This window comes from Pieris napi, chromosome 18 (assembly GCF_905475465.1).
Source record: "Pieris napi chromosome 18, ilPieNapi1.2, whole genome shotgun sequence".
Classification (NCBI taxonomy): Eukaryota; Metazoa; Arthropoda; class Insecta; order Lepidoptera; family Pieridae; genus Pieris; species Pieris napi.
In genome coordinates this window covers 2,026,035-2,170,213 of record NC_062251.1, presented here as the reverse complement: position 1 = coordinate 2,170,213, position 144,179 = coordinate 2,026,035, and the positions used below count along the sequence as shown (strand labels likewise).

Genomic DNA, 144,179 nt, shown 5'->3' with positions numbered 1-144,179 from the left:
TTTTTGTGACCTCTTCAACAATAGTTATAGAAGGAAGATGGACTGTTCCTCCAGCCTTAAACTGGATCCTGGACCAGTCTAACTACTGACTGGACAGTTTCTAGTGGTTATTGCTGCACACTCCCAACGGGTTGTGTTTTCATGTATGCTGCTGATACAGAGCGGTACGGGGGCGGGCTCTATAGGGGTGGGGGCTACAGCGCCCAATAAGACATGGGCTCTACTCGCTGCGCGCAGCCAACATAGGGGTCATGTCCAGGGTGTCAATCCGGTGGTGAGGGGCCAAGGAGTTCTCGACTTGTACCTGGTCATAGTCCGTGGTAGCGGGCAGACTCGCGGCTCGCGGTCTAACCCCGCCGGGTGAAGCCGAAGAAGAGAGCGGTGGAAGCCGCGGTTCCTGGCTCCTGCACTGGTATCATCGGTGCCAGCACAGAAGAGCGTGTAAAGATGTTGAGACTTTGAGAGGCGTCCGCTTGATCAAACATCCTCTTCACGAGTCTTGCGACGAACTCATCTAAGGACTCCATCGAGAAGTTGTAGGTATATATGCTTAGTTGGAAATACAACGATAGCGCGTTTTAACGTGTGACGTCATCGTAGTGATTGTAAGCGCCAATTTATGTCGCTTGATTGTGATTGATATCAATAGAAACTTTATTAAACAGCAAAGTTAGGGAAAAGGTTTAAGTAGAGGCTAAGTTGAACTCCTATACGTCAAGTATTAGATTTTGACATACGGCAGTCATAGGTTCTGCTAACACTTCAATTTTTAATAGACCAGGAAAAAGGGCAGGACCGCCTGATGTGTCTGTCCATAGACACTTAGACAATGCCAGACTTCGATAAAGACAATCTTCGTTGGTCATGTCATCCGCTTTGACATCTAGAAGCACGCTGGAGTTCCACCCCTTCGTAGTTGACATCCCCAGATGTTCTGGACAATTTGGGTCACAGCAAAGCAGTGGAACCCCTTGTCCTCTCCATCATCCCGAGACAGTATAGGGTTCATTTAAGTGACGACGACTCATTGGTCTAGTGGTTACTACCCCTGACTGCGAATCCATGGGTCCGGGTTCGATCCCCGGCTGAGACAAACATCGATGTGATGAGCATTTGATGTTGTGCTTAGGTCTTGGGTGTTTAAATATGTATTTATATGTCTATCTATCTATATATGTATGTATATCCGTTGCCTAGTACCCATAACACAAGCTTCACCAGCTTAGCATGGGACTAGGTCAATTGGTGTAAATTGTTTAAAAAAAAAAAAGATTAAAGTGGCGGTTAAATAGACATCTCCTAGACAGGAGTGCCCTCCAATAGGGTAAATCTCACTTAACATCAGGTGGGATTGTGGCCCAAAGTCTGTGTAGGGTTTTAGCGCCAATTTATTATTCTATACGGCTATAGAAATTGTTATTCAGTCACATATGCCTGCATGGTTAGCTGAATCATAATCGTGAGCCCCGTTTGGGGCATACAATTACTGCGAATAACATTTTTCTTAGAATGCCGAACGTGAAACTTGAAGCAATAAATAATATAACGAATAAGGGTAATATACACGAGCGTCATGTTTGTTTTAAATCAGCTTTAAAACGAAAAGCAATTTTCAATAATTGCTTGGATTAATATTGAACGTAGATAACGTCAAATACAGGTGACAGGTCACAGTAAACAGCACAATATTTTTTTTAAATGTCAATTGTCAAAATGTATAGGAAACCTCTGTATCAAATAAGTTAAAAACAAAATGTTTAGCAAAACTTTATGTAAACAGTTAAATAATACCGTTTAACTAAACTATAGGTTCAATGAACCATCGCTAATATATTATGTGTAATAAATTCAGAATCGCATCATTTGTAAAAACCTAACAATTACAAAAACGCATAAAAAGCAAAACGAATTACGTTCCGACATGGTCAGTTTCTATTTTCTATCGAGAAAATCGAACCTCGAAGGGAGCTTTGCATGACTATGATAAAAATTAATTTTTACATTATTGATTCCAAGTCAGTGACTACACACATTTTTTATGTAATAAAAACACACACAACTACACCTACATATACGGGAAGCCACGCACACCACCACACGTTTACATAGAAAAACAGCCGTTCTATCAACCACTAGATATAGAAAAAACTTCAAAATATGGCTTCATATTTCTTGATGGGAAAGTGAAACTGTAAAGTACTAAGGCCCAGGGCCGTAAGATCTAGTTTTCTTCACAGCGAGACATTCTCTGTCTCTTTCACGCATCCGAATGGTTTTCGAGTTTTCCCGTCCCAACTCAAAATACGCCAAAAATTACGTCGAGGCAAAATTCGAAAACAGTGTGCCGCGTTTCTGTGTACGGTCATACCGCGCCCGCGTAGATTTATTAGTAATTTTCCAATATCCAAAGTATTAACACTTGTAAGTTTTGCAAACTAATTCGTTTGCATTCATGCATTTTTTGCAAATTGCGCCAAATATGAAAGTCTCCACGTCGATAAGGTCGCAATTCGCATGCCATTAGATTAAACAACCCTACCGATTTAAAAATGCGCATCTATTAAATCTAACATCATCAAAGTTTGACGTTTTAAAATCGGCCGGTTATCATAGAAAATTCTGACAGTTCGGAACCACCACAACTCTTTAAGAATAATGTCGTTTTTATTACATTTTTTGATAAATTATTCTAGTTTCGATCCAGCGGCGTTACGACCTTATCGATTTTCGTATTTAGCGCAACATTTATTGTACTTTTTCGAAAGGTCTATCGGGTATCTAGCTTTCGAAAATAGTTGTATTACCTCGACTGGCTCAGACGTTGGTTTAGTAAATTGCTAATTTTGGTTTATTAGTGACGAATACAGTGTTAGAATATGGGTTAGCGAGTGAAGAAACAATGTGACAGTGATTTTAATAGTGTTTAATGTTGTTTTTTACTATTTTGTGTAACACATTCCTGTTGTGAAAGTTTATGTTTTCTGTTTTTGTGTGCACGGATGCCGATTCTATCGTCGATGCATCGCGATTGGACTGACATTCATAAATAACTTGTAAGTATTTACATCCGTTTACTAGTTATCAGAAAACCAAAAACTAGACAAAACGAGGTCAAAGTCCTTTACTTGTTTATTTAACGACTCAAACAATTGGACAATTTCGACGAAAATGATTAACTACTTCGCTTGTCACAATCTCTGTTCTATTTTTAAATTATAGAAACGATATCTGTTCATCGTGAACTGTTAATTAATTAATTATTATAAAACACAGTATAATGATAGAATACGTAAAATCTATAATGTTTTTTTTTTATTTTACCATTTCTGATATACTTATAAAGGACAACAATACGTATTTATTATAAATTACTTAAATTATAACGCAAATTTGAATATCTATTTAAAAATAGGTATAACTAAGTCTCAATGACCTTGTCGTGGACACCAAACTCCAAATCATGCAAAAACCATATTAGATTTTTATCAAATTCTAAAAAACTAATTTGAATATAAATCCTATCATCATGCATACTAAATTAATTTTTTTGTCCAATTTGAAAATCTTGTCAATTTTATTGCCCATTATTATTAAATGTCGTGTAACAAAAAAGTTGTTTTAAGTCAAAAAGAAAATACTTTTCAAAATTTTAATATTTATTACTCGCAATTACCATATATACATAATAATTGAACTTGTTTAACAATAATACTGAATTTATAATGATATGTTAATTATAGTACAATTAAAATTAATTTAGCACAAAATTTATTGTACGATAAATTTTAATACCAACATACAACTCTTTATACACCTTTCATAAGTTAGTGATTAAGTTAGGGTATAATCCAAAAGGACCCAGAGTTGAGTCTCTGCTAATTGAATCAATAAATAATGCTATTGATAATGATCGGAAAAAGGATTCATTTTGCAGATACCCCCTTTTGTGGTACATAACTCGAAAATCCTGATTTTGATCCTTATATCTTAAGTGTCACTGATGAATGAGCCTAAAAAATATCTAAACAAATGCAGGTCAGGTCAGCTTACAATGTTAGGGTATGTTAGAACAATAAACAACACTTCTAAACCTTTTTCAATAAGAAATTACAGCGCCCTAATTATTATGAGATGCCTACTAGAGGCAAGGTAAAGTGTTGGCGAGATTAAAGTTGATAGCAAATTTATCAGTAAATAATTGTACGGAGAATAGCTATTATGACAACTATAACAAGACAATTGATGGATTTTTTATGGTAATTAGGTTCTACTTAAATGTAAATTGTTTAATAGTTTTGGCAGTCACTTGTATTGTTAGGTTACGTTATTATAAGTTTCACAGTTGTGATTTTAAGGTTCCTTAATAATTTAAATTAATAAAGCTAGGTAGCCGCTGACTGTATGGATTTCTATATAATGCCCATTTTTGTAGTTAATGGTACTATGCAATAAATCTATTTCTCGTATATCTGTATCATTGTGTAAATTTCAAAGTAATTATGTTATATATTTTTAATCTATTTATTTAATAAAAAAAAAATATATTTTATTCTTTTTTTTTATTATTGTTCTTTTATCTCTGCCTTTTAAATAAATTTAATTTCTTAAATTAACAATTATCTAGTTGATAAAAGGACTTGGGACTAGTGCTAGACAGGCTACTTCTAATTAATTTGCAATTTTTGTTTTAAAATAAGTGTTGTTCGATGATTTGCTATTTTAAAAGAGTACCAAGATTTTTTTTCGCCAGATCTTTCTCTCTGCCTACACCCTCTGTCTTCTTTGCCGATGAGTAGGAATGCCTGCAGTTACAAATTGAATGAGGTAGAATAAGTGATACCTGTATCTTATGTTCCATAATAATATTTTTTTTTATTTATGCAGTATAGTATGTATCAGATGTAATTTTTTAATCGTTCCAGTATTATGCACACTTGAAATTGTGAATCATCCCAGTGAGATGAGGTCTCTGTTAATTATACATTCAAGTTCATTTATTCAGTGTAAGATTATTATAATTTAGTAGATTATACGAAATATATCTGCATATGTATAATTTATAAGTTTTTTAGGCCCATCTAAATAATTTTGCTATTAGTGGGTGATTCTCTTATAAGAGGTAACTATGGTGGCAATCTATTTAAAAGTGGTTTTTTAATCTATATGTTGCTATTTTGTGCAATGAATCACTTCTCTTAAATGTCCTTTATTAAATAACATTATAATTAAATGTCTCATTAAAGCATATTTTTGTAAAACTCGTTATATAGTCTAAAAAAGTCTCTACCCTGGCCTGTCCCCTTACCGGTTTCAGCTTAACTAGCATACAATACATACAATATTTGTATTATTTGCTAAAACAAACTATGTTTACCACAAACGTAATTAAATATACTTAAATATTATTAAAGAAAAATTGAAAAATATTTGCTTATTTTCAATAATTTTTATAACTTATTTGTTGTCCCGCTTTTTTTGTGTATCTACCCTGGCAATATTCGCACGCTGCTACAATATAAAATATAAGACGGCCACATTACCGAACTCGCTCATTGACAATTAACAACGTGAAGTTCGCAATACTAAGCACAGAAGCGGTTAGATCGACGCAATTTGCCAGTTTTTGTGTCACGTCCGTGCGATGTAACGGTTTCGCAAGGTCATTGTGTCTCTCCACTGGTAAGCAATAAAAGTTATAATAATCATTTTATTTATTTGCAATTCCTGTCCCAATTTAGTAATACTGTAATAGTCAAAGCTTGCTTTATTATTCATTGAAAACTTTCTTGGATAAACCAAAATAATGTATTATGTTATGAAAACGTCTTTCCCCTGGCGTCTTTCCCCTGGTAAGATTACTATCAGGGGAGATACTTACTGACCAGGGGAGATATGTATCATAGTAATTGTGTAAAATTCACCTATTTAATGTCTGTGTGTTGCACACGCCAATGTGGATCTGATTCTTACGGCACTATTCCAAGCCAAAGTTACATCAATATCAAACCATCAAAATCTTCTTCAAATTTGTTGCAATAGGTGTAACGAACAGTGTCTATCGCGAGAATGCATTGTAAAAATAATTATCTACGTGATTTGATTATACAGTTAGAAGAAAACTTGGAGTATTTTCTTCACCATGAACTGAATATAGTCCACCAACATTCTGCTTTTAAAATTAATAAGACAAATTTGACAGTAAGAGAAGCTGTGATTCACGTGAACCTTAGTGACTTTAAACAAAATACGCAGAAGAAATTCCATTTTGGAGGTCCACGTCAACATAAGTCTGTACACAGTTGTAACTTACACGAAAGAAGAGGCATCAGGTGAAGTAAAGACAACATGCTATTGTTCGATGTCACAGATTTTGTTACATACGCCTCCAGCTATATGGGCACACTTACAGCCAATTTTGAACAGCTTGCCACCAGAAGTAGAGATCCTCCATTTTTGGAGCGATGGACACAATATCGCACTCATTTAATAGAAGTTTACCCAGCTCTTACAGACTTTACCTGGAATAACCATGAAGCTGGACACGGTAAGGGAGCTTCAGATGGTGTTGATGCTGTTTGCAAAAGATCAGCCGACCTATTGGTAGCTAGTGGCAAAGATATAGCATGTCTGAGCGATTTGTCAGATGCTATTCAGAAAAACTGTCCTGGCATTAATGTTTTCGTTATGACAAATATATTTTAGACAAAGACGCTTTGCTTGCTAGTGCTAAAACACTCATAAAGACTTTTGCTGGTACTTTGCGCGTCCATCAGGTGTCATGGAACATTGAAGATCCGACAACATTGAAAATGAAGTCTTTAAGCTGCTTTTGCAATGAAGATATACATTGCGATCATTCTAAGCTTGGTGTCATGACATACTCGTCTAATAAAAAATCTCGTCTCCGAGTCGAAGATGTTTACGTCCCTGATTCAGAGTCCGAAAACGAGACTCCTTTTGACATTGAACAAATAATAACTTCAAAAGATCGCAAGCACCAAATAAAAAATATTCAACAACCGTCGACATGAAAATAAACGCTTAAAAACGGCGCATTTAGTCTGATTAATAATAAATATGATAAAAAAATGTTGCCTGATTATAAATTTCAAGAACAATCTTTGATAAAAGTTGATTATTTCAATTGTATTCTTTGTTTTATTGCTTCTAATTATCTCCCCTGGTCAAATGCGTATCTACCCTGATCTTCATGTCTCTACCCTGTCTGATGTATTTACCCTGGCCCTCTAAAAAGTGACAAAATATGTTTTAAGTAACTTGCCCTTACGTGAGTAGATACACAAACGAGCCAAAAATCATAATATATATGTATAATGGATAAACTCCAACTTTTCTCCTTGGCCGTCTCCTCCATAGACGAAAAACCTCTTATATAAGAACTACCCTAGTAACAATTTTAATTTAAAATTCCGTGTCACTTAGTTTCCTTGTCAGATAGCATTTGACATTGACAGCTTCAATTAACACTCGGTTCATGAATTGTAAATAATGGCTATATTTTTTTTTTTTTATGGTAATTGTCTATTCACTTCTCAAAGTGGGAATGTCAGTGACATGCGTCGTGCGCCAGTACTGAGGTACTTGATCAGTGTTTCCCACGGGGGGGGGGGGGGGGTCTATACCCCTATATATATATATATATCTATTTTCTGTTTTTCAGTATGTTTTAAAAATTTGCCAGTGAGCAGTGTTGGCCTTGTGGCTTTAGCTTGCGACTCTCATCCCTGAGGTCGTAGGTTCAATCTTCTGTGCACCAATGGACTTTCTATATGCGCATTTAACAGTTGCTTGTACGGTCAAGGAAAACATCGTGAGGAAACCGACATGTCTTAGACCCAAAAAGTCGACGACGTGTGTCAGGCACTGTAGGCTGATCACCTACTTGCCTTTTAGATTTAAAAATGATCATGAAACAGATTCAGAAATCTGATGACCTGACCTAAAGAGGTTGTATCGCCACTGATTTTTTTTTTAATTTATTGTTTAGTTAAAAATTTCCTAGTAATTTCTTCCTCAAACCTATCATTTGAGTTTCTTAAGTGAACAATTTAATTTTTTATTTCGGAAGCATAAGAATCTCATAAAGGCTAAGATGGGCAAGGTACGAAATGGGTTTGGTCAAGATATTTATACGTATGTACTAGCAGACTCGGCCAAGCGTTGCTGTGGCTAAGGTTTTTGTTATACATAGTAGTAAACTATTCAAGGGAAACGGTAGAAGAACGCCAGTCATGGGGACCACCATGCTTTTTTGGTGGTAATGCCATTAAATTGTAGCTTATGTGAAACGTTGGTACTTTCAACACAGCGCCATCTGTTAGAATTCTGTCAAATAATAAACAAATAATTTGCAATAAACTAATATGGCGGGTATAAATTAAGATGTAAGCTATCCTATCTTTTAAGTTAGATAAACTGCACACGGTGTGCAAATTTGATTGAAATCGGTTAAGTAGTTTAGGAGTCCATAGCGGACAAACAACGTGACACGTTACTTATATATATATTAAGAATATGCCTACTATAGTCTGTGGGGAACTTCCGAGAATCGTTTCGAATTCGGAAAGCTATGCCTGTTCTTGGAAATGATTTTGTTTTAATCTATGATCTCTGGTACGGTTAATAATACGGTTCGGTGTAATAATTTTATTATTTATTGAGCAGTGGACTAGTGGCTTTAGCTTGCGACTCTCATCCCTGAGGTCGTAGGTTCAATCTTCTGTGCACCAGTGGACTTTCTATGTGCGCATTTAATACTCGTACAATGGAAAACATCGTGAGAAAACCGACATATCTTAGACCCAAAAAGTTGGCGTGTCAGGCACAGGAGGCTGATCACCTACTTAGAATGACATACATATCATGAGACAGATACGGAAATCTGAGGCCCAGACCTAATAATTTTATAGCTTTATCTCAATTTCACAAGTTTAGTCAAATATTGCTACATTAAGTAAAGGGTATTTCCACAAGAAGTTTGTTTTTCAATTGTGGCAACACCGAGAACGTGATAGTTTTGACATTTAGTTTTTGGCGGTATTCGTAGCAGGTGCTTTGGCAATTATTACAATGAATTCAATTTCGCTCGAAAATCGCATTAAAATAATTCAAATCCACTATAAAAATGGTGGTTCTGTTAAAGTTACATTTCGTAAAATTCGTGATATTTTCGGCCAGCATAATCGTCCTTCTGAGACCGCTGTTAAGAATTTGGTCGCGAAATTTGAGTCGACAGGCTCGGTACAAAATGTGCCAACACCAACACGTGGTCGACCGGGTCGTTCAACAGAAAACATCGCCGCCGTGAGCCACAGTGTTGAAGAAGATCAAAATTTGTCAATTTCACGACGTTCTCAACAATTGGGGTTATCCAAAAGCACAACATGGCGAATTTTGCGAAAGGATTTGGCTTTAAAGCCTTACAAGATTCAACTGGTGCAGGAATTAAAGCTGATCGACCATTCAAATCGCCGCAGATTCGCTCAGTTCATTCAGGAACAACCTGCTGGTTTTTCTGAAAAAATCATTTTTTCAGACGAAGCCCATTTTCATTTGTCAGGGTACGTCAACAAGCAAAATTCTCGCATTTGGGCTTCTGAAAATCCTAAAGCAATTATTGAGAAGGCTTTGCATACTCAACGTGTTACTGTGTGGTGCACTATGTGGTCTGGAGGCGTGATTGGGCCGTTTTTTTTCGAAGATGAGGCTGGAAATGCGGTAACAGTCAATGGATCACGGTATCGCGAGATGTTAACCACTAAATTTTGGCCTATTATTGATGACATGGATATCACTGAAATGTGGTTTCAACAGGACGGTGCCACATGTCACACAGCCAATGAAACGATCAATTTATTGCAAACCAAATTTCCCGAGCGCATAATTTCGCGAAATTCAGCTGTTAAGTGGCCAGCCAGATCGTGTGATTTAACACCACTGGATTATTTTTTGTGGGGCTATGTTAAAGACAGAGTCTATACGGAGCCAATCGAATTGATTGCAGCCTTAAAACTCATAATCCGTGATGTCATTAACGAAATAGACCCTCCATTTTGCCAAAAAGTAATTAAAAATTTTGATGAAAGAATCAACATCTGTCAGCGTGGTCGTGGTGGACATTTGCCAGATATCATTTTTCATTCATAATTGCCAAACTTTTCTCTTTGTAATACAATAAAAATTTTATTCATTTTCCTCTAAATTCTTTGTTTTATTTTGTTTTAGAAAACAAAGTTCTTGTTGAAAAACCCTTATTTTAAACTAAACTTTTATTTGTATTTGTAATTTCTGTAAGATTTCAGTTTATCGTAAATAATTTTGATATTTTTTTTCACTTTTTAATTATCCACGCGTGGTAAATTTATAAATTGCCCTAAGTAACGGTAACAATAGGCTGATATGAATTAAAATATTTATGAAAATAAATTAAAAATTTCTAACATGCATTTTAATTTTTTAAATTATTTAGGATAATTATTCTAATTTAAAATTTAAATTATTACTGTATATTTGATATCATTCATTTAAATTTTTAACCGTTTTTTTGCGCTCTTTGGTCTTGAACCTAGGTTTATATAAAAAGAGGAAGAAAAGTCTATTGGACATGTGATAGCTACAAATGACCTCGAACAAAAGTCAAAATCATTTATTCATTTAGGTAACACAATGTACACTTATGAACGTCAATAAAGACATACATATTAAATGCTTCTAATTTAACATTTACCGCCAGTTCTCAAATCAAGGGCGTAGAACAGAAGAACTGGCAATAAACTCTCTTTAATCGCCAAGTTTTTTGTTTTTCACAATGTTTGTAAGGAGCAACCATTACACCATGTTCCACATGACATCTTAAGTAATAAATCTATATATATAAAAATGAAACCCGTTTTCCGTTGTCACGACATAACATGAAAACGGCTTGACCGATTTGTCTGATTTTTTTTATAATATTCCTTGAAGTACGAGGATGGTTCTTACGGAGAGAAAAATAAAAAAAATTGAGTGAAAAAGTCTAAAAACAACACTTTTCTATATTACCATACAAAATATTCGTAATAATACTTAAAAGTCAATTTGAACTTTAATACCATTTCATAAAGTTCAAATGTTAGTGGAAGGGGTTCCGGGAAGGTAAATTTTTATTTTTTGACATAATGTATTTGTTGTATTATCAACTTTCTTTTTTTATCTTAGCTAGACCGGTGTTCTGAATAGCAGAATAAGTATTAAAAAAAAAATAAAGAATCGACTGTTAGGCGGTACGATGTTCGCCAGACCAGCTAGTAGTTAATAAAATTAAAAACAAGATTTGTCCTCTATCAGCAGGAGGCATGGTGAAATAGGAGTACGCACTTACATTCTCGTGGGAATATCACGCAAAAAACAACTGCTTCTGAATTTTCCGGAGCCAATATCCTCTACTGTCTTAGACTCAGACAGTGATGCCACTCCGACGGAATGAACTAGAACCATTTTTAAATATAATAAAAATGAATGAAAAGAAAATTAAAACAAACTTAAAAAGTTTGGTCCCTGTGGCAGTCCACACTTAACCTGTTAGTTTGTGTACCTTTAACTCTGGCAGCATTTCCTCGCTGTATTGCGATACTTATGCGTTGAGGAAAGCACCAGCTCTCGGGTCACCTACCAGGCGCCAACTTAAATCTTTAATTAGCTGGGCACTTGAACCCCACGGCCCAAGAGCCCAAATTATCATAATAATAAGAACAGTTATTTATAACTGTTGTCAAAACTTATGGCCCGAATACTATACCCTTAAAGACACCTTGCCTTTAAATTTAATTGCCTTATGACTTTAAATTGAACATGTCTGAAGAACTTTGAACAGGCTTTTCTGCCACTTTAAAAATTTAATTACCTTCCCCTGGAAAGCATCAGCAGTGATCTTCTGGGAAGGTGATCAAATAGTTTGATTCAAAGAGTGAACAGACGAAGTGATGCCGCTGTATACTGTGTATATAAATTTAATCAGGTACCAGGAGGCAAACGGGCAGGATGCTCACCTGATGTTAAGTGATACGGCCGCCCATAGGCACTCACATTGCCAGAAGGCACGCGAGTGCGTTGCCGGCCTTTAAATAATTGGTACGCTCTTGATGTACCCTAAGTGGAATTGGTTCGGAAATACCAACCGCCAATACACACTATAATTGGCAGAGGGCTCGCGAGTACGTTGCCGACCTTTAAAGAATTGGTAGACTCTCGATGGACCCTAGGTCGAATCGGTTCGGCAATACCAACCGCCAATAGACACTATCATTGGCAGAGGGCTCGCGAGTGCGTTGTCGACCTTTAAAAAATTGTACGCTCTCGAAGGACACTAAGCCTAATTGGTTCGGGAATATTTATCAGGAATTTCGATTTAAAATATCACGAAATTATACGCTTCTACAAACATAAGATGTCAAAATTAAACTCTATGTAACAATTCTTTTTTCAAATTCACACAGAGTATAAAATATTCTAAATATTAAATCTGGTATTCGAAATTTAAATGTATACTCGAGTTATTTTTAAAAATAAACAACTTGTCAAATGTCATAGTGTCTATTTTTAATCTGTGACGGGTTTTAATTCGGCTAAAAAAACTTACAAGCTTTTTAGGTCTGGGCCCCGGATTTCTGTATCTTTTTCATGATCAATCTAATAGGCAAATAGGTGATCAGCCTCCTGTGACACACGCTGCGACTTTTTGGGTCTAACGCCGTTTTCCTTACGTTTTTCTTCATACGAATGTTAAATGCTTCATAGAAAGTCCATTGGTCCAGTCAGGGATTGGGGGTCCTCAGCATGCTGAAGCCACTAATGACCTATAACCCCTAGATGGGGCAGAGGGAGTCTCCAAGTCTCCATCGCCTTCATGAGCCTCGAAATTCACATCGCTCCAAGTCTTTTCTCTCTTCTCCTGTAAGACGCCAGGTTTGAAAAATTCGCTGTATTAAGATGCCCCGTTATGGGGTATGGGGATTTATGGATCTACTCAATAGAAAGTACAGACCTGTTCGTCAAATAAAAAGTTATAATTGCCTGCATTCAATTTTGTAGCGCAAGAGCTGCTGATTCTATTTATATTTACATAATTTATTTTATATATGATATAAGCAGACCGGCCAAGCGTTGCTGTGGCTAAGGTTTTTGTTATATTACATAGAAGTAAACTATTCAAGGGAAACTTTAGGAGACTTTATGTGAAACGATGGTACTTTTAACACAGCGCCATCTGTTAGAATTGTATCAAACAATAAACAAATATTTGCAATAAAATAATATTGCGACTATAATTTGAGATTTAAACTACCCTATCTTTTAAGTTGGATCAAACTACACACGGTGTGCAAATTTGATTGATATCGGTTCGGTAGTTTAGGAGTCCATTGAGGACAAACATTGTGACACGAGATTTATATATATTAAGATAAGATATGTTGGTAAGTAGATGCTCTTCAATACTTATATACTACCTATACTTACATGGGGATCTCAAATTTGGGCGCCCACTAATGCGCAACAAAGCTACAGGTGTGTCAAAGATCGATGGATGGATAAGGAAGAAAACTTTATACCAAAAAAAAAATCTACTTATGAAGTGCTAATGGACACTATCAATGCCAGAGGGCTCGCGAGTACGTTACCTGCCTTTTAAGAATTGGTACTTATAGAACAGGTGGCAAACGAGCAGCTCATCTGATGTTAAGTCATATCGCCGCCCATGGACACTCTCAATGCCAGAGGGCTCGCGAGTGCGTTGCCGGCCGGTCCCTATATGTCTTAGATAGTTTTGCACTTCTTGTCTGTTGCCTGGAAGAGATCGCTCGAAAGAGATAAGGCCGACAGTTGCCCTTCATTTGTGTCCATGTCAATGCTAACTATTGTGGCGTTTATTTCCTTAAAATAACTATATGTAGTTTAAAATGGGACACGAAAATACCTACTCTCAATTAGGTAAGCTGTTTGTACGGTTTATCAAGGAAAATTGTTCAGCAGCTCTCAGTCTAGGCTTCGAGACAGCGTGGAAAAAACCGGCGCAAGGTGAAAACTGGAAATTAAACAGTTGCGCCAACAATTTTCTAACTCAAAATCTTATACGGCACAGTAGAAATGTCTATGGGCGAATCTGGGTTGGCGAAAGGGCATCTAGCTGTCATAAAAAAAAATACGTAAAGAAAGTGTATAGGATTGCACGTGCCTTTATAAACTAAAGGAATTACAGACATTTTTAAATATGGAATCCATACTCCAGGGGGTGAATGTTTACTAACAGAAGCTTAAACTCCTTGTCTATGGGTAGAATTCAAAGACTAGTACGAATTCCGTTAGTCAAAAAAGTATTGGTTGTTGGGACATTTGTGATAGCCTTTATAACTTAGCCTACTGTGTACGTGTTGAACTGTCACTGAACTAAATTAAGATTTACGTAAACAAATGTCTATGTAATCGTGAATAATTTATGAAACCAAAAATTTCTATTTGTAATAATTAATTTTAATTACGCAGAAATCAATTTCGTTTTTGCATTCGAAAGTTTTGACGTGACGCATTATTAAATGTTATTTTAGGGCTGTCAATTGTCACAATTTGTAAATTACGAACGCAAATTTAGTTTTGTACACGGAATTTTGAAAAAGGAATACATACCATAGCTCACGTTCATACATTTCTTTTTATTTTTTTTAAGGAATTGCAGCATTTTTTCGCTATAATTCGATGTTCTGTTGTGTATGTTGGATACATATATATTCTGTTACACTATATATGTTTATAACGATAGTTATTAAATAGAAATGCTTTTTTTGTTTAATTTTACATCGTAATTTCTACACCGAATGAAAATAAATAAATACAATTCTTACAGCCCTAACTCTGATGAATGGAGATTCATCGAATCGTAACAATTAAAAGAACGATAATTCAAGATGATTAGACTACTGTCATTTAAATATAATTATATATGTTTAGAAAATTAACTATGTACTATGTAATAATTAATACACGCTATTCAAGATAATTTCGGTGAATAGACACACGTATCTATGCGATCCTGGTACTTGAATAATGATATTCGTATACTAGGTTCAATATTACGTAACGCAATTTTTGGAGATTATTGAACCCCCCCCCCCCCCCCATGAACTCGTCGTAACGTTTTTCAGTACCCAAGTACATTACTGTACCCAAGTATAGTAAAACGTTTCTTGACCACCTAGTGACTCTTTAGGTTCTATTATGTGGTGTAAGTCGAAAAAACTATTAACAATAACGCGTAATTTACTCCCCGCCCCGCATCGTAACGTTTCACAAAAGGACGAAAATACGTTACGTAATACTTGAACGCTCCCTTACTTCTTCCTTTCTTTACCTTAGGGAGCGTTCAAGTATTACGTCACGCAATTTTGGAGATTCTAGACCCCCCCTCCTCCTCATAACGCGCCGTAACGTTTTTATGTACCCAATAGTAAAACGATTCGTGACCACCTACACCACCTGTTTGTACCTAAAAGTTACCATTATGTGGTGTAAAGTACTGTAAAGACGAAAATAATATTAACAATAACGCGTAATTTACTCCCCGCCCCACACCGTAACGTTTTACAAAAGGACCCCCCCCCCCCAAATTTGTTACGTAATACTTGAACGCTCCCTTAGTTGCCCGATTCTCGAAAGAATACAAACACTGAGCTAATTGTCTTTTGGTTTCGGGTGAACAATATATCCAGCTTTCATCACCTGACGATGTCAAATACAGCATTTGAGTCACCGCCGTTGAACTTATCTAACATTTGGCGGCACCAGTCCATGCGAAGGTGCTTCTGGTCCTGCTGACGCCAAGCTTCCTGACTCCAAATTAGGTATTTATTACTTATTGGAAGGATAAACACTATTGTTGCGTTTCACGACTGTCAGATAGCGCTATTCATCATAAGTTATGAGTCCGATGAATGTCAAATAGAACAATTTATCTTCCAAATAATGTATGTGTTGCATAGCTATTTGGTACTTTATCCATACATTGTAAAACAGACCCTTAGTCTTTCAAAGAACGTTCCATTTCTTAAAACGCCGGCAACGCACTCGCGTGCCCTCAGGCAATGAGTGTCCATGGACGGTATGTATTTCCGATCCAATTCTACTCAGGGTCCTTCAAAAAAGAGCGTACCAATTCTTAAAAGGCCGGCAACGCACTCGCGAGCCCTCTGAAGTATTTCCGAACTAATTCGACTTATGGTCCTTCAAGAAAAAAAGCGTACTAATTAATAGGCCGGCAAAGCACTCGCGATCCCTATGGCATTGTTCTATAAAAAAAGATTGTTTCAATGTTACATTGTAACTTTTTGTATTGGTATAGATTTAAAGCTTTTATTACTTAATTCACCCAGTTAAACCTGTTCTGTCAACAGCCACATTGACAGATGTGTTTGTTAACTGTCAATGTGTCAAATTACACATAATTTTAAATTGTTGTTGTCAATTTTTCAATTTATCTCTTTAATTAATTTATTATTCGATTAATGAACAATGATGGCAAAATAGCTGGTGAGTCTGGTGATATTGTCTCGTATGGTGGAGAAAAGCTGAATTGGATCTAAAATCACCGTGACGTTCGAACCCAATAACCTATCTCAATCCACCATCTGAGATAGTAATCTTAATCCAAATGTTGTAACAATGCCAATAACCAATCGACTGATTGTAATACCCATCTGTCGATACAAGCTATCCATGGGAGGTCGTATCGTTGTCTGTGGATAGACCTTTGTATGAAAATGACAATTGACGAAAGCTCGATTTCAACAGTTAATTATTTTAACAGATTTTAACTTACACCAGTTTTTTAAATAATAAAAAAAAACTTTATTATGTTTTAAACATACACATGTATATTTTAATGTTATTTGTACGGTTTTATTTACTTTATTTGGTTTACATTGATTATCAAATATGAGTGAAAACTCGGTAAAATGGAACGACAAAGAGCATTTTATCCGTCGCCAAAAATGCATTGTCTTCGTAGGGTTTGGTTATTGGGATGCAGATAGGAGATCGATCGACTGTCACGAATGTGGATTAATTATTGGGTTCGGGCGTTAACTTACAGAATACTGAGAGTTAGTTAAAATGAAAGTAAATTCAAAATGCGTTCCAAAACGACGGGTCGTTCAAAAACATTCAAAACGACTGATAACCTATCAGTACAAACAATGATTACACACTACGCATATCATATAAAAATTTGTTTGTTTAATATTTTAAGAATAAATGGAAAACTACTAGAACTTGTCTTATTTATTTAATTCAATTAAAAAAAGTGTCACGAACGGTGTTAAAAAAATCTCCACTTTCTCTTGTAATATAAATAAAAATTGCAAATTATGTGGGTACACGCAAAACTCGTTATTGTTATTTATTCCTTGATTATTTTGAGAGCCAGCAATAAACCTTTTTGGTGATCGTAAGATTAATTAAGTGTTCCAAATTCAAATCGAGCTACTTTAGTACTGCAAGTTAATAGACTATTTCACTATTTTCAAGAGGGTCTATTATTTTTAGGGATAAATTTGTGTATTAGACAATTTTTTATTCCCACTATGAAGTAAGTAACACTTAACAGTGGAACGTTTCGCGCGTTTTTTCATTGACAGTTACTTTTTTATTCATAATTTTAACAGCCAGTAACATTTACATAATTTTGCAATAAATCTCTTTGGTGGTTGATTATTAACAGTATTCCAAATTCAAATCGAGCTACATTGTGTGTATTGCAATAATCAGTAGAAAGAATATGTTTCGCGCGTTTTTTCATTGACAGTAACTTTTTTTTCTATTCATAATATTAACAGCCAGTAACATTCACATAATTTTTACAATCTCTTTGGTGTTTGATTATTAACAGTATTCACAATTCAAATCGAGCTTTAGTCTGTATTTACATATACCTTATAAAAATACATTCAAAGATGTAGGAAGATTAAAATTTTGTAGTTTTTAGTCCATCGCAGTGTGTAAATAAAAAGATAAACAAACATGATAAAATATGAACCCATGACTTTTGTTATCAATTTTCGAAATTCTGTTTCAATTTTAGGTTTTCGAGTAATATGTATATGAAACTGGCGCTATATATACTATTTCTAAATAAATCAGCGCTACAACCTTTTTAGGTCTGGGCCTCAGATTTATCTATCTGTTTCATAATCAATCTAATAGGCAAGTAGGTGATTAGCCTCCGATGAAACACGCCGTCGACTTTTTGGGTCTAAGGCAAGCTAATTTCCTTCGTACGGGCGAATGTCAAATGCGCTCATAGAAAGTCCATTGGTGCACAGCCGGGGATCGAACCTACGATCTCAGGGATGAGAGTCGCACGCTGAAGCCACTAGACCAACACTGGTGCCATGTACACTATTTGATAGTATGAAAAATAATCATACTATCAAACAGTCTTATTGAGAGTAATCTTAAAAATATGGCTTTAAATTATCATTAATCTTAATGTATATAAATTACGCGTCACGTTGTTTGTCCGCTATGGACTGCTAAACTACTTAACCGATATCAATCAAATTAGCACACCGTGTGCAGTTTGATCTAACTTAAAAGATATGACAGCTTACATCTTAATTTATACCCGCAATTTTATTTTTTTGCAAATTATTTGTTTATTATGTAACATAATTCTAACAGATGGCGCTGTGTTGAAAGTACCAACGTTTCACATAAGCTACAATTTAATGGCATAACCACCAATAAATCATGGTGGTCCCCATGACTGGTGTTCTCCTACCGTTTCCCTTGAATAGGTTACTACTATGTAATATAACAAAAAATTTAGCCACAGCAACGCTTGGCTGTATTGTATCTGCTAGTTTAATTATAAATAAAAACTAGCCGATCCGGCAAACGTCGTTTTGCCATGTATATCATTTATAATAAAAAAATAGGGGTTGATCGTAGAGGGTTGAAAATTAGGGGTTGTATGTATTTTTTAATTCTGTAACATAAAAAAAATAAAAAATAAAATTTTATCTATAAATAAAAAAATAAAAATTAGGGGTGGACTACCCTTAACATCTGGCGGGCTGATTTGTGAATCTAAACCATTCCCAGATCCCCTTGAACACACACAAAAAATTTCATCAAAATCGGTCCAGTCGTTTAGGAGGAGTTCAGTCACATACACACGCACACAAGAAATATATATATTAAGATATTGACTTACGTCAGTCACGTGACACAAAATGGCCACAGATTCAACGAATCGACAACGACATTTGCACGTAAATGATGTCTGTCTAATCCTAATATCGTGAAGTTTAATGTCGTCGGATGATTATGATCGAATATTTATGTAATTTAAGAATGTGACCTAACTTGGTGCGACGCCAACTTGGTAGCTGATAAAATTACTAATATTTAATTTGAACTTACAAAGTTAGAAGTGTAGATTCTATAACCAATATATAGTCTATGCACCTTCGAAAATGTTTATCTGTGGATGCAATCCTCAAATTCCATTTTTGAATTTTTTAGTATAGACGTGTCTTTATCTATGTTACTTTTCAGGTCTATGACATTCAGGGTCTTCATCTTGAAAAATCAAAAAGAATCTGTTGATATATTACTACAATTAATGAAACGAATAATACTTTAAGACAGTTACTGAAACGAATTATACTTTAAGACAATTAATGAAACGAATAATACTTTAAGACACTTAATTAAACAATACATATTTTAAGACAATTAATGAAACGAATAATACTTTAAGACAATTAATGAAATGAATACTATAAGACAATTAATGAAACGAATAATACTTTAAGAATTAAATGTTTTCAGATCCACCGAACCACATTCCAAGAAGCAAGATGACGCCGCAACAATACTGCTTGAGGTGGAAACACCACCACTCCAATGTCCAGAGCATGTTCGCGCAATTGCTTGAAAAAGGTATACCCATACTTGTTCTAGTATTTCGTGATTAAATCCTTAATAGACAAGTGATCAGCCGTCTATGTCTGTGGCCATTGAAACGGCTGGGTAAAAAACCTAAGATTACATATGAGAGTCGGACGCTAAAGCCTGAAGGCTTTGGAGAGGGTCTTAATAAGGAAACATACAATTGTTGGTTTCAAAGTAAATACTATTTATATTAAGTAATATATTTTACATATGACAGTTATTTAAAATCGTAATGTAATATCTATTGTCTGTGCTGATCTCTAAACTCTGTAACCTTTCGAGTAGAACACATTTAAATATAGAACAATAATTGCTACTCGAAATTCAATTTTAATTGTCTATGCTCTATTCTTTAAACTCTGTGTCGTGACGGGTCATATTTAAATATTATTTTAAATATGGAAGACAATAATTGCAACTCGAAGTTCAATTTCAATTGTCTATGCTCTGTTCTCTAAACTCTGTGACGCGACGAGTCAACACATTTAAATATTATTTTAAATATGGAAGACAATAATTGCAAATCGAAATTCAATTTCTATTATCTGTTCTCTGTTTTCTAAACTTTGTGTTGTGACGAATAGACATTGAATAATAATTTTAAATATAGAAGACAATAATTGTACTATGTCACAGAGGAGAAACAGAGGATATAAAACCGACACATTTAAAAGGCGCGTAATTTAAATTGGGGCATAGAGTACAAAGAGATTTTGTCAATGGATATTCTATACGCATTGTATAGTCTGTTACCTTGCCACTATGCAATATATTATTATGATGAGAATAAAATGTATTCATTCAGTTTTCTCTAAAGATCTATTTCAAGACACAAATATATAATACGGTATTTATAATATTATTAACCTACATAGTAATAATAATGATTTTAAATTAAATCAAATATTAAAAAATTGTCCCTGTGTACCTTTAATACTGGCATTTCCTCGCGTTGCGATACTTATTCGTTGAGAGCTCAACGTTTAGGTTTCCCAACCGTACTTTATAAACACGTACGTATACGATAAATACGTACGTACAATATACGTTGTTTTAGGTAAGTGTACCAACTTTAAACGAACAATAAAGTACTCGTAAATACTTTATTTCACATGATGTGATTTCTTTAGTAAATATTTTTGAAGTTTACTTTTGGCGCGGTAGGGAAAAATGATGTAAACAAAAAGTTATGATTTGAGAAAATTTATATCGTATAAGGGGGCGTCCATAAATTACGTGAGGTGTTTAAGGGGAGGAGGGGTCTCATTTAATCTTACGTTGGAGAGAGGGGGGTCTCGGCAAATATCACGCAATTTTTTTTAAGAAAACGGTTGACCCTAAAGGCTATCTCTGCAACTTCCCGCTAACTCCATACCTAAACTCTCAACATTTCACTTATTTTGTTTTAGTCGTAAATAAAAGCACGAAGCAATTTTTTTTCTTTTTACAATAACAATCCAAAGCGTTTACGTAAGAAACCCACATTTTGAAAAATCTCACGTGAGATTGGGGAATGGGGGAGGGGGTTGAATAAAATCTAACGACATCTCACCAGGGGGGGAGGTACAGAAAATTAAAAAAAACACCTCACGTAATTTATGGACGCCCCCTAACTTAATATTATCTTCAATACACTCAATAAACAACTATAAATACTATGTCTAACGCAAGGACTCATCAGTACCAATCTAGTGGATAATATGATATAGGATGTAGATTTTTTCGAATGCAAATAAGAATTAGTAAAAAAGCCAATTTTCTTATAAAAACGCAAAATAAATTCTAACTCTGCAGGTGTTGGGCTTAGAGACCTCCCGTAGAACAATTTTTTGCAGCTGATGACCTAATCTATCCCCTAGTTGCGTTTGATCCACGACTTTTTGGCCACCCTGTATATACTTAGTTGGAAATACAGTAGAACCTCCTTAAGTCGAACCTCGATAAGTCAAAAACCTCCAAATCTCGAAAAAATGTTTTGTTCCCTTCCCTTAAAACACCAAAACCTCCATTACTTGAAATCTTGACCCTCTGTTAATCGAAATAATCACCGAGTCCCTCCAAGCCATTTTGGTACATATTTTCACTCTATAACTCGAAAAATTAAATTTGACCTCTGTATCTCGAACATAGGAACGTTTTATTTTACAACCTTTACAACTTGATCATTTGGAATTTATTATCTCTATTGTTCGAACAAAAATAACCGACTTTAAGAACTTGCCGACAATGTGAGTACACTATTGTTTCTTAGAAAACATTTTAGGAGTATACAATAATAAATTTATGACTCATGGAAACACGTGTTTGCTTGCTTTGTGTCAGGTGTTCAATTTTGATTCCCTTTGAAATCCTCTATAAGTTGAAAACTCTATAACTCGAATTTTTTGGCGTCTCCCTTGATGTTCGACTTATAGAGGTTCTACTGTACTTCGTCACCGCGTTTTAACGTGTGACGTCATCGCAGTGATTTAACATTGTAGATGTCAATATAAAGCAGAGCAGAAAAAAACCGCTTTTGCAATTCGACCCACATACCCAAAAATACTTTCATTACTAAAAATAAACTCAAATGTCGACCTCAAACCCCGTTGCAAACCAGTTTCGTTCTTAAAATACATTTTGAAGGCTGTATCTATAAATATCGAACACATCAAACACACGCAAAAATGTCTCGCAATCTCCCTTCTTAAGGGAGCGTGGATACTTGAAGTATTACGTAACGCAATTTTTGAAGATTATTGCCCCCCCCCCCCCCCCCATGTAACTCGCCGTAACCATTTTTCAGTACCCAAGTACAGTACTGTACCCAAGTATAGTAAAACGTTTCGTGACCACCTTGTGTCTCTTTAGTTACTATTATGTGGTGTAAGTGGAAAATAATATTAACAACTAGCTGGCCTGACGAACATCGTACCGCCTAACAGTCGATTCTTTATGTTTTTAAAATACTTATTCTGCTATTCGGGACACCGGTCTAGCTAAGATAAAAAAAAAAAGTTGATAAGACAACAAATACATTATGTCAAAAAATAAAAATTTACCTTCCCGGAACCCCTCCACTAACACTTGAACTTTATGATATGGTATTAAAGTTCAAATTGACTTTTAAATAATATATAATGTATGGGAATATAGAAAAGTGTTGTTTTTAGACTTTTTCACTGAATTTTTTAAATTTTTCTCTCCGTAAGAACCATCCTCGTACTTCAAAGTATATTATAAAAAAAGAATTGGCCAAGTCGGTCTAGCCGTTTTCATGTGATGTCGTGACAACGGAAAACGGGTTTCATTTTTATATATATATATATAGATAACGCGTAATTTAATTTAATCCCCGCCCCGCATCGTAACGTTTTACAAAAGGACCCCCCCCCTCTCCCAAAATACGTTACGTAATACTTGAACGCTCCCTTACCAAAAAGAAAAAAGATCTGGTCTAGCAGATGTTCCTATACTGTCTTTCTCATACTCACATACTCACACTTTCAGATGTAAATTCTCTTTGACCAAAAGAGTTTTATAGAGGGAAAATGTTTTTGAGAATAATCCATATAAACATATAAAATAATCATTAATTCATCTAAAAAAAATATTGGTTGTTTGTAAAGTAGGTTTACGATCGAGATGTTTACGTGATAACGTCTTATTGGTGATATAAGTTTTTGGGAAGTAAGGAATTAATGAAGATAACAATTTTTTCAAATTTTAAATTACATCTATCGTTTTATTCACACTTTTGATGATAAATTTCGGGTGTAAAATGACAAGTTTACTTATTCGACTATGATATACATTTTTCATACATTCACGGAATGACTGGCAGCGCTCGAGATGAGACGGGAGATCGGTCCGTCTCTCTCTCGTTATACCTGCGATCGCGCTCGTGAGGTTTTGGTGTGACACAAGTTTCTGAACATGTCACCCGACTAAAACAATTTTAAAGACGTTATCACGTCAAAAGCCATAAATAACAATATTGACTTACTTTAACACGCGACACAAGACTGCCACAGATCAATCGCTCTCTCCCTTTTCTTTCTTGACTTTTAATTTGTCATTTTTTTTAAATGTCATTGTCAAATATTTTTTTTTTTGATAATAAAGACACGTGGCATTTTAATTTACAATTCGTAATTTGAATAACACTAAAACATTTCATAAATTCTCTTTACGAAATTTTAATTTTAAAAATAGAATTTCTATAATCGCCCTTCTCATTCACTCTCAATCGCTCTCCCCTTTTCCTTCGACAAAAACGCTGCACATCTTCGTGACGCTAATATTATTATTGCGTTTTATCTGTAAAAATTTTACCCTCATGCGCCTAAAGAAGTTGTACTTCAAAAATGACTTAACGCAGTCGATAAATAATTAAAGTAATTGAAACTGTTAACACATAACTTACTACTATACTAAGTAACGGATATATTTTCGCAAAAGTTTTAAATAATTACCATATTTTAATTCGGTTTTGCAAAAAAGGTTTCACAATTAATGGGCTTTTTATTGAAAGTACCGGATCAAGGGCATCGCAGGGGGGGGGGGCACTTTTTTAGTAATATATGTAAAATAAATGTATATATTGACGTGATAACGTCTTTAAAATCGTTTTAGTCGGGTGACATGTTCAGAAACTTGTGTCACACCAAAACCTCACGAGCGCGATCGCAGGTATAACGAGAGAGAGACGGACCGATCTCCCGTCTCATCTCGAGCGCTGCCAGTCATTCCGTGAATGTATGAAGAAAAATGTATATCATAGTCGAATAAGTAAACTTGTCATTTTACACCCGAAATTTATCATCAAAAGTGTGAATAAAACGATAGATGTAATTTAAAATTTGAAAAAATTGTTATCTTCATTAATTCCTTACTTCCCAAAAACTTATATCACCAATAAGACGTCATCACGTAAACATCTCGATCGTAAACCTACTTTACAAACAACCAAATTTTTTTTAAAAACTACTTTGAACTTGAAACTATTTTCTGCAGTAAACTTATGAATATTATACACTAGCTGACCCGGCTAACTTCGTGTTAACTTTGGTTATACTTAATTTAGGTTTTCATTAAGTTAATAACATTTATATAACATTTTTTTGCAAATATAGAAATTTCATTGCTTGCCATTGCGAAAGAAGAACGGCAGTTTTACACATTAGGCCTCTTCTCTCTAGCGCCAATATTGCCATACTGCATGTTAAAGCACTTTCTGATATAGAATATTTTTTTGTTTTGTTATCCGGCGCAAGAACAAAGTGGTAGGTTTCTTTTATATGCGTAATTTCGTCAACAGATGGCACCACATGCTGTTTGCATTCGTAAAATTAATTAATTAATTTATCGTTATTCGGTAACTTATCCGAGGAAGACGAACATTTCCACCTTGAAGGGAGAATCCTGGACCAATCTGATAGGCAATTTAAAAAAAAAACGTGTGTGTACTTATGTACACGCGTCAGAAGTTATACTTCGAATGGCATTTTTCTATCCATTTTAATGGCCACTTCCAATCGAAACGATATAATATGTACTAATCATGATATTTTACAATAAACACTATGTTTTTTATCACATTGGAACGGGTTTTCTGATATAGAAATCATTATTTTAGTTTAAATAAACACTACGCCATGACAGACAATGCAACTTGTCGATAAAACAGAGCAAGCGCCAACTAGCGGCCCAGCCTGTTTTACCGACGTTTGAACAGATATTTAGGGTGTCGGTTTTTTGTGACGTAAAATTTTTTCCCTAACGCGCCAAAAGAACATTTTTTTTTATTCCTGAATAGCGAACAGTCTTTGGGGTTGCTATGCTAATGTTCCATATATTTGTATGTAGCTTATTTAAAAATAAGCCAAGTAAAAGTATTCTGCCGATACAGCAAATGTCTTTATTTATAAAAATAATCTCCCAACGTTATTTTGTTAATCTATGGTTCATAATCAGTTATAGCCAAATAAAACCATAAACAAATCTTTTTTACAGAGAGATTCTGCGATGTAACACTGTACTGCTCGCCTAACTTCGCTACACAACTGTCAAAAGATATGGAGAAGAGTCTACGAGGGGTGTCTCTCAGGGCTCACAGGTTGGTCCATAACTTTTCATTATTTATTGTTATCACCTCGTTGTATTACAATATAAAAATTTAACTTAATTAAATGAATATGCAACTCCTTATAGCTTGCGAGCGATCTCTTCCAGGCAACCACTGTGAGAAAAGAAAAAATATTAAATTAGATAATAAGTACAAAAATACATATTACATATAGTTATTAAGAAAAAAAACTAAACAGGAACAAAAAACAAACTAAACTAATAAAGGATACATGAAAAAAAGCACACGAATCACGATAAATTAATTTAAGATCAGTCTCACGTCAGTTAGTACGAAAGTTAGGGATACGATGTGGACAGGTAATGTTTGTACAGAAGAAATTTAAAGGAAGATAGAGAAGGAGCTAAGCGAAAAATCACAGAAAAACCTAAAAAGTTTTAATTCCGGAAAACTGAACATTCTCTGCGGTAGCATAGCATGTTCCATGTTGGTATATGTACTAAAAAAGGTAGGCTAATTAAAATCACATCTCTTTATAATATTTATTTAAGCTGTCAAATATTCAACAGGGAAGTATTTTAACACCGATAAAGTACTATAGATAATGGAGATTGGAAATTTTAATTAAAATCCCATATTAGGGCAAATCACAAATCAAATATTATTACAATAAAATAATTCGACTTCAAAAATGATTAACGACGGTAAAAAAAAATCGATCAAAAAGTTTTTAGTTCCGCGTTCGATTTCGTCATACATTAAATTGTGCCAATTTAATATGATATTGACCTATAAGATAATAAATTATAACTGAAGAAAAAGCTTTTTTTTTTAAATTATTACTGTACTTTTTGAAACACTTAAAAAAGATTTTAAATGTTAAGTCTGTATCCACCTATAGCTAAGACAGCGGAAGGTTATTGCAAAGTAATTAGGAAATAAGGATAAAAATAGTAAAAGTCATAATCATTTATTCATAAAGGTACCACAATGTACTTATGAACGTCAAAAAAAAACATTAAATGCGTCTAATTTTATATTAACTGCCAGTTCTCAAATCAAGGGCGTAGAACGGAAGAGAAGAACTGGCAATAAACTTTCCGCCACTCTTTTTAATCGGCAAGTTTTTGACGTGACAACGTCTTATAATTCGATAGAGCCGGCTGCACGCACGAAAAAACATGACGCATGCGGCGTTACCTCACTCTGAGGCGTTACCTCGCTCTGAGGCGTTACCTCGCTGTGAGGCGTTACCTCGCTCTGAGGCTTTACCTCGCTGTGAGGCGTTACCTCGCTCTGAGGCGTTCCATTGAAATTGACATAATTGTATTTATGCGTACAAATAAATATAACTTGATCAATTCAATTGTGATTTCTATTTACCTCCTTCTCTATATCCATACAAAATACCTATCAAACAAATAAAATTTAATATTTTTTTTGAAAAATGCAACCATCCCATCAATATTTTTTTATGACGTTGTCACGTTCAACTATCGTCAGTAAACTGACTTTACAGACAACCGATTTTTTGTCTTACACAACGTTTTTAAGGAGCTGCAATCATTACATCATGTTCCACATGACATCTTAAGTAATAAATAATAATAAAATTAAAAACAATATTTGTCCTCTATGATAGGAAAAAAATGTGCATGTACTAGTGTACACACGTTAGAAGTGAAACTTCTTTATGACCTTATTTTTCGAAAAATTATCTATAATATGCAACTTTACAGATATTGGTTAAATAAAGTTAAATTAGATAAAGTTTAACAAAAGGCTTTTAATATCACAGACTTGAATACATATAATACAATTATTTCATTTTACCTTATTACCACTAAGATTATTACAGAATTTCATAAATTGTAATAGAATTTTTAGTATCATTGTTATAGTTATTATAAATTTTTGTTATTAATCGTTTAGAATCTCTTCGAATCAACCGTGGTAGGGACGAGAAAAAGACGCGCGTAACGGTCAAATGTGATGCGTTACCGAAACATGTGACGCGTAACCGAAAAATGTTACACTAAATTTTTTTCCAACCCCGATAAAGAAGTTTCACTTCAAAAATGATAGGAAACAAATATTATAATAGGAACTACTCGATTCAATTCAATCAATGAACCACAGCTGTTTTCTTATGTAACATATTGTGATTATATTATATTATTTTGTAAAATTAAAAAAAAAATACCTTAAAATTTAATAAATTAATGCAAACAGAAGTCACCACCACGCTAGTAAAAATACAAAGATATACATATATCTTAGCTTACATGACAGCAATGCTTAACTCATTAAGAGAAAAATTTGACGTGCTTACATTTTTAAAAATTTTATTGCAATATAAAAACCGCAATTTATTTCTTGCATAGATACCATTGTTTAATTTTTAAATATACTTTAATTACTTGCGTAATTTAACTAAAAGAACATTATATTTCAATTAAGTAGGTTTTCTTGATTACAGTATTTTTTTTTTAATGCATAGTTTTATTTTATTCAGTAGCCCTACATAGTAGGTTGGTCTGTGGACAAAAAGCGACAGTAGGGGACTGTCAAATCTCTCCTTTCCTAATCTTGCCTTTTAGGCAAATAAAGCAATTACTTTATTTAGTACCTGAGGTAAACAAAGAATTGTGTCAAAAGAGTGGTTGGCTGGGTGATCAGGGATTTTAGGAGTTAAATTGTTTAAAAAAAATAAACAATTATTCTTATTTTTAACTTTATTTTTATTTTATTCACATTTTATTAATTTTACTATACACCTTTACACAAGAATTAATTACGTGCACTGGCAACTTTTATATTTTTTTACATTCCTTTTCTTTTTTCTGCGACTGAGGCGCAAACTAGCTGCTGTGGTCTCTGGCAGAATGACCGGCGCTGTGGAACAGTCTGCTCCTCAGCATAATGCTGAGACAGGGCCAATTACAACCACAGCATACACGCATTACACACTTGAAATGAACCGAATGGGAAAAGGGATTAATTTTTTATTTTTAAGCTATTGCATAGATTTTATCGCGGGCTTTGAGCGCGACGACCGAATCAAAAAATTCCGTAACGAAATAAACCTAACACACGATGACGTAATATAGGTGCGGCCAATACTCGTTAGAGCGGGACAGAACGCATACTGCATCTCACATTGGTTCAGCGTGATCGGATAGGCGAGTTAGTCTGAGTCTGGTAGAGTGGTAGATTGAATTAATATCAAAGAAAAAAAAATACTGCAAAAAATAAATAAATAAATATTGCATAAGTTGATAAAAAATGCTATGCAATAGCTTTACCGCGCCAGTCCCCGAGTGCCACACGTATTTTTTCTTTGATTATTGTGTGTGTTTTTGTTTGTAATAAATGTTATGTCTATGTATAAATAATTCTCGTGTGTATTTAGACAATTATTGTTGAGATTACGTATTAGCAATAAAACCTCATAATCTTAATTCGTGACACATTTTATTTTTAATTGTCTGCCGCCATTTTGCGTCATCTAAGCGAAACTAGCGTCACTAACGGTGACTATTTTTTTACTCTCATCCCTGAGGTCGTAGGTTCGATCCCCGGCTGTGCACCAATGTACTTTCTATGTGAGCATTTAACATTCGATCGTACGAAGGTAAACATCGTCAATCGTGGTTAAAACAGCTTGCCTTAGACCCAAAAAATAGACGGCGTGTTTTAGGCGTGTTTATTTGAAAATCCACAGCCGGGGATCGAACTTACGACCTCTGGGAATACTGAAAATTTCAAAATAAGCAGTTTTCTTGTATTTGAAAGTCACAGTGATATTTGGGGGCCTCATAGCCTAGCGGTCTTATTAAGTGGCAGCTAGGTGAGGGGTACCGGGTTCGATTCCCGGTTCGAGGGCAAGTTTTAATTTAATTTAAATTTGTTCTCGGCTTTTGGGAGGGTTGTGCGGTACCGGGCGAGTGCCTAAACCGTACATGGAGGACATCATCGAATTTCTAAGGCAAAAAGCACGAATTATAAAAAATCGTATACTTGACGCTGGCTAATGCACAATCCGTGCCAGAGCTATTAACAAAAAAAATAAAATGTGTGCGTGTACTAGTGTACAGTAGTGTAAGTGAAACTTCTTTATGACCTTATTTTTCGAAAAATAATCTACTTTATGCAACTTTACAGAAATTGGTTAAATAAAGTTAAATTAGATAAAGTTTAACCAAAGGCTTTTATTATCATAGACATGAATACAAATACAATTATTTCATTTTAACTTATTACTGTAAAACTATGTAGTACTAAGATTATTACAGAATTTTATTAATTGTAATATAATTATTAGTATTACTATCATTGTTATCGTTATTATATATTTTTCATACTAATGGCTTCGAATCTCTTCGGATCAACCGTGGTAGGGACAAGAAAAAGATGGCGCGTAACCGAAAAATGTGACAAATGTGTGTAAATTTTTTTCCAACGCCGATAAAGAAGTTTTACTTCAAAAAGCAACATGGCGCGTAACCTGCTACAAAATTTCTCCCATACGTCGATAAAGAAGTTTCACTTCAAAAGATGGCGCGTAACGGAAAAATGTGACGCGTAACGAAAAAATGTTACACTAAATTTTTTTCCAACCCCGATAAAGAAGTTTCACTTCAAAAAAAAAAGTGGTATCACTACTTTTTTTTTTTGAAGTTGTTATGGGAGCACATAAAGTGGTAGAAGTAACATATTCAAAAATTCATTTTTAGGGTGGTACTGGCTGCCTGCTCGGAGCTGCTTGGCACGTTACTAGGAGCGCATGAGGCACAAGGAGAACCAGTTTTGGTGATAGATGGCGCTGAGCCGCAGCACGTGAGGGCCTTATTGGACTATATGTATACTGGAGAGATGAATGTCCATCATGTAAGTTTCTAGAAGAGCAGCTGGTTTAGAAGATTAATTTTCCCATGTAGAAGTTTCTCGGTGTAAGGCTGCTGCCTCGAATTTTGCGGGCAGCGGGGGGGAGCGGCAGGATCTTATGCGTAAAATCAAATGGACCGGTTCTCGAAAACAGCGGCGTGGCAGCGGCGCGGAGGCGGGTAACGAGCGGTGCAATCCAGTCAAGCGGTGACCGCCCGCGTTGTGCGTATGCATTGTAGTATAGTGCTGTACATATTTTTTGTGACGTACCAAAATGACCTCGGACGTGCAAGAGCAAATTATTTCAGCAATCTTTGAAAGGAGACCCATATGGAACCATATTTTTGCATATAACATATTTTTGCCCACAATAAATCGAGCGTTAGGAATAAATTTGAATCAAAAAGATGTTGTCGCCGTTTTTTAGACATTTCGTTCGCGAATAAAAACAAATATCTCGACTACACAACCACGAACACAACACTAAACCGCTATAGTGCCGCGCGATCTGCCCGCTGGTTTGGAGAACAGGTATGCGTTGGCCGCCTCGCTCCCGCGCCGCAGCCGCTGCCGCCCCGCTGCCCGCGAAATTCGAGGCAGCAGCCTAACTTTTCGATGTTTTTTCAGCTTAATAATAAGTGACAGTATGAATTTGACAGATTGAATTTAAGTGTTATTGTTATCTGTATTCAATATGACAAAAACGTATAAAATCTGTGGAGGAAGAAAAGTGTACTGTTCCTCTAACTTAACGGGAGGATTCTGGATTTTGGCAGATTCTTCATATTATGATTATTTAATAGAGAAATGTGTTCTATGCCTGCTCATATATTTTGGTTAAATTACGTCAGAATCGTACGTTTTTAAAGAAACATATAATATTCTTGTACAAAGTATCCCCTAAAAGTCCCTCTAAATTTGGGGGGAAAACCTCCAAGTTGGCATCACTTGGCGACGCCATCTTGCCTAGATTATTGCCGGGTTTTTCAAATTATCGATATAGATCGAGCGATGTGTTCTGTGATGACGACTATTGACATTCGAAACCTAGAATTTCAAATAGTTATTACTTATATTTGGTTTTTCAGTCCCAACTCGCTGGTCTCCTAAAAACAGCTGAAGAGTTACGAATCAAGGGCTTAACTGATATTCGATGGAACAATAAGGATGAACCACCCGATTGCACATCAGGTATCTTCTAATTCTTATCTCTCATCGTAGATTTCACTATAAGTTCTATGGTTGACTGTAATTAAAGCTGTGAGCAGTTTAGTTGGTTAAGCTTGCGACTTACCATCCCTGAATACGTAAGAACCCCAGATGTGTACCTATGTGTGAATGTCCTTTCTATGGTGCGCATTTAAGATTCGCTCGTACGAAGGAAAACATCGTGAGGAAACCGGCTTGCCTTAGACCCAACACTACGGCATGTGTCAGGCACAGGAGGCTGATCACCTACTTGTTTATTAGATTGACATATCATGATACAGAAATTTGAGGACCAACCCTAAAAAGGTTGTAGCGCCACTTGATTTTTTTAAATGTAAAAGTTAGTTTAAGAAAGTACCAGGCTGTCATAAATATAGGAGAGTTTGAATTTTTAGGCGCCGTAACAACGACGCAGATGAAGCAACAATCTCCCGAAGTGTATAAAGTACCTGGCATCACCCCTGACATATTTCCTGACAAGAATGACAAAATACGCGACAGACACACACCCGACAAAATTGACAAGACCACGATTGACAGAAAGTCTCCTATCAGGAATAATGATGAAGAGAAATGTTACAAGAATGATTTGGATGATGTAGAAGTGGCGAAAGAGAAATTCACTTTAAATGGTATGGTTTTGTCATTTCTAAAAAAAAGTTTTTAAGTTTGGTAATACCAGGAGGTTTTATGATATTTTGCTAGATATCGCGCCATTATTTTTTTATTAATTACGAAAAAGAATGAATGATGCAAGGAAAATATAAAAAAAGAATTCTTAGAGATATTAAAAACATTGGAATTCTTAGTGTTATAATATTAGAAAAATATATTCTTTACAGTTTTATTACCAAGAACGTTTTACAATATGTTGCTAGATATCGCGCCATTGTCGATGATGTATAAATTAGTAATTTGTGTATTAGCTTTCGCGCCATTATTTTTTTATTAATTACGAAAAAGAATGAATGATGCAAGGAAAATATAAAAAAAGAATTCTTAGAGATATTAAAAACATTGGAATTCTTAGTGTTATAATATTAGAAAAATATATTCTTTACAGTTTTATTACCAAGAACGTTTTACAATATGTTGCTAGATATCGCGCCATTGTCGATGATGTATAAATTAGTAATTTGTGTATTAGCTTTCGCGCCATTATTTTTTTATTAATTACGAAAAAGAATGAATGATGCAAGGAAAATATAAAAAAAGAATTCTTAGAGATATTAAAAACATTGGAATTCTTAGTGTTATAATATTAGAAAAATATATTCTTTACAGTTTTATTACCAAGAACGTTTTACAATATGTTGCTAGATATCGCGCCATTGTCGATGATGTATAAATTAGTAATTTGTGTATTAGCTTTCGCGCCATTATTTTTTTATTAATTACGAAAAAGAATGAATGATGCAAGGAAAATATAAAAAAAGAATTCTTAGAGATATTAAAAACATTGGAATTCTTAGTGTTATAATATTAGAAAAATATATTCTTTACAGTTTTATTACCAAGAACGTTTTACAATATGTTGCTAGATATCGCGCCATTGTCGATGATGTATAAATTAGTAATTTGTGTATTAGCTTTCGCGCCATTATTTTTTTATTAATTACGAAAAAGAATGAATGATGCAAGGAAAATATAAAAAAAGAATTCTTAGAGATATTAAAAACATTGGAATTCTTAGTGTTATAATATTAGAAAAAATATATTCTTTACAGTTTTATTACCAAGAACGTTTTACAATATGTTGCTAGATATCGCGCCATTGTCGATGATGTATAAATTAGTAATTTGTGTATTAGCTTTCGCGCCATTATTTTTTTATTAATTACGAAAAAGAATGAATGATGCAAGGAAAATATAAAAAAAGAATTCTTAGAGATATTAAAAACATTGGAATTCTTAGTGTTATAATATTAGAAAAATATATTCTTTACAGTTTTATTACCAAGAACGTTTTACAATATGTTGCTAGATATCGCGCCATTGTCGATGATGTATAAATTAGTAATTTGTGTATTAGCTTTCGCGCCATTATTTTTTTATTAATTACGAAAAAGAATGAATGAAGCAAGGAAAATATAAAAAAAGAATTCTTAGAGATATTAAAAACATTGGAATTCTTAGTGTTATAATATTAGAAAAATATATTCTTTACAGTTTTATTACCAAGAACGTTTTACAATATGTTGCTAGATATCGCGCCATTGTCGATGATGTATAAATTAGTAATTTGTGTATTAGCTTTCGCGCCATTATTTTTTTATTAATTACGAAAAAGAATGAATGATGCAAGGAAAATATAAAAAAAGAATTCTTAGAGATATTAAAAACATTGGAATTCTTAGTGTTATAATATTAGAAAAATATATTCTTTACAGTTTTATTACCAAGAACGTTTTACAATATGTTGCTAGATATCGCGCCATTGTCGATGATGTATAAATTAGTAATTTGTGTATTAGCTTTCGCGCCATTATTTTTTATTTATTACGAAGTAGAATAAATATCGCGAGGATATATAAAAAAAAAATATTATACATTAACAATTGGATATAAAATTTGTACACCTTTATATAAATACCAGCTGACAGCTCTGTGTTGCCATATAAAGATTATAGTACGAATATCGATATTAAATGGGGGTTTATGGTAGAACTTTTAAATTTAAAAAATACGATTTTCAGGAGTATTATTTTTATTACAGGAGGCCCGCCGCCATTGATTAAATTACCTGTCAAGGAAAAATGCAGCCCATTAAAGAGAGAACAATCAGATACGTAAGTAAAACATCCATAATCAAGTAAGAGCACTGGAGCAAAATCACTCATCGTAGATCTTAGATTTAAAAGGCCGGCAACGCACTCGCGAGCCTGGCATTGATCCAATCGTAAAAATTTACACTCATCATTTTGCCCTAACATGCCAAAAGAAGTAACTAAGTAAGAAGTAACTTTAAAAAAACATAAATGTTGACTATAGCTTACTTCGGGGTGTCGGTTTTTTGTGACGGTGTGCGCGCATTGTCAAAATTTACTCTCATCATTTTTCCCTTACGCGCCAAAAGTAGTAACTTCAAAAAACATAAATGTTGACTATAGCTAACTTCAGGGTGTCGGTTTTTTGTGACGGTGTGCATGCATCGTAAAACTTTACTCTCATAATTTTTCCCTAACGCGCCAAAAGAAGTATAACTTCAATAATATACTTACGCCCAATTTTGTAGATAATACTTCATAGTCGAAAGTAGCCCTTTTAGTTAATTATGGCAAAACTACTTATCACAAAATTTAATTGCATGACCCAAATCCGTCACCTAACTGTCATGCAACTAATCGATTAATAATCGATTATTTTTATAATTGAAAATCAATCATAGTCGATTTTTTATCTGCCACCTCCCGACATTATGTCTTTATTATCTCGAACTATTAGGGATATTCGATATACAACGATGTTTACAATGCGATGTATTGCTATACTCGATACTTACTTTTTTTGTAAGACATCAAAAGGATGATAAAAGCAGTTAATTTCACAAAAACTCAAGTTTGAATGGAACACTATAATTTAAAGGTAAAATAAATTTATTCAGCAGCACAAGACTACAATTAAAAAGACAACAAAAATACTGCAATGTGCTATTGAAAAGGCATACACTCAGTATTTATCAAATTTCACCTAAAATCTATCGAAACGAGATTAAGTTAATTTCGATTTTGATTATTCTTAAACGTTAATTTGTGTTTATAATTTCTATTGTTTATTTATAATTAAAAAAACATGAAAAATTAAATAACCGATTATTTGTTAATCGATTGTGCATGCTAAAAAAATAATCGATTAATAAAAAATCGATTTTTTATGTAGAATGTCACATCCCTACTAAAAAGGTTAAAGCGCCACTGATTTTTTTTTAATGTTAAATGTGTTTTTTTTTCAGAGAGAGCCAAAGTCCGAAACGTCAAAGGCGCATAAGCGGTAACGAACACATGGATGACGAATCGTTAAATAATATTAAAACGTGAGTATTTCCAAAATAATTACCATACAATTACAACAATAAATATAAAATTCTCGCGTCACAATGTTCGTTCCCATACTCCTCCGAAACAGCTCGACCGATTCTTATGGTTTTTTTATGCATATTCAGTAAGTCTGAGTATCGGCTACTATCTATATTTCAAACCCCTAAGTGATAAGGGAGCGTTCAAGTATTAGGGGTAAAATTGCATGCAAAAATACATACAACCCCTAATTTTCACCCCTCTACGATTAACCCCTATTATTATTGTAGATAGTTATTTTTATTGAAAAAAAAAAACAATGATTCTAAAAAATAATATACATGGCAATACAACGTTTGTCGGGGCAGCTAGTTTTTTGATCAATATCAAACTATCACTGTCAGCAACTGTCTGGCACATGTCTTGGTTGAATGTCTATGATCGGAGAAACGTATGCAATCTGTGACCCATATAGTACAGCTGTATAACTCCACGCTTCCCGCCAAAACTACCTGTCGGCTGTCACTGTTTTTTTTTTTACAGAGAAAAGGATCATGCCTGGCAACACGGCAATTTGGTAAGTAATATTATCTATTACGCGAGTACACAGATAAATGAAAATGTTTTTTTTTATAAATCGTATTAAAAACTTTTGTACAATTTGGGTGCGTACAAAGTAAACATGTCTTGTGAAACTTCTTTGGCAAACAATTGTTTAAGTCTTGTTCATATTTATACAAATCTAAAACTTAAGATTTCCGAGACTTAGAGGGAGGGAAAAGGAAGATATGTTAGGAATTTATTTGTCATTAAAATATTAAGTGTTGAAAATTAATACAAATTATAAATTTAATTTTTTAAAATTATTTCTTCAATAATAAAAATACGTGGCATTTTAATTTACAATTCGTCATTTCAATAAATTTCATAGATTCTCTTTACGAAGTTTTAGATTTTAAAAATAAAATTTCATTCTCACTCTCAATCGCTCTCTCCCTTTTCTTCGACAAAAACGCTGCACATTTTCGTGACGTATCCGAATTTTACTAAAGAAATTTCACTTCAAAAATATTGATGAAAAAATGCATACTTTTATGAATTGATTTAATTATTATTTCGTATAATAATTCTATTCAGAAAGACGTCACGTTTACGACGTCGACTTTTAACCTATTTAATTATGTCGACATTGTAGATGTTATTTAATAATATTATACTATTATTAATCTCATTTATTTCTTAAAAAAACAAATTTAAACTACTCCAAAGGGGGCAGTGTTGGCCAAGTGGCTTCAGCGTGCGACTCTCATCCCTGAGTTCGTAGGTTCGATCCCCGGCCGTTCACAATGGACTTTCTTTCGTCCGCATTTAACATTTGCTCGTACGGTGAAGGAAAACATCGTGAGGAAACCGACATGTCTTAGACCCAAAAAGTCGACGGCGTGTGTCAGGCACTGGAGGCTGATCACCTTCTTGCCTATTAGATTTAAAAATTATCATGAAACAGATTCAGAAATCTGAGGCCAAGACCTAAAGAGGTTGTAGCGCCACTGATTTATTTAAAGGGAACAAAATCACACTTGAAGGAAATACTGAATCAATTTAGACGACTCATTGGTCTAGTGGTTAGTACCTCTGACTGCGAATCCATGGGTCCCGGGTTCGATCCCCGGCTGAGACGACCATTTGTGATGAGCATTTGGTGTTGTGCTTAGGTCTTGGGTGTTTAAATATGTATTTATATGTCTATCTATCTATATGTATGTATATCCGTTGCCTAGTACCCATAACACAAGCTTCACCAGCTTAGCATGGGACTCGGTCAATTGGTGTGAATTGTCTTTTAAAAAAAATACAAAATGTGCGTGTACTAGTTTACACACGTTAGAAGTGAAACTTCTTTATGACCTTATTTTTCGAAAAATTATCTATAATATGCAACTTTACAGATATTGGTTAAATAAAGTTAAATTAGATAAAGTTTAACAAAAGGCTTTTAATATCACAGACTTGAATACATATAATACAATTATTTCATTTTACCTTATTACCACTAAGATTATTACAGAATTTCATAAATTGTAATAGAATTTTTAGTATCATTCTTATCGTTATTATACATTTTTGTTATTAATGGTTTAGAATCTCTTTGAATCAACCCTGGTAGGGACAAGAAAAAGACGCGCGTAACGGTCAAATGTGACGCGTAACCGAAACATGTGACGCGTAACCGAAAAATGTGACGCGTAACGAAAAAATGTTACACAAAAAAAATTTCCAACCCCGATAAAGAAGTTTCACTTCAAAAATTGTTTTACGTTACGTATTTCCAGAATATCTCAGTCGAGAGAATAGTTGGTTGGTGCGCAACGGACGCGGAAACCGGCAACTGGTCGCGCGACGGGTCGGACGACGAGTGGGGCGATGCGCCCACGGACATCGGGTCTTTCTTGCACACCAAACTGCGTGTGGACGGCGACAATAGTGCAGGTAATAAGCTATTGCATAGATTTTATTGCGGGCTTTGAGCGCGGCGACCGAATCAAGAAATTCCGTAACGAAATAAACCTAACACACGATGACGTATAGGTGCGGCCAATACGCGTTAGAATGGGACAGAACGCAACTGCGTCTCACATCGGTTTAGCGTGATCGGGTAGTGAGTCTGGTAGAGTGGTAGATTGAATTAATATCAAAGAAAAGGTACTCCTAAAAATAAATTAATAATAATTATATTGCATAAGTTGATAAAAAATGCTATGCAATACCTTTACTGCGGCAGTCCCCGAGTGCCACACGTATCTTTTTATAATAGGGTGGCAAAGCCTGCCGAACCCCCAAAGAGTAAGAGAAAAGATTAAGATTACTGTCAAACTATGTTGTCTATATACAAATAAGGGTAACAATGTACTCAAATCTCAAGACGGTACTTTCCGTATATACTCTATAGTCTATACACTAGATTACTTTATATCTATATGTGAATAGTTCCTTTTTCATCGCGTTTATTCGAGAAATATTAAACAAATTACCTCAACCACAAAACGACAAGAAGAAAACTTTGAGTTAAATCTTACGAAAATTATCTTTTTTTTTTTCGCCCATGGCGCAGGCTATAGTCTTTCGACCATACCGCCTAGTCGAAAATTATCTAATCTGTTGATAGATGGCGTTTTTTGGAACTAATACGTCAAACCTCCATATAGTACCACAGACTACAAAAATTGTCTACGATATGTCGATAAATTAAACTATATTTCCATTACAGATGAAGAGTCCGATGATAGCGCGTCTGCGATGCCTGAAGCTCCAGCCCACGCATCTTCGTCATCATCAACCACCAGTACTTCACACCTTGACGTGCCTAAACGTAAGTTTCCTGACCAGATCCTAAAGGGGCAAGTGCTACTGTATGTCAAGAGGGGCAAGAGGCTCTCCAGATGGTTAAGTGATACCGCCCATGGATACTCAATGCCAGAAATTGATTATTAGATATTACACCTCACTCACTCAGTCACTCACTCACTCACACACACACTCGCATACATACAGGCGTGTTGAAAACAGTTGAAAAAATAATTATAAAAAAACGAGTACACCACACGCGTTAGAAGTTATACTTGTAATAATTTTCCTCGAGCACTTTAGAGGGACGTTTCCCTCTTCTGTTTCACCGACGTTTGAACAGATATTCAGGGTGTCGGTTTTTTGTGACGGTGTGCGCGCGCATCGTAAAAATTTACTCTCATCATTTTTCCCTAACGCGCCAAAAGAAGTATAACTTCAAAAAAAGCCGGCGTAAAAAACTCTCGGTACTCTTTTGAAATAGCAATTCAAACAACACTTATTTTACTTTTACTTAAAAGTATTCTCAAATATTAACCATTATAATGATTTGTCAAATGAATATACATCTTTTTTAAGTTATACTTCTTTAGGCGCGTTATGAAAAATTGATGAGAGTGAAATTTTACGATGCGCCGACACCTAAATTCTACATCGTTAAGTTAGTTCCAGGTGGCATGAAAATCGATAATAACTATATTCAAGTTGTATATTCTAGTATTTTTATATTTAGAACATGTGAATCGTAACAGTACAATTAAACAGTGTGAATAAATAAATATTATTTTGGTGTTTTTATTAAATCAATTTCATATACGACGGTGATAGTATTTACTAATAATATTTTATTGATAATTTTAATATTTATCGTTAATCACTACTGCATTTTAGTAATTTTTTTCCATACGCCAAAGAAGTATAACTTCTAACGCGTGTACTTACATAAGTACACACACTTTATATTAGCTTCACCTGTATAGTATGTATGTATGTATGTAACCGACTCCTTCGGACTCGATTTTGACCCACTTTTAACGGACAGATTTAATTCAAACTTTGCGCACCTGTCAAAGATCGATGACAATGCAATAATCCGAAAAAAAAAATGTTACTAAAAAATAAAAAATAGTTAAAAAAAACTAAAAAACACGCTTTTAAAGCACATCAGGCACTCGACAGACGAAAAATATGGCACAGAGCGCCCCACGCTTTTTCACAATAATACCAGTATTTTTTGTTCATTACCATTTTCAGCCTAAATTAGGATTTTTTTTTCACTTTTTAGTTTGATGTGCGTTAAAAGCGTGTTTTTTTAGTTTTTTTAAACTATTATTTATTTTATTAACAGTTTCCAAGAGCGGTGTCGATCCGCGATTCTCGGATGTCGTGAAGTTGAACGATTATTTGAGGCACGGAAGAAGACCGCAGTTCTGGGAAGAGAGTTATGTCAAACGGGTATGTATTTAACTGGAATTTTAACCTTTTAGTGACTAGAACCTGTACAAATTGTTATTAATTGTTAAGTATTTAAAAATTCATAGAGAAGAACCCTCCAATACGCGATAGACAAGATGGCGTCGCGCTTGTGACGTCCTTGTAAACGTCAAGTTTGAGGTGTTAATTGTCATTCTTAAATGACAAATGATATTTCGTTTAAAATCAGTCTGCCACGAAATTAAACTTCTATATGTTAGACAGACATTATTTACGTGCAAACATCATTTATTACTCGTTTAATCTGTGGCCATTTTGTGTCACGTGACCGACGTAAGTGAATGTTTTTAGATAGATAGTTAGGTGTTATAGCTAGTTTTTAGATAGATAGTTAGGTGTTATAGCTAGTTTTTAGATAGAATTTTGAGATGGTAGATTTTTAGATGGATGATTGTTGTTGATGTTTTACAAAAGTCTGTACAAAACTTCGCTGCGGCCAGTGCTCACTTATGGTTCTGAAACCTGGCTCCTTAGCAAGAAAGACGAGATCTTTCTCCTTATTTTCAAGCGGAAGATTCTTCGAAGCATCTTTGCACCGGGTGTCACCTTTTTTGGGGTGACACCCACCCGGTCTCTCAACTTTAAGAACAATGTATAAACAAAAAAAAATCGCTAGCACTTTTCAGGGATTCCTCCACTAGCTCAGCTCTATCTAGAAATCGGGGATTCCCGCAAAAGAGCCTGAAGCTGTCGTGGGGGATTCCCCGTCCCATACTCGCGATCTTTGTCCTTTATCATATAAAATTTATTGCTTTTTACTTTCGATGGGGTGACACCACCAACTGCCGCACCGGGTAGCTAGGCTACTGCATGACAGCGACGTTCTTACCGGCCAAGAAAAGCATTTGGCACTGTAACTGTGGCTTTTTTTCGCACAGGCTACATTCAGTAATATATTTATTAAATAATCTTTTTATAGGTTATGGACGCAGTACGCATGAAAGAACTAGAGATGAAGCAAGCCGCTGAAATCCTGGGCGTGAGCTATGGCACCTTGTATGGGAGGTATCGGGATGTGTATGGTTGCATTAATCGACCTTATAGGTAATTGATTTATATAATAAACTTTTCTTATTAATTTTATATTTTTTTAACGCCATGCCCCCGTCGCTCACCGATACACAATAGATATTTTTGAAATTAGCGATAATCAAAACTAAAAAAACTAATTTATATTTGTCAATTATTAAAAAAAATAAGTTAGGCTTTTGACTTACTAAAGCAGGCATAAATCGTTTTTTTAATGACTTTTCGTACCATTAACAAAAGAATAGAACAGCCTTTATATTAATCGCATTGTTCTAGTACTATTCGCTACACAGAACCAACAAGTAAAGGGCTGGACTCAATCGGCGGGGGCGTGGCCTGCGCTAGGGACAAGACTGGGAGCATCATTTTAAGACAGTATGTACGATTTTCGATATTAATTAATAATTTACCGCGATTATAAATATAAATTTAAATATAAAATCGTATATATTTTCGATTTTGATACCATAAAGTTCACACACTTGTGATTCTTATTCAATTGCTTGAAAATTGATATGACGTATCATGATACAGAAATCTGAGGCCCAAGCCTCAAAAACGTTGTAGTGCCACTGATTAAATTGTTTTTTTAGAACGGCCCGTGACTTTTGGCAAGCGAAAGGACCTTCGGAAGTCTTGGATCGGCTTCAGAGGGGGGAGCTGAACGTGGAGGCCGCAGCTTTGGCCCTTGGAGTGAACCCTACGAAGCTTGCAGCCTACGTTGCTGAACCAGAAGGTAATTTTTGAAGCTATACTTCTTTTGGGGCGTTAGGGAGAAATGATGGGAGTAAATTTTGACGAGGCGCCCGCACGCCGTCACAAAAAACCGACACCCTGAAGATAGCTATAGTCAAAAATTAGTTTTTTTGAAGTTATACTTCTTTTGGCGCATAAGGGGAAAATTATGGGAGTAAATTTTTACGATGCGCCCGCACGCCGTCACAAAAAACCGACACCTTGAAGTTAGCTATAGTCAACAACATATTTTTTTCAAGTTATACCTACTTCTTTTGGCGCATTAGGAAAAAATGTTGCGAGTATTTTTTTCTATTGGTAGTGTCGTTTTATCTACAAACGTAGAATAAGATTTTTGAAAAGATTTTTATCTTAGTACGCGTAAGAAGTATAACGCGTGTACATAAGTGCAGAAACGTTTTTTTTTTTAAATTTAAACGCGATTTTTTTCTCGTTTCTAGTACTTTTCAGCTATCGTGAACTGTCATCAAGTTGTTATTTTGACATTACGATTAGATTCAGAGACAAAAGCGCGCTTGACCTAATGTCCCATAACCCCTATATGGGGCAGAGGGCGTTCACAGTAATTTTTCATCGCGTTCGGTCTTGAGCGTCTTATTACAACTCGCTCCAAGTCTATCCGGTTCTCTGCCTCATCTGCAACTGCACGGCGCCAGGTTTGCCTGGACAGCCACGCTTGCTGGTTCCAATCAAGTGCCTGCTTGGGATCCCTTCGGAGTGAATAGCCTTATCCATTTCCATTTGCGTCGCTTGATCTGCTGGATAATCGGGGTTTCTCGGCAGCGCTCCCAAAGTTTAGTATAAAATAGCTTACATCAAAAGTTATTGGAAAAATCGTGGCGTTATTTATTTATATCATTACACCTTTTTCCCGAAGTGGAAGGCAGAGACCACAGACCTCCACTAGCCATGGGCCCCCTATATCTTTCCCTTCATCCACTTTCATGACATTCACCAAGCGTGGTTATGGATACTTTTGACGTACGAACCAATTCGACTTAGGTCCTTCAAAGAGCGTACCAATTCTTTCAAGGCCAGCAACGCACTCCCGAACCCTCTGGCAATGTGTCCATGGGCGGTAGATATTTCCGAACCAATTCGACTTAGGGTCCTTCAAAGAGCGTACCAATTATTTCAAGGTCGGCAACGCACTCGCAAGTCCTCTGGCTATGAGAACTTCCATGGGCGGTAAATATTTCCAAACCAATTCCACTTAGGTCCTTCAAAGAGCATACCAATACTTTAAAGGTCGGCAACGCACTCGCAATTCCTCTGGCAATGAATGCCCATGGGCGGTAACCATCTCCGAACCAATTCGACTTAGGGTTCTTCAAAGAGCTGACCAATTCTTAAAAGGCCTTGACTTGCGAGCTTCTGGCATTAAGAGTCCAAGTCATAAAGAAGAGTGACGTTGAACGTTGTGTAAAAAAAAAAAAAACATGGCGATTAAAAAGAGTGGCGGAGAGTTTATTGCCAGTTCTTCTCTTCCGTTCTACGCCCTTGATTTGAGAACTGGCAGTAAATGTAAAATTAGAAGCATTAATATTTATTTCTTTAATGACGAATCACAAGTGTACATTGTGTTACCTACGTGAATAAATGATTTTTGAATTTTGAATTTTTGACCATGGGTATCAACCACAGTTGCCCATTTGTCACAAAAATAACCACAATTGTTTCGAAGCACTTAGGAAGGTTGATGAGCACAGTTTTTTCACAAATATTTTCTAATATTAATTAGTATGGATTTAAATTGAATATTTGCTTCTGATTATAATTCAGACGCACATATAAAATTCGCACTTGTATAATGAAAACAAAATGAAAACACGTCTTTTAAACGTAGAAACTCAAAACATGTGGATAAATAATCCAAAATCGCCTACATGTCTTTTAATTGCAAGCTCATTCGGGGGTTATAACCTCACTGGATCCTTTCAAGTGTTATAACAATTAATAATTCAGTTGCAGGATACACATTGCCAGCATATATGCCAGATATAACCAAGTTGTCTGAAGGGAAGAAAGAAGACCCGAGTGAGTATCAGACATTGTAAAATAGACCTTCAAACTTAAATATAGTTACTATTAGGAGATATATTCTTTAAGCAATTGCATAGACTTTATTGCGGGCTTTGAGCGCGGCGACCGAATCAAGAAATTCCGTAACGAAAATAAAAACCTAACTGGAGCTGGTCTTCCTGTGACTCTCATCCCTGGTGGATTGGACCAATGGACTTTTTTTTCATTGAACAGGGGGACCCTAAGTAGAATTGCTTCGGAAATACTTCAGTCTATCAATTTAACACTCCCGATCCAATAATCGGTGTCAGACAAAGGAAAGAACAGATTTAGGAAAGAAAAGAGCGTACCAAAACTTGCGAGCCGTGAGACCGTATGCGCCCTATAAATATATATATATATGTATATACGAAATATATATATATATATAATAATACTAGCCGTTTCGCGCCCGCTTTGCTGGACGAATTAAAATAAATTTTATGTTTCATTATTTTATTTTTTTTCATATTTTTATTATTCTTCTTTTTAACTTCCCGCTAAGAAAATTGAAATATTTCGAAAATCGAGTTTTTAACAGATGTTGACGTTTAGAGGTTCTAGGAAGCCTCCTCGAATGTTTTCGCGGTGAAGTCGGTATGGATATATATATATTATTATATATATTATATATTTATAGGGCTCCATACAAAAAAGGCATGCTCTCTACAAAAAAGGTCCCTTTCATTTTTTCGCTAAAATGCATAGGAAAAAAGTTACAGGGCTTTAAAAAACTAAAATTATAAAAAGTCAAAAAAGTGCGTTTCAATTTTTTCTATTAAATAAAACAACTATTTTATAATTTTCGTTTTTCCTTTTTTGTAGAGAATTTAATTTCCTACAAGATATCAAAAAGAGAAATTTGAAAAAAAATTTTTTCGACGATTTACAATAAAAATAAAGAAAAACGTTTTTTTTTTCAATGCATTTTAAATGGGAAAGGGCCCCCTATTGTAAGCTTCTGTACCACATAATATCAAATATTTTTTTTCATACATAATATTCATGTCAACTACTGTAACTACTTATTACTTAAATCAAACAAATATTACGCTGAGCCATGCTGGCCTGGTGCCTTCAGACTGTCATAAAGTGCACCAATGGCAATTCTCTTCCCTCGTGAGGCCTCAGACCCAAATCGTGTCAGACACAGGTGGCTAACCTACTTATTTTAGAAAACATATCACGAAATACACAGAAATCGGAGACTTGAAAGGTCTTTGGGCCAACACAAGTCACTAATAAGCCTAACGTTTAAAAAAAAATCCACATTTCAGACGCGGACATCGAATTGGCGTTCGATCAGACTCTTCGTCCACGATCTTATAGTAGAAAAGATGCAGTTATTACAAAAGTAAGTAAATTTGGTATATGCCAGGGAAGTAAGTTTTGTGTCTGCCAAGAAAGTATGTTTTGTATATGCCAAGAAAGTAAGTTTTGTGTATGCCAAGAAAGTAAGTTTTATGTATGCCAAGAAAGTAAGTTTTGTGTATGCCAAGAAAGTAAGTTTTGTATCTACCAGGAAAGGAAATTTTGTGTATGACAAGAAATTAAGTTTTGTGTATGACAAGAAATTAAGTTTTGTGTCTGCCAAGAAAGTAAGTTTTGTGTATGACAAGAAAGTAAGTTTTGTGTGTGCCAAGGAAGTAAGTTCTCTATATTACAAGTCTCGATCGAGTTACAACTCCTAAAAACAAGAAAACAAATATATTTGTCCGAGAAAAATCGTTAATCCACCGATATTCACATCGTCATTAGCGAGTTAAGTGGGTGAATGAATTTTCAATTCAAGACATGAATTTCATTTAGATTTCCTTTTAACACTACAAATAACACTTTAGCTTGAATAAAGATTAGCTGGTGGCACCGATCTCACTTATAATCTCATAGACCCAACTCGGTCTAACCTCTCATTACCACTTCACTGAATACTCCATCAGTACTACATCCCCTGAACGTACTGTCCAAAGTCAAGATGCTCTGCTCTGATTGGTCGTAACGATATTCGTTGCGTGCTGATTGCTCTTAACTAACAAATGTCAAATTAATTTATGATTCTCAAAAGTAATAGAAGAAATCTCAATGATTGACCAAAGCAACAATACAAATTTACTCGATCAGAACATTTCCGGACATGTATATAGACAACCACAGCACACACACATTGCACACTTGAAGCGAACCGAATGAGAAAAGGGATTTTTTGAAGTTATACTTCTTTAGGCGCGTTATGAAAAATTTATGAGAGTGAAATTTTACGATGCGTGCGCCCCGTGACACAAAACTAACAGAATGAAGTTGCCCACGGAAGATGCTACGGCATTGGACATAAGTTAAAAACAACATTCGAATAATAATAGAATTTATGTTACACTTAATGCAAGAGAATAATAATAAATATTTATTTATTTAATTTTTCAAATGTAAACTGAACTTTATTCACTATAATGACTCCTTTTCCAGTCTTTGATTATTTAATTGTAATTAATTATTTGCATGCAATCAAAAACTATTTTTAATTATGCCAAAGAAGTATAACTTCTTACGCGCGTACATAAGTACACGCACCCTTTTTTTATTTTATTGCTTTTGATATGTCTTATTTTATTTTTTCTTTGAGTATTGTTATTTTGTGTGCTTATGTGTGTGTGTTTTTCGTATGTAATAAATGTTATGTCTATGTCTATATATTTTATATTACGTTAAACGTTTCAGCAGATAAAGAAACCTCCAGGGAATATGGAAGAGGATTTATCAGCCAGCTCTTTTGAAACACCATTTACACCACAACCTAATCAAAGTAAGTATATATATATATATATACTATTCCACATATAGTAGCTAACCTTGCTTTATATATATATGGAACAGGTGGCAAAGGGTAGGAGGCTCATCTGATGTTAAGTGATACCCCCGCCTATGGACACTCGTGCCAGAGGGTTGCGAGTGCGTTGCCGGCCTTTTAAAAATTGGTACGCTCTTGAAGGACCCTAAGTGGAATTAGTTCGAAAATCCTTCAGTTTGAATAAGATGATGTAAAACTGCCTATGATCTATATAAAAGGGTATCTGTGGGAAAATGGCAGATACACTTCTGCATCTGTTTCACATCTTAAGTGCATCAAAAATTTCATTCTAAGCCTCAAAAAAAAGTATAAATTATTTTGTTGTCTTGCTGATTTGTTTATATAAGATATAATTTTTCTAGAAATAAAATTTCCATGTTCAATTTTTAATTAATACAATATTATTGATAGGCAACGCGTGGCCATCAATTCGCGTAGCGAGCATAGAGTCGCTTCGAGGTGGCGAAAACACTCCCTCTCCCTCACAGCTCATGAAAACACGACCGGATCTGACAATAATAGCCGCGAAACGCGACAAGGATGAAACGTGATAATACTCTGCGGTTAATTTCCATATGTTTAGGCCTGTCTATCCGTTTATAGCCGCCTTAAAAACTAAGGTCAAAGGCCCTTGCCCGTATTGGGATGTTCAAAACTACTTTTATTGTGTGATCTTTTCCAAGATTTGAGAGCTATTAGAGAGATTACTCGTTTACAGTGCCACATACTTTTCTTGGCCGGTAAGAGCGTCGCTGTCATTGATATTAGTATTGCCAGTTAATAAAAAAAAGAGTGTGTGTACTTATGTACACGCGTTAGAAGTTATACTTCTTTGGCGTGTGGAAAAAAAATAACTAAAATGCAGTAGTGATTAACGATAAATATTAAAATTAATCAATAAAATTATTATTAGTAAATACTATCACCGTCGTATATGAAATTGATTTAATAAAAACACCAAAATAATATTTATTTATTCACACTGTTTAATTTTACTGTTACGAAACACGTGTTCTAAATATAAAAATACTAGAATATACAACTTGAACATAGTTATTATCGATTTTCATGACACCTAGAACTAACTTCATTCTGTTAATTTTGTGTAACGGTGCGCGCGCATCGTATAATTTCACTCTCATCAATTTTTCATAACGCGCGTTAAGAAGTATAACTTCAAAAATTAACCATTATAAGGGAAATAATTTGAAGTCATGCAGGCTAACTTAATCATTTATTGAAATGTCTAAATAAAACAGTCTATACTAGTATCTAGAATACAATTCTGGGCTCAAATAAATGTGACACAAACTTAGGAACAACTAATATGATAGGGTACTATTAGTACAGATACCAAATATAATAGACGACTCATTGGTCTAGTGGTTAGTACCCCTGACTGCGAATCCATGGGTCCCGGGTTCGATCCCCGGCTGAGGCGAACATCGATGTGATGAGCATTTGGTGTTGTGCTTAGGTCTTGGGTGTTTAAATATGTATTTATATGTCTATCTATCTATAATATGTGTGTATATCCGTTGCCTAGTACCTATAACACAAGCTTCACCAGCTTAGCATGGGACTAGGTCAATTGGTGTGAATTGTCCAATCATATAAAAAAAAATCTTTTAAGATAGCAATCAGAACCGTTCGATAATTAAAACTTTGCCATTGTAATTAATAATGCAAGGAATATATTTTGGTTGAATTTTTATTGGGTGTTGGCAGATAACTAACAATGTCAGTTTGACATTTCAAAATGGCGACGGTAGTACCAATTTCAGCCGTCGACCAAGAAAAGTATGTGGCTCTGTACAAGGAAACTATTGATTATTATAGATAGAGGTTTTGTGTCAAAATATAATCTGTAGTTTGTCCAAAAACCCTTTTCAAATGTGCTTACATGTCCATTTACAAAATAATTTGTTTCAAATTTTTTTTCCATCTTTATTCATAAGAACTGAACTATTTTAACTGAAATACTTATCTGATTTAAAGTTTTTCAAGTCTTTATGAATAAGGATAAATTTTGCATAGTCTATGTTTGTTTGGCACCAATATATAGTTTTTCAAATTATAAAAAAAAACTAATTGTCTGTGACATTTCATAGTCCTCAAATGACATGAGTTTTTTGACATGTAAATATGTTCCTCTAATCAAATTTGTTGATTTATATGTTATTTCTATTTAATTATATAAAAATCAAATATATATTTAAAGACAGAGCGGTCAATATCAAACAAGTTGGACTTTTTTGATAATTGACAATTTTGATTAGTCAAATGTCGTAGACTGAAAAATAATCTGTTTATCCGCTCTATTGTCTATTTATTTGCAATACTTTTATATAAAAAAATCATTTATGAATTTTTCGAATTTCTTTTGAATCTTATTTATAGAATTAAGTGTAAATAACTATTATGACCAATGTAATGTTTATTTAAAATAAATTAGAATAACTTAGATTAGCTTCAACTGTCCGTATAGCAAGATATCTATTTATTTTTCATAAAGTATATGTCAACTGTCAAAATGTTAAATGTCACTATGGTGTTATGTAATCTTCATTGCCAGGGTCGCTCGAGGCAATTATTCTATTTCCTTCTAGTTAATAGGAAAAATATTAAGAATTAGATATTATTTAGTCCAACTATGATAACGAATGAAAAGGCATGAAACTGGTGGAACACAATTCTGATAGGCGCTTTTTGAGAGAAATTCATTTTAAAATGTTCTTATTTAGGCATTTTATTGGTTATTTCTACTCTTCGGCCCTCAAAATCCTTAGCACGACTTTACTAACATGTTTGAACAAATAAACGGTAAGTGTAAATGAACTAGATTTTGCAAAAGTTATATTTTAGAATAGAAAAATTATTTATAAAGAATATATCTGATAGTTTAAGGTGTATAAACTCAAAATAAACCGTCGGTTAGGTGTAATATAGGTTTAAAAACTTCACTGTTCCTGAAGCTTTTTACGTTAACTAAAGCGTCACAAACTATAGACTTTGTGGTGATTTTGTTGTCTGTGACATAACCAATAACTTCAACGTCCATTTTTGGGGAAATGTCACCTATTTCCCGCTAAAACGTGTCTCGGTTTATGAAGACTGTGAAATTGTTTTCCGTCAAATATTTGTTAAAGATTTTGTTTGTAGATGAAAATTTTTATACTCTCGAATCGCAGGACTTTCGGGGGATTAATTAGGACCACCAAAACTGAGGCGTTCTTAGCGTATTGTAAAGTTTTAATAGCAGTTCACGGTAGTGTATGATAACCAAAAAGACGCTAGGAACTTTACAATCGCCCAATAGAAGTATTATTTATTTAAGTTAATTATTAAGACTAATATATACTCATTAAGTTTAAACTGACATTCTGCGGCCATTTTGATAATGGCGTCTATTGTCTTTGTATGTCAACGCAGGACTAGTTTTTGAAATTTTTATATTTTATATATTAAAGTTATTTTTTGTCTATGATTGGTAGTCTGCGTTGTTAGATTAGGAAGAAAACTTCAAACTTTTGAAGCAATGCCAATGTAACTGCACGTACTTTTCTACAGTTCTGATTTTTAGAGATTTTACCCTCACTTCAGTGCAGTGTTTCCCAACGTGGGGCCCGCGCCCCACACGGGGCTTGTTAAGGGGGGCTAATCGAAAATATATTTAATAAATTTGGAATTCGATTATAGTTTTTCATCTTTGAAAATTTACTGTGTTTCGGTAATAAAAACTTAAGTTTCTTAATTCAATTCATTTTTAATTTACTAAAAATGTTGTATGTGCATAAGAATTGTAGAATGGTGGCACCAAAATCGTTGGGAAACAACCAGAGTATTCTTTCGTCGCTATCTGTCAAATTGTGTTTACGCTGCGATGAAAAGAGACAGATATAGTTAATCCTGCAAATAGGCTGATTTTGTTTCTATGAATTTGTTGGTTTTCTTCCTATTCTACCCTCCCCTTAACGTCGTGTGTCCCACCCCCCTTTATTTTATAATCTATCCAATAATTGGATGTCTCGTACCAAATTTTCTTTATAATTTATTTAGTTAAGGGCATGTTTATTGTTATAACTCATAGGCTAAATATTAGGTACGATACGATATGAATGGATATTGCTTTCAACATTTCCTAAATCGATTTTTGAAGTTTTCATATATTTTTAAACCTACAATGTAATATATCACGCTGTGACATTGACATTGGTGACATCGTAGCCACAATTCCACTTAATATGAATTTGAGTATTTCTTTGTATGTGCGCTGTGGCAAGATGGAGTGACAGTTTTAGTAACGTTTCGTTTCACTCTTGAAAGTTGATTTTACAAATTATGACTAGTGATTCAGTTTTCACATTCGTAATATATTAAATCATTAACTGTAATTTAAATTTAACCCAGCTAGAATGTTCTAGTCTACAAATAAAATCAAATTTGAAAGCAACTGTCAACCACACTTTCTATGTGGGCATTTAACATTCGCCAGTACGAAGGAAAACATCGTGAGGAATATCATGCCTAAGACACAAAAAGTCGATGGCTTGTATCACAGGTGTTCACCTACTTGCGTATTAGATTGATTATGAAACAGATATAGAAATCTAAGATAACCTCAAAAGATTCTAGCGTCACTGATTTATTTTAATACAAATCAGGCGTTTGATTATTTTTTTTTCTTTAGCCTTAACTACCATTCATATTGTTTTGTACCAGTAATCATTTGTTATATTTGTAACTCATTTTTTGTAATTTATCGTAAATGAAATGGAAATTTATGTACGTTTGTTTTACCCTTTCGCTATAACGTCTCCATACCCGTTAGGTATTAAAGAATAAAAGTTTATAATATTTATTACTTGAGTTTTATTTGACATTTGCCCACATTTAAACGAATTTTTGAAGGTGTTTTCGACCAGTGATGAAGGTGGACGCAATGAATGCGTTGTGAAATGATTACAACTCTTTGTTTTTAATTTATGTTATTATTATTAATTACTTAAGATGTCATGTGGAACATGGTTTAATGGTTGCAGCTCCTTACAAACGTTGTGTAAAAAAAAACATCCCTATTAAAAAGAGTGGCGGAGAGTTTATTGCCAGTTCTTCTCCTCCGTTCTACGCCCTGGATTTGAGAACTGGCACTAAATGTAAAATTAGAAGCATTTATATGTATTTCTTTACTGACAAGTCATAAGTGTACAATGTGTTACCTACATGATTAAATTTTTTTTGAATTTTTGAATACTTTGTCATATGGTATGTTTAACTTTTCAGGAAACCAATGTTTTGGGGGAAGATTCTGACTCCAGAGTTAATTAAAATGGTGATTATAACGTGTCGCAGTGTTTCTGGACAGTTCTTGCCCGTTCTACACACTTGATTTGGAAACTGGCAGTTAATGTAAATTCCGTGAGCCTAACATCAACGGGTTTTAAGCTTTTATCGTTCGCTTATAAAAGAAAAATACAAAAACTAAAACGATCTAAGACCAAAAGTGCCCAACTTAAAATTATCTAAATCGAACTTTACACTGTACACACAGTATCGCAGAATTTCGCACCAATGACTTTCTTTCCATGTGTGCATTTAACATTCGCTCGAACGGTGTAGGAAAACATCGTGAGGAAACCGACATATCTTAGACCCCAAAAAGTCGACGGCGTGTGTCAAGCACTGGTGACTGGAGGCTGATCACTTACTTGCATATTATGATCATGAAACAGATTCAGAAATTTACGACCTAAAAAGGAAGCGCCACTGATTTGTTAATTTTATTTTTCAAGAACAATTTGGCAATGAGAAATTCAAACAGTGTATTTATTTATCTTCATTGCATTACAAAACCTCTCAAACTAATAAGAAAAAGAAAATTAATGAGATAAATTAAGAAGTGCGAACAAATTCTAATTTTGTATTTATGAGGCTAAAGACGGTAATAATAAAAGACATTATTTTTTATAATATATTATATTGGTAAATTATAATCTACGTGATGTGTTTTAATATGTCCCTTTAAACTACACTTCTGAACAAACGCTTGTCCGCAAACCGCACATGCGAATCTCCTATCATTATTATGTATCCTCATGTGTTCTCTTAAAGTTTTCTTCCTTGCATATGACTTATGACAGACGGAACACTCAAAAATCCTTTCCCCGTTGTGTTTCACCATATGAACTCTCAACTCATTCTTCGTAAAACACTTGTAGGCGCATAATTGACATTGAAAATCCCTTTCCTCCAAATGATCTCTTTTCATATGTCTGGATAAAGTATATCGTCTATCGAATGATTTATCGCACACATTGCATTTGTATTGCAAAGGAGGACCGTCGTGGATTTCGACGATGTGTTTCTGCCTTTTGAAATATTCAGAAAAACGCTCCGGACAGTGCGGACATTTAAAACGTTTCACTAATTTATGCACTGCATCGACGTGGTTTTTATGCTTTTGCTGCGTTGTGAAGACTTTCTTGCAAATCTCACAAGGGTAACTCCCGCCAACGTGCATACTTTTTGTATGCACTTTCAAACGATATTTTGTCACAAAACCCGTCCCACACTCTTTGCACACATAATTCCTAAAGTGAACATTCATATGGCGTTCAATTGAACCAAAAGTTTCGAATGTAAAACCACACATCTGACACTCGAACTTATTTTCGCGATGGACCAGACGAAAGGGTATCACCCGATCTGTGTAGTCCGAGTAGAAGTGCTTTTTGTGTATTCTCGTCAAATGTGTTTTTAATTCGTTCAAATTAGGCATTTCTTTATCACATAATTTACATTTCAAATCAGTTATATCGACATAAACGACCAAACATTCAGCACCGTATGCATTTAAAGATCGTTTTATGTCCGCTTTGGAGTGTAGTTTATCCTGATGACTTTTTAAATTTGGCAAATCTTCAAAAATACTCCTGCAGTAAAAGCAAGGAAAACCGGATCGATTCCGACTTTTAAATGGTGTGACATTTGAATTTTCTAAAATTATGGATGTGTTTAGGATTTGTGCAGTCTTTTCTGTTATGTAAATTTTCTTTCCGCCATTTTCACGCTCAGCGTCCTCTATGATATTAGATATCATTTTTGAAGAAATAAGTTTACCTAAAACGAAAAATGATGTTTATTACGCCACATTATATGACGGAACTCAAAATACAATAAAAATATTTGAAATGGGTATAATTGTTAGGTATATTATAGATTAACTAGCTGACCGGGCAAACGTCGTTTTGCCATGTATATCATTTATAATAAAAAAAATAGGGGTTGATCGTAAAGGGGTGAAAGTTAGGGGTTGTATGTATTTTTGATGCTGTATCATAAAAAAATATATATAAAAATAAAAATATTTAGGGGGATGAAAAAAAGATGTTGCCCGATTCTCAGACATACCCAATATGCACACAAAATTTCATGAGAATCGGTCGAGCCGTTTCGAAGGAGTTTAACCACAAACACCGCGACACGAGAATATTATATATTAGATTTAGACACATTCCTTCTACAATATTTCAGGAGAGAAAAAATTCAGCCTTTTAATTGCGGTAAAAATTTAAGCAACTCTACATGAAAAAGTTACTATGTAGTTTATTATAAAAAACTATCGTTACATTTAAGTTAATATTAAAGGAACAAGAATGTATTAATCACTAGTCACGTGGTCAGCCTCTTGTGTTTAACATATCGCCTTAAAGATTTGATTGAGAATGTAGTAAATTCACAAGCGGAAGCAGGGTTCACACAGTAACACTTCTAGGCTTATACTGATATTTATTTTATAATACGTAAAAAAAATATTACCTTTAAGCAAATCCAAATGTTTAACATATCCAGCGCATGCATTTGTATACAGCGTGTCCCGAATGGGTAATTTAGTTATACCAGGAAAGCGAGCCAATAACTCGGCCTCTCCGTCTATATGATCAATTGTGGCATCATCCTGATCTAAAAAATAAAAAAAAATCTAAATAGCATAAACATACTGTACGATTCCTGGGTCATCGGGGTGCTTTAAATAGAGGATTTTATTTTTACTTTACATTAAGCAGTAGCGTACAACAATAGAATATAAGCGAAATAATAAAAACTTAACTGCTATGTATCTTATGAATGCATTGTAACAGTTGAAGTGAGTGAACTCTAATGATTTAGGAAATCGCCACTAAAATAAAACTAAGAAAACCAGAGTGAACAAAATGTACAGCCTTGGCTAAACATACTGATCTCAGGAAAGAAGGGGCATCATCTTTGGAGATAGAGTTGGCAAATACGGTGAAATTAAATCTATATTTTTCACTTATACACTTATTCAATCAATTAAATTATTAGACCAATAAATTTTGAAATTTTTGAAATAATTTTTTTAAGTATTTTTTTAAAGTGGCAACACATGTTGGGCTTAGAAATAATATAAAGAAATAGATGTTTTTCCTCTAAATATTTTGCATATACATAAAAGTGTCTATTACCGTTTCCATCAGAGTTAATGTAGTCCGAGTCATTATCAAGCTCCACATGTTCATTGTCACTGAGAGGTTCCAACTTAATTGATTCTAGTTTGAAGTCTACGTCCGTTTCTATCGGCCTGGGTACTGTAATACAAAACTGTTTTGATTTATATGAATAGTGAAAAGCTGAATTTTTTTTTCTTTACCAGATTAACAAAAACTTTAATATTGCTTCATTACTGTTATAGAGAAACCTAAATAAGTAAATCAATCAAAATGGAGCATTTTTATAATTATAAGTCAACTAGAATTATTTTTATATATACTAATATTATAAGAGGAAACAATTGTGTTTTTGTATGCATGTTTGTAATGTTTTCATACAAAACCTACTAGACCAATTTCAATAATGGTGAAACCATTAGAAAGCTGCATCTTCACTGACTGACATGACCATATTATATGTTCAAAACAAAATAGGGGTCCCTAACAAAAATGCAATGAACCCAAAGTGTGAAAAATTTATTTACCCATGGGCAATTGTATGTTGGCCTATTCCTAGAAATATATAAACATGTTTTTACAATAAACTCCATTAAATGTCACTCTATTTAACTTTAAATTTTTTCTTTCCATGTAAATATATATAATGCCACAATGTACACTATAATTTTCTCTGTATATGGCATAAATAAAAATTCCTTTAGCTAGTAAAATAATAAATCATATTATATTTATACTCATGATAAATTTGTACAATAGATTCTTATTCTGATTTTGACAAACAAAAGTCATAGTTTGCCATAGTAGTAAGTATTATTGATGTGAAATATCTATAGCCGCACGTAAAACCAATACGGGACAACAATAGATGCTGTATTTATTAGATATCTTGATAACGTTATGTCCAATACTTTTGTAATATACTTCAGTTACCATCAACCAATTGTGACAGTAATACCGTCCGCAGAGGCAACATTGAATATAACTATTACCGAAGTCACTGATTAAACGAATTAAGTAATCATGATTTGAAATAAATACTTAAATTTTTGTATTATAATTTCTGCCCACTGTCTTACAACTCGCGCGAACAACGTCGCGTCGCGTCCGTCAACAATAAACTTTTATTATAGAATTGCGTGTGTAATTGCTCATAATCTTGTAATCAGTGATTGTGCACTACGAGTTCGTTATTAAGTTATTAAAATAATCTATTGTTATACGTCTAAACGCAAGATATTAGTCGAACATTAAAGTGAACACTTTTGAATCTACCCGCAAATTTTGCATTATTAATTAAAATGAATATTAACTAGTTTAATTCATCAAGATGCAGAATGGAGGTAGCTGAAAGTGTGAAATTGGCTACCGAAGACTCCACGAGGGTGGGTACCCAGGCCCCCGTGACAGTGAATGCTACTGGTCAAAGTAAGAAATATGTACAACAAGCCTTCCATCCAAGCCTGTTTATAAGACAGAGAAGTGTATCGGTTGGGAGTTTACTGCCTACCAGAAATGAGGAGAAGGAACCACAAAGCTCTCAAGAAGTAGCCTGCGACACCAACTTGCCTGAATGGCAAACGGCTCCAGTAAATAGAAAGCCGAATAAAAAAAGGAAACTCTCAAATCAGTCCCCCGAAAGTGTAGCTACTTCGAACATGTTCGATGGACTTACTCTCGTTGAAGAACCTACCCAAACCAAAGGAAAGAAGCCCAGCAATCCACCTCCAATCATACTATATGGAATCCAAGATGTCAATAAACTGACGGAATTTCTCGAATCTGCAACTGAAAGAACCACATTCAAGTTTAAGATAGTAAACAAAACACAAATAAGAATTATGAGTGAAGACATAGATGTTTACAAAAAACTTATTACAGCTGTAAGAGAGAAGGGTCTCATTGGCCATACATTCAATCGAAAAGAAGACAGAAACTACAGACTGGTAGTAAGAAACTTGCACCACACTACTCCACTTCATGTTATAAAAGCTGAATTTGAGAAAACGGGAAACATAGTAGTTGGAGAGATTATCAATGCCAGATTTGGGCCTGATAAAAAACCTACCTCAACTTTTTTTGTAAACCTGCAACCTAGTCAGCATAATAAAGCAGCCAAGGAAATCAGACATATTTTCCACCAAATTGTTACTATAGAAGACCCAAAAAAGAGGACCACTATAGTACAGTGTCAAAGATGCCAGCAGTATGGTCACACCAAAAACTACTGCATGAGACCAGGTCGATGCCTCAAATGCGCAGAATCACACTTAACCAAAGATTGTCCTAAAGTGGACCGCAGTACCCCAGCAAAATGTGCCTTATGTCTCGGCCCTCACCCTGCGAATTATAAAGGTTGCGAGGTATATAAAGAAATTCTAGCCAGAAAAACACAGCGCTCGTCTCTAAGCGCAAGAAAAGCTCCTACGTCAAGCTCTCCCAATAGTGGTATAAGCCCAAACCCCCAACCTACAAAGCAACCCCCGAACCCACCCACAATAAATACGCCTAAGGGATATAATGAAGTGGCTAAAAGTAATCATTTAGTCCAAGGTACAAACCAACAATCTGTACCAGAAGCCAGTCAACAATCACTGAATAATAGAATTGAGGAAATATTTATAAAACAATCACAAAAAATTGATACAATCCTACAACAAATGAGCACCATTCTGGGGCTCTTGACTACACTAGTTAACAAATTACCATAAAAATGAATAAACTCAAAATTGCTACATGGAACATAGATGGTCTATCGCCTAAGAAAAATGAAGCTGAAATCCTGCTAAAAATGCATAATCTGGATGCCTTGCTTATTTCTGAGGCGCACCTTACATCCAACAGCCAAATACATGTACAAAACTACAATGTGTACACAACAAATCATCCCGATGGCACTGCACATGGAGGCACAGCTATTATAATTAGATCCTCCATTGAACACTATGAACTTCCACAATTTCGATCGGAATCCATTCAAGCCACCTCAATAAATATCCAGGATGAAAATGGGAATTTCTGTATCTCCTCGGTTTATTGTCCTCCAAAGCACGTTATAACTGAGGAACACTTCACCACATATATTAACAGTCTGGGTCCACGCTTCATAGCAGGTGGAGATTGGAATTCAAAGCATCTGCAGTGGGGGTCGAGATTGATTACCACGCGTGGTAGAGAACTTAAAAAATGCGTTGATAAAAACCACTTAACAACAATCTCCACCCCCGAGCCAACTCACTGGCCAAGCGACCCTGAAAGATTGCCTGATGTCCTGGACTTCTTTTTAATGAAGGGTCTCTCACGACTGTTTTATCACATTGATGGCTTTCTCGATGGTTCTTCAGCTCACATCCCGGTGATATTAACTATTAGTACCAATATTCTGGAGTGCCAACGGAAACCAAAACTGTACAACAGGAGAACAAATTGGCAAATGTTTCGTGACCTCGTAGAGGACGCCCTACAATTACGGATTTCACTAAAGAGTAAGGAGGAAATAGATAGTGCAGTCTTGGCATTTACTAGAGTGGTGCAGGACGCATGCTGGAGGAGTTCTGAGGGAATGGCTCAGAAAAAGACCAGACAGCTTTCTGTACCCCACGAAATTCATGACATGATCCTGGAGAAGAGAAGATTACGTAGAGTGTGGCATAATAGTCGTCATCCCGATGATAAAACAGCACTAAACCGCTACGCTAAACACCTTAAACAGACTATAAAAGAAAATCTAGATGCTACTATTGAGGAAAACCTGATGTCGTTAACAGCTACAACAGACACCGACTACTCTCTCTGGAAGGCATGCAAAAATCTGAATCAACCCACAAACCCTAAACCACCTATAAGACTAGATAGAAACAAGTGGGCTAGATCTAAACTAGAAAAAGCAAATGCTTTTGCTGACCATCTGGCTAAAGTATTTGTTCCAAATGAAGCCACTCCTGGGTCGGATGAGGCAGAAATAGATGACATTCTCCAGCAGGATTTCCAATTACATTTGCCCTTGAAGATAGTAACACCAAGGGAGGTACAAAGAACCATACTACAAATGGAGAATAGGAAGGCACCAGGTTTTGACCTCATTGACAAAAAGGTTCTCTCCGAATTACCTCGTAAGGCTATAACTTACTTGACGACCCTATTCAACCGGATTATAAGTGTTGGATACTTTCCAGCGCTATGGAAGGTCTCTCAGGTGATTATGGTCCATAAGCCCGGAAAATCGCCACATGACGTCTCATCTTACCGACCTATAAGTCTTCTCCCGATCGTCTCTAAAGTACTGGAGAAGGTACTACTACGACGGCTCTCGCAAGCTATTCATGAAAATTCTATAATTCCAGATCACCAATTCGGGTTTAGAGCTCAACATGGCACTATCGAACAAACTCACAGGGTGTGTAAATTCATAAGCAATAGCCTTGAGCTAAAAGAGTACTGCTCCTCAGCTTTTCTGGACGTTCAACAAGCATTCGATCGCGTATGGCACAAGGGGCTCTTATGCAAGATCAAGTCACTTCTGCCTCATACTTTCTATGGAATCCTAGAGTCTTATATCACCGATAGAATATTCCAAGTGAAAGAGATGGATTGTACATCAGGTTTTCATGATATACTTGCAGGGGTACCTCAAGGCTCTGTACTTGGCCCAGTGCTGTACACCATATATACCTCAGATCTACCGCGTACCTCTGAAGTCAACATTGCAACCTATGCAGACGATACGGCAATCCTAGCTTCAAGTAAACAACCCGAAGAAGCCACGTTAAAGCTGCAGCGAAGCCTTAATGAAATAAGCAACTGGTTCGATAGGTGGAGAATTAGGGTGAACACTAGCAAATCAGTACAGGTGACATTCACACTGCGAAGAAAGACATGCCCCCCTGTAAACCTAGGAGGAAAGGAACTGCCTCAGAGTGACACAGTTAAATATCTTGGACTGCACTTGGACCGTAGATTGACATGGCAAAAACACATCGAAACAAAACGGCGTGAGATCAACATTAAATATAAGAGGCTGTACTGGTTACTGGGTAGAAACTCGAAATTGTCCATCGACAACAAACTCCTTATTTACAATTCTGTTATAAAACCGGTGTGGACCTACGGGATACAATTGTGGGGAGCTACATGTGACTCTAACAAAACTAAAATTCAAAGAACACAAAACTACATCCTTAAACAAATAAGCAACTCGCCTTGGTTCATAAGAAACGCTGAAGTACATGAACACCTAGGCATACCTACAGTCAAGGAGGAAATAAAAGTATACGCTCAGAAGTACAAGACTAGGCTGGAATATCATCCTAACCACCTAGCTGTTCAACTCACCCTACCGGAGTATATAAACCGACTCAAAAGACGAAGAACCTTGGAGCTCAGCCGCATTGACTGAGCTAATATTATTATGGTAGATATTCCTAATGAGGAATATCTCCACCCGCAAACCATCCTACAACTCATCTGCTCATAGTCAGAAGACTGATGGCACGATGCGCTTCATTAAAAAAAAAAAAAAAAAAAAAAATTTTTGTATTTAATGAAAATAAATGTTTATTCAATAAATAGCCATCGTTATCTGGAAAAAAAGTTGTAATATTTTATTTTATCATTATGACATATTTAGTTCCTATCACAATCTGTTCTTTTCTGCATATTACTTTTACAAAATAATGTTGATGTTTCACATCTGCCAGGGGTCCCGTGATGGCTCACATTTTTTTGTAAATCTCCCTCAAGACATCTTTAAGTATAGAATTTACTTACAGTTAACATACATCACATCATTATTTGAACTCATTGCTAGTAATTTCTGTTCATTCTGAATAACCATAGCCTTAAATTTATTCGCCCGATGGAGTTCTTCAAGGCAAGATTTACATATGAGGCAAGTCAATTCACTGTTTGTTGATAACTGAAAATAGATTAATAAAAGTTGATGATACAGCTGTATTACCAGTCAGCGGAAGAGTTCCTTTAGAGTTTAGGGTATATTTATTGGATAGGAAAACGTCACAAATAATAACTACAATCGGTTAAAAAGTAAGTTGAACAGTCAGAAACAATTTGAAATAAGTAAATTATAACAGAACAGAAAAACGCATTTGGTTGGAATATAAATGCAACATTTGCAAGCTTAGTTTATAAACAATAAAATACTAATTAATAAATACTTACAAATAAATTAAAGCATTCTAAAAACATATCTATATAGGTATCTCTTTGCTCTTCATGTTCCTCCGTCATACTTTTATGATAACCAGAAACAAGGCAGCATCGACATTGACCGTATGATGTTTCGTTCATTTTTATACTATCAGCAGCTTTCTAAATAAAATATATTTATTCTATTGATAGTAAACAACACTGAACACAAGATAATTCAGGCGTATAGGCAACCAGCGTAAAAAGCAAGTAAAAGTTGACACTTGACGGACGGCACAGAACAGTACTACGCCAGTAAGGACAGTGACAGAAAATAGCAACTGAATTATTAATTAGACACTGACATATATTGTCACAATCGATTTATATAGATAATAAAAAATTCTATAGATATCTAAAAGTAGCAAACAGAGCATAAATAGCATCAATATAATATAAAATAAAAAAAATAATGATAATTCATTTTAAATACTTTGCATAAGAATTTAATCAACTTTAAATAACAAATGCTTAGCATCACAGCACAATAATGTTTCACAGAAGTTTATGCATTGCATATCATTATAATTCAACAATTTATATAAAATAACTAAGTTTTATGGCTCTTCTTTTCAAGCAAATCCATATAAGCACATTCAATAAGGTTCTCATCTTTAACTTCAAGTTTAGTTTTCAAATCTTCAGCAATTTTCTGGCCTTCTTCCAATGTTTGTTCTGGTCTAAGAACCACTTCAAGTTCCATAAAGTCTCCAAGACCTTTAACTGTGTCTATATGTATTCGAGTCTGGCCAACCATGTATAGTTTTCTAAAATTAACAAATAAAAATATATAAAGAGTATTTATCAATCTTGTATAGTTTATAGATTTATTATATCATATCAATGTAGATGTCATGTCATAATAGTAGAGTTGTGTAGCAAATATTTTCTATGATAGTAAAAAAAAATTGCCACAAATACTTTCAGACAATAGAATAGCATTCACAAATCACAATGTGTAATTTGATTGGTGTTAAAAAAAAATTAACAGTTAAAAGTGTAACTTGCCGTTTTTTAACAACACGACCACGCTCCCCCAAGCATTGTTTTAACATTTTATCTAACTTTATAGATTTTTCTTTTTCATTTGAAGAGAATTCTAACAAATCATAATCGCACATTTTAGGCCCACCCTCATCATTTCTCTCATAGCGTACCAAAGTAGCAGATGAATCTTCAAATATTCTCAACTTTAGACGACCGTTAGGCACATTATAAAAAGTATCATCTTGCTCTATTAACTTAAATGTTCCACCGCTTAGTTCTTCAGCAAGTTCACAAATTCTTTTGACGTCGTCAACTCGCGCTTTTATTTCAACGTTTCTCATGGTTCTTGAGATTGAATCTTTTTATCTTTCTCAATTTGCAAGTTATGACGTAAATTTTAATAGTACTGAAACATAAATTAGAATGGATCTCAAAATGAGCGCGAATTAAACTAGATTGTCAAATTTAGAGTTTTGACGTTTAGTTTATTAAACAGATGAAAGTGTTGCAGGCACTAGTTTTTTACTCAGCTTATATATTTATATAGACTCGATTCGTATATTTACTGGATGAGATAGCAAAGGACTTGAAAATTTTGGTAAATTTAATTAAACATCAGAAGTTTTATAATATAATTTACATAAGCACTAAACATACAATTTTCTATTGAAGCGCCACGTACCATAATAAAACAAAATGTGCTATAATTTAAATTTAAGCGCCAATCTTGATTTACAATAAGTCAATGTCATTGATTAGTGATTACTGTGTTTTTTTTTTTGAATTTCCTTTATTTTCGGCGCCAATTCGTCAGCAGCACTGCGTATAGTGTTATTATACAATATACTGCGTCATAAATTATTAATAACATTAAATTTGTTTATAGTTAATTATTACAACTTAAATATATTCCTTTATTATATTTAATTTAAAGATTCAGTGAACTGGTTTTAACAGTTATTTAATGTAATGAGATGAATTTTTTAATAGAACAGTCTGATATTTGTCGTTGCTGTTTATCTTATATTGGTGGAGTAGATTTACAAAACCCTTACGGAGATTTGCCGGAAGCACTGAACACCATATTGCTAAAATATTTTGGTATTACTGTAAGTTAAAATCTTTATCTATTAATATTTCTATAATTTTATTTTTATTGATATTGTAATTGTATCATTAAACATTTATATTGTTACAATGTTGTGTAAATAGGCAGTATTTTTTAAAATTGTTTATCATATATCCTATTACAATTGTCAACCTAAGATTAAAATGCATTTATTATAGATTATAATTTCTTGAAAATTTAAAATATATTAATAAACTGAAGACATAGTCAATCTGTGATTATGCTTTTAATAAATAGTAGTAAACTAAAACTGTGATTTTAAGGGATTTATTTTATAGAGATGTATATTGTTTTAAGCTGGCATCACAACCTGGATATAGTTACACAATTTGTGATGAATGTGCTAAAAAAATTGAAAATATTTACAAATTTCATGAGCAAGTGAAGTCATCCGAGATAAAATATAATGAGCTATGGCAGTTATATAGTGAGTATTTAATATCTAAGAGAAATGAAAAAAATATTAAAAAATAATTCCATTTTTACAGTTATTCTGTATATATATTTTTTTTAATTACCAGAGTTCCCTTAAAATGTCCATAGAATTACCTTATATTATGCAGGAAACAACAAACACATTACAATAAAGTAAAAGAAATACAAGATCTATGCATAAATGTATCCCAAAAGAGTTTACAGCTATACAAATCTTTGAAAACATGGCTTAAGAAAATAAATACAGAAGTGTCTAAGTGTGTATTAAATTAATAAAATATCCCTTCAAGACAGGATTTTAATTTATACAGAAAAATATGATAATATATCGATCAAAAAATTAAAAACAATATTCAACATTCCAGAAAATAGAACAGTAAGCAATGCCTTTGATGAAAATACTCACAGGCTTATAGAAAATTTTAATACTGAGGATCCAGATGAAGATATACCAATATCTAAACTACAAAGTAAGGAGTTTCATTTAAATCCATTCAATAGTTACAATAGTTTGGAAAATCCAAAAGTGCACGCCTCATAGCAGTCATTCACATTTAAAATTTCTTAAACAAAAACTCAAGTTTTTTAAAAGAAAATGACAAAAAAAATAAATGAAAATGAATGATTGAAAAAAAAGAATTATATTATTTAATTTATATGGCGCCACTATATATTTTTACTATAAAAAATATAGTGGCGCCATAACTCTAAGGTGAAAATACACAGTCGTATTTTAGTTTTTTACAAATTATAATAAAACGACAGTACTTAGAACGCTAATATTAACTAGGAATCAGCCCAGGGTATAACTTTATATAATAAGAAAAAAAGTAATCTGGTACGATAAATTTTTCGACCAATTTCTCTGCCACATACATGGATCCATAAACACAGACTGACGGACGTCCAAGAATGATTGATTTTAATGTTATTATTTACTATTAAACAAAATAATTGTTCACAAAAAATACCAGATGTGCTTGATAGATTATTTAACTCTATTTTAGTGCACTCATATTATCCTGTAAGTGAGAAAAAAGTCATTAAAGTTTCGAAAGACTGTGTTTTTTGACATGTCGAGAGTAGAGCACAGCCAGAGGCGTGCAATAAATTAAAAATAGATACATTAAGATATTTTGTATTATCATATTCTTATTGCTGAAAAGGCGAAATGTGGTGTTAGTCATACCAATTAATTTATGTTTCAGATTGTCTACCCCTACAAATGCCAAAGAGTTGTAAACAACTATCGGAACGCAAACGAATTATCCTCACTTGTGGAATTGTCTTAAAGGAAACCACAGCTTGCCCCTTTCGACATCTAAAGAGCTGGTTTAGATGCTTTTTCTGCTTAAAAGATTTCATGGAACTAAAATTATTAAGAGAACACACAAACGAAACTCATACGAACATAGATAATGAATTAAAAATGATAAAACGCTTCCCGCGCTCTCTTCAAATTGACATATCGAATCTCGAATGCCGGAAGTGTCATTTGAGTTTGACAGATGTGGATTGCATGCGCCGCCATCTTAGTGATGTTCACAATAAAGTTATCTATAGCGAATGTATCGCAGATTATAAAGTTGATTCTAGCCCTTACTCTTGTCATTTATGTGAGAAGAAATTTCACGTATTCCGTTCCCTTACAACTCATTTAAACGAACACTACGCCAACTGTATTTGTGATGTTTGCGGGAAATCTTTTATAAATTCAAAAAGGTTAAAAGTGCACAAACGGACACACGAATATGGCTCTTATCCTTGTTTAAAATGTGGGAAGGTATTAAAAACACAATCTTCGAGAGCCAACCATATGGAACTGCATTCTAAACGTATTATAAAATGTCATATATGCGAGAAACAAATGAAACACTATAATGACAGAATCAAACATATGTCTGAAGTGCATAATATAACACACAACTTTGTATGTCCGTTTTGTTCGCGGGTTTATAATATCAAGCATTATTTAGCTACGCATATTCGCCAAACGCATGGTAATAAGAATAAGAAATGCACTGAATGTAATATGGCGTTTATAACGAATCATAGTTTGAAGAAGCATATGCTAAAACATTCGGGAGAAAGACCGTATACGTGTAATGTATGTTCTAAATCCTATACTAGGAAATATACATTAAAAGAACACATCAAGGATCATGAAAATCTTAGTAAATGTAATCAATAAACAAGTAAAACCTTAAAAAAATATATACATATAAAAGAACTGTTTTTAATTTTTAGATATACATATCTTTAATTAGTGGCGTGCTTAGCGCCAAGTCTGACTCCCGTACGCCACAAAATATGTATCGGATTTTGATAAGTTTGCGCTAAATCTCGTCTAGTCTAATGTTATTACGACACTAATAATACAATTACCTACGTAAGTTATGCTTAGGTTTACCGCCAAGGATGAGACTGGCAAAGAAAAACCTAATAGAAAAGGATCCCGGCTAAAAAGAAAAAAAAATTACTAAAGAAATTTACCTATTTCAATGTGTTGAGAGCTACGTCTGTCAAGAGTCAAGTGTCAAAATATATATTTGGTTTTTAATCGATCTAGTCTGTGTCGGAAGTAGTAGGAAAATCTATGTTGATGTTGTTACTTGTTTGTTATTTTATCATATATCATTGAAATGGATTTTAATACATATAATATTACTGGAAAATGTAGATTTTGCCACTCAGAGGGATTCCACAGAGATCTAATGAAAGAATACGAAGGAAACAGTCTAAGCGAGATTTATTTTGATATTTTTCAGGAATGCTTTAATTTATATGTTAGTATCTGTTCGTCTCTTCTAAAATGAATATACACAAAATAATATATTGACGTCCTACATGTGTATACTTATTTATTGTTTTACAGAAACATGATCCATTGTGAAAACCCTACAAATCTACCCATTTGATGTTAGCATCTCAATAGTAACTTGATTACATTATCTGTAAATCTCAGTACAATGTAGAATCATATAATTTATAACCCAAAAGGTCTCATAGCCTAGCTTTCCTATACTTAGGACAGTAATTTGAAGTTTTTGATGATAAGAAACTTTTAGTCTGAATAGACTAAAAATGTATTAAATATTTTCAGCTATGTATTGTGTCAAACCAAAGTAGCCTAATATGTATGTCCTGTATCAAACAACTGCGAGATGCAAACAGTTTCCGAGCAATGGTTGTTAAGGCAGAACAAGATTTGCTGCAAGCTTCAGAACGAGATCCAGTTTTTATTAATAGTGAGTATTTTTGTACATGTACTTACCCTTCTCACACAACAGCACCTGTTTGATGTGAATTAGTGCTGGTATCCTCACCATGTTTTCCTTAACAGGCAAGTACTTGCATTGGATTTCAGACAGATTAAAACAGCACAATTTGATTAAATTTTTATTATAAAATAGTGATAAACTACATTTTTCAGTTAGTGATACATGGTCAAACAAGTCCAGAGTGGAGGTAAATACACAAGAGATGGTTAAATTAGAAAACTGTGATTCAACATTGGATAATGATATACAAGATTGCAATCGTAAGTATATTTAAAAAAAACTGAATTTTTTGTTTGGTTGAATGAAAACCACTGGTTCAAATTAAGGAACTCTCTTTGTGTCTCAATATCAGGAAACACATTAAAATATTGCAAAATTGGGAACTTACACTATCTAAAAGCTTATAGTTATGCAAATATATGCTGGAATTATTTCTCTTTCAAAGTTCCTTTAACTCAACAGAATATATCTATAATTTAATTAAATTTAAATTAACAGCCCTTTATTTGTTTTTAATAAAAAAAGGAGACAATTTTAAAATAACTCCACTACAAAATAATAGTCAAATGCATAAATCTGCCGAAACAGCTATTTTGAATAAGTTTAATTATTTAAAAAACTTTAAATTACAGTTGGTAAACAATGGAATAGCAATACAAATGTGAAAAGCGAGGAAATTTTGGAAAATTCATTTGATTCCTATTCTATATTAGATCAAGATTGTTGTAGTAAGTAAACTTTATTTTTACATACTTTTCCTAACTACCTTGTGTTATTTATATAAAATATCATTGTTCTTGTATTATGCTTTAAATAAAAATATTAAAAAATCTTATACTTTCTGTAAATATTGTTTCTAAAGTCCTTCTTGTTTTGGGGTCCTGTTATGTTTGGAATTATTTACTTTTTGATAGGCATTTATCGACCTTCGAGAATCGCAGGTTTAAGTAGACTTAGCCAGTATGACTACGTCAAAATCTATTACATTTTTGACACATGCTAGTCATACTTAACACTGAAAAACAAGACTTAGGACTAAGTCCACCTTACGTCAAAAACGATTTGAATTTTGACATACGCGTTACTAGGACTTGACAGAAATAAAATTTTAGGTGATAATGAAATACAAGGTGAAAATGAATTATTGTCAAGGTTTGCGGGTTTGAAGCCGCTACCCACTCGACGCACTTTGTACACAACATACTATAACTTTGCCAAACAGCTGGATTCTTTGAAAGGTAATATTGTATTTGGTTAATGATTCCATAGTCATTAATTACGTTTGGACTAAATTAAGTAAGTTTATTTGATCCAGTTAGCTTTATAAATTTTTGGCGCCATTTAGCACGTTCCTCTATAGATGTTGACTAGGAAAATGTCATTTGTCATTTATGTTTTTTTTATGGCTCTGGCACGATTTGTGCATTAGCCAGCGTCAAGTATAGGATTTTTTATAATTCGTGCTTGTCTTTAGAAATTCGACCGTGTCCTTCATGTACGGTTTAAGCACTCACCCGGTACTGTACAACCCTCCCAAAGGCCGAGAAAAAATTAAAATTAATTAAAACTTGCCCTCGAACCGGGAATCGAACCCGGTACCCCTCACCTAGCTGTCATTTAATAAGACCGCTAGGCTATGAGGCCCCTGTCATTTACGTTTGTAACATTGAAAAATAAGAGAATTGTCAAAAGTTAAAAGTTTAAATTTTAACGCAAATTTACTCTTGACACCAATTTTACAAGATTCATAGGCTTTTCAATTATTGAATTGAAATAATCATTTGCAGGTAAAAACGTAAGGGGAACAGATATCAAGGCCCTCCTTCAAAAGCAAAACAAAACATCATCCACATATGTAACAGAAAAATCGACTCTCTTAAATAACATAATGCAACTCTTACAAAATTCCAATCTGGCGCCATTCCAACCAAAACGACGCTCTGGGATCCTTTGCCTTTACTGTTCTAAACCTTTTGACAACTTCCAAAATCTCCATTCACACCAAGAAAGCGAAAACTGCAAGAAATCAATGAAAAAAGTTCTTAATAAAAAATGTTCCGAGTCCTTAATTATTTACGCTCATATAAACGAATTAAAATGCACAATATGTAATACCTCACTCGACTTTAACGCGTTAAAAGCGCACTTAATGACGGTACACAAGCAAAAGTTTTTTCCCTCAAGTGAGAGGGTAGTTCCGTTCAAATTGATTAAGGGAAACGAGTTCATTTGCCAAATTTGCGGGTTTAGCTTCGAAACATTCGGTTCTATTGAACGCCACATGAACACGCATTACAGAAATTATGTTTGCGAATGCGGCGCTGGTTACATGACGAAAAATCGTCTAAAGGTACACTGGAGGTATTCGCATAAGAACGGGGTGTTTCCATGCGAGATATGCAAAAAGACATTCCCTTCCCAACATAAATACAACTGTCATTATGACGTCGTCCATAGATCTGTGAAAAAAAATAAATGCACGAAGTGTCCAGCTCGTTTCGCTGATTATTTTAATAAGCACAAACACATGGTCGAAGTCCACGGCGAACCGCCTCTGGAATACAGATGTAACGTTTGCGATGCGATTTTTAAACGACGCTACGCATTGCTCTGCCATGTACGCCGGCGCCATTTGGAGATGAAGAATGTGGATTGCGAATTGTGTAGTTACAAGTGTTATACGGTGACGGAATTGAAAGTGCACATGATAAAGCATGTCGGGGAGAGGACGAATCAATGTAGCATATGCAAAAAGGCATATGCGAGGAAGAAAACGTTGAAGGAGCATATGCGGATACATGCTAATGATAGGAGATTTGTTTGCGCTATTTGTGGGCAGGGTTTCGTGCAGAATTGTAGTTTGAAAGGACACATGCGATCGCATCATGCGGATAGCGATTTAGCTAAGGGTTAAACAAATATGGAGTGGAGTGCTTCCGAAATTTAAAAAAACCCACGCAATGTTCATTCTGCTTAATGACCTTGAACTCGTACGGCTAGCGGTTCAAGGTCGCATGCGTCTATTCTTCAGAGATTTTTTAAAGAAACATCAAAATTTACGAATGTATAAATGTACGCACAAGCATCGCCAGCCTATGGTTCGGGTAAGGAAAGTTAAAAGGGTGGATAGTAAAATATGGTTGTAAAAAGCATGACGCTTTCTTTTTATATCATAGACAAAGCAAAATTTGAATCTGTGCTTCTCTCAATATGTTTATAATATGACTACGTACTTCTTGTGGTGAATAAAGATCGGGCCCCTTACTTTGTAACTTCCAATAGCATCTTAATGATTTGTATGCGATTCCACCACCACTACGGATATTGAGAGAACATTTGCATAAAAAGGTTGGAATCGTTTTTGGAAGTCACAGAACAAGGGCATAATTGTCAATTTATAATTGTTTTATTTTACATACTAAACACAAACACAACACCGTACAAAAAACTATTACTTTTCTATAATCCATAATAGGTGGACTTCATGTACAAATAAAACCAATCCCAAGGCTGAGACAATTTAATACAAAAACAATTGAGATACTTATACTATTTTTGAATCATAACGATACCGCGATTCAAGGAACCACAGGCGACATCTATTGGTTCAACATAAAACTATAATAATTTAAACATACCGCGATTCAAGGAACCACAGGCGACATCTATTTGTTGAACATATAACTATAATTGTTTAAACATACCGCCCACCATGGACAGAATGTACATCACTTCCGCCCACCGTGAATAAACTGTAAACAAGTAATCGTAGTGGACTGTAATAGAGTTTAAAAAGTTCGTACAAGCCTTTCACAGTAGCTAGAAGCGACAACATACCTATTATATTATACAACAACAGAAAAAATAAAAAATAAAAAACAACAACATCAGATTTACCCAAATATCTTACTTCGTCACAGGCAATACACATAATTTGGTTATAGGACGCTTAACGATAACATCCTTACATTTAAGGCTAACAACCCTCGTAATATTGTCCGAACCTGCATGTTTATCCGTTATAATCCCTAATAACCATTTTGCTGGAGGAAGATTATCCTCTCGAACTAAAACAATATCACCAACATTCGGTTCTGGTTTTTGATGTGCCCATTTGTAACGTTGCATGAACTGCGTGAGATATTCATTTGACCACCTACGCCAAAAATGCTGCAGCAACTGTTGCGTTAGCTGCCAGCGCTTTAGTGAAGAAACCGATGAGGTTTCATAATTGCTGTCCGGCACCAAAACCAATGGCTCGCCGACAAGAAAATGTCCTGGGGTAAGAGGTGTAGGATCTTGTGAGTTCACACTTAATTGTGACAATGGTCTGGAATTGAGACAGGCTTCTATTTGGTACAGAAGAGTGCTCATCTCTTCAAAGGTCAACGTCTGAGTACCTATCACTCGTTTTAGGTGGTGTTTGGTGGATTTTATTCCAGCCTCCCATAATCCACCGAAATGTGGAGCATGAGGTGGAATAAAATGCCATGTTGTTCCATTTGTTGCCAAACTCTCAGCAATTTCTATTGCCAATGATGACTTTTCTTGGGACCACAATGTTTTGAGTTCGCGTGCGGCACCTACAAAATTTGTACCATTATCACTGTATAAGTCAGCGCAATGCCCACGTCTGGCCACGAAACGCTTGAATGCGGCCAAAAATCCTTGCGCTGTAAGGTCGCTTGCAACCTCCAAATGTACTGCTCTAGTTGCCATACACACAAACAAACATACATATCCTTTGTATGCTCGATGGCCTCTACCTTTGGATGTTCTTATTAAAATAGGACCCGCATAATCCAGGCCGCTTCGATGAAAAGGACGAATTGGAGTTACCCGTGAAGGAGGTAACTGTCCCATAAGTTGGTCTCTTGCTTGTGCAGCGTATCGTACACATCGAACACAATTACGAACGAATAACTTTGTACGAGTTTTAATATCTAAAATCCAGTATTTGGACCGAATATAGTTTATCATTAATTGCGGCCCGCCATGCAAAGTTTTTTCATGGGCGTCCGCTATGATCAAGTCGGTAAGATGTGATTTTGACGGCAAAATCACTGGATGTTTTTTGTCTATGTTGAAGTCAGCTCTTTCAAGACGACCACCAACTCGCATGATACTTTCACGATCCAGAAAAGGAGTCAATACGGTAAGTTTACTTTTCTTATAAATTGGTTTATTATTTCTTAAATCATTGATTTCCAGAAAAAAGTACTCATTCTGACATGCTTTTATAATAATATGTAATGCTTGATTTAGTTCTTTATTAGTTAACCATATAGGAAAACTCTCTTCAGGTCGCTTTAATTTGTTTATAAACCTTCTACAGTAAGCAAATACTCTCAATGATTTCCTTAAAGTCGAAAAATTTGTCCAAAAAATGTTTTGACTACTATCCACCACATGGCATGCCTTCACACCTTTTTCTTCTAAATTAGTGTCTGGTATGGGTTTCCTTTCGTAATTGATAACTTTATTTTGTAGCCAGGGGGAACCAGTTCTCCACATTTCCATGTTTACTAAAGCTGATGGTGTCACTCCCCGAGAGGCACAATCTGCTGGATTGTCGGTAGATGAAACATGTGACCACTGAGTTGCGTCTAAAATGTCTAAAATCTCCGAAACACGATTAGCAATGAAAGTTTTCCATCGACTGGGATGGCTACTTAACCAAGCTAGCACAACCGTGGAATCAGTCCAAGCGTGAAGTTTATCCTTTGGTACGTGCAGAACTTCTGCAACTTCTTGTAACAACTTGGCCAGTAAAACAGCTCCACACAGTTCGAGCCTTGGAATACTAACTTGTTTGATTGGTGCTACCCTTGTTTTAGACGTTATCAGATGGACATGAACATTTCCAGACCCATCAACTACCCGAACATAAATTACAGCAGCATAAGCTTCATTTGAAGCATCGCTAAACCCATGGAGCTCCAGTGTGACATCTGCTTTAGTACTTATCCAGCGTGGGAGTCGAAATTTGGTAAGTTCCAGGAGTTCCTCACGGTAAGTAATCCAATAATCAAGTAAATTATTTGGTAATTCTTGATCCCATCCGATGCCTGAAAGCCACAATTTTTGTATTAATATTTTTGCTTTCACAATTGCTGGAGCTATCCATCCCATTGGGTCGTATAGCCTTGCAATATCCGATATAACCTTTCTTTTTGTTACAGGTATGCTGATTGGAGGTAGTTGCACGGAGTATTCGAAGTCGTCGTTTCGTCGATTCCAGGTAAGTCCTAAAATTTTAACTATTTCATTTGATTTCAGTTCTACATTAATATCTAAGTCTAAACCTTCTTTATTTATTTCCTTTAACAGATTTTCATCATTGCTTGACCACTTTTGGAGTTCGAAGCCGCCTGTCTTTAGTAGGTTGGTAATATCGTTAAATAATTGCTTTCCTTCTGAAACTGATTCACACCCAGTAAGCAAATAATCCATGTAAAAATCCTTTAAGATTTTTTCAGATGCGACGGGATACTCTCCTCCTTCATCGTGTGTTACCTGCTGCAAAGTTCGAACTGCAAGGTAAGGAGCAGACGCAGTACCAAAAGTGACACGTAAAAGGCGAAGATGCTGTAAATCTTCTGTAGTGTCTGTGCGCCACACTAAACGTTGATAGTCTACATCTTCTCTTGTTACCCTCACTTGACGGTACATTTTGATTATGTCGGCAACCAGACAAATAGGATGTAGCCTCCATCTTAAAACAATGTGACGTAAGTCAGGCTGTAGCGCCGGTCCGACCATCAAATCACTATTCAGTGATACACCGTTCTGGTCTCGACAGGATGCATCGAAAACAACTCTGAGTTTAGTCGTCGATTTATCAGCTCTAACGACCGCGTGATGAGGTAAGTAAACCGTTTCTTTTTTGTCAATTTCTTCTATAGGTACTAACTCCATATGTCCCAACTTCAAATACTCTGATATTACATCTGTATATGATTTCTTTAAATCTGGTGATTTCAATAAACGCTTTTCTAACATTAAGAATCGTTTAATTGCTATCTCACGTGAATTACCATATTTGCAGCTCGGATCGACATCTCTGAATGGGAGTTTAACGATATAACTTCCTGATGGATCTCGCTTCGTGGTTTCTTTATAGATGTCTTCACATCTTTGTTCTTCATGAGTGAGGTGAGTTCTTTTAAGGTTAAAGTTATCAGACTCAAGTTCCCAAAATTGTTTAAGGTTAAAATCATCATTGTTAATTTGAGTGTGCATTGTTAATATGTTTTCGCAACCCAAACCATGTTGGTCGTGATGATCGTTCTCAATTTTTCCAGATAAGATCCAACCTAGCCTAGTGTTCTGAGCTATTGGTGTTCCTGGTGGTCCTCTCATTAGACCCTCAGCTATGATTTGACAATAGACATCAGCACCAAGCAACATATCAATATGACTTGGTTTGTTGAAATTTGGATCTGCTAACTTCATCCTTGGTAGATTTGGCCACAGATGGACAACGAATTCCTTTACAGGGAGGAATGAAGTTAGTTTTTTAAGAACATGAGCTGTTACACAAATAGTAAATGATTCATCTTGAATTGATTGCAGATTAATCTGCACTACATATTTGGAATCAAGTGGGGCATTGCCGTCACCTCCAACTCCAGATATGACACTGTTGCTTTTGATTTTCTTTAGCCCCAGCAACTGGACTGCAGACTCCGTAATAAATGAAGCCTGTGAGCCCTGATCTAATAAGGCTCGCAGTGTCATACTTGATCCAGAATTATTGTTGGCCCTTACGAGGGCTGTTGCCAATAGAACTTGTTTTCTGGTATTAGTAAAACAAGTGGTAATATTTTCAATGTTGGTCTCATCTGGTCTCGATGTTGTTGCCGTTGCAACAACATTGATATCTTCTGGTGATTGGTTGTTAGCTGATACATTATCTGTTGATACACTTGCGTTGTAATGCAAAAGCGAATGGTGTTTTCGTTTGCAAATCTTACACCTGGTGGGCAAACGACACGCCTCAACCGAATGATTAGCACCTAAACAGTTGAAGCATAAGGCGGAACTTTGAACAAACTCACGACGTGTTTTAAGGTTACCCTTAGCAAATTTCTTACAATTTCCTATTTTATGCGTACTATCTGAACAAAAGACACAATTTGATTTTTCCTTAAAAGTTACATGATGAGATTGAGTGCTTTTGACTGGTTTGTTTATTAAAAATTCAAGTGACCTAAACCTTTGCTCTAAAAATTCAAAAAACTGATTTAATGTTGGCAATTCATCTGTTAAATTACAAATTTTAGTTTCCCATAACTCTCTAGACTTAGTATCTAATTTTGAACTTAAAATATATAAAACAATAACATCCCAATTGTCAGTTACTATTCCTATATTTTTCAATGCATTTAAACATTCATTTGTGGTGTCTAGTAATTCTTTAACAGCATTTGAAGATTCGGAAACAATATTCTTTTGAGAAAAAAATCTTTTTAAAATACTATTTGTAATAAATTTCTTATTATTAAAACGTTGTTCTAACATACTCCAACATAGTTCATAATTTTCACTTGTAACCGGCAAATGTCGTAGTAACTGCTCGGCTTCACCGGTCAGGTAACTTTTTAGGTAATGCAACTTTTGCACTGCTTGCAACGATTTGTTGCTGTGTATCAATGACTTAAACAGGTCACGAAACGTGGTCCATTGTGAATAGTGGCCAGAAAAAGTAGGTATTGTTATTCTAGGTAATTTTACTTCACTGTTAATGTTGCTTACTACATCACTCGTAACTATAGGGCTATTTTTAAATTTAGTAAGTTTTTCCTTTATATCAATTTTGTATTCACTATATAAATCTTCCGTCTCTCCATATACATCTTTCAAGCTGTACTCCGATTCATCATAATCTTCCTCACCATAGTTACATATTAATTTATTGTGTGTCTCTTCAAATGTTGACCATTGTTTTTCTAATTGTTCCAATCTGGTTTCCAAATAACTTCCTGTAATTCTATCTTTTGGTGTTTTCTTAAAATTTGTATAAGCCCTTTTTAATGTTTTGTTAATATCTTTCTGTACTCTTACAAGTGATTCCATTGTGATTTTTCTAAGTTACACTTGTAAAATTTCCAAGTTCCAAATCGCAAATTTTTCTAAGTGTTTGGTGTAACTAATAATTTCGACTTAGGCAAAATCGGGCATGGATTCCCCGTGGTTAACCACTTTTGCCTTAATTTTTCTAAGTTATTTTACTTGCGTTATTAGACTTCCAATTTGTTAGGCAAAGTTTTAAAGTAATTACAGTTTTAGTCACCTTTACACTTACACACACCACAATCACTTATTTTACACTTTTTATACACTAGGGTTTCCAATCACTGCTGTATCCGGCTACGAATGACCATGTACAAATAAAACCAATCCCAATGCTGAGACAATTTAATACAAAAACAATTGAGATACTTATACTATTTTTGAATCATAACGATACCGCGATTCAAGGAACCACAGGCGACATCTATTGGTTCAACATAAAACTATAATAATTTAAACATACCGCGATTCAAGGAACCACAGGCGACATCTATTTGTTGAACATATAACTATAATTGTTTAAACAGGTAGCTATTTGCTGGTGGTATGTTATATATTATTTATCGTTTATGAAAACCTAAATAACAATCAAATATACAGTATTTGCAATTTTCTTAACCTACATAGTAATAATAATAATAATTAAAAAATTAGTACAAAGAAAATTAAATCAAAGTTTTAGCCTATAGTCGTATTTTAGACGAAGCCAACTGACAGTAGATGTCACTTTGTAAAATAATGTTGCCATATTTATAGTAATAGTGATATGTTCAGTTCTTGTTCAATCAGATGAATAAACAATGACTGAATAGTTAATCATTTCAAACTATAAAATAATAATATTTCTATTTTAAAATTGTATAAAAGTGCTCTGATATAAGTTAGGTACTAGTAGTATGTAACTACAATCAGTTTTTTGACGGCTTATTACAAAGCGCGGCGTGGTGACTAGTACCATCACCGATCATTAATTCAGGAGTTTTTACAATCATTCACTTTGTAAAAAAATCCGTAAACATCAGTTGACTTGTCTATTAAATATACGACTATATGTACCTATATCGTCCAAAATATTTTTGTAATCGTTTCCGCCCTTAAAGCCAATTGAACCAAATAGGTTAACTCAAACTAAATTTATTCATAAAGGTAACCAAGTAGGTACACTTATGAACGTCTTTAGAAATATATGTAAATTTGATTCTAAATTTACATTTATTACCAGTTCGCATGTCAGGGCGTAGAACGGGCAAGAAACTCCGCCACTCTTTTTGATCGCCAAGTTTTGAGTCAACCAAATTTTTTGAACTGGAGCAAATCAATCCCAAGGATTAGGATCATTTAAATAATCGTCAAATATATAAAAAAAATATTGATTAATTTACGTTTAACGAGAGTTAAGAATTTATTCAGTGATAATTCTCTAATTTCGCTTGGGAGTTGGTTGTAAAAACGAATACAATTTCCATTTAAGTAGTGAATTATCTTCAGGAGCCTGGTTGGTCGTACGTTTGGATTTTTTGTCTTTCAAGTATTATACTGGTCAAAGTCACCATTTACTTTAAAATCGTTCATATTTTTTTGTACATACAACAAGTCATCAAGAATATATTGACCAGATAGTGTCATAATATTTAATTCCTTAAAGTTATTCCAAAAGCTGGGGGGGGGGGGATAAATTGTAGTAAATCTCCTTACGTAATACTTGAATGCCCCTATTAGCTAGTGTAGTTACTAATTAATGTTCATCTAAATTGACAACTGACAGATCACAACAAGCGCTGTGCTGTCATCTATACCCTCACGATATATCGTCATAGTCGTAAAATAGTGACGGATCTGACAAATAATAAATTTTACAGGGCAGCCATTTCAAAATAATATAATCATGTTAGTTTTTGTAATAACTATTTTAATTCATATTCTGTTATTATGAAAATTGGCGTACAAGCACACAAAAGGGATTGTATTGAAACAAAATAAAAATAATAACATTAAATTACACAGTTTTCTAGAAAAATCACATGCTTCTATCAAATCCGTCACTTTACCGACTGATTAATTTGAAACACATGGAATTTTTTTAAATGTAGCCGTAATATTTAGTCAATGTAGAATCCAAATATAATAAAAACTGGATATTGGATTTTTTTCAAATCCGACATTGTTCTACGATCATGACAATATTTTTGCCGCGTTAGTTGGGATAAGACAAATAAAAAGATGTTTTAAGAATAATTATTTAATATAAATTAAATGCATTATAAATAATTGATTATAAAATTAGATCTAGTGTTCTTAATTACATTTAAAGCCGTCTCTGAAAAGCTGCTAAACATATCTGTGGAGGAAGGATATCCTCCAAACTTGGCGAGTATTTCGTTTTAAGCTATTGCATAGATTTTATCGCGGCCTTTGTGCGCGGCGAACGAATCAAGAAATTCCGTAACTAAAAAAAAAAACCTTACACACGATGACGTAATATAGGTGCGGCCAATACGCGTTAGAGCGGGAAAGAACGCATACTGTGTCTCACAGGTCTGGCGTGATCGGTGACGCAGCGCAGGTGCGTTAGTGGGACAGAACGCATACTGCGTATTCACATCTCTCTGACGAGATCAGTGACGTAGCGTAAGCGGGGCCGGTACGCGTTAGAGTGAGACACACTATATAGGCGTGTTAGTCTGTCTGGTAGAGTGGTAGATTGAATTAATATCAAAGCAAAAAATACTGCATAAATAAAAAATAAATAATTATAATTGCATAAGTTGATAAAAATTCTATGCAATAGCTTTACCGCGGCAGTCCCCGAATGCCACACTTTTTTTTATTTACCTATCTTAAATATGACGTGTTCTATTGTATTGCACCTATGTAGTGAAATAACTGCTCTGAAAAAAACTAAATTAGTATAAAATGACAGTTCGTGGACAAATTTTCATACAAATTTAGTTTTCGACTTTCTGAATACACGTCGTTAAGGCATCTTGACTAAGCCCCCTTTTATATAAATTGTCACAGATAACAATAAAAGAGATCAGTTGTCTATTCTTTCGAACAAACGCATATAAAAACTATTTTTATAGGTTTTAGCAGATTTTCAGATACTTGAGATTCTTATTTACATAATTTTTACATAATCTCTCATTTTATATACAATTGTTTAACATACTGCATTTCCTCATACATTGTGCTATTAAAAATGTGATGTTGCCATAAAAAATATTGGTTGTTTGTAAAGTAGGTTTACGATCGAGATATTTACGTGATAACGTCTTATTGGTGATATAAGTTTTTGGGAAGTAAGGAATTAATGAAGATAACAATTTTTTCAAATTTTAAATTACATCTATCGTTTTATTCACACTTTTGATGATAAATTTCGGGTGTAAAATGACAAGTTTACTTATTCGACTATGATATACATTTTTCTTCATACATACATTCATACAAATCTCCATTCGTTTGTATGCCGCTAGAGTGAGAGAGACGGGAGATCGGTCCGTCTCTCTCTCGTTATACCTGCGATCGCGCTCGTGAGGTTTTGGTGTGACACAAGTTTCTGAACATGTCACCCGACTAAAACGAGTTTAAAGACGTTATCACGTCAAAAAACAGTCAAACACGTTGTATAAATTATAATCTCATGTGATTTTGTATAACCATGTATAAAAAAAAATCTTAAAATAATACAGATTTTACTTAAACTATTTATTGTTTTTTTCTTAATAAATTCAAACTATTTCTATTAAAATGCTTCATTGTCCCTTAGTAGCCTCAAAAATAAACGTCTAGCTGTGTTACACTACTATTTACCTTATATTTTTGTGTACTTATTTGATGTTGCCACAAAAAATAATCTCAAGATAATTTGCAATAACTCTGCTTACGTAATACTTGATACTAAGGTGACCAACTTTTCTCATTTACTGAGTTTTGTACTCTTTTTTTCGCAAACTCTGAAAGTTGTTCTAAAACATTTTTTATGAGATGAGATGAGAAAATAGAACTTGACAAAAGATGGGTAGAAATCTTTCGGCATTTTAGAGTAGAACATATCCCACATGAAACTTTAAAAGATTCATTAGAAATTTCCTTATTTTGTCCAGGTACTAATGCTGCAGTTGAAAGGGTATTTTCAGGACTGATTATTGGAGCAGTGAAGTCGCAACTTTCCGTAAAAACATTATCTGCCGTCTTAACAGTCAAATTTAATGTGCAAAATGATGCATTTAGCAAAAAAATCCACTCCGAAGAAAACAATGTTTTTAACAGAAAAAAAAGTGTTTATCGTTTTTGAAATTATACTTCTTTAAGCGCGTTATGAAAAATTTATGAGAGTGAAATTTTATGATGCCCGGGCACCGTGACACAAAATTAACAGAATGAATTTGCCCACGGAACAATTTATTAATAATAGAATTTATTTAATGTAAGAGAATAATAATAAATATTTATTTATGTAATTTTTCAAATGTAAACTGAACTTTATTGACTATAATGACTCCTTTTCCAGTCTTTGATTATTTAATTGTAATTAATTATATGCATGCAATCAAAAACTATTTTTAATAATGCCAAAGAAGTATAACTTCTTACGCGCGTACATAAGTACACGCACCCTTTTTTTCTTGCAAAGTGTACTCTTTTTGAGCAAACTCTAGTTGGTCACCTTATTGATCCCCATATCAATAATAAATGCCCACATAAACTCCATTATGCACAGCCAGGGCTCAAATCTACCTACCTACCTACCTGAACAAGGCCAATCGAATATTGCCAATCATATTATTTACTAAATTAAACCATTAAACTAACTTTATACAGTGAACACAAATTCAAGTAAAAAACTTACATTAAAAATAGCATCCCTCAACATCGCACTCCGGATGATGACTCTTGATATGTGACTTCAAACTTGCATTCTGTATGAACGCTTGCCCACAAATATGGCACCTGTATCTTCTATCATTTGTATGTGTCCGTATATGATATTGCAGACTCTTCAATCTCGGATAACTTTTATCACAGTATTCACATCTAAAATTCCTCTCACCCGTATGAGTTGCCATGTGTTCTTTTAACCTCGATGGAAGGTAAAACCTCTGATCACAATACTCGCACTGGTGCTTCAAAACCTTCTGGTGATTTCTTCTCTGATGTTCTGTCAGTGTCTTCTGTCGGTTATAGACTTTATCACACAAATTGCAGGGGTATGTCCTCTTCTGTCCGTGTGCTTCGGTCAAATGTTTGTTCTTCAGGGCATATGACATGAAACACTCATCGCACCTAGGGCATCTTATTATTGCTATCTTCTTATGAACTATATCCACATGCATGTCCTTATAATGGTTTGATTTGAACACTTTACCACATATTTCACATGTGTGCCGTTCATCATCCTTGTGTCTTTTCAAGTGAGCGTCCAATCTTGCCTTCTCAAGGAAGCACATACCACAAATATCACAGGTGAAGTTACTAAAATGTTCCACCATATGGGTGTTCAACGTATTAAAGTCCTCAAACACATCACTGCACATAACACACACTAGATCGTTCCATGTCAACCGGTATAGGAGCATTTTGTCCGGAGCCTCAAAGTAAATCTTCTTTCCATGATCTTGATCGATGTGTCGCTTGAATGTTTCTAAATCATTGATTTTTGCTGGACAGAGACGGCAGTCAATTCTTGTTATGTCAAGTTTTGGCATTTTCTTATATCCCATTAGGAGTTGGAACGGTTTTGTGTCATGTGACGCTGTATGCTCTCTTAAATCTTCAGGTTTCGGATAATAATCCTTGCAATAGAAGCAGTAATAGTTATTGCGACGGTTTTTAAAGGGACACACAAAGGAATACTGGATTATTGTGAGCAAATTCTCTTCAGACATGCAGTCCAAGTCTCTGTCGTGATTATTCTTCTTTTCCACCGGTGGTTTCTTCAATTCTTTTAGTTTCTTAGATTCTGTGAACATTCATTATGAACTGTGAACATTATGACATTTGATTAACATTAGGGAGCGTTCAAGTATTACGTAACGCAATTTTTGAAGATTATTGACCCCAATGTAACTCGCCGTAACGTTTTTCAGTACCCAAGTACAGTACTGTACCCAAGTATAGTAAAACGTTTCGTGACCACCTAGTGACTCTTTAGTTACTATTATGTGGTGTAAGTCGAAAAAAATATTAACAATAACGCGTAATTTAATCCCCGCCCCGCATCGTAACGTTTTACAAAAGGTCCCCTCCTCCCAAAATTCGTTACGTAATACTTGAACGGCCCCTTACTTATTGGTACACATATATTAAGATAAATTGTGAAGGACGTAAAGGGCGTTACCCCTAACAAGCGATCTCTTTCAGGCAACCCTAGTATGGCACAAAAAAAAAGAACCGATAAAGTACAAAAAGTTCATAAATATGTATCAACTATATAACTATAACTAAAATAATAATAATATAAACAAAAAAGTAAAAGCTAATCCTAGGTAGTAGCTTATTGAAGTTATACTTCTTTTGGCGCGATAGGGAAAAATGATGAGAGTAAATTTTTACGATGCGCGCGGACACCGTCACGAAAATCCAACACCCTGAAGTTAGCTATAGTCAACAGTTTAGTTTTTTCTACAAACGTAGAATAAAAAAAAATATTTGGTTGTACCCCCCGCACCGAGTTCGATTTAAAAAGAAAAACTAAATCTGTAAAGCGAAAAATTCCATAAATTCTTCAAAGGCCAGCCACGCACTCGCGAGCCCTCTGCAATAAGAGTTTCCATGGGCTATCACTTACCATCATATGAGCCGTTTGCCCCCTGTTCTATTAAAACTCACTCCTCTTACCTTTTTTCTTCGTTTTAACTTTCTTCTGAATCTTCTTCTTTATCCCGCTCTTAGGCTTCTTCTCTTTCCTCCTCTTAATCGGTTTATCCGAATTCGACGACGAGTCCGAACAATTATCAATATCATTATAATCCGCATCATTAAAATCATCATCATTAGCTGAATCATTAATCTTAGCTATTTCATCTTTAGCTTTCATTATTTCTTCCTTCGGCTGTTTTGTATCTGTAATCAATTAAATATTAATTCCCACGGGAATATGTACTTAGAATTGTTGTGTATTGTGAAATGAAACAGGGTATTTTTATTATTGGTGTAATTTTCTAAGCCAAAAAAGTTATTAGATCCATTTAAAAAAAACGTGTACTTACGTACGATGACCACCCGATGACTTTTAGGTAAAAAGAGTCACTGGGTGGTCACGAAACGTTTTACTATTTGGTTCAGAAAAACGTTACGGCGCGTTACATGGAGGGGGGGGGGTCAATAATAAAGGCGGTTCTTAATTTATCATTAGCTATCGTGATTGGATCGTCCGGATCTGATCTGACATGTAGAGACGACCCTTTTATTAGGTGAAATGGCCGTTCGTGTTATTGACCCCCTCTCCCCCATGTAACGTGCCGTAACGTTTTTCTGTACCCAATAGTAAAACGTTTCATGACCACCTAGTGACTCTTGATACCTAAAAATTACCATTATGTGGTGTAAAGTACTGGAAAGTCGAAATTAATATTAACAATAACGCGTAATTCAATCCCCACCCCGCATAGTAACGGTTACAAATAGACCCCCCCCCCCCCCCCAAATATATACGTAATACTTGAACGGGCCTGAAGCTACGATATACATATTTTCTTATTTCTATTTAAGCCAAATTACTAACTTAATTTCGACATTATCGTATTCGTTTAGTATGTATTATCTGTAAATAAATCAAATGTGTGTTCATACCTTCTAATGGCAGTTCTGCCATCACTTGTGGTTCCATTCGTATAACATCATCTTCATTGTGGTCGCTGCCATCATCTTTCGGCTCCGTTTTTAATTCAAACTCGACCATCTCAGCCAACTTCTTTGTTTCTGAAAGATATTTTTACAAGAACAACGTTCGTTGGTGGTTCGGACGTCGAGCCAGAATACGAAATTCCATCCGTATCACCTCGACGTCCGTCGTTCCACAACTGTGCGTTTTTTAAGGCAGGTATCACCACTATGTGGAACCAGCTGCCCACTGAAGTATTTCCGACCCAATTCGACTTAGGCCGTTTCTCCACTGCTCCGGTCCGGCAAACGTTAATTACCGATCCGATTTAGAAACTAACAACAGTACTTACGTGCTTCTCCACTACTCCGGCATCCGGTTTTTAACGATCCGATAACTTGCTAGATCGGAACGCGGTGTTTTATCGGTCCAAGTATATCCAAGATGTTAAAAATTACTATACATAGGTTTATTTATTTATAGTTATATTATATCATAAAGTATTAGTGAACTATTTATTAAGTAGATTATAATATTTCAAGATAGACAATATAAAAAAAGTAATAAACTAGCCAGGCAATAAAATATTCAGAATTTAGAACGTTTTATTAATAAAATAAAGTATATGCGTTTTAGTTAATATCAGTGTTGCATGATAAATATACAAGTATCGGTTATTGTCGGATCGGATATAGTGGAGAAGCGCAATCCGGCTTTCCGATATTTTTTTAATGACTCATTCCGGCTTCCGACGCCGGACCGGAGCAGTGCAGAAAGGGCCTTAGGGTTCTTCAAGAAAATAGCGTATCAATTCTTAAAAGTGTCCATGAGCGGTGGTATCACTTAACATCAGGTGAGCCGTAACAGCCTTTTTATAAAAAAATAACTTCAAGCAATTGATTGCTAGATGCGTCACCATTTTAAGTATTAAACATTTTTTATAACAAAATATCATTCTATTCCGCATAAAGAACTTTTTATTACCTTGATATGTCTAACAAAAATTACAGAGACACAGCTAAGCTTTAAGCTATTGCATAGATTTTATCGCGTGCTTTGAGCGGCGACCGAATCATGAAATTCCGTAACGAAAATAAAAACCTAACACACGATGACGTAATATAGGTGCGGCCAATACGCGTTAGAGCGGGACAGAACGCATACTGCGTATTCACATCGGTCTGGCGTGATCGGTGACGTAAGCGCTGCCGGTGCAGCCGGTACGCGTTAGAGTGAGACAGACTATATAAGCTTTATCTGGTAGAGTGGTAGATTGCTTTAATATCAAAGAAAAAAAAATACTGCATAAATAAATAATTATAATAGCATGAATTGATAAAAAATGCTATGCAATAGCTTTACCGCGGCTGTCCCCGAGTGCCACACGTTAATTATAATTTAACATAACACACAAATCTCTAATTAATTGTCAGCCATAGAGCACAAACGTCTCTTCAACGACTTCGCAGACTAATTAAATAATTATTATCATGAGATGAACTTGGAATCATCTTCTGACTGATGTTCTAGAATATACCTAAATAATTCCTTTAGATATTAACCTACCATCTTTATCTTCAAGCTTAGCACTAAGAAACATCTCTTCACATTGGAGCACTTGTTGCCTGAACGCGCACGCATCACGCAAGCGAACAACACAGGTAGCACACACTCCAGAATCTTTGTCCTCACCATCAACGTGAGAGAGCTGTAAATACATCATTCATACAGTGGCAGTCTTAGAACCAACCTTAAAACAATGATAGGGACAATAACGGGTCATTGTCTCCTAAATAAACATCTTTTTGTCCTAGACGCGACAGACAGCCCCTTGTGCAGAAGAATCAAGTCACCCACGTAGTCCTGGAATGCGAGGCTGTGGCTAATCAACGTGCAGAAATGCTCGGAACAGGTCGCTCCGGGAAGCCTGTGAAGTGCCCAGGAGACTTCTGTGCTTCTGGAAGGAGCTAGGCTGGCTAAATTAGCCAGGACTTTAACGCACAACGGACCAATCAGGAGTCTAATTGCGGAAAATGAGTCCTACAACCCTAACCCTACAGTGGCAGTGAGCTTACCGACTCAATTAAATGCAATTGCAGCCTCAATTGTTTCAGTGGTATTGGTATCTAATAAAAAGGAGCCCCAATGTTATTAATTGGTGCAGTTCAAATAACTACTTCTTTGTTTCTTTGAGAACAGGCAGGCCAATTGCTAATGTCTGTAGACATTCACATTGCCCATAGCTTAAAAATGCATTGCTGTACTTGGCATGTACTATGCACAACAGACCTAATGAGAGTAAGTGCGGAAACTGAATCCACTGACCATTATTTCTTATATGAATTATGTTAAACGTGACCAAGCAAGAGTCATATGAGAAAAAATTACAATTAATGGCATGTAAAAGTAAGTGCTAAAATATGTGGGCACAACCTTGAAACAACCTTGAAACTTCCAATTAAATATAGCTCTTGTATGTTGCTGATGATCCAAACTTAAGATTGCATGGCACAACCCAATATTGAAGTAGGTATTGCTATAGAGAGTTATAGTTAGCAGTGAAAATGTAATAGGTTGGGGAAAAAGTTTCTTCAGATTTTTTAAGAAAATTCAAAACATTTTTTAATATAGTTTATTTACATTTAACTAAAGTATGTAGGTACCATTTTGTTCGATAACTTTTTGCCATTATTTAGGTAGGGACATGATCCCATTGCTATAGAAATTTTGGGGCTTCTGATTAAAATACCGCGATAATTGGTTTTGGCAGTCCTCTCGTGATGATAACCTGACACTGCCTAAAGAATTCTGAAGAGACTGAAACAGGTGGAAATCTGAAGGTGCAAGGTCAGGACTATACGTCGGATGCATTATCACCTCCCAGCCAAGCTCTCTTAATTTTTGCTGAGTGGCCAAAGATGTGTGAGGTCTAGCGTTATCATCACACCCCTTCTGGTGATTAATTCCGGCCGCTTTCTCTCAACTTCTTGCTTTAATCTCATCAGTTGTTAGCAGTAGAGTTCAGAATCGATGGTCCTGCCTGGTGGTAACAGCTCATAATGAATAATGCCCTTCCAATCCCACCACACACACAGCATCACCTTGTTGCGAGTTATCCCGGTTTTCGCCACAGTCTGTGAAGCCTGACCGGCCTTTGACCACGACCATTTTCGCATGTTCTTGTCGTACGTGATCCACTTTTCATCATCAGTTATCAGCTTCTTCAAAAATGGTTCGGTTTCATTAAGTCGTAATAAAGAATCAAAAATGAGTACACAGTTCATTAGGTTTCTTACGAGGTGGAGGTTACTTAGGAGGTGGTGAGGTACCCAAGTATTGAGCTTTTTTGTGTACCCAGTTTTTTTCAAATGCGCCAAAACTGTTTTGTGGTCAATTCCCCGTTCTTCAGCTACGTCGTAACTACTGATATGCCGATCTTGCTCCACTTTTTCAAAAATTGCATCCATTTTATCTGTCATAGGGCGACCAGAGCGACTTGGATCTTTGACATCAAAATTTCCGGATTGAAAACGCTTAAACCAAATTTGTGCTACTCTCACAGACACTGCACTAGGTCCATAAACATCGCAAAAAAAATTCGCGGCTTGTGTTGCATTTTGACCTTTTTTGTAGTAAAATTTTAAAATGTATCGAATTTCTTCATTCGATTCACTCATCTTGACGGTACGAAAAATAAATAAAAAACAGTCATTATCCTAATTTGATTTTGGAATTATCTTCTTTAAAATCTCAACTTTCCTTGATAACAAAACCAGCCAGATACATATAGTATAGCCAAAGAGATTTTATTACAAGTTCATACATACTATAATGCGAAAAGACTTTTTCCCCAACCTAATATATTATTAGTTTTTCAAAATTATTATCATCATTCATTAAATAATATCAACATGAAAAGTCATCTATTTAGTGTTACATTTTAGGATAGTCATCTCTTTTGTTTAGAAGCATGTATGGGCCAGCCAGATTCAGTCAATTGGTTTAACAATCATCAGGCATTGCAGAATTTTCTCTGCAGTAGCTTAATAGGTGTATAGAACCAATACACTAGAGAATTGATCATAGTTAATATTTACTTCAATCGGATATTTTTTGTATATATTCTAAATTACTAAATTAATTTTTTTGAGGATTTTTATAGTTTAAGAAGTTACATATTATTAGCTATAAGATTACTGTTAAGGAAATAATATAATACTTAAGGGGTAGAAAACTTAGAATACATTATATTTTCTGCTTCACTTACTATTAGAGAGGTTTGGTGTATAAATATAATTAAATTTGTTAATTTAAATATAGAAAAAAATATAGTAAAATATAATAAGTAAATCAAAAGTATTTACCTTTTTCTTCTTAATTAAAAAATACTTCCCCATTGATGTAAACTCATAAATAAACAATTATGAGTAAAATGTTTAGTAATATAATGATCACTTACCACTATACCAAAGCAATCCATGACCATATCCGCATAAATTTCCTTCTTTTCCATCCAAGTATACTCGGCAGTAAGAATTCTGCATTTTTTGATAGCTCTACAGCATCGGCAAAGCGCTGGGTCCACAATAGGCCCGTTATTTTTAATTAACGCCATAATGCACTATATCATACAGTGAAAAGTTCTATTTCAACATTGTTTCTTTTAATTGACACAACTAGAAATAAAAATATTTTTAAAAATTTACGAAATAAAAGACGCCAGCCGCCAGCGGCTCTTCACCTCTTCGACCACAGAGAAAGATGAATGACTACAGACTAGAGAACTGAGAAACGTCATGAATATAAAATATACAAAAAATTTATTAAGCCTTAGTCAATGATGTCCATCTAGATCAGGCAGACTTCAGAGAAAACGTTACATATTTGTGCGATGTGTGTATCACATTAACATTTAGGATCTAGTAAACAGTTACGACATTACGATTCGTTATTTGTAATGTTAATCTAATATAAAGTATTTTCTAACTAGTCTGTAAAGTATGTTTGAATCTTGTTAGTCTGTGCTGTTTACTCTGTAGTTACATCAATAACAAATAAAAAGAGAACTATATTTAGTAATTAAATCTTTATAATTCCGTATTATTAACATATATTAATTTCAGTGCAATGACAAACCTGAGTGAGACTAAAAAGGGTCCTATTTACGACCCAGGTTTCTGTAGATGCTGTGGCCAAATGAAGAAATGCCGACTATTAAATGTGGAATATGATCACAAGGGCCAAAAAGAGATTTATTCCGATTTATTTGTGGATTGTTTTGGTCTTTTAGTAAGTACGACTATAAATTAAATGTTATGAACAAATTAAGTCTCGTCTCGCTAAAGTTACATTTTAAGAAAAAGTTTTCTAGCTTAGTGTTTTGTTTATAAAAATAAAGTACAAAATGTAGATGTTAGGAAAAATAATGTTAAAGACAGATCTATCAGATACATATCAAGAAACAAGGCTAACGCTAGCAACAACACCTTTTAATAAAATGTGTCAACTTATAAATATAATTTCAGTTGTCTCAACTGGATGGTGATCCCAAAGAACGTCTGATTTGTGCGATGTGTGTATCACGATTGCGGGAAGCAAATAGTTTTCGAATACAGGTACTTAAGTGTGAAGAGAGGCTGCTTACGTTAAGGCTTAATGGTTAGTCTAGTTATACATTTTTTATTCATCAAGACAACTTTTGCAATGGCTTTCCTTAGTCCTGAATCTTGTGTCTGGAGAATGAAATCTAAAACATTTTGGTTGACAATTACTCATCGGCTATATTATTATTAGCAAAACTCTTTGTAAAACACACTTGTCTAAAATAAACCGGTTTTGTGTCGACTTAACACTTATAAACAACTTCAAAACGGCTTAGCTATTGCTATTACTTTGACATTATTTAACAATACATATTTAGAAAACATTCTAGAGCAAAGCATGTTTAAGGTAGGCTGTAATAAATAAAGTAACTATTTTCAGATTGTCATGATCTAAAACTTGATATAAAAGAGGAAGTAAATGAAATTACTCCGGATGATGAGGCAGTTATAGATGATAGCTATGGTAAGAATATTTATAAATACGGTTGGAAAAATTAAATTAACAGAGTTTCTTAGCTTGTGATTATGTATGGTTCAAAGTGAAATATATCTTAACTTTGATGTAATATTACTAAAACATGATTCAGTTAACTTATTACTTGGTAATTTAATCTCTTGAAATATGCATTAAGAAAGAAGACAATTCAATTTAAAAATAATGTTTTAAAATAATTGTAAAGTCTTCTAAAGGAAACAAAACCTGCGCACTTGCTTCCAAGCAATGAGTCAATACCAGTTGACTAGGCTCCTGAGTTTAATCCGTAGATGTTGTATGTATATTCAAGTGATTCAGGATTAGATGAAGGTGCACATTTCTGATATTGCTAGTACATCTAATATATACAATTCTCGTGTTGCGGTGTTTGTAGTTAAACTCCTCTGAAACGGCTTGACCGATTCTCATAAAATTTTGCATATTGGGTATGTCTGAGAATGGGACAACATCTATTTTTCATCCTCCTAAATGTTAAGGGTAGTCCACCCCTAGATCATTTTTTTTATGATACAGCATTAAAAATACATAGAACCCCTAATTTTCACCCCTCTATGATCAACCCCTATTTTTTATTATAAATGATAACCATGGCAAAACGACGTTTACCGGATCAGCTAGTTGTATTTTATATAAATTTGTTGTTGTTATAATTGGTGTATTAACCAATTACAGATATAGAACCAGAAGTTCCTGTGAAGAAGAAAAAAAGTCTCAAAAAGAAAAGACATAAAGACAATAAAGAAGATGTTTCAAAAGAGATAGACATACATACAATGGAGGAGTTGCAGTATGCTGGTGAGTTCAGGTTTTTTTTCTTGTTAAAAAAGCATTTTCAGTAATGTTTTTCTCAGGCAAACTTGAGTTTGTCTCCAGATTTATATCAACAACTATATCAAATCAAACAATTATTCAGTAATATGAACCAATTATAAGTGTCTCTTTTTTCTAAGTAAATCTTATAAATAAAATTCTCGTGTCACAATGTTAGTTACCATACTCCTCCGAAACGGCTTGACCAATTTTTATCAAATTTTATATGCATATTCAGTAGGTCTGAGAATCGGCTACTATCAATTTTTCATACCCCGAAGTGATAAGGGTTGTCCACCCCTAACATTTTATTTAAATTTTTATGGACGACATTTTTATTTTTTTATAATGTGCCATTAGACATTACATACAACCCTAAATTTTCACCCCTATTTTTTGTTATAGTAGATAGTTATTTTTATTGAATTAAAAAATGTTTCCTAGAAATATAATAGGTACATGGCAAAACAATGTTTGCCGGGTCAGCTAGTAGGTAAAGAATAATTGACTTAGGTTACAGAACTAAGTTTCGAAATATGCTGTTGAAATGTTTGGCTTATATTGTTTCAGATCCGCCACCAGAGAAAGAATCAAAATCACAGGACTATGATAAGTTAATAGACAATATTGTTACCATTGTTGAAAATTCATATGTATGTCCGTTTGATACATCTTTCAGTGACTACTTTTGTATGTATTGCAGAGTAGTTTTTACAAATCCAAATAAACTACGCGAACATACATTGACACACAATCCAAAGACATTCAAAGAAATTGTTACAAACTACTCTATGAATAAAAAGATTCAAATTGATATTGACAGAATTGACTGTCGTCTGTGCTCTGAAGTGATAAGTGACATTGACGTTTTCAAAAGCCACATCACGTCACACGGAATGACAATACACAGTATAGAAGATGATTTCCTGAAGTTCAAATTGAAATTAGACAATCTGTGCTGTCTCGAATGTGGCAAGACGTTTGGTTTTTTTCACGCGTTGAAAAAGCACATGGCGGAACATTTTGGCACTTGTATTTGTGATGTATGCGGCGCGCATTATTTTGAGGAGAGAATGTTAATTTTACACCAAAAAACACATCAACGTGTAGATGAAGTTTTCAATTGTAAAGAGTGCGGGAAGAATTTTAAATCGAAATATACAAGATATATACATATAGCACGCACTCACAAAAAGGAGTCTGCGTACCAGTGTCGTAAATGCGACGAAGTGTTTTTCTCATATACATTAAGATATCGGCATATGATTGATTATCATGGCGAAGAAAGATTATTTAAGTGCGATCAATGTGACAGGTCTTATGACAGTAGGAAGTCCCTAAGAGAGCATATTAGACGGACGCATTTAAAAATATTAAGACACGCCTGCATGATGTGCGACAAACTATTCTATTTACCGTCAAGGTTAAAAGAACACGTCATGACAAGCCATACTGGCGAACGGAATTTTCGGTGTGAATTTTGTGGGAAAAGTTATCCTAGATTAAGGGGCCTGAAAGTGCACGTGCAAAGTGCGCACGGCACAGAGAAAAAACATAAATGTATGCTGTGCAATGCTGCGTTTACGAAGAGTTTTTATTTAAAAAGTCATGTTAAGCGGCAACACGGCGGTATGGATGGTGACAGCGAGCCATTTTTGACACCTGTCAGTTAATGATACTGGCTTTTGATTAAGTACCTTTTAATATTATACAATATACACGTGAGCAATAAAGTCGTAGAGTATTCTTGAGAAATATATAGTATGAAAATTAAATTTGTTTCTTTTTATATAAGAGCTTATATCTTACTGTACTTTGGATTCAGAACTATTTCAAGTGTACAGTTATAACACTCAGTATGTTCACAAATTTTACATGCGCTGAATAATAGCGGGAGAACGAAGAGCAGCAGCAGAGACTGTGAAGGTCGTGTACAAGCACATCAAATAACAATGCTTTGTACATATGAAATCATTTATCAAGGCGTAATTGACTGAATAATGAATTAAATATTAGATGAGAAATGTTTTTTCCTGTAGCATTTTAATGCGATGATTTTTTTCTTATTTCAATATATTTATGGTGGTTTTTAGTTTTATTGCTGTTGATTTATATAGAGTACTAGCAAACTCGGCGAACTCCGTTTCGCCACCAGATGGCTTCGGTTTATGTAACATTTCGTTTGGTGATCCCGCTTTTCTGTTGAAATGTTTTCTGAATTTTCTTTGCCATAAACCTCACGGAGCCCGAGACCTTTCCAACGAATGCAAAACCCTGGAAATCGGTTCGTGCGTTCTGGAGTTATAGCGTCAGGAAGGAAAACCCGACTTATTTTTATATAGTAGATATTATTTTAGTAGTCTGTATCGATGTATGTTTAAATATAGTAGGTGGATTATTTATTGACAGCTGACATTGATTCAATTTTTATGTATTCCTGTGTTGACTGTTGACCTGTCAGTTAACAATTCTAACAACTTTTCACAGTTCTGAGTTCACTGTACTTTCTCACGGCTGCTATTGCATTTTTCAACTAAAACAATTAATGTTTTGAAAACCTTTTTCGTTTTTATTATTCAATTATAAATGTAGTGGTTTAAGGATATCAATATGAGTGCAAAAAAGGGCAAGGGACCCGTAATCGACTCGGGCATATGTCGTTGTTGCGGATCAATGAAGAAATGTAGAGTTCTAAACGTTGAATATAATAGTTTTGGGAAGAATGAGGTGTATTCTGATATGATTATGGATTGCTTTGGCTTATTAGTGAGTTACCTTTGAAGTATTAACTATATATACTATACTTATTATAATGCTTATTAATAAAGCTATTAATAAAGCTCTCTAGGGCATGTGCCAAACTATTTTGGAATTGATTTCTATTACAAACAAAATTCATATAATATTTTTTACTTAAAGCTCCTATTTTTCTCAGAATAAATTGAAAGTTCTACTACTGCTCGAATAAAAAAAAAGGGGATAATTATTCTTATTGCTTATATTATGAATAAAAAATATTATTTTTCTGTTTAAATATTTGTAGAATGAAAATTTCTAGTAAATTGACTACTAATACTATTATATATTTTTTGAGATTGGATAAAAAGAATTTAACACAAAATCTATGTTAACCCTTTTATAAAACTCACTTAACTATAACATACTTCTGCCATAAAAGTACCAAATAAAGAATATGAACATATAGAAATATACATTAAAGCTAAAACCTTGTTAGTATTATATACATAATATGCATCCATACAATTTCCTCATTTAATATATGATAATCTTTCAGTTATCGCAGCTTGACAGTGTAATGTCTGATCGTCTTGTTTGTGCGGTTTGTGTACATCGAATAAGAGATGCATGTGATTTCCGACAACAAATACTTAAATGTGAAGAGGCATTTTTACGGGCAAAGATTTATGATGCTGAAGATGCTGGTAAGATTCTAATACCTCTAAATTAAGACTGTATTAATTAAAATATTTTAGACTGTTGAAAAACATAATATTTTAAAAGATAAAGGTTATCACTTTCTAGTTAAGTATTTATCTTTTCAATTTATGTGGTGGTGATGGAAACTAAAAGTTTGTAATACTGTTAAACATTGGTAAAGTTACTTTTAGTTAAGTGCTGCAGATTTAATATATAAGAAACAATATCATTATTATTACTGTAAATTTATTCTAGTTTTTAAATTTAATACTGCAATAATTTTGTCATGATCGTAGAGCAATGTCGGATTTGAAAAAAATCCTAAATCTACTTTTTATCATATTTGAATTTACTAAATATTACGGCTACATTTAAAAAAGTAATTGCTTTTTAAATTTCAAATTAATAATTCGGTAAAGTGATGGATTTGATAGACGCTCATTGATTTTTCTAGAAAACTGTGTAATTTAATTTAATTATTTTTATTTTGCTTCATAAGAAACCCTACTATTTGGTTGTATGCCAATTTTCATAATTACAGAATATGAATTAAAAAAACTTTAGAGGTGTCAAGGGACACCCGGATGGAACGAAATTCCTTTCGATTATATGATGATGATATTTATATGTTAATTGGTATCATAACAGTATGATACATTTTCTCAACACCAATCTTACGACGAAAAAAAGAGCCAACATCACGAGGTGTTCCCAGGCGGTCACCCATCCAAGTACTGACCTCGCCCGACGTTGCTTAACGTCGGTGATTGGACGAGAACCGGTGTATTCAACGTGGTATGGACGTTGGCGATAGTTAAATCGAAAATGTAAAATATAACAACTATAGCAAAAAGTGTCGTTACAACTTTTGGTCTTAATTTATTCCGTCTAGCCCTCTTTCGCAACGCTCGATAACTTCGTTCCAACAAGACTAATTTAGTTAAGTGATTCCAAAAATAATTTTCATTTCTTATCCCTACAAAAAAAAGCCAACATCACGAGATGTTCTCAGGCGGTCACCCATCTAAGTACTGACCTCGCCCGACGTTGCTTAACTTCGGTGATCGGACGAGAACCGGTGTATTACAATAGCAAATAGCAAAAAAGTGTCGTGACAACTTTTCGTAAGAATTTTTTCCGTCAAGCCCCCTTTCACAACGCGCGATAAGGAACTTCGTTCCAAAAGCTATGACAAAAAATTAAACATGATTATACTATTTTGAAATGGCTGCCCTGTAAAGTTTACTATTCGTCAGATCCGTCTCTTCTACGACTATGACTATTTAATAAATATTATTAATATATCTAAGGGTCGATTCGACCAAACTTCAATTTATACACGAGTAACTATACCAAGAATAATCTATTCCATGATTTTAATCTGGAGTAAATCCATAGTCGTTTGTCCACGTAATCCATAGTATAATTGTGCTAGGAATAACAATACGCGAATAGCAACAGAATGGTGAACGAAAATAAAACTCGGCAAATAAATGTTGTTCTACAACGGGACAGTGTAAGAGCATATATCATGTCTACCCGATTTTGCCGTATTATAGTGTGAAAAAGTAGCTTTTAACAGGTGTCAAACGACAAAAAAAAGTTTTTATTTGTTGTTTGTTTGAGGCTTTCGTCTAAAAAGGAACTTCTGTTGAGTCTAGTTGAATTTCATTCTAATATTATAGAAAATAAAAAATCTAAAAATAAATAAATAAATAATATTTTTTTTAAACGCTTCATTATACAATGCCAGACTATTAATTTAGTGCGTTGCGTTGACTTGAAATTAAAACACAGAATACATATTTGTGAAATGACAGAAATCAGCTGATTGGACTGACTGACGCCATTAAATTATTCTAGGAATAGTAGACCAGTCATTATAGACATTCGAAATCGAAAATTTGATAATAATTCCAAAAGTTTTCAAACTTCGGTCAAGTGAATGGTACATTGGGACGACAATAAATCTCATTTTGCAACCTTGTCCGCAGTCCGGAACATTGTTAAAATTGCAATTAAATTAATTTTTGCTGTATGGTCGTGAAAAAAATTCCAAAAGTTCTGCAAACTTGGGGAAGTTTTCGATATAATATTTCATATCACGTATAAAATTTGCAACCAACCTAAGTGTACGGAACATTTTTTGTTATTTATTTTATTTTCGATATATCTGTCAAATTTGCAGAACTTTTGGAATTTTTTTCACGACCAAAACTTATTTTTAACAATGTTCCGGACCGCAGAGCAGGTTGCAAAATTTTATAGTTTGTTTTAATACCACTCCCGACCTTACATCAAAATTTGAAAACTTTTGGAATTATAATGAATTAATTGTCTTGACTGACTGGACTATAGCTGTTATTCCGTGCGAAACGGCGGTATAGTAGCAATTCCCGAATAGGCCCACTATTCTTAGAATTTGTAGTTGGTAACACGTAAAATTGATTTACTCTCGATTAACTGCCGATTTATTCTAAGATTAAGATTTACTCTTGTTTGGTCGAATCGACCCTAAGTAACTTACTAAATTATATATATTTCTAAACACTATATGTAATAAACCACACTAGTCTAGTTAAGTGTGTACATATGTTTAAGTATTTATAATTTCAGACACTTAAATCATATTCACTTCTTGCTGTGTCCATTTTCCTTTGTGTGCAATTACTAATATGTCAATAAAACCTACAAAGTTTACATGCTAAAAACAAACAAAGTAACTACTCATTATTTTCTTCTACTTATAGAACCATTGGAGCCGCCAAAATTGGAGGTCAAGACTGAACATTTAGAAGAAGATGATAGATCTCCATCACCAACATTGGACATTGAAGATATACCTCTCAGTGAGTATAAGACATGGATTTGTAATGCAACAAAACAAATAAAAACATTTTTTTTTATATATAAGTCTTTATCTTGCATTCAGCTAGACTATGAGCAGATGTGTTGAGAGCTCTTAGGCGTTCAGAGCAAAATCTCCATCGAGACTGCTCCTCTCTTTTAACCGTGTCTATCAAGACTTAGGATTTGTCGCCTTTTAAGCCTATTTATTAGGTTACTGGATGCATTTCTTTTTTTGTATTATATATTCCAGGTCTTGATCTCCTCTTTGACAGTCCTGATTTTGAGGCGCTCATGAATCTCCGATGTTTTTATAAACCACGGACAGTTGGATATTTGTTTCAAGATGTATTTTTTTTTTTAAACTTAATAAAACATATAACTTTTATTAATTAAGAGCAGTGGCTTCAGTATGCAACTCTCATTTAGAGAGAAGAGAACCCCGGCTATGCACCAATGCACTTTCTATGTGCACATATAACACTTGCTGATACAGTAAGGGGTCATTCAAGTATAACATAAGCAGATTTACTACATTATCCCCCCTCCCCCTTCCTCTTGTCCAGAAAAAGTAAGCAAAACTCTCAAAAACAATAGTACATAAATAAACATATTAATTATTTGTAGGAATCCTCGAAAATGCATTTCGTTTTCAAGCATAGACAATGTGTGGATAATATGTGTAAATAATTACTAATAATAATAATTTATTTTTTGCAAGAATATGGTACAAAAATGTGTTAGGTGGTACAATCGTAAGTTCGCATATTCTGCCACACACAATGGCGCGCAAATTTGTCTTAAGGAATTTTACATTTTACATTATTAGTCAAAGTCAATTCTTATATTATTTGTATCGTACATATCATATGTTATTAAATTTATATCAACTAGTGTCTCACGCAAATAATCATTTATTGAATAGTACATTTTTTCCAAAAGTTACACACCAAGTCGCTTTTTAAAGACTCTAGTCGGAATTTTAATTATTTTGGTAAATTATTGTAAACCTTGATTGCCATACAAAAGGTGTTTTCCCGAAACAGTTCCAGATTGATTTTTGTCACAGCCAATTTCTCCCCATGTCTACTTCTTACTTCGACTTACTGATGATGTAATCACCAAACAAAAAAATCAAAGGACGGCTCATTGGTCTAGTGGTTAGTACCCCTGACTACGAATCCATGGGTCCCGGGTTCGATCCCCGGCTGAGACAAACATCGATGTGATGAGCATTTGGTGTTGTGCTTAGGTCTTGGGTGTTTAAATATGTATGTATATGTCTATCTATCTATAATATGTATGTTTATCCGTTGCCTAGTACCCATAACGCAAGCTTCATCAGCATAGCATGGGACTAGGTCAATTGGTGTGAAATGTAAAAAAAAAGCCCCCCCCCCCCTCTTAGTGTTTACGTAATAAAAACATAGTGATGAAACAGGCATGTCTTAAACCCAAGAAAAAACTTGGCGTGTCAGACGTACCTACTAAAACTGCTCTTATATAAAGTGAAAATAATCATTAAATAAATTTCAGGTGATATTAAAAAAGAAATGAATCCGTTATCCGTCAAGCCGGAAGCAAAAGTTGAGGAAATAAAGGATGTTAAAATACCACCCGTGCCCCCGAAGCCAAAAATAATTAAGAAGAAATGTCTTCCTCAACCTAGTAAGTATAATTTAAATAACAATTTTTTTAAATGTATATACAATATTATTGGAACGAAGTTCCTTACGGCAGGCTTGGAGGAGATAGAGAAATAAATAATAGTTAAAAAAAACTAAAAAACACGCTTTTAAAGCACATCAAACTAAAAAATGAAAACTAATTCCTAATTTAGGCTGAAAATGGTAATGAACAAAAAATACTGGTATTATTGTGAAAAAGCGTGGGGCGCTCTGTGCCATATTTTTCGTCTATAGAGCAACCCACGCTTTTATTTATTTTTTAGTTAAATTTTTTTTACTTTTTTTTTCGGATTATTGCATTGTCATCGATCTTTGACAGGTGCGCAAAATTTGAATAAAATCTCTCCGTTTAAAGTGGGTCAAAATCGAGTCCGAATGAGTCGGTTACATACATACATACAGATGAAAAATATGGCACAGAGTATATTTTTTATTTTTTTTTAATTACATATTATTTATTTATTAATAAATTTTTTTTTTTTTGATTATTGCATTGTCATCGATCTTTGACAGGTGCGCAAAATTTGAATAAAATCTCTCCGTTTAAAGTGGGTCAAAATCGAGTCCGAATGAGTCGGTTACATACATACATACAGGTGAAAAATATGGCACAGAGTATATTTTTTAGTTTTTTTAAATTACATATTATTTATTTATTAATATTTTTTTTTTTTGGATTATTGCATTGTCATCGATCTTTGACAGGTGCGCAAAATTTGAATAAAATCTGTCCGTTTAAAGTGGGTCAAAATCGAGTCCGAATGAGTCGGTTACATACATACATACAGATGAAAAATATGGCACAGAGTATATTTTTTATTTTTTTTTAATTACATATTATTTATTTATTAATAAATTTTTTTTTTTTTGATTATTGCATTGTCATCGATCTTTGACAGGTGCGCAAAATTTGAATAAAATCTGTCCGTTTAAAGTGGGTCAAAATCGTGTCCGAAGGATTCGGTTACATACATACATACATACAGGTGAAGCTAATATAAAACGTGTAAAAATGTACCTTTAATTTCAGAACTGCCCATGTCGATGTTACAACAGAAAATTCGAGAACAAGATCCATCTTACACATCCAAATCAAACATATACACAATAGTTGAGAACTCCTTCGCTTGCCCCTTCAGATGCCGACACAATAACCTGTTATGCTACTACTGTGCTGAAACATTCACCGATCCAGAACTACTAAGAAATCATACAGTATCACACAAAACAAAGAATTTTTTCATGTCGGAGAGGAATTCCACCCTCAAACTTGATGTTACAAGAATTGATTGCCGACTTTGTCCAACCAAGATCAATAGCTTGGATGATTTCAAGCACCATATATCAAGTGTACACTCCAAGAAGTTTTACTTCAATGCAAAGGACAACATCCTTCCATTCCGGTTGCTCAAGGAGGACACCAAATGTGCCATATGTGACCGTACATTCCCCTACTTCCATGCCCTAAATAGACACATGAATGAACATTACAACAATTATGTGTGTGAATTGTGTGGTTTGGGGTTTGTGGACCGGGCCAGGTTTCTTGTGCATCAACAGAGACATGAAAAAGCAAGTGTACCGTGTGAGATTTGTGGTAAAGTGTTTAGAATGGTCAGTTATAAGGAAGTGCATGTCGATAGAGTTCATAATAAAAGGGGCAGGGTTTATTGTCCTAAGTGTGATGTGACGTTTATGAGTTATCAGCAGAAGTTGAAACATTTAGTGCTAGTTCATGGTGAGGAACCGTTGTCCTTTCCATGTAATTTGTGTGATCGAGTGTTTGATACAAGACGGATGTTCACAATACATAAGAGGAAGGTGCATTTGAAGGATTTCAGGTGAGTTCCAAATAATTAATACAGTTTATATAGGTTTCTCTGTTATCCCATGCTAAATAAGAGAATATCAGTTAATTAATAAAAAAAACACTACCCTCATTTTTGTCAATGTCAGAAATTATTTCACACAAATTACTGAACTACGTCATATTTTCTAGTTGATAATCTTGCTGTTATTGGATTAACCCAGGACTAGAAGTTATACTTCATCTGGATGATCTAGAGGTGGTTAAAATTTTATTTTAACATTTTAAAGCTATTGCATAGATTTTATCACGGTCTTTAAGCGTGGCGACCGAATCAAGAAATTCCGTAACAAAAAAAAAATAACACACGATGACGTAATATAGGTGCGGCCAATACGCGTTAGAGCGGGACAGAACGCATACTGCGTCTCACATCTATCTGACGAGATCGGTGACGTAGCGTAAGCGCGGCCGGTGCACCCAGTACGCGTTAGAGTGAGACAGACTATATAGGCGTGTTAGTCTGAGTCTGGTAGAGTGGTAGATTGAATTAATATAAAAAAATAATACTACATAAATAAATAAATCATTATAATTGCATAAGTTGATAAAAAAATGCTATGCAATAGCTTTACCGCGGCAGTCCCCGTTTTTGTTATAATTATAAATAGATTTTATTTTAACCCACTCATATTTTAGCTTTAGTTCTTGTGGTAAGGAAATGCTTAAGACTTGGTCTATGGGTCTAATACTCCAAAAGAGTCCAAGGCTCTACTCTTACTTAGAAAAAAGGAAGGAAGAGATCGCTCGAAAGCGATAAGGTCGCCAGTTGCTCTCCTTTTTATTTAATTATGTCAATTGTTGTTGTATTAATAATAATAATAATCATAAAAAATATTGGTTGTTTGTAAAGTAGGTTTACGATCGAGATGTTTACGTGATAACGTCTTATTGGTGATATAAGTTTTTGGGAAGTAAGGAATTAATGAAGATAACAATTTTTTCAAATTTTAAATTACATCTATCGTTTTATTCACACTTTTGATGATAAATTTCGGGTGTAAAATGACAAGTTTATTTATTCGACTATGATATACATTTTTCTTCATACATTCACGGAATGACTGGCAGCGCTCGAGATGAGACGGGTGATCGGTCCGTCTCTCTCTCGTTATACCTGCGATCGCGCTCGTGAGGTTTTGGTGTGACACAAGTTTCTGTCCATGTCACCCGACTAAAACGATTTTAAAGACGTTATCACGTCAAAAAACCCTTAAAACAAGCAATTTCTTTAAATCAAGAAAAGCGCTAAAAAATATCTACCTCATAGTTATGTATTAAATTTTTTTCAGATATGAATGCCAATGTTGTGGCCAGAAATTCTTCACTCGATCAGCACTCAACAATCATATGCCGGTACACACCGGCGAAAGGAACTTTAAATGCAAATTTTGTGACAAGTCCTACCCTCGTTTGAAGACTTTGAAAGATCACATACGAATACATACGAATGACAGAAGATATAGATGCCATATATGTGGGCAAGCGTTTATCCAGAATTGCAGCTTGAAGGGACATTTGAAAAGCCAACATCCGGAGTATACATAGTTTTAGACCATTTAGTATGGGAATTATTACGTAACGCAATTTTTGGAGATTATTGCCCCCCCCCCCCATGTAACTCGCCGTAACGTTTTTCAGTACACAAGTATAGTAAAACGTTTCGTGACCACCTAGTGACTCCTTAGTTACTATTATGTGGTGTAAGTCGAAAATATTATTAAAAATAACGCGTAATTCAATCCCCGCCCCGCAACGTAACGTTTTACAAAAGGATACCCCCTCCCTCCCCCCCCCCAAATTCGTTACGTAATACTTGAACGCTCCCTTACACGTTGTATATATCCCACTAATGCCCATAGGCCTCCTCTCTTAGGCGAAAGGGAATGGTCTGTAGTCCCCACACTTGCCCATTGCGTATTGGAGACTTCACATTCTTCCATAGAACATAATATCTCTTGGGCAGGGGCCTTTGGGTCAGGGGCTCGTGGCATTTTGCCAGCCCTGCCCCCTATTGTTACGCCACTGCCGTTGTGCGTAGAGTCCTGGCTAACTAAGCCTAGCTTTCCAGGACTACCGCCATTTAGTATAGAATTGAGATATTTGCGACAGATTTACGCCCGAACCCAATAACTCAATACATAATCCACCATCTGAGATAGTAATCTTAATCCAAATGTTACTAGTGTACCAATAACCAATCGACGGATTGTAATAGCCATCTGTCGATACAAGCTATGCATGGGAGGTCGTATCGGTGTCTGCGGGTAGACCTTTGTATGAAAATGACAGTTGACGAAAGCTCGATTTCAACAGTTAATTATTTTAACTAACACCAGTTTTTTAAATAATTAAAAAATGTGTTTGTTATGTTTTAAACATACACATGTATATTTTAATGTTATTTGTACGGTTTTATTTAATTTATTTGGTTTACAATGATCATCAAATATGAGTGAAAACTCGGTAAAATGGAAGCAACAATGTACACTTATGAACGTCAATAAAGAAATACATATTAAATGGTAAATGCTTATAATTGTGGTGATTGAAACAATTTTCGATGTTTTGACATCGATGTTTTTTTTTTTGTTTTTTTTTAATGGCTTTGGCACGGTTTGTGCATTAGCCAGCGTCAAGTATAAGTTTAACATCGATGTTGCTATATGAAAAATATCGTAACGTCGATGTTAACTCACGGCCAATGCAATTTACGAAACAAATGATGTCTTCTATGAACGCATCCACAAATCAGGTTTATTAAAATTTTGAACGCGTATTCATTCTTTGCGCCTAGGTCGTTCCCTTCGTAGTCTCGCTCGCTCTTTCTCACACTTCACTACTCTTTATCAACAAAGAAATATATTAATAGGTTCTTCTTTATTAAAATTACTTTTCATGTCAGTAATATTGGAATATGTAAGAATTTGTTTTGTTTCTTAATAAATTTGGAAACATTTCACTGTAATTTATTTCTTTGTCAATTATTAATGCAAAAATCATTCAGTTTATATCGAACATCGATGTTTTTCTAACATCGATCATCTTTACTCTATGCCAGGTCAGATTACATCAGGATGTGTTGTGACATGCCGGTTCTTTTACTAGGAACAAATGTTAATTTTTCCAATCCAGGATTAAGAGGCGCATACGCAGAAAAAACACCGCTCTCTTTTTTATAATATTATTTATTAACATTCTAAAAGCTAATATCTAGAATATAAGCAACGCCAGTTTATATTAATGTTTAAGATTGATAATAAAAAACAATTGAAAATAAAAGTTTTGTTTTTATTTTACATATAACCTACTTTCCAACAACATATTTAACAAAAAAAGTTCGCACGCACAAAGTACACATGTCAGAAGTGAAACTTTGGCAAACTAATTTTTAAGTATTGTTCATATTTGTACAAATCTAAAACTTTGGATTTCCGAGACTTGGGAGGGAAAAAGGAAGATATGTTAGGAATTTAATGAATTTAATTGTCATTAAAATATTAAGTGTCGGAATCTAATTTTAATTTATTTCTTCTATAATAAAAACACGTGGCATTTTAATTTACAATTCGTCATTTGAGATTTCAATAAATTATTTTGCATAAAGTATAAAATACTAATATTTTATAAATTCCCTACGAAATTTTAATTTTAAAATAGAATTTCTATTAGGTAATTCACCCTTCTGACTCTCTCTCAATCTCTCTCTCCCTTTTCTTCGACAAAAAACGCTGCACATCTTCGTGACGTTCCGTAAAAATTTTACCCTCATGCGCCTAAAGAAGTTTCACTTCAATACATCAGGTAATCACAGTTATTATGAAACTGTATAGATATATCCTAAAATAGCCCGCATAAATGCTATATCAGTAAAAATCATCTCAGTTCATACTCAGTTTAATTTTAATAAACTTCAAGATTTGAACTCAATTTTTGGAGATTATTGACCCCCCCCCCATGTAACGCGCCGTAACGTTTATCTGTACCCAAGTACAGTAAAACGTTTCTCGACCACCTGGTGACTCTTTATACCTAATAGTTACCATTATGTGGTGTAAAGTACTGGAACGTCAAAAATAATATAAACAATAACGGCTTAATTCAATCCCCGCCCCGCATCGTTTTACAAAAGGACCCCTCCCCCCAAAATTCGTTACGTAATACTTGAACGCTTCCTTAGTGTTCTATAAGGTTTTGACACTGTTCGTGTGTCCGAGATACCGCACTTGCACTTATATTCACTACAGTAGGTATATTATTAAAGGTTTAGTTCTCTTTAGCGGTCTTATTCCTGTTGTGTCAAGAAGTTGGTAAGTGACCAATAAAATACATTTGTTTGGTACCGTATTTGCTTTGTAATCATTTGTTTTCTTTAAAAGGCAAGCAATGATCCGCCTTTTGTGCATCAAGAATGTCGGTACCCTCACGATGTTTTCCTTCACGTACGAGCGAGTGGTACGCACATATATAAATAAATTATAAAGAAATTTTGGTACGAGACATCCAATTATTGGATAGATTATAAAATAAAGGGGGGGGGGGACACACGACTTTAAAGGGGAGGGTAGAATAGGAAGAAAACCTACAAAATTCAGTTGATAATCAAGGCAAGACTACCCGTTATTCATAGAAACGAAATTGCAGGATTAACTATATCCGTCTCTTTCGAAAAATTTAGCAACGGGACTACCATAAATCATACTTTTATTTCTAGAGCTGTTAAATGTGTCAAACGTCACGAATTACGTTTGACACATATGACAGTACTCAAGGTTGTGGCATTGGAATAAAAAAACAGTTTTAAATACTTTAAGTCGTTTACTTAATAACAATTATAAGATACACTGTACATAGTTGATATTTAAATATACAAATAAATTAAATATAATATAAAAATGACATGACAATTGTCATAATTGACGTTTGTAAAAAAAAGATATAACCTAAAATTTCATAGTGAGATCAACAATTTGACAGTTTTATTTTATATAAACGCATCATAGACGTATGACTTTGTCTTCTTTACGATCCTTTAACGAAAGTTAAGAAAGCAGGTGATCAGGCTTCCGTGTCCAACACAAACAGGCTCCCAGAGAATCGAACAGCACGAAGACGGTGTCATTAAACGCGTTTTAATGTGCTAAAACCGTTTTCAATACATTCAATTTTTTGTAAAAATTCAGTTCCATTAATTTTAAACTACCCTCATATATCGAGTTTTCATTTTAATTTACTGGTTTTTGGCGAACATTTTTTTCAGTGTCACATCCGAAACAAATATTATTTATCTAGGAATCGAATCAAAGACAATTAAGGTGTAACAAAAACAATCTTAGAATACACAATACATCTAAAAAGCTCAATTTCAGACAAGCAATTATTTAAAAAAAGTTGAGGGTACTTAAAAAAATCATAATATTAAGCCCTGAATGCGTTTATATTTCAAAGTATTGGAGAAATAGTTTTTTATAGAACAAACAAACTCATGTGATATTAACTAATATGCCCATGGACACATTGCGTTCGCGTAACCGTCCTTTTAATAAGTGGCTCAATATTGAATGTTATATAAATTTCAAACTACCCTCCTAATTAGAAGTATGAGACCTCATATGTTGCTGCAAAGATTGCAACCTAGGATAACATTTCTCACAGAAATCGCATCGAAAATTTTTATCACCCGTATGGGTTGCCATGTGTTCTTTTAACCGTGAGGGTAGATAAAAACGTTGGTCACACATATCGCACTGATGTCTGAACACCTTCAAATGATTCCTTCTATGATGCTCCATTAACGTCTTCCGCCTATTGTACACCTTATCGCACAATTTACATGGGAACGTCCGACTGTCACCGTGGACTTCGATCAAATGACGATTACGCAGCGCGTACGACAGGAAGCAAGCCTCGCACTTGTAACAATTGACGGTAGGCTTTTTCTCGTGTACCGTCGCTATATGAAGACGCTTGCTGTATTTGGATTTTAAGTTTTTCCCGCAAATCTCGCACGGAAAATTCATTTCCACTTTGAAATGTTTGTTTATGTGCGTTCTGAGGGACGCCTTTTCGAGGAAACACGCCCCACACATATCACAAGTGAACGTACCGAAGTGTGTGATCATGTGTTTGGTTAATGAATCGAAGTATGGGAACACGCTATTACACTCAGTACAGGTCAAATTGTTCAATGTAAGACGGAACTTTAAAAACTCATTTTTGACAGGAAACAATTTTAATTTGTGTGTGTCGGTTATGTGTTGTTTGAATGTGTCTAGGTTGTCGATTTTTTGATCGCACAGTCGACAATCGATGCGGGTGATGTCGATTTTTGGAATTTTTTTATTTTCGATGGATAGCTTGAAGAGTTCTTTGGGGTTGTGTGATAGTGTGTGTTCCCGGAGTTCCTCGGGGTTTGTGAACTGATCTCTGCAGTAATAGCAGTAGTAAATGCTAATTCGGTTTCTAAACGGACATATGTAGGAATTATTTACTATAGTTATTGTGTTTTCGTACGCCATTTCTTGTTCGTCATGATCTGGTTCGGCTACTTTCTTCTTTGATACTGAAAATTTATAATAATTTATTGATTGCATGAATATGGTACAAAAATGTGTATGGTACAATAATAAGTTCGCATATTCTGCCACACACAATGGCGCGCAAATTTGTCGTTAAGGTTTTTTAAATTATTAGTCAAAGTCAATTCTTATATTATTTGTATCGTACATGATATGTAAGAACAAATAATATATATATATGTTTATTTGTAGCTTATTTGAATTCATCCAGTTGATGGCGTCGTCTAGAGATTTAACTAAGAATTGAAGAACCGGTTAGATGATATATCAAAAACCGAAAATTGATTTAAAAAAAGTGCGTGCGTACAAAGTACACATGTCAGAAGTAAAACTTCTTTGGCAAACTAATTTTTAAGTTTTGTTCATATTTATACAAATCTAAAACTTTAAATTTCCGAGATTTAGAGGGAGGGAAAAAAGAAGATATGCTAGGAATTTAATTGTCATAAAAATATCAGAAACACGTGGCATTTTAATTAACAATTCGTCATTTGAGATTTCAATAAATTATTTTACATAAAATATGAAATACTAATATTTCATAAATTCTCTTAACGAAATATTAATGTTAAAAATATAATTTCTATAAGGTAATTCGCCCCTTCTCACTCTCACTTTCTTTCTCTCAATCGCTCTCCCTTTTCTTCGACAAAAAACGCTGCACATCTTCGTGACGTTTTTAAAAAATTTACCCTCATGGGCCTAAAGAAGTTTCACTTCAAAAAAACTGTGGCACTACAACCGTTTTAGGTTTGGGCAATAAAAAGTGTCAATAAAAAGGCAAAAGGTGATCAGCCTGCTGTGCCTGACACTGTGACACACGCCATCGTGTTGGGTCTAAGGCAAGCCGGTTTCCTCACGATGTTTTCTTACGTATGAGCGAATGTTAAATGCGCACATAGAAAGTCCACAACACATACATCTTAATATATATAAATTACGTGTCACGTTGTTTGTCCGCTATGGACTCCTAAGCTACTGAACCGATTTCAATCAAATTTGCACACCGTGTGCAGTTTGATCTAACTTAAAAGATAGGATAGCTAACATCTCAATTTATACCCGCAATATTATTTTATTGCAAAATATTTGTTTATTATTTGGTATAGTCACAGTTCTAACAGATGGCGCTGTGTTGAAACCAACGTTTCACATAAGCTACAATTTAATAGCATAACCACCAAAAAAGCATGGTGGTCCCCTTGACTGTTGTTCTCCTACTGTTTCCCTTAAATAGTTTACTACTATGTAATATAACTAAAACCTTAGCCACAGCAACGCTTGGCCGGCCTGCTAGTATACATATAAAAATGTGTCAAACCCGATTTTCAGAATTTATTTCAGTTATTTAAATAAAATTTCGCGATCTAGATTATAAAGGGTGCAACCGGGATACGTTAATAGTTTTTCAATTTTAAGTTAAAATTATCAATGTATCCCGGTTGCACCCTTTATAATCTAGATCGCATACTACAACTATTAAAATTAATTTTATAAGTATCTATTGAATATTATTAAAAAAATTAAAAAAAAAATCATATCAAGTTGGTTGTTTCAAATACATACGCCACAGTGAAATAAAAATTCTTGAAAACAAAAAAAAACTGTCCAATACAAGGTAAAAAAAAATGCATAATAAAAATACCTTTTTTCGCGATGATTTTCATTTTTCCATATCTCTTTAATTTAGTTTTTGTAATTTTCTTCAGTTTCGTAATTTTCTTTATTTTCCCATTCTTCTTTGCTTGCGTTTTCTCAGTATCAACACACACTTCGGACTTCTTCTCCTCCTTGACAATACTGCTCGTATCTGGAATTAGAACAGTCCATTTTAATTTTTGCTTCTAATCTCCTTAAAGAAAATGATTTCCGTACGTCAAAACTGTATTAGATATTATGGGATAACAACTGCAGTAAAAGAAATGCAAAAGAAATATCTAAAATAAAAGCAGAAGTAACAAGAAGAGAAGCAGAAGTAACGAGGAGAGAAGCAGCAGTAACGAGGAGAGAAGCAGAAGTAACGAGGAGAGAAGCAGAAGTAACGAGGAGAGAAGCAGAAGTAACAAGAAGAGAAGCAGAAGTAACGAGGAGAGAAGCAGAAGTAACAAGAAGAGAAGCAGACGTAACGAGGAGAGACGCAGAAGTAACAAGAAGAGAAGCAGAAGTAACAGGAAGTGAATCAGAAGTCACAGGAGTAGGAGCAGAAGTAATAATACGAAAAAAAGTGCTTTAGAGTGCTGTCTTTTAAGAATTGGTACGCTTGCTCTTATCTTGTAATTATTTTGACTTGACGTCCGTTAAAGTTGGCTTATACAGTTTGGTTTATTTGAACTTACCACACAATGCCAACGGCAAATCATCGTTGCCATCATCACTGCTTGGTGCTTCTCCTTTTATTTCCACCGTTAAACTATCTGAAAAAACAACTTCTATAGAAGATTTCTGAGAGTAAAAACTAGAGATAACTATTATGATTAAAAAAAGTGAGCGGATGTGAGGAAATACATGCTTAGACCTAATAACCGACATATGCAAGCACTGAAAGCCACCTATTTGGCTATTAATAAAATTTATTAGGTAGCAGATACACATATCACAAGACTTAAGGGTAGTAGCACCATTGGCTTTTTTAATTCATAAAATATACCTTTGTTCTGCAGTCGGGCATTTAAAAATAGCTGCTCACACATCAGTACCTGCTCTCTAAAAGCACTTGCTTCACGAAGTCGACCAACACAAGTTGCACATATACAGTTGTCTTTGTTTTCTCCATCGAGATGTGACAGCTGGAATGTTTTAACAAATAAATTATTGCCAGTAAATAAATCCCTTATAAGCTTTTCAAGTTAGTCATTCTTAAGTTTCTCAAATGCCCATAAGGAGAAAAAATACTAATGAAGTTGTAAATTGTTTTAGTTACCTTACAATTTGCGTAAATTGTGTTAAACTTAAGACTCATAATCGGTCCGTTGTGCGTACAACAGACCGATTATGAGTCTAAGTGCGGAAACTAAGTCCACCAACCTTAACCTTAGAATTGTTGATGAATTTATGGTGTTTGACCTTACTTGAATAGCTTGAATAGTATTGCAGGAATTAAAATCTGAACTTAAAAATTAATAATTTTTATTTATAATCTAAATTTTAGAACATTGTCAGTGCTTCCTCAACTGGGTAGAAGAAGAAGAAAACCATTGATTAACACACATATTCACAGGAAACATTATAAAAATAAGACAAATTCATTGCAATAGTATATTAAACGTATGTGATGTCAATGCAGAATAATAACAAAAGACACAAATAATAATATTTAAACTTACACAATTGATCTCGTTGAAGAAACTAAATTATTCATGTATTTATCAAGCCCGGTTTTATACTTCACTGCGCTTAAGAAAATTAAGGTAGCAGAAACTGTGGAGCACAGCATATTGTAAAAACTGGACTAATAACAATATAACTTACTAGCAATCCAAAGACATCCATAAACATATCAGAATAAATCTCTTTGCCTCCTTTCCAATCGTATTCCGTGGTCAACACACGACAACGCTTAATAGAACGACAACAGCGGCAGAAAGCTGGATCTATAATAGGGCCTTTTACTTTACCAGACATTTTGTGAATTAACTAAGGCCAATCTGGAACATTGAAGGAAAATATTTGTATTAAGATTCACAGTATGAACAAATAAAGATTATAATAAGTCGGCTTAAAAATAAGAATCATGAATAATGTTCAAACCTAAATAACGCAAATAGAAAGTATGTAACTCGGGAATATCAGTTGCGGAATCTTAAAACCACGAGTCCTAACAGATTTGAGAACACCGGATTTTTAAAATATTGATTGAGCATATTTTATACATGTTTATTATTTATAAACAAAATCATAATACGTTAATCTAAAAGTAAAATTAAAAATATTTAGAACTTTCAATAATTTTTTTTTTTTTTTTTGGAGTTTATGGCCTGGTATAGAACTTTCAATAAAATATAAAACAAGCACAGACTCAACAAACAAAAACATAGAATTAGAATCTCGTATTTACCACAGACTATTCAAGTTACATCTGTCTAAATGTGTTATTTTTCCAGTAGAAGCTCTGGAGTCTAGACTACATATTTTTATAAGAAAGAGCTATGCTTATGAAACAAAGATAGTTTTAAACAGTATAAAAAAGTACTAACATCATTTTTATATGTGATCAACTTTTATCGAAATAACGTTTGTCTCAAATTGACGAAATCTTTCTTTTGTAGTTCTATTTGTTTACTTTGAACACAATAGAAATAACGAAATATAATTCTTAAATTAAGATGGATCGACTATTGCAATTTGCAATCTTTACCCCGGACTCTAGAACGTCACAGAAACTTAAATCTAGTTTCTAAAGATGTGAAACGATTTTTTCTGTATAAAATTTGACATATTAGACGGCGCTTTAAGGCCGATTTACATTATCTTAGTGTTTAGGAGAGTGCTTTAGTACAACTTGAAAGGCAAGTTCTTTAGCGTAGCGTTTACTAAAGCAAGTAGCGTTTACATGTTTCAACTAAAGTACTATCCTAAAGCACTCTCCTAAACACTAAGATAATGTAAATCGGCCTTTAACGAGATTGTGAATTGAAATACAAGTGTATTATTTTAGGGGCTATTATACTATTTCACCGACAATTGAATGGAGATTTATATATGCGCAATATCTATTGAGATTTTTTTATTTTTAATAGTAGTCCTCTGTCCTAGTCTTAACTCTTAAGATCGTAATTCATAACTAGTAAGTGGCAACACTGTTATGGCGTCGCCAGTCGCCACGAAATATGTCGGCGTAGTTTCTCGTAATTTGTTAATCGTGAAAAGGACTCCAGACTTATCAATGTTAATAGTATTTCTTAAAATGTTATAATAATGTTTATCTAGATAGCATAGTAATAATATTAGATACGTGATTAATGTGTTAGTATATAAAATGGAGGGTAAAGTTTGGCGACCCGGCCCAACTGTTTGTCGATGCTGTTTATCTGAAGGATGCTATAAGGACATTTCTACGGAATATTTCTGGATGGGAAAGAAAGAGGTTTACGCAGACATGCTTTCAGATACCTTCGATCTATCTGTAAGTTAAAATAATTGGCTTTCGATTAATGGCTTTGTTAACCCGACCAAATCCGATTGCATCAAGATACTAAGCTTTGTCGTGAAATTCTCCGTTAGTTCGATTTGTTGGGGTTTTAGATCAATAAAATTGCATTCGTTATTTGTTGTCTTCGAATATTTAGAGTATAAATATGTCCAATAGCTTTATGTTGGTTTCCGAACTTTGTTAATTATTGGATATTACATTCGAAATGTATCGATCTTAGGCATTAACATTATGTATAAAGCGCACTTTAATTTAGCATCTGTTTTGTAAGATACGATATATTTTCATTTTATTTTTAGTATTAACATGCTAAAGTCAGAGAAAGAGTAAAAGAACTAATTAAATCTTTAATTTTATTAAAATATATTTTATATTAAAACTAGCTGATCCGGCAAACTTTTGCCATGTATATTAAATTTTTTAGTTCAAAAATATGTATATCTATCTAATATTATAAAAATAGGGGTTGATCGTAGAGGGGTGAAAATTAAGGGTTGTATGTATTTATGTATGCTGTATGAAATGAAAATAAATAGAAAAATTTAGGGGGATGAAAATTGACCAAATCGATATGCATACAAAATTTAACGAAAATTGGTCAAACCAATTGGAGGAGTTTAATTACAAATACCGTAACACATGAGTTTTATATCTTAGATAGATTTTTACGCACAATGGACCAACCACGAGTCTAATTGCGCAGAAAGGAGTCCTTCTACCCTATCTTAGATAGATAGCTTCTACACCTTTAAGCCTGGGTTTCTCTGAGTAACAACAATGTTTGAAATAAATATGCAGACATTACATGTCATAAACCATGTTTACTGTTAGGGATTATGTATATTTTTAATCTCTGAATGTCATGCTGGCTTTAGAACAGATACCGACTTATCTGCAAAGAAAATTCTAAAGCTAGAGCATTTCCCTAGGACTCCATTTTACACTATAAACCAGAGTTCCCCAAACTTTTTTGTGTTGTAGACCCCTTGCCATGTTTTTTCGTGTTGGGTAGACCCCCTACTTACCTGATATTGATTTCCTGTAAATTTCTAACTGTAGTGAAGTTTAGTGTTAAAAACTTAAAGTAATAACACATGTTAATTTATACATTTATTAATTGAATTTAAATTAAAACTACTCAAAATAAAATTTTGTATCTGTTGGTTTGAAATGTATATGTTTAGATATTATAAGATAGTATGATGTAAGTAAATAGGTACTATCAGTGTATGTGTTGAGATCCTCTATCTGGGGGTCCACGATAGTGGATCTCAAGATTCTCATTTCATGGACCCCCAAATTTTTTTTTGCTGACGTAGACCCCTTTTAGGTTGTCATAGACCCCTAGGGGTCGATATAGACAACTTTAGGAATCACTGCTATAAACAATTTATTTATATTTGTTTTTTATACAAAATAAACTTAATATGACAGTGTTAATCTTGATAACATCTAATTATTTAAAAAACCCATGACCAAAGGATAAATCATAATTCTTTTGTGCCTTTTCAAAAGGAAAGTTAATGTAACTTGAGTTAAACATAAAGTAAAGAACAGTGTTTATAAGGTAATACTATTTCAGATTCAATATGCACCGACTGGTGGGCCGAACAGTCAGAGTCGTTTGATCTGTGAACCATGCATCTCCAGGCTACGGGATGCCACCGACTTTAAGCGACAGATTAAGGAATGTGAACAGACTTTTATGGAATACCTGAACCCTCGTACAACTGTTGATATTGAAAGTAAGTGATATAATAAGTCTTGATTGTTTTGATCGGTGCATCAAATTTTTTGTGTTTCAAAGATTGATTTGGTTGATGTGTGTGGAGATGAGGATGTGCCACAAAAGTACAATAACAGACAAAACAAAGCCAATATCCCTATATACTCATCCGAGGCACTCTGTTTTCAGATACAAGTAAATTCCTTATAACTTTTTAGAAAGATTGTGTAGTTTCACTTAAATTTATCACATTAACTATCAATTAGAATCTATCGATTAGCTCTTTAGATTGTTACTGACTGAATATATCCAAATAAGATCACAAATTATAGTATTTCAATCACTTAATTGAGAGCTAAAATAAATTTAATTTCATAGTGATGGATATCTTAATATATATAAATCACGTTGTATAAGTTACGTTGTTTGTCCCCTATGCACTCCTAAACTACTTAACCAATTTCAATCAAATTTGCACACCGTGTGCTGTTTGATCTAACTTAAAAGATAGGATAGCGTACATATATATATAATTCTACTGTACGTGTATGTCACTGAACTCCTCTGAGACGGCTCGACCGATATGAATGTTTTTTTTTGTATGCGTTTGTGTGGAGCCCTGAATGGATTAGATTCACAAATCAGCTTGGCAGATGGGGCTGCAGTCGGTACTTTCAAACTTTGTTTAATATCCTAATTGCTTGAAATATCATGCAGGAAAGCGTCTGTCGGGTCCGCTAGTAGTTTTTTTTATTTTATATAATAATAAAAGTCGGTACTTTCAAACTTTGTTTAATATCCTAATCGCTTGAAATATCATGCAGGAAAACGTCTGTCGGGTCCGCTAGTAGTTTTTTTTTATTTTTTTATATAATAGGGGGGCAAACGAGCTTGCGGGACGACCAAAAAGGGCAGTCTTCGCAGCTCATAGACACCCATTTTTAGTGGGTGCGTTGCCGGCCTTTGAGGGAGGAGTACACTCGCTTTTTAAACATTTGGAGGTCGTATCTCTGAGGGAAGACCCCCACCGGGAGTCGATTCCACAGTTCGCTAGTTCGCAAAAGAAAATGCCTTGTGAAACGGACCGTGGAAGACCTCCAACCATCAAGATGATGTTGGTGAAATTTAGAAGTCGTACGGTGTTGAAAAGGAGGATCAACCCAAACAATTCTTCCGGACACTCTCCGTGGTGTATATGTCACCGTAAAATTGTAAACACCGTTAGATTGTAATCTATCTCGCGAGATTATAAATGTCGAAAGATTGTGAACCTCAACGAACTGCTTACAATTTAACGTATTATTATTCATAATTGTTTGAAATCGAGCAAATCAATTCCAAGAATTACGCGTTATTGTTAGTATTATTTTCGACTTTCCAGTACTTTTATACCACACAATGGTAACTTTTAGGTATAAAGAGTCACTAGGTGGTCACGAAACGTTTTACTATACTTGGGTACAGAAAAACGTTACGGCGCGTTACATGGGGGGAGGGAGGAGGGTGTCAAAAATTGCGTGACGTAATACTTGAACAAAAATTTGATTTTTTATTTTTTTGAAATTACAAGATAAAAATTAAAAAAAAAACTAAGACTCTATTTGCCCCTTCTAAAAGGTCATATGGAGAAGAATGGGCAAGAAACTCCATACTTACTGTTTTAAAATAGTTTTTACAATATTTTTTATACATTGATTTGATAATTATATGTGAAGGCCATGTACCTAGAACAAAAGTGGGGAAGTAGGGGTACGCTGGCTAATAAATAAAACAACGGTATTACATCCTGAACCTTGTAATTAATATATATATATTTTTTTTAAAGACAATTCACACCAATTGACCTAGTGCCATGCTAAGCTGGTGAAGCTTGTGTTATGGGTACTAGGCAACGGATATACATACATATTATAGATAGATAGACATATAAATACATATTTAAACACCCAAGACCTAAGTACAACACCAAATGGTCATCACATTGATGTTCGTCTCAGCCGGGGATCGAACCCGGGACCCATGGATTCGCAGTCAGGGGTACTAACCACTAGACCAATGAGTCGTCAAGTCAATAAATGAAGCTGTTCTCAACTTGATCTCAAGTTGGCAACATTGTTTATAAACATATTAATAAAGCTATGTTTTTAGTTCCAGTGGAGCTGCCTGAGAAGGAAGTCAAAACTGTAACCGTCAAAGTTGAGAAACCGTTGAGCGATGATGATGACTTTGGTGATACGGAATTACTTGATGATGACGATGATGATCGTAAGTGGGTTATTTTATTTGTGGTAATAAAATTGAATTGGTAATACAATTAAATTGGTAATACAATTGAGTTGGTAATACAATTAAATTGGTAATACAATTAAATTGGTAATACAATTGAGTTGGTAATACAATTAAATTGGTAATACAATTAAATTGGTAATACAATTAAATTTGGTAATGCAATGTAATTACAAATGTATTAATTAAACTTAACACGTTAAATCTATGTTAATGCTTTAACAAGTCAAATTTGTATCAGTTTTAATGATAATTTTGAATCGGATGTCATATGCAGTGAAGAAAAAACAAACCAGTGGTGCTACAACTACACTTAGAATATATAGGATAATAGGGGTTCGGCCTCCTGTGCCTGACATGACGTTGGGCCTAAGGCATGAATGTTTTTAACCGTACGAGCGAGTTACGCACACATACAGAAAAGTCCGTTGGTGTACTTCAGGGGTAGGAAAATTCTCAGTGTAGTTTCAAGTATATATATAGTACTCCAAAGCAGTGTAGGCTGGTGTCTTGTGGGTGAACCCCTCAACCCTGAGGTCGTAGGTTTGAATCACGGCTGGGCAACAATGGACTTTTCTATTTATATTGAGACGTTGACTTGGTTAAGTGCTAAACTACTGTCTAATTACAAATAAATGGGCCTTACGTGATAACATTGGAAACTTAAAATTGGTAGCGTACCAACACATATTCTGATATTTCTAGGCGTTATTGATTTAAAAAAAATTTAAGGTTAATAAAATTTTACTTTTAGAGCAACCAAATTACAGAATATAAAAGTAATGCTTAATAAACTTAAAAAATATAATATAGTTACTAAAATAAATTATTAAAAGGAGTCCCTTTAGGCAAGGTTCCGAAGATACTGGCAGCGTTCCCCCTTTGAATTGCTAGACTAATTCTTTGTCCGAGGTAGCTGCCAGCTCTTCGGTCTCCTGTGATGTCGACTAACCTTTTTGAAATTTCTTTAAAAAGCCATTAAAGCGCTAGGACCCCACGGACCAAGGGCCTCGACACCGAATGGGACAAAATCATATTCGGAGCCTAGACCATTGAGTATTTAGTACATTTTCCATTATGTTTTAATGGATTTATTTTCTCCAAATGCGATCATTTGATGACCTTTCAGTGTATGTTATTGACAAGTCATTATAATTCGACAGTCGAAAAATTTATGTCGATTTTGGATTAATAGGCGATGAACTCAAACCCAAAATATCTTTATTCATATAGATAGGTAAACAAGTACACTTATGAACGTCAAAAAGAAGTTAAATTAATTGTAAATTTGCATTTACCACAAGCTCGCAAGTCAAGGTAACTTTCCGCCACTCTTTTTAATCACCAAGTTTTAAGTCAAACAAATTATTTGAACTTACCCCAACGGGGTATAGCAGATATACCAGCACTTAAATAAATACGTGAAAATTGGTGTTATAGACGATTTTTTGTCTTACCCATTTTTCATCTTGCCCCAACTTACCTTACTACCAGTTCGCAAGTCAAGGGCGTAGAGCGGGCAAGAACAACAGCAAGAACTGGCAAGAAACTTTCCGGCACTCTTTTTAATCGCTAAGTTTTGAGTCATGCAAATTGTTTGAACTGAAGCAAATCAATGCCAAGGATTAGGATCATTTGAGTATTCGTCAAATTTATAAAAAGTTTTATTGATTTAACGTTTAACAAGGGCTTTGAATTTATTTAGTGATTCTCTAATTTCGCTTGGGAGTTTGTTGTAAAAACGAATACAATTTCCAATATAAGGAGTGGTTTATCTTCTGGAGCCTGGTTGGTATTACTGCATTGCGTTGTCTAATTAATTCAAACGCACATGGGGCCGTTCAAGTATTACGTAAGCACTTTAGGCTTCTTGGGTCCGCCCATGGGTAAAAAAATATTTTTGTTGATATTGATTCGTTCTAGACGCCATTTTTTGTTCTATCATCAATAGTTTCCACAGCGCACGCGATGACAGATTTTTCATGGATAATTTTTTCACACCATGGGTTATATTATTGCATTTTTGTTAGGATCGTAAATAGCCTATGTCAGTCAGTGAAGATGCAGCTTTCTAATGGTGAAAGAATGTTTGAAATCGGTCCAGTATTGTGTTAAAACATTACAAACATACATATAAAAGTACAAATGTAGAAAACATTTAATTTTTTAAGAAATATTTTTTATTTCAGATGTTTCTTCCTTTTTTTGTTTCTGCCACTCTATCGTGCGAATGGCCTAAACATTAGCCAGCTAGTTTATTAAAAGTTACTTAATAATAATAATAATATTAAAAGTGTTAGTTGCGCACATAGAAAGAGCGAGGCTACACGATGCGGTTACGGTGTGGTGTGGCGCCGAGAGGAAGGAGGGGGGATAAATTGCAGCAAATTGCTTACGTAATACTTGAATAGCCCCTTAACCTGTCCCTTTAGAAAGTATTGTGGAACAGTAATTTAATTATAATAAGTTATGTACAATTTATTATGTCAAGTCTAGTTCACATGTCAAATGGACAAGCTCATGACGCAAGGAATCCTTTGAACTAAATGTCATTTCTCTTTCATCGAATGCTTTCGCCTCAGAAATATAAAAAAAAAATATTATTTGAGATTTCGCCTTTATAAAGTTAAAATTGCAGTATTCTTTTCCAGTTGACGATGAGCCCCTAATGAATTTAGCATCTAAAGTTCCGAAAAAGGAGAGTGTAGATGTGACGGATTTAATAGACAATGCGAAAGCGGAAAAGCGAAAATCAACGACTAAACCAAAAGCAACACCTAAAAAGGCGAAAGTTAAAGAGGCAAAGCCGTCCGTGAGCAAAGCTAAACCAGAGAAGAAGAAAAAAGGTAGGTTTTCAATTGTTTTCTATCGTGTTGGTAGGGCTGGTTGTTGTGAAATTTTGATATGATGAAAATTATATTGAATTAGCATATTTAGTGTGGTTTAAAAGGAAGCCAAGTTTTGTAAAAAAAAATGTAATTCGTATCAGTTTTAGAAGTCCCTATACTCTGATTTTTAATTCCGTAGAATTCTGTCAAAGTCTAAGTCAAAAATCGTTTATTCATGTAAGTAATAGGTACACTTATGAACGTCAAAAAAGAAATATACATTAAATGCTTCTAATTTTACATTTACTCCTACTCAAATCAAGGGCGTAGCACGGAATAGAAGAACTGGCAATAATCTCTCCGCCACTCTTTTTAATCGCCAAGTTTTTTGTTTTACGTTTGTAAGGAGCTGCAACCATTACACCATTACACCATGTTCCATATGACATCTTAAGTAACAGCTGACAACTATCATTTTTTGACATGTCAGAGATGACAAACCGTTTTGGCCGGGCAGATTTTTCAATTCCAATTCGAGTCTGAACATCTGAGTCTATACATACATTTTATTTGTTAGCGAATGTAGCTATTTTATTAAATGCGGTGCTCCACATTAAAAGTGTTTACGGCGAGTGATAATTACGTTCCTTTTTGTCACTAACAGTAAAAAACGCACATTTAAAGATAACATTTTTTTTAAATGTTTACTAAACATGGAATTGAGTGTTGCCAGCTAAAGAATAAAATAAAGTAATTAAAGTTAATTCGATATGTTGTTCGTGATATTGAAATATTGTTTTTTTGTGTATTAAGTCACTTGAGTAAGTAAATATTTAGATTTACCTTTTGTAGGTAAAACAAAAAATACGTAGCAATTTTTTTATTTTTTATTGCTCTCAAATGGGTCAAATTTGTCCCTTTTTCGGTGGAGAACTTTTTTAGTAGCAACACTTATGAAATGTCAGACTTCTACAGAATGAAAAATCAGAGTATAAGTAATAATTATAAGGCACTTACAATTGCAAATTATCGCAGTCTGCACTGGTATTGTGCGCCTAAATTTATTAGATGCATTTCTTAGTATGGAGTTTTGGTAACTGTTAAACTTGGGTTAATGATGGGACGACAGGGTTGGTCTAGTGGCTTCAGCGTGCGACCATCTGAGGTTGTAGGTTCGATCCCCAGCTGTGTACCAATGGACTTTCTATATGCGTTTAACATTCGCTTGCATAAAGGAAAACTTCGTGAGGAAACCGGCTTGTTTTAGAGCTAAAAAGTCGACGGTGTGTATCACAGTAGGCTGATCACCTACTTGCCTTTACATATCATGAAACAGATACAGAAATCTGAGGCCCAGACTTAAAATAATTACTTAAAAGGTTTTAAGTTATGTAATAGCATTGCAAGGTCTATAAGTAAAAAGACAAAAATGTTTCAACGCTAAATTCAGAACAGCTAAATTCATACGATAAATTCAGAACAGCCAGCAACGCCGACTATTTTATTGTCATGTTATCTGCTGGTAATGGTAATGATTTAATACGTCATATGAAGAGTCCGGCTCGAACATTGAACATCTATTGAACAGGGGGCAAATGGGCAGGAGGCTCATCTAATGTTTGAATGACATTGCTAGAATTCGTGAGCTCTTTTCTTGAAGGACCCTAACTAAACTAATAAATTTTGACTGTATTGTAAGATATACTTTGTAAGAAATCTTTAATTTAAATTCACTTTCAATTGGTATAAGTCTTAAAAATCCTTGGTTTTTGTAAGTTAAACGTCAAATTGACTTGCTAAACGTGAAATTGACTTGCTAAACGTCAAACTACTTGCTGAACATCAAATTCACTTGCTAAACGTCAAATTCACCTGCTAAACGTCAAGTTGACTTGCTGAACGTCAAGTTCACTTGCTGAACGTCAAATTTACTTGCTAAACGTCAAATTCACTTGCTAAACGTCAAGTTGACTTGCTGAACGTCAAATTTACTTGCTGAACGTCAAGTTGACTTGCTGAACGTCAAGTTCACTTGCTGAACGTCAAATTCACTTGCTAAACGTCAAGTTGACTTGCTGAACGTCAAGTTCACTTGCTGAACGTCAAATTTACTTGCTAAACGTCAAATTCACCTGCTAAACGTCAAGTTGACTTGCTGAACGTCAAGTTCACTTGCTGAACATCAAATTCACTTGCTAAACGTCAAATTCACCTGCTAAACGTCAAGTTGACTTGCTGAACGTCAAGTTCACTTGCTGAACGTCAAATTTACTTGCTAAACGTCAAATTCACTTGCTGATCGTTAAAATGACTTGATTTACCTGAAATTCACTTGCTAAGATACTTTTTGTCAACTGGAAGTAACGTGACGTAAAGTTCGTGCTTAGAATTTCCCTATCCTATATTCGCCTGGAGTGAAAATATTGCGAAAGTGTATTGGATATTGCAAGTATTGGCAAGCAACATAATTCCTTTTTTTTATTTAAATTATCACTCTTTGTCTCCTATGCATAGCCAATTCTATTAGCCCTTGGGAGCGTTTCATATTCGCCTCAGAATTTAACTGCATCAAGATCTCATACTCACTCTCGGCTGGCTCTGTGTCTTGGCTTCCGAAATAAGAATCTTCCAGCGCCAATTGCTGGATTTCAGCTGCAGCAACTCCCCCACTCTGTTGAACCAGCGGTACCAAGGCCGCCCTTCTGGTCTCCGGCTACACAGCCAGAAAAGCCGCTTTACCGCCCTATCATTGCCTATGGGCTGTCTGGGCATTGTTCTCGCCTACGCTCCAACTCATCAAGAAACATTTAAAAAAACTTTGCCTTTTTTTTAATGTGGCAATTTTGAATGACTTCGAATTTTAATACGAACAAGCTACCAGCAGAAAACATGAAAATTTTTGTGTGTTTAGTATGGACACGTTTTTTAGTTTTAAGTTTGGATAAAATTCCTGTATTATGGAATTTTTAGTTTGAATACAGTTCTTTAAGATGTTTGTGTAGAAGTAGGTGTAATGTCCTTTTTGGACATATTAAAAATCGGTTGTCTGTAAAGTTTGTTTACTGACGATAGTTGAACGTGACAACGTCATAAGAAAATACTGATGGAACGGTTGCATTTTTCAAAAGAAAATTTTAATTTTATTTGTTTGATAGATATTTTGTATGGATATAGAGGAGGTAAACGGAAATCACAATTGAATTGATCAAGTTACATTTATTTGTACGCATAAATACAATTTTAAATGGAACGCCTCAGAGCGAGGTAACGCCGCATGAGTCATGTTTTTTCGTGCGTGCAGCCGGCTCCATCGAATTATAAGACGTTGTCACGTCAAAAATGTTCCGTCATGGAAATTCGTGCCAGAATTTTTAAGTGAAGCACGAGAAGTAGTTTTCTTAGTGGCTATGAATGTACAAATAAGTTATTAATCCATGAAAGCAATGTCTTAAAGAAAACTATATGAAATTTCATCAAAACGTGTCCATACTGTTTTTGATTTGAAGTTAATTGGACGAAACTTATTTGTAAACTATTAATTGAGCCGGCGTTAATTGGTTTATCAAGTATCGGTCGTCCAACGGACTTGGTTTTTTTGGAAAGAGCGAAATGAAGTTTTGATTAGTAAACCAATTTCGATTCAATAAACCATATTCTAACTCTGAGTATTTACTAGTTGTTAATAGAGAATGGGAGTTCGATGTAATCTTGTTTCGGATTGGAAGGTATCGAAAATCTTCTATTCAGACGCAAAGAAACATGGCCGAAATCAATTGAGAATTCTATTGTTTTTGAAATTAGGTTCTGATTTAAAATAATTAGAATTTTTAATTTTTTAAATTACTTCAAAAACTTCATTTCACTCTGAGTGTTTTTATGCACAGGTATTGAACTTAACTTGAATACATAACTTATATGATCGTTGCAATTGCGACGTACTTTGAACTACCAGTTACCATGGCCAAAACAATACTGATTGCCAGAATTTTTGTGTACGAGGTCTCGTACATGAGAATTTTGGTAACTATGAATTGCTATTGGACGTGGTGACTGAACTTTTATGAAATATCGAAAACTTCTTAACCTTATCTAGTCATTTGGTACTTGAACATTGACAGAAATGACAGTGGAGTGCGTACTCGATTATATACCTTTAGTAATAGGTATCACACGATGTTTTGTACCACGCTCCAAAAATCGTTAGAATATTTTAATAGTTTTCCGTTGCTAAGTTACCGTATAAGTACAGCTGGTCTTTTTCTGTTTTAGCTGAAACAGAGGACCCTGTACGGAAAAACGCGGAAATAATTATGCGACACACAACGGCTAACCCATTTCGCGTTAACGATAGGTGCGTACTATGCGTTTATTGCCAGGATTTGTTCGAGGATCCTGACGAATTCCGCTCACACATGAGCGTAGAACACCATACGTTCAGCTCGAAAGTAGCTTTCTACAACCTACCCAAGTCCGAGTTCATCAAAGCCGATATCACAGACCTGCAATGCCGTGTTTGCTCAGAGAAGTTTACTGATATTGAGACCGTAGCAAGGCATTTGAATGAGTCGCACAGCGAGCGAATAGAATTCAACGCAAAACTCGGCGTGATGCCATACAAGTTGCTTAAAGGTGCACTAGCGTGTACAATATGTTTCAAACCGCTACCGTCTGTATTCCACTTAAACCGCCACACGATAACCCACTTCCAAACCTATGTTTGTCACGTCTGCGGCAAAAGCTACGTAGCTACCACAGGTCTCCTACGACACGTGCGTCTAAAGCATCAGCAGTACGAAATTACATGCAGAAATTGTGGGAAGGTCTTTCCCAATATGGAAGCGAAAGATAAGCATCATAGAACGGAGAAATCGTGTATGCTATACACGTGTACTAAATGTAAGGAGAGGTTTCAGGATCACAACGCTAGAGTTAAGCACATGGAGGCAAAGCACGGTCTCAATAAACGCACGTATAGATGTGACGATTGCAATATGACTTTCAATAGTGTGTCGGCGTATTATGCACATTTTAAAGTACACCATTCGAATGATTATGTAGTGTGTAAACATTGCGGACAGAAGTTTACGTCTAGATGGCGATTGCAGCGGCATTTGAGTAAACATAACTTTTGATGAGGTATTCTGTACTTCTGGTTCTAAATATGAGAAAAGACGAGGTTGGAATGTTTGGAGAATTAACTTTCAATAGCGATGTTATATAATTATACGTGATGACCCCGTGAACTTTGTTTCACCAAAATATGTGTCAAAACTTTTAAAACAGACCAAAGAGGGCCCTCATACAGCAGACTACATACTAATACTATGAAACACATATTTTTGAATGAATCTACAAATATGTAGATGACAGCCAAGTGACAATTTTTTATTTCTAAAATTTCCCATCTAAGAACAGTTGTATTGGGAAATTCAATTGTTGTTTTTAGTATTTTTCTTTAATTATTATTTACGTTTCCCATCGTTTAAACCTTCCCTGATCTTCCACAAATATTTTAAGATCATAATTAGCCAAATCGGTCCAGCCGTTCTCGAGTTTTAGCGAGACTAACGAACAGCAATTCATTTTTATATATATAGATAGATAGATATCAGCCCTACGGATTTTGAGAGAACATCAAACTTTCATACAATAAACGAAGGGACCGGTGTTGCTATTAGTATATCACGTCATGAACTTAGTAAAGTCTGTACTTGTGGTAATTAGTCTTTTGTTTCTCTTTATCTATTCTGTGGGTAGAATAGACAATCTGTGAACTTGATCTGTGAATTTAATTGTTTCAACAAATTTTCTGTATAAGGGAGCGTTCAAGTATTACGTAAAGGTGGGAACTGACCAACGTTACGAGGTGTAATGTAACATGTAATGTAATGTTACACAGCGAGCATTCGTGCAGTCAGTACGTCGTTTTACGGGGAAACCAGCGAGCAACGAGCCGCTCGTTGCTCATTTTGAGTGCTCCACCCGGCTGTCGGTTTTTTGGCGAATCCTTTGACTGTTACGCGGTTCAGTAATTACGCGTCGCACGTCGCGAGTGATCATGATTATGATTTTCTATAAATTGTGTCTTTTTTAAAGTACTTTTGGTCCAATTAAATTCAACAGTTCTTCAAAATTGAGACCTGCGTACAAAGTTTTTATACTGTCCAGTAATAATTTGGTTTTTAATATTGCAATCAATAACAAACCACTTCATACGCCTGTGTTTTTAAATAAGTTTTATGTCCAGTAACATTTTTTCTTCTTCTTAATTTGGATGAAACAATAATTAAATAGAATTAAAGATATCAACGTTATAACTATCACATCTCGTGAACACCGGCGGCGAAAGCGGAGCACCGAGTTTTGACGAGCATGTTACGCCGATTTTAGAACACAGCGTAACATGCTCGATGCGTAACACGCTCGATGCGAATGCTACATTACACCTCGTAACTTTGGTCAGTTCCCACCTTTACGCAATTTTTGGAGATTATTGACCCCCCCCCATGTATCTCGCCGTAACGTTTTTCAGTACCCTATTATAGTACTGTACTCAATATAGTAAAACGTTTCGTGACCACCTTGTGTCTCTTTAGTTACTATTATGTGGTGTGAGTCGAAAATAATATTAACAATAACGCGTAATTCAATCCCCACCCCGCATCGTAACGTTTTACAAAAGGACACCCCCCCCCCATCCCAAAAGGCGTTACGTAATACTTGAACGCTCCCTAATATGTTAATACGAACGAAACTATTTTGAAATCCTTGTATGATTTGATTTGACAATAAAAAAAATTCAAGTCATTAAAATATATGAGACGTTTTATTATTTATGCTGTAAACACCTACCTGCCGTGCGTTTACAAACGCAAAAACATTTACGATCGCGTATAACATTATTATTTTTAACACGCCACTTGATCTTATAACGAAATATATACTTTATACTACACTAGTAAACTTTACAGGGCAGCCATTTCGAAATAATATAATCATGTTAGTTATTGTCATAACTATTGTAATTAAATTTCACAGTTTTCAAGGAAAATCACATGTTTCTATCAAATCCGTCACCTTACCGACTGATTTGAAAATTAAAATACATGGATTTTTTTAATGTAGCCGTAATATTTAGTCAATGTCGTATCCAAATATGATAAAAAGTGGATTTTGGATTTTTTTCAATTCCGATATTGTTCTCGATCATGACGAAATTTCTGTTATTTTCAGTAGCTTAAAACAATTCCTCAAATAAACTAATTTTGACTTTTCTGACTTACTATTGCCGCGTTCCAATCATTTGAAGAAGTCTATTAAGTATGAGGGTGTGCAATTATTTAATCAATTACCGTCTAAAATTCGTAATATTAGCGCGTTTAACCAATTGAAAAGGGTATTAAAGATACATATTGTCACTGTAGAATGATAACCTCGTATCTCAAAAAATAAGTTAGTTTTATTCTTAGACCTCGTATCTCAAAAAATAAGTTAGTTTTATTCTTAGACTTATTTTATCTTTCGTCTGCACGTGTTGTGGATGAGATAAAAACTTATTCATGTTATAAATAAATAAGTCCTTTTTACCATCTAAAACTATGGACAAAAGCACATTTTTCGTTTTCTTTAATGTTTGGTTCTCTGGGCATACGAGGTTATCACTCTACAGCGACGATATCAGAATGAGCCTAGTAGACTAAAATTAGGACGGCTGATGGCGATGTGTATCTCGTTCGTATATATTAAGTTTCTCATGTAAAAAAAATACATTTTTTGTAATGAGAAATAAAGTTCTTAGAACATTTAGCTCCGAGGTGAGGGGGTAGGGGTGAGGGGATGTGTTCTTGCGTTATATCTTGAGCCACATATTATAATTTAATATCAGACTACTTATTGGTAGTCTTCAGCCACAACTAATCGTCGCGGATTGCTTAGGGTGGCCATGTTTCCTTTTAAAGATAACTTATCATATAACACGATTTCAGAATACTAAAATATTTTAACAACACATTACCAAATTCGGCAGTTTCATGATTGTTTAATACCATGTAACTATGATGTCTAATCTAAATTCATTGTTTATGAAAATTTAGATCTAAACAAGAAAATGAAGAAGAAGACAGAGAACAGTTAAATGACCGTCGGCATTTCTTTTTGTTCTAGAAGTGTCCAATGAATATACCATCGCGAAGCGCAACGCAGAGTTATTGGTGAAATACACAACAACGTACCCGTTCAGACTCCCGGAGGAGGCTATGGTCTGTGTTTACTGCTGTGAGAGCATCCAAGACGGTCCAAGCTATAGAAAGCACATGGTTGAAGAGCATCCCACCTTCAAAGTACGAATGGCATTCGCACATGTCACAGAAGGATTTCTCAAAGCTGATATCACAGACCTTAGCTGTCGGATCTGCTTCACAGCATTCGATTCACTTGAAGATATAGCACGACACCTTCACGATATCCACCAGAAGCCGATAGATGTGAATCTTGACTTAGGCATTCAGCCATTTAGGCTGGAAGGGGATAAACTCCAGTGCGCGATGTGCTCTGCGAAAGCAATATGTCTTAGACAGTTGAGCAGACACACACAATCACATTTCTCTAAATTCACATGTGAAGCCTGCGGGAAATCCTATTCAACTATCACCACCCTGAAACATCATATCACGTACTCACATAGCGGGGGTAATAAAATGTGTAGGAAATGCAAAACTACCTTTGATACGTTAGAAGCGAGAAGAGAACATGTTTACACGTCGAAGAAGTGTTGGACCAACATGTGCAATTTGTGTAACGAAAGATTCCTCAATTGGAAGACCAAACAGGAGCATTTGACCCAAGTCCACGGTCTGACGAAGAAGACCTATGTGTGTCCGGAGTGTCCACTCGTTTTTGATGATAGGAAGAAATATAGAACGCACTTTCGATTGTCTCACACGGAGGATATATTTGTCTGCACGTGTTGTGGTCTCAAGTTTGATACGAAGAAGAATTTGGATGAACACAGAGTGATTCATACGAAAGAGAAGTTGTTCCCTTGTCCAGTGTGTTCAAAAGCGTTTCCGCGAAAGAAGAATTTAGTTCAACATCTCTGGATTCATAGCGAGTTGAAGAGGTTCAGTTGCACATTGTGCAATAAGCATTTTAACCAGAGAGTCACGTGGAAGAGTCATATGAAGTCCTATCATCCGGAAATAGAAGATTATCAGGATATGATGAATAAGAATGTGAAAATTCTTCTGAGTGTTGATAAGAGTGATGTATGAAATGTATACATAGATGATATTATAATCTCATTATTTGGTGCAAAGTAGAATAACAAATTAACCGAAATCTTCCTTATCGACTGTTTTCTCGTTTAAAAGAATGTGTTTATTTACGTTGTAAGAAATTATTGTAATTATTTGTGAATAAATAACTTTGTTAAGAGTTTTTGTTTCTGTCAGCAACATAAATATTAAAATTAATCGAAACAAATCGATAGTCCCCTATTCCGACAAGTTGAGTACGGTATACAATACTTAAGATATATTCTTTCTTTTGCGAACTAGCGAACTGTGGAATCGACCCGGTTGGGGTCTTCCGTGAGAGATACGACCTCAAACTATTCAAAGTTAGAGTGTACTCCTCCCTCAAAGGCCGGCTAAGCACTCACTAAAAGTGTCCATGGTTTGCGATGACTGCCCTTTATGGGCGTCCCGTAGGATCGTTTGCCCACCTATTATATAAAAAAAAATTAGATAAATTACTACTCTAACGATACCAAATACGACAGCGTAAAAGAAGAGAAAATAATGAAGCATTTCTGTCTGTTTTAGACCAATCATCCTTAAATTCTGCGAAGAAAAACGCAGAGATAATAGTCAAACACTCAACCGCCTATCCATTCCGATTGCCCGAAGACAAAGTCATGTGCATATTTTGCTGCGAAGAATTCGCAAAGCCCTCAGAGTTTCGCAATCATATGGATGAAGAACATTCATTCAGTTCCGATATGAACATGGTCCGCACTTTCTCACACAAATACGAGGGTTACATTAAGGCAGACTGTTCCGCTTTACGCTGCCGCTTATGTGAGGCTTCATTTGAGCGGATAATCGAGGTGGCTCAGCATTTGATCAAGGAGCACAATAGTAAAATGGATTCCTTAGATGTGGGAATACAACCCTTCAAGTTTATAAACGATAGACTGCTATGCGGGATGTGTGATAAGAATTTTCCCTGTTTGCGTCAGCTGAGTAAACACACGGCCAGCCATTTTCAAAATTACACGTGCGAGGAGTGTGGGAAATCCTATACGACCCAAAGTGTTTTGAAGCAGCACATTCGGTTCACGCATTCTGGTGGATGTCTGTGCAGGCGGTGTAGGCAGACTTTTGCAACAGCGGAGGCAAGACGGCAGCATGTTGTAAAGAATGTCAACTGCTGGCCGTACGTTTGCATGTACTGTACGACTACCCGCTTTTTACGGTATTCTGAGAGAGAAGAGCATTTAGTGAAGAAACATGGGAAGGGCGAGCGGACGCATCGCTGTCCAGAATGCGGTGATACATTTTCCAGCCGCTCCAAGTATAGGGACCATTTTACGACTAACCATTCAGAGTTTTGTTTTGTTTGTTCGTATTGTGGTAAGAAGTTTAGTTGTCGACGTTATCTGGACGAACATTTAGTGTCGCATACTGGGGTTAAACAGTTTGAGTGCAGTGTTTGTCTGAAAACATTCCCGCGGAAGGCGAATTTGTCCCAGCATATGTGGATACATAATGAAATTAAGCGATTCGAATGTAAACAGTGTAATAAGAAGTTCAATCAGAGAGTGAGCTACAGGTCTCATATGAAGACGCATCACCCTGACGTCAAGAACTAAGTTCGTCAATTTTTGTAGTGTATTTTGATGGGCTATTATTATGAAAATCCCAAAATATCGTCAAATATTAATTGTTTGAGGAAAATTGAACTTTATAAAATAAAAATAAAATAAAATATGTTTATTATGGAACATAAGATACATGTATCACTTATTCCACGTCATTAAATTTGAATTTGTAGGCATCCCTATTCATCGGCAAAGACAGAGGGTGTAGGCCGAGAGAAAAAGCCGGCGTAAAAAACTCTCGGTACTCTTTTAAAATAGCAAATCAAAGCTTTTAAAGCAAAGTATAGAATCTTTTCTATTAATAGAAGTTTTCTGAATAATATTATTCAGATAATAGAGGCAATAGATTAGGTGCATGTATCAAGTACATTGGTTGTATGATTGACCAATTTTTTTTGTTTTTAGGTTCCAAATTGGAAATTCGCCGTAATGACACAAAGAAAATAATATTAGTGTACCAAACGCCACAGCGGCGTAACGCGGAATTAATACTAAAGTATTCCACGGCCTCTCCGTTTAAAATGCGTTTCAGTCAAATACTCTGCGCCTATTGCCACGACGAATATGATACCTTAGCTATATTACGTGGTCATATGATAGCGGACCATTCTAATTCAGATTTAAAAAATGTTTTCTATAGAGCGAAAGATAATTTAGTTAAAATTGACATTACGGGATTGAAGTGTAAACTGTGCGATGTGGATATGGAAGATGTTGATATGCTTATGTCTCATCTCTCTAGGGAACATAATAAACCTGTGAGGTTTAACGCCCGCTTTGGTATTCTACCCTACAAAGAAATTAACGCCCAATGGCTATGTGTGTATTGTCAAAAGGTTTTTAAAGAATTCATTCATCTTAATCGACATATTTTATGTCACTTTATGAATTATAGTTGCGAAAAGTGCGGCACAACTTTTGTTTCTGATCACGCGTTGAAAGATCATCACAGGCAGGTTAAGTGTTTTAGGAGCGCGTATAAAGCCCGCAATGGGCGGGTACTCAAGCCTCGTACTAATGCTGAAATTATTCTTCAATGTTCCACAGCGTGTCCGTTTCGAACTTGGAAGAGTAATTTCAATTGTGTCTTCTGTAGGGTACAAACAAATAATCCCAGTAGTCTTCGCGTTCACGTTGCGACACAACATGAGAACTACGATGTGCAGACAGCGTTTTATAAGAAACTTGGAAAAGAATTCCTTAAAGTTGATATAACAGATCTTCAGTGCAAGCTATGTTTTATGCCGATCAATAATTTTGAGACTTTAACCTATCATTTGAAGACTGATCACCAGCAGCCGATAAACTCTGATGCGCAAATAGGGTTGCTGCCGTTTCGATTGAATGACGGTTCTATTTGGAAATGCACAATATGTCCCAACGAGTTTAAAGATTTTGTGTCCCTAAAGAAACACACGTCTGAGCACTTCCAAAACTACGTATGCGATACGTGTGGTGAGGGTTTCATCACGGAGTCAGCGATGATAGCTCATACAAAAATACCTCATGAAAATAAGTATAATTGTAGCAGGTGTATTGCTACGTTCTCAAGTCTCCAAGAACGTAATGTTCACGTCAAAACACAACACACATCTACACCATACATGTGTGTGTATTGTAAGGACAAACCCCGTTTCGCAAATTGGGAGTTACGCAAAAAACATTTGATGGAGGTTCATAATTATAAAACTGGGGCGGATAAATACGAATGCGCGGCGTGTCAAAAGACATTTAAGACGCGGTCTGGAAAATATAATCATATGGCCAGGACGCATAGGATGAAAAAAGACTCGGAACTGAACTACCCGTGTCATAGTTGCCCAAAAGCTTTCACAACTCAATTGTTCTTGGATAAACACGTAGCAAAGAAGCATTTTGATATGTAACTTAAGGTATTCACAATAATAGTATATCATCCACATATAATTTACTTCCACATAAGATCCATCATTACTCTAAATTGTATAATCAGCTACTTCGAACATTTAACTAATTTTAACAATTGCACAATCAAATGAATTTAAAACAATAAATAGCGACAATGACACGTTTTTTTTTTCTTCTAGGGTCCGGAAATTTTCCAAAATCCGAATCATTGGAATATGCCAAGGAATTGTTGCAATTCTCAACTGCATATCCTTTTAGATTGCAAGGGTCCTACTTGTGTTGTATCTATTGCGCAAAAGTGTTTAAACTACCGAGTGAATTGCGAGAGCACATAGATGATTGTCATAAAACAATGGATGTTGTTAATACATTGTCGAACAAGTGTTCTGGGAAGGACATTTTCTATAAGGTCGACTGCACAGATTTGAAATGCCGACTGTGTGGAACCAGATTTAGTAAAGTAGAGGAAGTCGCTAGACATCTGAAATATGATCACGATCGAAAAATTGATCTAAACAGCGGAAACAGGATACAAGTTTACAAACTAACCGATGGTGAATATAACTGCGCTATTTGTAGTAAAAATCTCCATAGCTTGATCAGTCTATGGAGGCACACGGCTGCGCACTACAACAAGTACACGTGTGACACATGTGGAAATAGATATTTGGCATTTGGATCGTTGAAATTTCACATTCGCTCCGTTCACTCGAAACCTAATTGCAGCAAATGTCACGCTGAATTTGAGACCAACGAAATGCTGCTTGAACATAATAAAATCAGTAAAGCGTGCTGGCATTTCACTTGTGTGACGTGCGGAGAGAGATTTAGATCGTTCAAAGAGAAACAATCGCACGCAGAGAAGGTGCATAAGAAGGAAAAGCTGGTGTACAAGTGCGCGAAGTGCGATATAATATACAACACTCACCGGCAGTTCTATCAACACAGCATTGTGATGCATTCGAATGATTATTTCATGTGCTCGTTTTGTAGTATGAAGTTCGGCTCGAAACATACAATGAGACAGCATATGGCGACCCACACTGGGGAGAAGAAGTTTGAGTGTGACTTCTGTCACAAATCGTTTACGCGAAAGTCGAATTTGGTGCCGCATATATTGCTTCATAGTGGGGAGCACTATTCATGCGCGATTTGTTCTAAAAAATTCTCGCTGAAGAGAAGTTGGCAAAAGCACATGCGTGGACAGCACTCGAAGATCAAACCGGAAGAATTAACGAATTCCTGAATGGAAATAAATCAAATACATCGCATTTTAAGAAATAAAAAATCACTTTTATTAGGGAAGATTTTTTGCTTAACAAAAATACAACCAATGGCTTAAATTGTGTAAGCTTACGTATGAGTTCCAAAAACTTGATGACTTGTCATATAAACTTTGTGAGGCCTCGGAGACTTGAAAGTATTTTTTGTTTTATTCCGGTTTTAATTTAAGTTAAAAATTCGTAGCTATTTACATATATCTAATTCAATATACAATATATATTTAAGCATTGTACATTTTGAAAGTAAATAAATATAATATAAATCGTTATTTTACTAATATTTTACGAGTGAACGCTATTTAGATTGAAGAACTGGGTTTCTGCTTCACAAGAGAATTCTGGAATAAAAATAATTACATGGTTCTTTTCTTTTTTAGGGCTAAGAAGAGTTAAGGATATTGAGCGGAAAAACCCAAAGAGATTATTCGAAAGATCCGTTAACCAGAACCCACAACGCAGAAACGCAGTTCTCATTCTAAGACATTCCACCGCTATACCTTTTAAAACTAGATTTAATAGAATCATTTGTTCATACTGTCACGATGAATTGGACTCTATGGATAATTTAAGAATACACATATCCGATAATCATAGTAATGCAGATTATAATAGCGCGTTTTACAAAGTAGTAGATGATTTAAAAATTGATATAAGTAGATTTAAATGTAATGTTTGCTTGGATAGTTTTGATGATGTGGAAAGTTTTATGAATCACATATCAAGTAATCACGGTAAAGTTGTGAATTTCGATGTACCGTTCGGAGTGTTGCCATTTAAGCAGAACGATGCTGGCCTCTGGGTTTGCTTTGAATGTGATAAGTTATTTCGTGATTTTCCTCAAATTAATTGTCATATACGATCCCATTTAAAGATTTACACATGCGAAAAATGTAGTGCTACCTTCCTATCTGAACATGGATTGCGACAGCATGAAAGAAATTTAAAATGTTATACTTCGTCGTATAAACCACGTTTTGGTAAAGCTATTAAACAGAGGAGTAACACAGAGATAATATTGAAGTGTTCGACAGCGTTGCCTTTCCGAATTTGGGGGCAAAATTTCAATTGCATGTTCTGCCGTGTTCAGGCTGGTAATCCTAACGGATTGAGGGCTCATATGTCATCGAGACACGCGAATTTCGAAATTGGTCTAGTATTCAATAGGAGATTAAACAATGAATTCCTTAAAGTAGATATCACTAATTTGCAATGTAAGCTTTGCTTCATGTCCATTGATAATCTGGACGAGTTGTTGACTCACCTTAAGAACGATCACAAGCAACCTATTAACTTTGATGCACAACCCGGCGTTCTACCTTTCAAGTTGAACGACGGTTCCAGTTGGCGTTGTGTGATTTGCAAGATGCAATTTACCGATTTCAACTCTTTGAAAAAACATACGTCTGAACACTACCAGAATTTCGTGTGCGATACGTGTGGCGAGGGTTTCGTTACTGATGGCGCGCTGAGAGCTCACAAAAGGATACCTCACGATAATAAATACAATTGCAGCCGGTGCGTTGCGACGTTTTCCACTTTGGAGGAAAGACGTGTTCATATGAAAAGCCAGCACACTAGTATGCCCTATATGTGCATGCACTGTAAGGATAAACCCAGATTCGCTACTTGGGAGTTGCGCAAGCGTCATTTCATGGAGATACATAATTTTAAACCTGGAGCCGATGCGTACGAATGCACCACGTGTCATATGACGTTTAAGACTCGGTCGCAAAAATACCACCATAACGTCAAATCGCACAGGTCTAAGAAGGACACAGACTATGGTTTTCCATGCGGTCATTGTTCGCGGGCGTTTATGTCAAAGCTTTCTTTGGATAAACACATCGCGAAGAAGCATTTTCATCTGTAGTCTATGCATTAATCCCGCGGTTATTTGTAATTATCCATAAGGTTTTGTTTATGGATGGGTGTAATGGAAGAAGTTAGAAGCAGTAGCTTATACAAATTTTCTATTTCTAGGGCAAGGGCAATTTGAAATTGAAGCAATAAAGATAGAAAAGGTTTGTAAGAAGCCAAAGTATCAGAAAAGCAAAAGCGCTGAAGCACGTCTTTCAATGAAAAAGAACGCAACCACTATATTAGAATGTTGGAGAATCACACCGTTTAGGTGGAAGAAGAATCATTTTAAGTGTGCGTTCTGCGAGAATATTTTCACGTGTTGTACTGAATTACGGGAGCACGTTAAAATATGTTCGACGCATCACAGCGTCAAAGATATCTACAGCAAGTTTAAGGAAATGTCCCTGATTAATGTGGACGTCACAAACGCAGTGTGTAGGCTCTGTGCATGTCCCTTTTACAGCGTTCCCCAAATGAGACAGCATGTTATTGAACACGGCCTGGATTTCGATAGTTCTCACCCGGATGGCGTCCTCCCGTTCAGTCTAGATAACAATCTATGGTGCTGCCTGATATGCCGAGAGAAATTCAACAATTTCCTTAAATTATATGAACATATGAATACGCATTACCAGCATTATATATGTGCAACTTGCGGCAAAGGATACATGACTGCGCCAAGGTTGAGAAAGCATTCAGAAGTTCATTTAAAGGGGTCGTACCCTTGTGACAAGTGCGGGCGTATGTTCACAATGCGTGCAGCTAGAGATTACCATAAGGCCAACGTGCACGCCAAAGGTCCTAGATACGAATGCCCGCATTGTGACATGAGATTCTCTGGTTACTATGATAGGATGAATCACCTAAACCAAGCCCATAGAGCCAAAGAAGTAGCATACGAATGCTCCCACTGTGAAAAAACATTTAAAACTAGTGGCCAGCGTTCGGTTCATGTTAGGAGAGAACATTTTCCACAGCAAAGGAACTATAATTGTGATTATTGCGAATGGCACTTTAAAACAAATTATGAGTTGAAACGGCATATGGTCAAGCATTCTGGTGAAAAGAAGTTTGCATGTGAAGTGTGTGGGAAGTGTTTTCCGCGTATCAGAGGTCTTAAGACACATCTAAAGGTTCATAATGAGCTGTGTTGTAGGTTATGTGGCGAAACGTTTGTTCGAAAACAAGCTTTGATAGCCCATATAAGTGGACATCATCCTGATTCCGAGCTGTTTGTGTCTGATAAAACATAAGCGGTTATTAATTTACACTCAAAAAACATTTTTTTTTAAATTGAGAAAAAGCTTGCCAACGCTCGGCACACTTACACATTGGTAAAAACAAACACAAAATACAATTTTTAATGTGACAAGCACTTAAAGGCAAACATTACATACATATAGAGATCATAACCATTAAACAAAACAAACATTACAAAAAAAAAAACAATTACTAATCAAAGAAAAAATTCAAATGACAAAAAACTAAACAAAAATCGATTTTATAGTGTGAGGGTAACAACTATGTATATCCAAACCTAGCTCTTTTATAAGAATTAATCTGGACAACGGTGAGCTTTGACCATAACGCGTTCTACGGAAAGGAGGGACAAATAATGGGATGCCTGGGGTATAGAGAGGGTACACGAAACTTAAATTTAGATAGGTGGTTCGGGCAATCAATCAGATTAATATTTGAAGTTTTAAAAGCGTACCCAAAAATTGCATTCGAAAGATAATATAGTAGTCGTTTTCTTTTTTAGGTTCCCCTATTGCGGATACTCGTGCTAAAGGTAGAAAGTTAAAAGAGCACGTCAGCGCTCGCCAAATGCTCAGGCGACGACGTGCGAATAACGAACTCCCGGAAGAGTCAGAGAGACGCATCGCTAAGACTATGATGCAAAGAAATGCGATAGCGCTCTTGGAATGTTCAACCGCTTGGGCATTTCGGTGGTTTCGATGCGCGTACTATTGCTCCTACTGTGATATTAAATTCTTAGAACCAAATGATTTACGTGATCATATACGCTCTAACCATTTACACCAGCAACCCACCAAAAAATTATTTGCAAAGCTCACAGAGAATAATATGCTTAAAGTTGAAATTTCTGACTTAAAGTGCAGGCTCTGCGGTCTTAATTTCAATACTATTGACGTTTTCAAAGAGCACTTGGTTTTGGTGCATCAGAAAAAGTTGTACCCTAATTATAGCGATGGCGTACTGCCGTTTAAGCTTAGCTCCAATGATTTTAAATGCCCCAAATGTAATATACGTTTTGCCTCTTTTTCGAAAATGAATGAACATATGAACAGCCATTTTAGAAACTATATTTGTGATACGTGTGGAAAAGGATTTGTGTCGAAATCCCGGTTTAGAGCTCACGTTCAGTCTCATGAAGTTGGTAGTTTTCCTTGTGGTGTATGTGATGAGGTCTTGGAGACGAGAACAGCTCGCATGTGTCACAGAGTAAAGGTCCATCTTAAAGGTGTTAAATACGCTTGCCCACGCTGTCCGGAAGTGTTTACTAAGTATAACGCGCGTCTCAAACATTTGGTTGAGAAACATGGCCAGCAGAAAATTTATTATCCCTGTGTTCATTGTGGAAAGCTATTCGAGACAAGCTGCAATAGATCAGCTCACTATAGAATGTCTCATAAGGTTGGAAAGAAGTGTTCGGATTTGAATAATTCTTGGAACGATAAACGCGCGGATAGTTTGTGATCCATAAACAAAGATTTTTTTAAGTCAAGTTGAATATTTAAATTGTAGCATAAATTCTGGAGAATTAAAAGAAAATATTTGCAGTATTGAACCAAACGGTGGAATCTGACGGTGCTTTTTTTGTTTTTAGGACCAGACACTAAACCACCAACGAAATTATTATGGAAACAGAAAAGGAAATTTAACGATCAAAGAGACAACGCGGCTATTATTCTTGAGTGTTCTAACGCTTGCCCGTTTAGGTGGAGACGTGGATGTTATACCTGCGCGTTCTGTCCGAAAAACTTTGCCGATTTCGAGAGCATAAAGGAACATTCTGTAGAACATCCAAACAAAGTAGATGCTCTTAAATTCGCGCGTACTTTTGATTATGTTAAAGTTGAAGTGACGAATTTACAATGTAACATATGCCGTGAAGCAATGCCGAATTTAGATAATTTAAAAGAACACCTCGTGGTGGTTCATGAGAAACCTGTCATCAAAGATTTAGATTTAGGCGTAACACCATTTTTACTGATGAATAAAGAGCTGTCTTGTACACATTGTGGCGAACGATATCTCCAATTTACTAAATTAAACACACACATGAATCAACATTATCCAAACAATATCTGTTGTCACTGCGGTAAAGCGTTTTCTGCTGCCCATAGACTAAAAGCTCATCAAGTAATACACGAAACAGATAATAATAAATGTACTAGATGCGATAAGGTATTCGAAACTAGAGTGCAATTTAATAGACACGTTTATTTAACGCACACATCGGAGTTTAGATACCGTTGCCCCTATTGTAATGAAGTGTTTAAAACATACTCGGAACGTTTGAAGCATTTGAAAAACTCGCATGGTAAAAAAGTTGAATACCCTTGCAACTTTTGTCCAAGAGTATTTTCTATGTACAATCAAAGGACTAGACACATACAGCAGGTTCATATTAAACATAGGCCGTTTCTCTGTGAACAGTGTCCGTACAAGTTTGGAACTGCAGCACAACTTAGGAATCATATGGTGAAGCATGAAGGCGAGAGAAAGTTTCAATGTGAAGTCTGTAAGAAAATGTATGCGAGGATGAAGACTCTGAAAGAACATATGCGGATTCACAATAATGATAAACGTTTTGTTTGCGAATTTTGTAATAGTGGATTCGTTCAAAAGTGTAGCCTGAAGAATCACCTTAGAATACACCATCCTAACGTTGACAATGTTCAAATTTAGGAGGCGAATTTTAGTAACTAACGGTTAGTTAAGATAATACCGAGGTTGAAGCTATATCACTTTTTCTATTTTTAGGAGGAAAAGCTGAGCTTAAAGAGGAAGAAATTACCGATTACACAGCAATAGCAAGTAATGACGACATTATAAACCGGAGAGTAGAAGGAAACGCGCGACGGGCAATGTTCAGAAAGAATATAAAAAATATTTTAACTTCATGCACTGCCTACCCGTTTAAGTACAGAAAAGGAGCTTATCTCTGTTTCTTTTGTAAAAGTAGCTTCCTGGAGCCACAGTTGTTAAGAGAACATTCTCAAAGGCATCACTCAGATATAGCTTTCAAACCACGTAAATACGATCCCCTTAAAATGGATTTCTCTGTCACAGTTTGCAGACTCTGCGGCGTTAATATAAAAGATTATTCCGAATTAAAAATTCACATGAGAATTCACGGCAAAAGTATCGATTGTACGTACGGTGAGAGCATTTTGCCGTATAAATTGAGTAAGGATGAGTATTGCTGTCAAGTCTGCGGTAAACGTTACGAAATGTTTCTTAGCCTACATAAACATATGAACGACCATTACGAACATTATATTTGTGAAACATGCGGCAAAGGTTTTGCGACGATTCAGAGGATGTTGAATCACTCCCGTACACACGAAAAGGGTAGTTTTCCTTGCAAGCATTGCGGAGAACTTCTCCAATCATACGCTGGGCTATACGCACATATAGCGAAAGTACATAAAGCGAATAAGCGTTACAAATGTCCCATTTGCGACGAGAAGTTCTCCTCCTACAAGTATAGGATGAAACATTTAAACACGATACATAATGAGAAAACTGCCCTATTTCCGTGTCCATCATGCCCCAAAGTTTTCGACCTGTGTAGTCGAAGAACAGCACACATTCGTTCCCAACACTTGCAGGAGAGGAACCACGCATGTACCACATGTGGAATGAAATTCTTTTCGAATTATGAACTGCAAGAGCACAGTATTAAACACGGTGGCGCTAGAATATATCAGTGTGATGTGTGCAAAAAGTCGTATGCGCGTTTAAAAACTTTAAGGGAACACATGAGAATTCATAATAATGATAGGAGATTTGTCTGTCCCATTTGTGGGCAATCGTTTATACAAAAATGCAGTCTGAAGCAACACGTGAGGGTACATCATCCAATGCAGATTAAAGATGGCTTCTAATGTACTGTAATCAAATAAATATGGTTTTTTAATTGAATATTTCTTAACTAGCTAATCAAGGAAAAGTGTAACTAATAAAATCTATAATTGAAAACTACTCGAAAGGATTGCATGATGAAAAGTCTGAACACATTTTATTCTTCTAGGTGAAACTCACGTCGAAGCCAGAAATATGGATACGCGTATAAAGAATGATAGAAAACTGAAAGACCTAGACGCCATAAAAGCAAGGAAAAAGAACGCCACGATACTTCTAGAACATTCAAGGCTATGCCCGTTTAGATGGATGAAGAATTTATACATATGCTTCTACTGTGACCAACAATTTATAGATCCAACAATATTGAGACACCATATCTTTGTCGATCATAATTTTGTCACTTCCACTGTAATTAAATATGCAATGTCAAAGTTAAAGAGACACGAACTAGTTAAGGTTGACATAACTGATATTTGTTGCAAACTATGCGATGAACTAACACCAGATTTAAATTATCTAAAGCGGCATTTAGCTGATGTTCATAATAAAACCATAGATTTGAATACAACGGACGAAGTGTTGCCATTTAAAGTGACGAAAGATAGTTTCAATTGCGCCTTGTGTGATGAGAAATTTGACGAGTTCAAAACGCTGAACCATCACATGAATGTTCACTTTCAGAATTTTATATGTGAGCAATGCGGTACAGGTTTCATAACACCAGAGCGACTTCGTACGCATGCGTTTTCTCACGAGAGCGGTTCCTTTCCATGTGAATTGTGTGATAAGATTTCTAAATCTATAAACGCTAAGAACGAACACATTGCCAATGTTCATAAACAAGTTAGAAGGCATAGATGTCCGCATTGTCCTGAGGCGTTTAGGAATTACTTTCAAAGGAACAAGCATATCGCAACAGTGCACGGAATCAAGTTGAAAGAATTTAAGTGTAATCTCTGCTCTAAAGTGTTCACGTCGAGTGGGAAATTGGGAGTACATGTTCGGACCGTTCATTTGAAAATGAAAAGACATGGGTGTAGTCTATGCGAGTGGAAGTTTTATTCCAAGTCGGAGCTGAAGGAGCACATGATCAGACACGGTGGGGAGAGGAAGTTTAATTGTAATATATGCAAAAAGTCCTACGCCAGAAAGTATACACTACGCGAACATATGCGTATACATGAGAACGATCGGAGATTCGTTTGTAGTTATTGTGGCGGTTCGTTTGTGCAAAAGTGTAGCCTTAATCACCATGTTAAAGTTAATCATCCGTCAGTTAAAATTAATGAGTTCCATCCTATGTCGACATAGGCGGCGTCCTAATTGGGAGCGATCGTACGATGGCGCGATGCGTTTTTCATCTCACGATCAAAGTGGTCGTGCGATGGCCTAACAGGTGTCCTAATAGATCGCGCGATGTGTACGAGTGCTGTGTTGCACTGTTGGCCCTTGCCCCTCTCGTCCGGCGCCCCTCGCGCGTCGACGCATCGCGTAGTAACCGATTAGGACACTCAAAAGAGATCTGTTGCTTTGCATGATCGCACGATCAAACGCATCGTACGATCGTTATTAAGCATGTGCTCGCACGATTACTTGCGAGGTTCAAATAGGACACTCTGATGAAATCTGTATGTTTGAACTCATCGCACGACGAGACCGCATCGTGTCATCGTGCGATCTTCGCCAACGCCATAGAATCAAAAAGCAGTGATAAAGTGGATTTACAATAAGGGAATGAAGTAAAAAAAATCTTGTTTGAAAAAACTTCAGTCACTTCAAGGACCGGTTCATTGTTCCTGTTAATCGATTTCATCCACCTTTAGCAGCGTTTCTACTCTGGCTCTGGTTGTGCATGAAATTATCATACCTGTGGTGGCGGAAGATTTGATCGCTCCAGAACGTTTCGAAGACTGTCTAGTTAACTATCTTTCTATCTGGAATTATATTGATCTCTTTTAGCAAATGTAAGGAACGCGGAATAACTTATTTTTAAAGGATATATATTAATTACTATATTTCACTTATGGAAGCGAATTTATACATTACTAGCTGACCCGCCAAACGTTGTTTTGCCATGTATATCATTTATAATAAAAAATAGGGGTTGATCGTAGGGGCTGTATGTATTTTTTAATACTGTATCATAAAAAAATATCTAAAAATTAAAAATAAAATATTTAGGGGTAGTCCCCTTAACATTTAGGGGGATGAAAAATAGATGTTGTCCGATTCTCAGACATACCCAATAAGCAAACAAAATTTCATGAGAATCGGTCGAGCCGTTTTGGAGGAGTATGGCAACGAAAACTGTGACACGAGAATTTTATATATTAGATTCAACAGAATATCATTGAACTCTGAACTAACGAATACACACTAATGGCACTTAGCACTACATGGAAAATATATGGAATTTATTTATTTTCTAGGAAAGGAAACAAAAGCGCCCGCAAAGAGGATAACACCACTGTTTCAAGTTGCGTACGATAGAAGCCTATGTAAACCTTTGGGTACACTCTTCGACTTCAACAGAATTCGTGTAAAGAACGTAACGAGTGTACCTATTACTTCTCGAAGCCCTTCACCAGTTTCTATGGACAGAAGTCCACCACAGGAGAGTATAGTAAAAGTAACTCCAAAGCCGGTACCCGTTAAGAAATCGGATAACAGACAAAATGCGTTACTAATATTCGAGTTCTCCACAGCTTATCCTTTCATTTAT

General features: G+C 34.9%; 11 protein-coding genes and 1 non-coding gene across 25 annotated transcripts; 7 read left to right on the top strand and 5 right to left on the bottom strand.

Annotated features, from left to right (window-relative positions):
- The first annotated feature begins 2,578 nt into the window (after positions 1-2,578).
- On the top strand, positions 2,579-48,581 carry LOC125058760. The gene is made up of 18 exons (XM_047662916.1): positions 2,579-3,053; positions 19,879-19,989; positions 25,996-26,098; positions 30,805-30,958; positions 32,044-32,146; positions 32,560-32,796; positions 34,881-34,953; positions 36,117-36,197; positions 36,724-36,757; positions 38,514-38,670; positions 39,449-39,550; positions 40,874-40,980; positions 41,939-42,063; positions 42,642-42,784; positions 44,770-44,841; positions 46,143-46,219; positions 47,581-47,665; positions 48,122-48,581. Exons 2-18 carry the CDS (start codon positions 19,908-19,910, stop codon positions 48,259-48,261), a joined length of 1,875 nt encoding a protein of 624 aa, XP_047518872.1. The 5' UTR covers positions 2,579-3,053; positions 19,879-19,907; the 3' UTR covers positions 48,262-48,581.
- Positions 48,582-53,672: 5,091 nt separating this feature from the next.
- LOC125058748 (gastrula zinc finger protein XlCGF26.1-like) lies at positions 53,673-62,605 on the bottom strand. 2 transcript variants are annotated; one of them, XM_047662901.1, is made up of 5 exons: positions 62,356-62,605; positions 61,945-62,092; positions 56,197-56,319; positions 55,529-55,672; positions 53,673-54,829 (listed from the first exon to the last, which is right to left on the bottom strand). In XM_047662901.1, exons 1-5 carry the CDS (start codon positions 62,482-62,484, stop codon positions 53,685-53,687), a joined length of 1,689 nt encoding a protein of 562 aa, XP_047518857.1. In that variant the 5' UTR covers positions 62,485-62,605; the 3' UTR covers positions 53,673-53,684. The 2 variants fall into 2 exon arrangements, with proteins under 2 accessions (XP_047518857.1, XP_047518858.1); XM_047662902.1 differs by lacking the exon at positions 62,356-62,605 and having other exon boundaries at positions 56,197-56,332; positions 61,945-62,060.
- Positions 62,606-62,812: 207 nt separating this feature from the next.
- LOC125058757 (adenylate cyclase CyaB) lies at positions 62,813-63,834 on the bottom strand. Its single transcript, XM_047662913.1, has 2 exons — positions 63,391-63,834; positions 62,813-63,149 (listed from the first exon to the last, which is right to left on the bottom strand). The coding sequence occupies exons 1-2, from the start codon at positions 63,708-63,710 to the stop codon at positions 62,933-62,935; spliced, it is 537 nt and encodes a 178-aa protein (XP_047518869.1). The 5' UTR covers positions 63,711-63,834; the 3' UTR covers positions 62,813-62,932.
- A 313-nt stretch (positions 63,835-64,147) lies between these two features.
- On the top strand, positions 64,148-67,163 carry LOC125058755 (zinc finger protein 658B-like). The gene is made up of 4 exons (XM_047662911.1): positions 64,148-64,478; positions 64,796-64,925; positions 65,299-65,403; positions 66,142-67,163. The coding sequence occupies exons 1-4, from the start codon at positions 64,344-64,346 to the stop codon at positions 67,122-67,124; spliced, it is 1,353 nt and encodes a 450-aa protein (XP_047518867.1). The 5' UTR covers positions 64,148-64,343; the 3' UTR covers positions 67,125-67,163.
- Positions 67,164-67,476: 313 nt separating this feature from the next.
- LOC125058747 (PR domain zinc finger protein 5-like) lies at positions 67,477-71,334 on the top strand. 2 transcript variants are annotated; one of them, XM_047662899.1, is made up of 6 exons: positions 67,484-67,719; positions 68,037-68,181; positions 68,367-68,474; positions 68,847-68,942; positions 69,327-69,452; positions 70,002-71,334. In XM_047662899.1, the coding sequence occupies exons 1-6, from the start codon at positions 67,576-67,578 to the stop codon at positions 71,126-71,128; spliced, it is 1,746 nt and encodes a 581-aa protein (XP_047518855.1). In that variant the 5' UTR covers positions 67,484-67,575; the 3' UTR covers positions 71,129-71,334. The 2 variants fall into 2 exon arrangements, with proteins under 2 accessions (XP_047518856.1, XP_047518855.1); XM_047662900.1 differs by lacking the exon at positions 70,002-71,334 and having other exon boundaries at positions 67,477-67,719; positions 69,367-69,452.
- Positions 71,335-81,927: 10,593 nt separating this feature from the next.
- Positions 81,928-89,861, bottom strand: LOC125058847 (zinc finger protein 37-like). The gene is made up of 5 exons (XM_047662994.1): positions 89,574-89,861; positions 86,681-86,822; positions 85,049-85,212; positions 84,130-84,358; positions 81,928-83,251 (listed from the first exon to the last, which is right to left on the bottom strand). The coding sequence occupies exons 1-5, from the start codon at positions 89,727-89,729 to the stop codon at positions 82,143-82,145; spliced, it is 1,800 nt and encodes a 599-aa protein (XP_047518950.1). The 5' UTR covers positions 89,730-89,861; the 3' UTR covers positions 81,928-82,142.
- Positions 89,862-90,137: 276 nt separating this feature from the next.
- Positions 90,138-93,798, top strand: LOC125058749 (zinc finger protein 77-like). Its single transcript, XM_047662903.1, has 5 exons — positions 90,138-90,403; positions 90,640-90,772; positions 91,097-91,180; positions 91,886-92,008; positions 92,594-93,798. Exons 1-5 carry the CDS (start codon positions 90,242-90,244, stop codon positions 93,694-93,696), a joined length of 1,605 nt encoding a protein of 534 aa, XP_047518859.1. The 5' UTR covers positions 90,138-90,241; the 3' UTR covers positions 93,697-93,798.
- Positions 93,799-94,521: 723 nt separating this feature from the next.
- Positions 94,522-103,514, top strand: LOC125058750 (zinc finger protein 888-like). Of its 2 annotated transcripts, XM_047662904.1 has the most exons (7): positions 94,522-94,789; positions 95,319-95,463; positions 96,629-96,634; positions 98,212-98,310; positions 99,845-99,976; positions 101,027-101,837; positions 103,156-103,514. In XM_047662904.1, exons 1-7 carry the CDS (start codon positions 94,634-94,636, stop codon positions 103,409-103,411), a joined length of 1,605 nt encoding a protein of 534 aa, XP_047518860.1. In that variant the 5' UTR covers positions 94,522-94,633; the 3' UTR covers positions 103,412-103,514. The 2 variants fall into 2 exon arrangements, with proteins under 2 accessions (XP_047518860.1, XP_047518861.1); XM_047662905.1 differs by lacking the exon at positions 96,629-96,634 and having other exon boundaries at positions 95,319-95,466.
- Positions 96,152-96,270, bottom strand: LOC125058968. The gene has a single exon (XR_007118580.1). It is a non-coding gene; the product is annotated as a 5S ribosomal RNA (ribosomal RNA).
- A 3,851-nt stretch (positions 103,515-107,365) lies between the features above and the next one.
- On the bottom strand, positions 107,366-112,380 carry LOC125058754 (zinc finger protein draculin-like). Its single transcript, XM_047662909.1, has 6 exons — positions 112,189-112,380; positions 111,910-112,085; positions 111,089-111,227; positions 110,778-110,855; positions 110,087-110,251; positions 107,366-108,425 (listed from the first exon to the last, which is right to left on the bottom strand). The coding sequence occupies exons 2-6, from the start codon at positions 112,060-112,062 to the stop codon at positions 107,452-107,454; spliced, it is 1,509 nt and encodes a 502-aa protein (XP_047518865.1). The 5' UTR covers positions 112,063-112,085; positions 112,189-112,380; the 3' UTR covers positions 107,366-107,451.
- Positions 112,381-113,232: 852 nt separating this feature from the next.
- LOC125058745 (gastrula zinc finger protein XlCGF26.1-like) lies at positions 113,233-141,488 on the top strand. Of its 11 annotated transcripts, none has more exons than XM_047662888.1 (6): positions 113,233-113,563; positions 115,173-115,335; positions 117,465-117,581; positions 120,254-120,448; positions 131,715-133,201; positions 133,376-133,491. In XM_047662888.1, the coding sequence occupies exons 1-5, from the start codon at positions 113,417-113,419 to the stop codon at positions 133,193-133,195; spliced, it is 2,103 nt and encodes a 700-aa protein (XP_047518844.1). In that variant the 5' UTR covers positions 113,233-113,416; the 3' UTR covers positions 133,196-133,201; positions 133,376-133,491. The 11 variants fall into 11 exon arrangements, with proteins under 11 accessions (XP_047518844.1, XP_047518853.1, XP_047518846.1 ...); XM_047662897.1 differs by lacking the exons at positions 131,715-133,201; positions 133,376-133,491 and adding exons at positions 124,700-124,781; positions 128,594-128,736; XM_047662890.1 differs by lacking the exons at positions 131,715-133,201; positions 133,376-133,491 and adding an exon at positions 140,351-141,488.
- Positions 141,489-141,615: 127 nt separating this feature from the next.
- Positions 141,616-142,900, top strand: LOC125058756 (zinc finger protein OZF-like). The gene has a single exon (XM_047662912.1). It carries the CDS (start codon positions 141,650-141,652, stop codon positions 142,766-142,768), a length of 1,119 nt encoding a protein of 372 aa, XP_047518868.1. The 5' UTR covers positions 141,616-141,649; the 3' UTR covers positions 142,769-142,900.
- The last annotated feature ends 1,279 nt before the right edge of the window (positions 142,901-144,179 follow it).

Excerpts from the sequence above, each read along its gene's own strand:
- LOC125058760 (XM_047662916.1), top strand. The coding sequence starts at position 19,908 with ATGACGCCGCAACAATACTGCTTGAGGTGGAAACACCACCACTCCAAT. Across the intron at positions 42,785-44,769 it reads CTACGTTGCTGAACCAGAAG|TTGCAGGATACACATTGCCA; the intron begins GTAATTTTTGAA and ends TTAATAATTCAG. Across the intron at positions 44,842-46,142 it reads AGGGAAGAAAGAAGACCCGA|ACGCGGACATCGAATTGGCG; the intron begins GTGAGTATCAGA and ends TCCACATTTCAG.
- LOC125058748 (XM_047662901.1), bottom strand. The coding sequence starts at position 62,484 with ATGAACGAAACATCATACGGTCAATGTCGATGCTGCCTTGTTTCTGGT. Across the intron at positions 55,673-56,196 it reads CATTAACTCTGATGGAAACG|ATCAGGATGATGCCACAATT; the intron begins GTAATAGACACT and ends TTTATTTTTTAG. Across the intron at positions 54,830-55,528 it reads ACATTTGGATTTGCTTAAAG|GTAAACTTATTTCTTCAAAA; the intron begins GTAATATTTTTT and ends TTTTCGTTTTAG.
- LOC125058757 (XM_047662913.1), bottom strand. The coding sequence starts at position 63,710 with ATGAGAAACGTTGAAATAAAAGCGCGAGTTGACGACGTCAAAAGAATT. Across the intron at positions 63,150-63,390 it reads GGTCGTGTTGTTAAAAAACG|AAAACTATACATGGTTGGCC; the intron begins GCAAGTTACACT and ends TGTTAATTTTAG.
- LOC125058755 (XM_047662911.1), top strand. The coding sequence starts at position 64,344 with ATGAATTTTTTAATAGAACAGTCTGATATTTGTCGTTGCTGTTTATCT. Across the intron at positions 64,926-65,298 it reads TGAGCTATGGCAGTTATATA|AAAATAGAACAGTAAGCAAT; the intron begins GTGAGTATTTAA and ends TCAACATTCCAG. Across the intron at positions 65,404-66,141 it reads ACCAATATCTAAACTACAAA|ATTGTCTACCCCTACAAATG; the intron begins GTAAGGAGTTTC and ends TTTATGTTTCAG.
- LOC125058747 (XM_047662899.1), top strand. The coding sequence starts at position 67,576 with ATGGATTTTAATACATATAATATTACTGGAAAATGTAGATTTTGCCAC. Across the intron at positions 67,720-68,036 it reads AGGAATGCTTTAATTTATAT|CTATGTATTGTGTCAAACCA; the intron begins GTTAGTATCTGT and ends AAATATTTTCAG. Across the intron at positions 69,453-70,001 it reads ACAGCTGGATTCTTTGAAAG|GTAAAAACGTAAGGGGAACA; the intron begins GTAATATTGTAT and ends AATCATTTGCAG.
- LOC125058847 (XM_047662994.1), bottom strand. The coding sequence starts at position 89,729 with ATGGCGTTAATTAAAAATAACGGGCCTATTGTGGACCCAGCGCTTTGC. Across the intron at positions 86,823-89,573 it reads TGGATTGCTTTGGTATAGTG|CTCTCTCACGTTGATGGTGA; the intron begins GTAAGTGATCAT and ends ATGTATTTACAG. Across the intron at positions 84,359-85,048 it reads TGATTTATTTACAGATAATA|ACAGATACAAAACAGCCGAA; the intron begins CATACTAAACGA and ends ATTTAATTGATT.
- LOC125058749 (XM_047662903.1), top strand. The coding sequence starts at position 90,242 with ATGACAAACCTGAGTGAGACTAAAAAGGGTCCTATTTACGACCCAGGT. Across the intron at positions 90,404-90,639 it reads TGGATTGTTTTGGTCTTTTA|TTGTCTCAACTGGATGGTGA; the intron begins GTAAGTACGACT and ends ATATAATTTCAG. Across the intron at positions 90,773-91,096 it reads GCTTACGTTAAGGCTTAATG|ATTGTCATGATCTAAAACTT; the intron begins GTTAGTCTAGTT and ends AACTATTTTCAG.
- LOC125058750 (XM_047662904.1), top strand. The coding sequence starts at position 94,634 with ATGAGTGCAAAAAAGGGCAAGGGACCCGTAATCGACTCGGGCATATGT. Across the intron at positions 99,977-101,026 it reads GAAATGTCTTCCTCAACCTA|AACTGCCCATGTCGATGTTA; the intron begins GTAAGTATAATT and ends CTTTAATTTCAG. Across the intron at positions 101,838-103,155 it reads GTGCATTTGAAGGATTTCAG|ATATGAATGCCAATGTTGTG; the intron begins GTGAGTTCCAAA and ends AATTTTTTTCAG.
- LOC125058754 (XM_047662909.1), bottom strand. The coding sequence starts at position 112,062 with ATGTCTGGTAAAGTAAAAGGCCCTATTATAGATCCAGCTTTCTGCCGC. Across the intron at positions 110,252-110,777 it reads TTTGCCGTTGGCATTGTGTG|ATACGAGCAGTATTGTCAAG; the intron begins GTAAGTTCAAAT and ends TTCTAATTCCAG. Across the intron at positions 108,426-110,086 it reads GAAAATCATCGCGAAAAAAG|TATCAAAGAAGAAAGTAGCC; the intron begins GTATTTTTATTA and ends ATAAATTTTCAG.
- LOC125058745 (XM_047662886.1), top strand. The coding sequence starts at position 113,417 with ATGGAGGGTAAAGTTTGGCGACCCGGCCCAACTGTTTGTCGATGCTGT. Across the intron at positions 113,564-115,172 it reads CAGATACCTTCGATCTATCT|ATTCAATATGCACCGACTGG; the intron begins GTAAGTTAAAAT and ends ATACTATTTCAG. Across the intron at positions 120,449-134,856 it reads ACCAGAGAAGAAGAAAAAAG|GGCTAAGAAGAGTTAAGGAT; the intron begins GTAGGTTTTCAA and ends TTTCTTTTTTAG.
- LOC125058756 (XM_047662912.1), top strand. The coding sequence starts at position 141,650 with ATGGATACGCGTATAAAGAATGATAGAAAACTGAAAGACCTAGACGCC.